This window comes from Cynocephalus volans, chromosome 14 (genome assembly GCF_027409185.1).
Source record: "Cynocephalus volans isolate mCynVol1 chromosome 14, mCynVol1.pri, whole genome shotgun sequence".
NCBI lineage: Eukaryota > Metazoa > Chordata > Mammalia > Dermoptera > Cynocephalidae > Cynocephalus > Cynocephalus volans.
The window spans coordinates 8,988,903-9,117,350 of NC_084473.1; the positions used below are offsets into that span (position 1 = coordinate 8,988,903).

A 128,448-nucleotide genomic window follows, 5' to 3' on the forward strand; every position below is an offset into this window, starting at 1 on the left:
TTGATGGTCTGAGAGTTCTCTGAATAAAAAGGATTCTAAAGGAGTTGTGAAATGTTATTCTTTTCCCTATTCTTAACGTGTTCCACACTGGAAATTTGCCAAACTTCTCACAAGTATGGAAAGAACTGGCTTATTGAAAACGACTTTCTCCTAAAACCTTGCTTCCAGTTAGGTGTTATGATTTTAACAGTCTTCCCTATCAGAATTAAAACTGTGCACAAAATTTAAGAGAGGTCAACAAGAATTAGCTGCTGTTTAATAAAAGCTAAGTCACCATGTTTCATAGGCTATAGACAATCCACATCAACATCTAGGTGGCAAGAACTCCTATGTGCTCCCTGAAACGTTCCCTTCCGCCAAGACACACAGTCACACGGAATTTCCCAGCCTCCTTTGCAGCTCAGCAGGAGCTGTGACTGAGGAAGGCCAATGGGACATGGGTGAAAGTGCCATGGGTGCCAGGTCTGCACAATCCAAACTTCCCATGTGATCCTCCACTCCCTCTTCCCTTGCGTAGAGACAGGGCAGAGGCCTCTGGAGCCTCGGAGGATGGTGGACCTGCAACAATGAAGGAGCCTGGGTCCCTGAGTCTTTATGTGAACTTAGGTAATATTGAACTATTACGTGAACAAGAAACAAACTTCAAATGTACTAAGTCAGTGAGATTTGGGGATTGATGTTATGCTGGTTAACCTACCTCAACATAATAAAGAAATGTTCACACAACACATAATGGCCCACTCGTGTATAAAACACTCAGTATGGAGTCCCAATCTAACATGCTTATTCTAGGTCAAACTTAATCAGAGTGGTCTACCCAAGACAGGGAATGATAGAGATCAGTGATGGGAGGTCACTGAAAATAATAACTAACCTTACTAAAAGAAGGTTGAAAAACTGAGCTATAGATAGGGTAAGTCTCCATCTCAGACTTTCTGTGACGGTCCCAATATTAAGTATTCTCATTATAATGATGTATCCCAATTTGGGGCTCAAAGAAAACATGTGCATCATGGCTAAGTTATACCTGAAAATATTTTCAATATCATAAAGTAAAATGTAGAGGTGAACCACTTTGATTTTAGAATTACATTAATTTGTAAAATGGGCATCTCCACAAAGTACTAAACAAAGGGTTTAAAGTATACAAAGGGATTTTAAAATATACCCATTTGAAACACTTTAAAATGACACTTTCGAGACGGGCTGCGGATATCCATTCCTGGGAGTTTTTAATGAAGATGCTATTACATCTTGAAAGATTCCCGGAATCACAAACAGGAAAGGTTACAGGGGCCAGACAGGTAACAGGGTGGGTGTACAGTGAGAGGGAAGGGTGAGACCTGTAAGGAACTATGGCACAAACACACAGTGTTAAGGCATACAACCTCACTGTTTTTAAAACACTGTGTAGGATTTCTGGGCAGACTCTCCTAGTTTTGTCCCCTCATTTAGATACACTTCATTCACTCACTTTAGTATTTGTTGAGTGCCCATTGGTGATTTAAAACTTAAGATCTGGTCTAAAAGCAATCTTGAGGTTCTCTCCCATTCTACTACACTAAGAAAGGTTTTATGGTAAACAGGATGAGTACATGACAATCTAAAAAAACCTCAAGACACAAAAAGAATGAAAAAAATCCAGGTAAAAAATAGAGGGAGAAAACCACAAAGAACTCAAAAAGAAAATAATTTCTTTCAAAATAAAAATGAGTTTAATTTACATTAAGTATAACCATACACAGTCTACAAAGTCTCAGAAACACAGCTAAAAAGTGTCAGGAACTATGATAATTTTGAAAATAACAATCAATTTTTATTAGACATGCGACCAAGAAGATGCTAAAAGATATGAAATATCAGGTTATATAGAGTTTATTTACATGCTTTTGGCTAAACATTTGGGACTTTACCTAAAATTTCATAAAAGGAACACTATATTAAAACTAATTTAAATTCTACAAGTACTGAGAACAGATAAAACCGGTAGAGGTGAGCAAATCTCTCTTCTGCAGTTGACTGGACAGCAGGATTACTGAATGGCTGGCCATGTCTTCTTTACTCCTCACATTTGGTGAGGAAGCCAACTGCGAAAAGTTAACAGAATTGTCGGGAGAAATGAGAAAGCAACGTTGCTTGGGGATATGGGCAGGGTACTAAAAACTAGAGCCCTGCTTGTCTTGAAAGAAAACGAGGCAGATAAGTATAAAATATGTTAAAATTAGAAAATGATAGTGAATAATCAGGAAGACCTTAGTTATTTCAAACAGCTTCTTAATTTGAATAATATGGTTCTATATTCTTTTTGAAAGTATTTCATTTAGTCAAGTTCTAGTAATTCAGTTAGATATGTTATTCCATGTTTTGTTAAATCCCAGCAAAACTAAGAAAGGGCTCCTAAGACTTATGACTAGTATAAATGACTGTGGAATATACCAATACTTATAAAGCAAATGTACTTCACAGGGCCTGCAAAGCCCTACAGTTTCAGGTTTAGCCTAACTTTCTAAAAAATTATGTATAAAAATGTTAACCTTACAAAAGACAAGAAACTTTCTTCAGGCTAGGGTCTCTAATTTGGATGGAGAGTTGTGGCACAGCAAGGTTGCTGGCTCAAGGACAGACAAATTACTGATTGATATGTAAAGATACTGGGAAATGGTGTGAGGAGAGAGAATGTTTGCTAAGATCAAGCTTTTGTTGCTGGATCGACTTAACCTCTTGCAAATTGCATTATGGAATGTCACTTTGCTTGTTTTACTGATGTTACCAGCCTCTATTGTCAAAACTTGTTAAACTATACTTAGCAAAAACCCCATGTTCTTTTCCTGTAACTTCCTGGTCTGGAAAATAAATGTGGGGCGAGAACCCCAGTTTGTGGTTCATTTCCCAAAAGAAGGAATGCCTCTCTCTTGAGGGTTCCGGGAGATTAACCCCTTTGGGGCTTCTCACTGCTCAGAAGAGATAGGCTTTGAGTAATCTTTTGCGGCTCCATCTCCCAGGGTAAGAGGGGCGACAAATCCAGGGAGGCAAAGCAACAAATGACACTACAAAAAGCATGTTTAACCAAAGAAAATTAGGAAATTGTGTGTTTTTTGTAAACAAATGACTGCTGATGATACCCCACAGGCAGATTCAGAGTATTTTGTGTATTCTGACACAGTACTGCTGCCTTTAGTTTACAACAGTATGTAATTCATGCTTTTGCTAACTTAGGTTGGTCTTCACCCCAGTTAGGTTTTTTATTGACTCTTAAAGAGTCATCCTCCTAATAGTTTGGATGTAATTGACCTTCCTTCCTGACTGACCCTTTTATTCTCAAAAATTCTTTATGTTCCAAAACGCCTCCCCGTGCTGGAAATTCAGGATAGTCTTCATCCTGCAGCCACTTAAGGCCCCATTCAAAGAGGTTTCTGCTCCAAGCTCCAGAAAGCCCTCGTTGTGATACCTTCCACCCACAGTGAGGACCTGTGGCACAACAGACTGATGGTGGTGTTAGCCAAGGCTGTGGTTTACTAATCATTTTACTTAAAAAGCTTTGACCCAGTAGGTGACAGTGGTAATTTCTAGCAATCATCTTAGGTGTTCCTTCTTTAACTCTATAGGTTAAAGTGGTGAGAATATAAATCCTCTAATTAATGAGACTGTTTTTCAACAGCTGGATTAAAACTAATTGACTTTGAAAACTGATTTTTTACATACCTTAGTTTAAGCTGGATCCTCTGAAGAGCTATCTATCTCGAGGACAGCATTTTCTTCCTAGGCATGAAAGGGTTTAAAATTACGTAAGATTTTAAATTCTCTTTCTACTTAGTCAATCTCAACCAGGGATTCTCAACCTTTGTGAAGTGATGAGCCATCAAAAACCATCCAGTGCTGGCTGTTATCTATAAATTTCAATTTCTCAATTCATATGTGTAATGATGGCCTATGCTTAACATTCTGCGGTAGGGAAGGGTAGGGAGCACCACAACCTGGAAGTCCAAAATGCCATCGTTTCAGAGGTCCCCCCAGGGCTGCCCATGCCCCAGCCCTACCCCAAACCAGTCTCCCCGCTTGGCTTCTCTTATGCCAAGTGTCAGCATAAATGCAGAAGAGAAGCTGGGAATAAAGGAGCCCAGATATCCAGTCTCCAATGTTTACCAACGAAGTTAATTTTATTACACCTTCCCCAACTTCAAATGAGAATTTTATCAAATACGTTTCAAAAATTACTTGGCTAGGTAATTAAAATTGTTCTGACCATTATATAACACATATAAGTAAAATATAACATGAAGACAAATTTTCCTTTTAATATTGAAAATGTTGGTTCCGTTACAAATGCTTAAATTTCTCATTGTAGGAAAGCTCATCCTTCAGCATCCAGCACTATGAAAGTTGTCTCAATTCGAAGATATCAACAGCTTCTTTTCATTTCTAATCTTCTGAGAAACAGCTGCAGTCATAGGTGGCACTTCTTAGGCCAAGTTGAATGGATCTTGCTACGTGAACAGAACTATCTGTGGCTTAAAGTGAAGGTAAAATGGTTTGTGAAGTATAAGACTCCAAATGAGGCAGAATCAAAGAGATTAGCAAAATTGCAGCACCGATTTTCTTTTCTATCATTTTCACCCAGCTTAAAGCAGGGTTTTGCGTATGTGAGAATCCGACTGTGCTGTGTATTATAAACAGATATAGAACACACACGCACAGACGCAGATTCAGAGGGATGATGGTGTGACTCAAAAACCCCTCTGGTTTGTCAATTTCCATATCAGTATGAAAAAGCAAACTTTTCTAATACGTTCATGTAACAAATTGATATCCTCCTCTAAGGGGCTGGATAACTCACCTCTTAACGGCTACAGAAGTGCACGGTACAGTGCTGCTGAGCACTAATGCTCCCTGAGAGCACTATTTAGGCACTGGGAACTTAAGAGCCAAGTTTTCTCACAAAGACTACTTGGCAGCAGTTCAGAACACTTCTGCCAACTGTATGACTATACATTAACCTAAAAGTCTTTAACCAACCTTAGACATATGACAAAACAAACATACAAGTTACTTTTTCATTTGTAATCAGACTGTGAATCATCATCACTGTAGTAAATAAAAATTCATGAGTCAGAATAGCATGCAATTCTTTTATTGTTTTCTGAATCTATTTGTACACTTAATACTCTAGTATTAATTTCACAAACAGTATAAAGACTGTGCTGCAATGATACCAAGCTGCAACTACTCACCTGAAAAAGAACAAAATATTGCCTCTGAAATAATTACTAATCATACAATATTGCAAACTAATAAACAGTATAAATATTAAAATGTTAACATTTCAATATATAATGTCAATAACATCCTATCTTTTTTTAATTGCTTAAAACATTTGTTAAAGATCATGCAAAATAAACACTTCATGAAAATGCTAGAAACACTCAAACATCAAGGCAATGAAACACAAAAGAGCAACCACCCAGCACAATGACTGGCCAAATAAATAACTTAATCAGCATATTAATAAAAATCCATTAAGTGATAAACATTGCCAACATAGCACTGAATCTAGTTAATCTCACATCTACAATCTCATCATCTACCATCCTAATCTGTGATTTAGGATAAACTGCCAGAATTAATTCTACATAAATCAGCTATGTTAAAGTGACAAAACAATTTCAATGCATGATAAAAGGGTACATTTCCAGTCCATACAGTATTTAAATGTGATCTAAGAATAAATGGAAAGTATAAAGTTTTATTGTCACACCAGCTTTATCTCTTCTTTACCCTTGCTTTGTTACATGTTTTTAAACTTTAAAAAAAAAAAATTATCTCCTTTCTTACAATTCTCCCCCAGAATTAACATGCTGATTTAGAACAGACGAAGCAGATAAACTTGCTCTGGTATGGAAGGCAATGATTTAGTTTTACCTGATTAAATACTTCCTTGTCTTTTGCAATTGTCACTAACCTTTTTGATGTAATTATTTCCTCATTCACTCATTCCACAAATATTTATTAGTGCCTATTATTATCCTTCTCTCCGATTCTCCAGAGAAAGAATTCATGTTTTCTTTTTCTCATTGCTAAGCTCACTAAGAAAGGTTGGGCGCACAAATTAAAAGAGCTGCAGAACAGACCAGGGTGGCTTCTTCGGCACAGATGTATGGTGCTGGAAGCCAGGTCTGGGACTTGGAGAGAAGAACAGGTAACACGGAGGTTATCAGGCCCACCCCCCACCCCCCACAGCTCATAATGGCCCAAATATGCTCCTTTGGGTACTGCTGACGCACTTTCTTACCCATTTTTAAAGCCCTCTTCATTATATAGTTTCTACTTAATATTTTAAACCTCTTTGATAAGCAATTTGTCTATTATATAGAACAGTGGTTTTCAATTCAGTCTCTGTGCTACTCCATGACCTGTAAAATCTTACCTAGATTAAACCCTGTAAGAGCAAACTTTGCTTCTGCTTCCTCTAACATCATGTCTTCCCTGAAGTGTTTGATGACTGAATGTTCTACAAAAGGGGTCCCTAGCTTTTTGTTTTCTTTGGCAAATTAAGCCCTCTAAATTTAGTAAAATATTTCTGACCTATCCTCGTATTCAGATCTTGTCTCAAAAAATTTATGGTATAAGTCTCAATGAAAGTTATAATAATAGTAGTGAGGTTTTAAGCTTCTAATTACAAAGACAGCAGAGGCTGGTAACCCATCACTCCTTATGCTTTCCTCTATTGCACACATCTCTTTGACCAAAGGCCTTAGGGTCTACTATCTACCTACGAATGAAATGTATAAAGGTGACAAGAACGGATTAATTCAAAATTCAGGATAATTTTGTCATAAGGGTACAGCAATACTATTCTGCTTTTGCTTGTTTTTCTTAAAGAATGCTTTCTCTTTCTTCTCCAAAACCTGTGCTATCAGCAGAGGCTACTGCCTGGAGCTCTGCAGACTCTTTCGAGAGCCTTGTGTAACTTGAACGCTGGCTTCGCTTATGTGCCATGCTTTTCAGATTTTCATTCTGAATAGCCGTTGGGTTGGAACTGCAACCAGGCCTCAAAATGACTTGAGAATTCTCCCTAATTCCTTCCATTTCATCAAAATTTTGATTGGCTCTATTAGCTGGAGCACTGTTGTTGTTCAAAGTCACAGTACTGGGTGTTCGGTTCAGATTGTAGGCTTTTTGGCACGTAGGCCAGTTTTCTTCGGGGCTGCTAGCTATCAAGCTACATTCAGAAGGGCTTTTCTTGTCTTCTGAGCAAATGGACATCCGAGCTATGATTGGATCTTGCAGGCCACTCAAACTATGGGGTATTCCCCGTTTTCCACTGTGGCCTTCATCTTCAAGCTCTATGAGATTTGCCTTTTCAAGCTGGGAACCATCAGCCGCTTCATTGTGAAGAGAGTGATTGGGAGAACTTTCATTGGATCTCACTCCCGAATCCGATGAATCCTTTTTGTCAAGGAGGGCATCCGATAAATACTCTTTTGCCTTAATGAAGGTTCTAATTGGCTCAGCACTGTGTTCCGGAGACTTTGACGCTCTCTCTACTTTCCCTTCAGCTTTTTTATCTTTATCGTCTTTGAGCAGTGGAGTATTATCTGATTCTTCTGTGCCAGATTCATCTTCATCACTTGGAAGTTTCTGATAGCGCAGTCCACTTCCCTTAAGCTTCAAATCTGTCTGGAAGAGACTTGACCTTTCTGAGGATTTCTTGCCTGGGAGAAGTTTACTGCCTGACTGATCAGATTTTTCGTCTTCTTCAGTGATAGGATCCAGGGGTGAGGCATCACTAGTGGAAACCCCTGATGATGAATAATCTATAACATCTCCCCTTTTCATTAAAAATGACTTCCTTCCATCATCTTGCTTTGGTTCACTATCCTTCCCTTTTTCTTGTTCCAGATTAGAATGAATAGAGCCCCCTGATGAACTCGGGCCCATATAATATGCACTATGTGGAGAAGATCTGCCACTAATTGTTGCAGACCCTGTACCCCCTTCTAACTGGGACATCTGAGCAATATATTCTCTGTAAGCATCTCTATACTCAGCCTGCACCTTATCAGTAAGCTTTGAGATTTCAATACTGGAATCCTGGGAATTGAGACTTGAAAGACTTGGGGTTCTGCGAGTTTGTGACTGTGAAGACAGAAAAAAAAATAATTTAAGAACTCAAATAAGCAAAAAAAAAAAAAAGGGCATAATAAACATCAGCTTAGAAAATATATATGTAAGCTAACAATTTTAAGTCATCGAAATATCAAATTCTTTTAGAAGAATTCTACATAACAGAGCTTAACAAAAGCTGTGAACTCCTGAATAACTCTGTTATTAAAACTTTATATAAATTTTAATAAATTAGTTTATTGTTTGTTAATATTAAAAAGTATAATTAAAGTTTGTATTAACAAATAATCTTAGCACTTGTTTTTATAACTTCAAACTTTTATGTAAGGCAAAAGTCACCTTCATTGATAAAATATAAAAATTACTCTTGGAAGAAAGACGATGAGAGTTAATTAAATTAGATCTCAAAAACAAAACGCTCAAGTTCAATGTACGTCATGAAGTTTCTATCAAATTTCAATTCAGAGGAAGAAAATGTACTCAAAACATTAAAATAAATAATTAATTAATAAATAATAAATGAATGAATGAATGGAATAGAGTGTAATAAAAAAGATAAAGAAAGGATTCAAACAAATAGCACTGGAAGCCATGAGGCCAATAGCTGGGCCCTAGTAAATAGATTATCTAACAGAGAATGAAATATTTTTCAAAGTTTGATTTCCAATATCAAGTTTGGGGAGTAGAATTGCTTTAGATCCTAGAAAAGCTAAGAAATGAGGAGTACAAAGTACAGACTAGGAAAAAGAAGGGGGCATGGGAGAAAAAGAATCAAAGTTTAAGAAAGGATGAGAGCAAAGGTTAAAACAAAGAAGTAGAAGCAAGGCAGAGTCTTCCTTCCTGGGGCGACAATGTCCTCGCTCCTTGAGAAGGTCCCCAGTGATCGGATTCCAACCATGAGGACAGTGCCAGCCTCCAACCACTGAAGCGGCTGTTCTCAAATGCAGTGTATGCACCCCTTTTCAGGGGATCCACAAGGTCAGACTGTTTTCATAAGAATACCAAGAGGTTGTATACCGTCCGCACCCTCATTCTTACATGAGTATCTGGGGGAGTTTCCAGGGGCCACCTGATGTGTGATATCATGACAGATTCAATGCAGAAGCAGAGGGGTACCTGTGCATCTTCTCTTAAACTAGGCATTAAAGACATTTGCAAAACAATAGCATTCTCAATAAATTTTGTTTTGTTTTGGAAAATATAGTCAATTTTCATAAAAATGCTATGTTACATACATTGTTGGTTTATTTTTAAATAAATGAATAAATAAATATTTAGAAAAATTTTCAGTTTTTATTTCTAAAATAGTAAATATTTGTAGTAAAACTTACATAAACAAAAATTCTTTGAGGTCTTCAGTAATTTTTAAGAGTGTAAAGGAATCCTGAGATTAAAGAAAAGTTTGAGAACTGCTACATTAATGGGAAAGCTCTGAATTTCCAGGTCATGGTAGGAAATACCAAGTAGGGTAAAGCTAAAGATTAGGATTTCTTAAGAAATTTTAAAAGGAATCCTAGGGAAAAGAAAGGAACTACTGCTGTAGAGATGGAGAGACAAAAGGTTCAAGTGTGGATTTAGCTTACTGTAAAATAAGTAATTTTTATCATAAATAGTCAATAGCCAATAATAAAATGGCTTCCCAACTTAAAGAAATAAGGTAGATAGTATGGAGAAAGGTAACAACAACAAAAAAATATTTTCACCACCAAACAAAACACTCTTAAAATGGCAGACCTACCAGGGTCCCTTTTCCTAAACCCTGCTCCCTTTCAGAACGGAGTTTCTCTCTAGCTACTCACTACCCTCCCTTGCTCCTTATCTGCACCCTGAGCTGATTTTTTCCTGGTTGATTTTTCTTCTCATTCTCCCCCTACTCCTTCTCATGTGTTTCTCACATTTGTTTCTGTTCCTGCTCCTCACCTGTCCTCCCCTTTCTAAGAATATTCAAAGAACTCACGTATGTCTAATATCAGCTAATTAAAAAAAAAATATATATATATATATATATATATATATATATCCATAAAGACCGTGGATATGTCCCGAAAAACCAAATTATGGTGCTGAAAGGGAAAACATGCAGCAAGAGTTTTCTGATAAAGACCTATTTTAGGCCATGATCAATGAATTTCACAGGCAAATAGCTGGTGAAAGGCTGAATTTGCTAATCTCCCTAACTAACCCAGCCCAGCTCCTATTTCTCTCCGTGCCTTTTACCTGTTTTCTTGTTTTCACAGTTCTTATCAATTTCTGAAATAACCTCACTTTCCCCCTCCTGACTGTCCCTCTCCTGATGACAGCGGCTTCTGCAGTGTAGGGAGTCCAATCCTGTCCAAATGCTTGGACACATCAAGCATTTTCCAAATGACTGTATAAATGCAAATTAAATATTGCCCTTATTCTTCAACAATATGAAAAACGCCATTTAATAAATACCTGCCAACTTAGATTACTGTGACGTGCGGCACCTTCATCTAGACCAAGTGTGTTTAGTTCTTCAAAACTGAAGTTCAGGGTGTAGGGAGTTTGATTGGAAAGCTCGGTGTGAGGCAGTTCATTGTGAGAAGAACGACGAGCAGAGTCCCCATGAGGAACAGAGCTGCTGGGGTTTTCATTAAGAAAACGGGGGTCTTCAGGGACCACCTGGTTTTCTGCGTTTCTCATTTCCAGCACCTTAACAGAAGGAAAAAAAATACCATAAATGTCTACATTGACAAGTCATATTTTAGAAGCTTTAGAAATAGTTTTTAAAAACAAAATAGTATAAAGTTATTGTAATGAAAATGAGAAAGCATATTTCCTGTGAGTGAATTTCTAATGAATTCATATTATATCTGCTTATCTTTAATTTTAATTATACTAAAAGAAGTAATGGCAGAAATCACATATATATATATATATATACTACACTCTGATTTGTCCATGATATTATTACTTCAGTTTAAAGCTTAACTGGAGAACATAACAAAACATGACTGGAGTGTGTCAAAGAGAACCACAGCTGGACAGTAGTAAAGCAGAGTTTATTCAGGACTGTTGCAACAGGGGAGAGAGGCCTTACTTAGTACAGGGCTGGGCTCAACTCCCAATGCAGCAAGCACAGTGGGGATTTATAGCCGAGGAGCAGGGAGGGGACTTAGTGGACAGATAATAACTAAGGAAGCATTAAGGGTAAGGGGCATTCTGGCTAACTGACTTGACAGGACTCTTGCAGAAGGCAAGCCAGGTGGATGAGGGATTTCATCAAAGATGGAAGGTGATCATATACGCAGGGTGAGGGTTCTTTCCAAACTGCCTTAACAGGATTTTTGCTAAAACTGGACAATGCAAGCCCAACACGGATGGACACTGAAGGTAGAGGCCTAGAAGGCTTAGAGAAATTTAACTAGAGTTAGGTCAAGTAGGGAGTCTTTGTCAAGAGAAAACATGGAGAACTGGTGTGTGACCTCTTCCCCAAATTTCTGAGTGAAATGGCCAAAAAGGCAAAGGTTGTCAACTGCTTCTGTGTAAATCTCCATAGCACAGGGTTGTACATAAGGATAAAATGCATTTTTTTTTAAAAATTTTTTAAATATGGAAAAATACCAGTTTAGGCCAGTAGTTACTGATATTGGTTTTATACGATGTTGTAAATAATGCTATTATAATAAAATAATGTTATAAATGTTATAATAATGTTATAAATATCTTACTGTGCTTCTGAAAAGGTGCCAGTCTCCAAAATTCATATTCATCTCTTTCTTCAGTTCATCAATGTTACACTGAGCTAACACACGGCCATTTATGTTTGCCTGAGTAAAAATAAAAACAAATATAAAGACAAACAAAACGTGAAATATTCTGAATTACTAGCGATTAAAAAGCACACTTATATTTAGTTTTAACAAAGTCATTGGAGACTGGAAAGGTTGATCTAAGAAAGGTGATTATCCCATGTAGTAATATAATAAGCTGAATTTGAATAAAAGCCACTCCATATTTTTCCAAGTGTCTTAAGCATTTAAGTAAAACAAATCACTCTCCCAAAACTAACCCAAGAGCTAACCCTACTGTTTCCAAAACCACCTTCCCTGTCCTGAGCAACAACAAAACTTAGTTTTTCTTTTCTAATCTTAGAAAATACGAACATGAACATAAGCTGGGGCGGGGGGACAAAGGCGTCTATCCTCATAAGTGTGTTGGCCGCTGACAAAGTTCTGTAAAGTATGCCTGATGAACCTGTTTATCAGTTATACAAGGGTACTTCAAAAAGATCATGAAAAGATTCGTATTATCTTTTACTTCCGTTTTTCATGAACTTTTTGAAGTACGCTTGTACTAGATAATTTCAGCCATAAAGAACATTCACCCACTAATTTCCCAGTCTTAAATTCACAAAAAAATGATCTTATCACTTTGGGGTCTCTGTAATTCTAATTTCCCCCAAATAAGAGTCAATTGGATTTTCTCTATTAATAATAGATAGCTTACTGATTTTATGAAATGAGAACCCCAACCTTATTAACTAGTAAAATTATGGATTACCTATGTTTAAAATCAATAGAATGTTCAGTTTCCAAGTTAATTCTGAAGAAAAAGTGTACAGAGCATCTCTGGTGGAGGACCTGCCCTAATGACACAAGGGAGCTTGCAGCTGCTGTGACGGGCTGCACACAGCCAGGGACTGGGAGTGAAGAGCTGAGTAGTGGGAGGAAAGCCACTATCCTGATGGAAACAACATCATCACAAAGGACTCACGCTAGAGACCTCCCTCTTTCCTGACACAGACGAGCTGCCTACAGGAGAGAGCAGGTATGTGCATGGGAAAGCCGATGTTTAACTGATGTTAACAGGAATGAGCAGGACCCAGCTCTGTACGAAAACTGACTTTATCCAAAACCTTTCAACTAAACATAGACTAAGATTGGTAATATGGTATCTAGACATGCTCATAATTCTTTTGAAAACTTCCTGCAGATGCCATTCTTATCATATGTAAATATTAGAGGCTTGTTACTACTGTTCTACTTTACCATAATACTCTTGATATAAAAAAGTATAACTTAGTGAAAATATCTACTATAACTGGGACTCAGTTAACCTTGTATGGGGGGAAACCTTCTTCTCAATCTCAGGCATCACTGTCCAACTTCATGGTATCTACTAGAATTGCAAGAACAAGATCTCAGAAGAAATAAACTGCGAATGCATCGGCCTTGCAAACCCAAACCTATGTGGTTTCATCAAATGTGACAAAATTATAAATCCTATGACATAAAATCTGTATGGCACAAAAATAAGAATTTGGGAAAAATGAAACAAGTGTGGCTTACATTGATAATTAAATCACACAAATAAATGTTACAATTAAAGAAAACCAAACATAAAAGACAGGCCTTCGAAACTCCTGATCCACACTGGAAAGATTATTGTTTATCTAAATGTAAAATCCCTTGGGGCTTTGTATTTCTCATTAAGGCATTTTTTTACTTACATAGGTCATTTTTAAAAAATAACATTGTAATATACCTACTTTATTTTCTTATTTCCATTTGTAACCTCAAGAGATAATAAGGCAATTTTAGGATACAAGATAGTAAGAATCATATTTTTCATTTAGAGCTTTCTCATTTCAACAGAGAACCCATCCTTAAGAAGCCAACTGTAAAATGTGCACGGTCCACAGTCCTGTCTTCCGCAGCCTCAGCCCATCTCTAGGCAGCCTGTGAATGAGTACAGCACCTTTTTGATTGTTGCACAGTACTGAGGCAGCATGCTCTGGTCCAGCCCTTCTATCTGTTTCAGTCTCTCACATACTGCATCCACATTCATTGAATTCAGTGATATCAGTGGTCCCGAGGCTGGGCCTGATCCCTAGATAAGTTGAGGAAAAATACTTGCATGAATAACATTTAATGAGACAGAGAAAAACTCATTAAGGTATACTATGAAGTAAAGTAAAACCAACAAATATATGTATTATGGTAAAAAAAAAAAAAAAAAAGCTGTTAGGGAATAGATTTAGCTACTGTTATACTTTAATGAGTAGCTTTTATTATCATAGATACAGCCTGATCAAAACCACTTTTCTAGAACATTCCGTGAACAAAGCTTAGGCCAACTTCTCAAATATTTAGAACCTAACTTCAAGACCTCAAGAGAAAAGGGTGCTTCCCTTAATTAGAGGAAAAACAGAGGTTAAAAGAAAAAAAGCAACAAAGGGGAAAAATTAGTGATGCCTTATATAGAAATACAAAAGACAATTCTATAAAATAGTTTTTAAAGTGCCTACATTAAACAATTAAGCAGCTTTAAATGTTTCTACAGATGACTTTAGTAGTCTACAACAGCTAAAATTTTCAGATATTGATATTTTATATACAAGGAATCTAAATCTTCCCCTTTAGAATCTGTACAATAATCATGTAAATATAAAACAACAGTACTACTTCATAACAATGTGATAGTAAAGAGAATCTATTAAAATTTGTTCTCATTTAAAAGTCAAAATAATAAATAAGTCTAGTGTTTACTTAGAAGGAAAACATTTTCTGAATACGGTGACATACAGTAAAAGGATTTACCTACAGTCAATGGGATATATCTCTTGTCAATTACAGATGTGCACAAAGAGGTCTAGATAGTTAGGACTTTAAAGTCATGGAATAAATAGCTAGTTATTGGTAGATTTGGACCAGAACCCTAACTTACCAGTTCTTATAACTTCCTATTTTCCTTGCTTCAACTGTCTATTTTTAAAGAGGTTACGGAAAACATAATCGTAATAAAGAGAAGACAAACCAATTAAAATAGAGGATAAAGATAATGTTCCAAACCATCTGTCCTATTTACCATTCAATCTAATCTTCCAATGATAAATAAAATTTATCATATCCTCAATAGTATGTAAATTTATAACATATCTTCTACTGTCTCTTTTATCATTGTCAGGACAAAAGTAGACCGTAGCATAGCCAAAAATGCCTGTTAGCCATTTGTTAAACATTATTTGTAACATGAAAGCATAACGTAATACTCTTTTACTGACCAATATATACATATGATATAGATACAACATATATTTATATTTTCTATAAATACAAATATAGCTAGGGAATAAGACTATATTGAACAGTTATAATAATAATTTTATGACTGTTTAGGGAGTCTTAGCAAGTCTGTAAGTATGACACAGGCCCATAAGAGTTGGGAAATTAGTGACCTGGAATATACTGCAAACACATTTATTTACAGTTTGTTTTTAATTAAATATAAATTTAAAATATGCCATATATATATGGTCCAGGGTTCAATTGCTTCAAAAATATTACCAGCAAAAGACTAGTCTTTCCTTAACTTAGTTTTCATATCTCTCTATATAGTTCTATTTTCTGCCTGGATAGGTACAGCCAATTGTACACTGTATAGCCAATATTCAGTGTTAATTATCCACTATCTACTAAGGAAATGCTTTCTATTAATATTTAGTACCATACTTGATTTTATCTTTCTTTTTAAAACAGTTTTACTGAGGGCCGGCCCCGTGGCTCACTCGGGAGAGTGCGGCGCTGGGAGCACCAAGGCTGCGGGTTCGGATCCTATATAGGGATGGCCGGTGCACTGGTGCGGACGACACCGTGCCGAGGGTTGAAATGCCCTTACCAGTCAAAAAAAAAAAAAAAAGTTTTACTGAGATATAATTCACATGCCATACAATTTTCCCATTTAAAGTGAACAATTCAATGATTTTTAGTATATTTACATAGTTCTGAAACCACCACCACAATTTTAGGACATTTCATCACCCCAGACAGAACCCCCTGTACCCATTAGCAGTCACTCTTCCCAACACCCACCTCCAATCCTTAGCAATCACTAATCTACTTTCTGTCTCTATAGATCTACCTATTCTAGACATTTCACGTAAATGGAATCATATAATATGTGGCCTCTAATGTCTGACTTCTTTCACTCAGTATAATGTTTTCAAGGTTCATCCAGGTTACAACATGTGTCCATTCCTTTTTAGTGCTGAATAACATTTATCTTTTAAATGATCTTTAATTCTATTTTTCCCTCAACCTGTCTGCTCACTCTGGATACATTTATACTTGTTTACATTTTTTTTTAGCTCAAAAATCACAAAAGAGTAGTTTGATCAACAAAATAATGATCATATTGGATTATAGCTCATAGATAAATATCCAAGAGTCCTTACTGATATAATTAAATAATTGAATAAGTAAGTGACTTAGGAAGAAGAGACAGCTTTTCTCTACAGAATTCCAATTAACAAATGCAGAAGCGGGAAATGGAAAATTACGATTAGGCAAACACGACGATAACTGGCTGTACACCAGACCCACTGATGGATGCTACAATTAATGGGCAAAAGTATAAATAGAAACAGGGTATTTTCAGAGTTTCAAAGTAGCTCCCCCAAGATATTTATGAGTTACAAAAGGAAAAATAAAACCTCACAGCATTGAAACCTGGCAGACGCCTTTTAAACCAGTGATCAAGGTTAACGTCACCAGTGGTAGGATTTATGGACATAACAGACCCTCTAGTATGATACACTGAAAAGGGCCCAGCATCATCCCTGGAGGTTTTCTCACAATGTGTGACTTCCTTCTAATCATGCAGACACATCACACAAACCCCAACTGACAAAATAACTGACCAGTACTCTTTGGAAGTGTTAATTAAGATCATGAAAGACAAGAAAAGACTGAGGAAATGTCCAGATCAGAGTAGACTAAGGAGAAATAACAAAATGCAACTAGATTGGACCCTGGACCAGAAAAATGACATTAGTGGAAAAACTGATGCAATTCAAATAAAGTCTGTAGTTTAGTTAACAGTATTGTACCAACGTTAATTTCTGCTTTTGATAATTATACTATGGTTATGACAGATGTTAACATTAAGGGAATACCATTTTTGTATATTTTCTTCAGATCTAAAATTATTTTAAAGTAAAAAGTTGTTTAAAAAAATACCAAAAGAACTCTATTTCTGACTGTGCTGAAAAGGACAAGTATAATAGACATGAACCACATTAACTCTGTCTGCGTAGGAGGAAAAATGTAAAATATTAAAGAGTATTTTATTTCCATAAAGAATCTGAGGATTCAGCAACAGAAACATGTTAATAAATATACTACCCTTTTCCTCTAAAGCAAAAAATTCCACATTACTTTCATGATCCTTTAAAACATTTATCAGTTACTCTATCAGAAAATATCAGAATATTTTCCCCCTCATTGGGGATTATGTAGAATATATCTGTTACCTCTGAATGACTCTGAAAAGCCCTGAAGAAAAGACAGATGCACTCAAGTACATAAGATCCTTATAATTCCATTAAAACTATAGTCTGACTCTTGGTTATTCATAAGTTGGACTTTATCCTGAAAAGAGGTTATCAACTAATGAAAATTTGTTGCAATATGAATCTTTGAGTAAAGGAGAAATGATAATTACCTGCCTTTTCTAAAATAATCATATATAATGAAATTATTTTGGAATCAAAAGAATCTTATAAACAAAATAATGATTTTTGGGTGGAAATCTCATAAAAAGAAGGAGGAAGTATAAAAATGATAAAGGAACAGTAAAAAGCATTTTCAATAATTCAGCAGGTAAATTCTTAATAGAAACTATATTACTTTGAGAATACACAGAATAATTCAAATGATAATACTTTAACATTTACCATGCATTGTTACTTGAAATGTACCTCTTATAAGTCAAGAACAGACATTTCACCAAATAAACTAGAATTTATTTTTCTTTTTAAATCTATTTTCTAATTTGGAAAATTGAGGGCAGAAAATGTTAGTTGTTTAAACTGTTAAATATAAACCTTAAAATGCACACAAATCAGAATTTCTCCACGTAAAAATAAAGCTATCAAAACATTAAAATTACCTTGAGATATATATCATTCTATATTGTAAGTAGATTAAAATTTACTCTGAAACATATCATCTTTGGTAAATTTATGAAATAACTTTAAAATTGATTAGCCAGAAATGAGTGCCATGCAAAGACTGAAAGCAACTATTAAAATGAACCCAGGCACTGCAATAAGCACAGATTTATAAACAGCCCAGCACAAAGCTGCCAATTATTGCTTCTAACAGCCTAGTAAGAAAAGTGAGTAAGATTTCACTGAGAATTTCTGTACCTGTCTCTGTTTGTTAAACCCAGAGTCACACGGCTTTAAGGAAGGAATAAAACAGAATGAAGGACACAGCGTAAAGTAAAACATCAAATACACATGTGTAATATACACGGCAGTGCTTTCGTCATTCCTCTTACTTCCCCTTCGCTTTGAACAAACCAACACAATGGCAACACAGAGCAAAGACACACTCGAACACACACACACACACACACAGGCACAGTGGTTTAATTTCATTAACATGTGCTTGGTAACTTTAAAATTGTACTCTCAAAATTTATATTTTTTCCACTAAAAGAATAAACCGTGGGCCATACATTCAATAAATCATATCTGCTATGAAAAGTTAAAAATTAATTTTAAGAGATTTAATAATAAGGCTTAATTACTTGGACTACCACATGATCACTTCATAAAATGAAATATGTGGCCACACTAGTTAATGTTCAGAAATACACTTTCATATTTGGGCTTTTTTTCATTAGGTATACGGCTCATAACAAACGCATTATAACACCATTTCAAAAGACAGCTCAAGAAATCATAAATGTAACAGAAAAAGCCCTGCATACTATGATCAACATAACCATTTTAATGATGTAGGTTTTTTAAAGACTCTAATTCAAAGCAAATAACCACTGATGTTAACTATTTTTCTGTACTTATTAGACTCGTGGCAAATATTTTTAAAATGCCTAAAATAATCTAAAGTTGACTGATATTATTGTATTAAAGTTAATTTACAACACAATTTTACTACAATAAAGGACAAGGCTTTGCTAGCCTAATGTTAGATGTCTTTCTTTTAACATACTCAATATCATGGGAAACTTGTTTTCTAGTTTACATTCCCAACCCTATTTTAAATAGGTTTTTTAAAAGATGTAATATATCTGTGGAGACTTGCAAAAATATTTTTAAAAAGGAGTGTTAATAAAATTACAGTTTACTACAAGACATATAAAACACAAGAGAAAGCTATTGTTAACCAAGCTGGAAAATGTAACCTACTCTTTAAACTACTTAAGAAATAATAATTAGGTCAAAGTTGATAGATAAAGCTTAACACTACATTTTAAGGGTAATCTTTTTTAAATTACACAAGTACTAAACAATTATAGTGAACTTGATTTTGTTATTTTTTAACTTTTTATTCTAGGATTTCAATGATAACATTACTAATATCATTTCTGTGAAAATATCCCAATCAATTTACTTGAAATTTATTAACGATCTAGGAAAAAAGTTTTCTTGAATTGAAGTCTGGCACAAAGACTTTCAAGCAGGAAGTGAATACAATTTTTCACTATACTTTAACAAAAGGAAAAATAGGCTAATACTTTTCCAAATTCAAACAGAATAATAAAAATCTACTTCTAAAATACTTTAAAAAGTGTGAATGATTTTCAGGCTTGTTGAAGCTACTGATAGAAGTCACTGAGAAATGACAGGGAGTGCCTGTTCTGAGCCTGCAGCCTAAATGAAGCCTAAAATGTCTCCAATTCCTTACCCACGGCATCTTTAACTTTCGTGTCCAAGTCTTCTCCTGAACAATGAGAAACAGCGTGGTTTGAACACATACTTGTTTGAAAACAGGTTGTGAGTTCTAAATCAGTGGTGGAAATAAAAATTATCTACAGGTGAGCCCCATCTTTTTTTACTTTTGACTAGGTCACTCCACCGAGTGGATCCCATTTAATGAAAAACAAGGCCTTCATTTTTAGTACCTTTTAAAATTCAATAGTTTTCATCAATCTCTAAAGGTAAAGGTAACTAACAATGCTGGAAGTCATGATCCAGTATTAACACTGCCTTTGCAATTCTGAAGTTCTTTACAACTAAACTTTGTGCTAATTCTTGCCATGCCTTTTCAACAAGGTATAAAAGTGACCTAAATAATGCTGTCTAAAAGTATCACATAACCCTGTGGCAGAGAAGGTGGAGAAAGAATGACTTAGCAGTGCTGATACTTCCCTTTGGCAGCCTTCAACCCACAGTGCTGTCAGGGCAGGACCCCATCAGTTGTGCCCATGGCTGTGTCCACCAGAAAGTGCCATGCACACACACTCAAGCGTATGCTGAAGCCAAGCATGACTGCACGGGCATCTGCAGGTCCCAATGCTGTATCACTCAAGGAAGGATGAAAGGGTAAAGAAATGCTATATCACTCTTGCCTTTGAAAAAATGCTTTTCAATGAAACACAGTTACCACCTTAAGTTAAAACAGACAGCAGTACTCTTAAGAGCAATCTGCAATGTAACAATATGCCACTGAGGCGACCTGGCCTGATACAGGTCCTCTGTAATGGGTCCTTCCCTGAAGGAGGGTCACAGAACGATCTGAATGCCACTATTTCCCAGTGGGAACTGGACTGAAAGAAGGAAAAGGCACCAAGTAAAATCTCCCCAGGAAGCTCTCAAAATTTTAAAGTATTTTAAGTATTCAAATAACCTAAAAATCCTTCTAAATTCTAAGAAAGCAAACCGATTGATAACTTTGGGCCTAAGGAGTGTCAACAGATAAAAAGTCTGAGTTAATCTAAACTGATTAGAGTATTTGTACACTATCCCACTACTGTATATTATTATTTAACACAAAATAATTTTAGTCCAGAGTCTTTAAAGCTCCATGGATTTTGGCCTGTGGGTAGTAGTGTAGTAGTAATAATAAATAATGATGATGATGATAACGATGATAATGGTAATTAATAACAAAGTACTTAACATATGCTAAGGCTGAGAAATCCTTGAATCAGACCTATGAAGTAGGTCTGTTTTTCCAGATGAGAAAGTTGAGAATTGGAGAGGTTAAGTAATTTGTCCATGGCACAGAGCTCATCAACAGTGTCTAACTCAAGAGACCAAATACCTGATTAAGTCAGCTCAGTATGAATAGGAGTAAAGCAGTCAGCATGGGATTGAGGAACAATGGACTATGAGACAGGACACATGGATTCTAGTTCTAAATCTGGCACTCCCCTCCTGTGTCTCACATGTTTCATCTGTGCCATGTGAAGCTGGGCTTGAACACCGGACACAAGCATTCCTGGGGGGTCCTGAGGAGGCACGGCAAGTCCAAGGTGGGGGCCAGAGCTCTGCTTTCACTGGCTTTATGAACTGGACTTCTGATTAAGATTTCATTTCTAAAAAAGGCTTCTCTGCTTTAAACGTTTGAAAAACAATGGTCCTTTCTAGCCCTAACATTCTGGGGAGCATATCTTAGGTCTAGTGCTAATATTTTTTTCCAGTTTCACAAGACTTAGCAAATATTTTTTCTCTATTATAAAATTATAAGAAAAAAAGCAAGCACAGGGGCTTATATTTTAAATCCTCACCTGTGTGAAACACTTGGATAGATCTGTAATTTATTTGATAAGTCCTTGGCTGGACTTCACAAGCGATAATCACTACAAGGTGCCCTAATACGAGAAAACCCGATTATTTTCATAAGGATCTGCTTTAAAAGGATTTATCAGAAATTCCTTGTCATAAAAAAAGACGGGACCACCTATATTTTGAAAAGACTATAGCTGGTTAACCCTTTATGGTCTGGCTTTTTTCTTTTTTTTACACATTATCCTGTGACTGTAATGACAAGACAATTTGTCTAAAAATGTTAGTGTCATTGCTGATGTATCAATCAGTAGCTCTTGTCCTCAGGTGCTGTGCACAGGCGACAGCTGAAGAAGCAGACACGGACTCAGTGGGCAGCGCTGCTATCCCAGAAACACAGAGAGTTTTCTCCTAGAGGACTGGAAAGCCTTCTGAGCCATGCAGGGCTACATACTTTTCTGTTAAGTCCTCTCTGTTGGTCCGGCTAAAGTCCCTGACAATGTTCCCGTGCACAGATTCTTCACATTTCCACCACTGCTTTCAATTTTAGCTTTGAACTAAGTGTCTACTTACTTTTACTAGTCTTCGAAAAAACAAAGTTTGCATGCTATTGTCATTGTTAATTTCCTAAAAGCAGAGGAAGCTTGGTAAGCATCTATTATTCACTACCAAAAAACTACCTTTTAATGTTAAAAGAACAGCAAATAATATGGTTATTTTACTAAAAAAGGCACTAGAATGTGCAGAGCACCTTTGCTCTTTGTTAAGGGGCTTCCAATCACCTCAGGAACTGCATTATTTCCCCTCTCCCAAAAACTCATTTCAAAATCTGCTAATGCTCCTTCACTGGTCCCTGAAAGAAAACTACAAACACCTCTTAATAAAAAGTGTTTATCTACATTCTTGAGCATGGAAATAGCTACCATTTTAGTATGTCTGTGTCATTAAGGCCATCGAATTCTTCATAGTATCTGATTTTCATCAAAAATTTGCTGAGGAACTTTAGCTCAGAGAATTGTACTGCATGCATGAATCTATGTATTAAAGGCTCTCTGACTAATCTAAAAGTCATTCTTGCATATAGCGGTGATGATCCGTGGATTAAAGATTCCCTAGGCATCCAAATGGAATTATTGTGGTTTATTGTGCCTATCATTTGTGGATAATTGAAGTCACTCAAACACTTCAGCTGAAATGTTAATGACTTAAAAAGAATCATCAACCCCTCAATGAAAACACTAAAATGGTTCTCTTTTTCTCTCTCACTAACATTAACTCAAAGGAAATTAAAGTTAAAAAACTACTGCCTACTCAAATGCTTGTTTTAAGTTACAAATTATGGTTAAACTTAGGATGCAATATTTCAACACATTAACTCTAATAGCCATGCCACATTTCAGCACAGCTTCAGATTAAATTGATCATATTTACATGGGTATAACATAGTCTGTAAATAAAACGACAGAAGTTAAAATACAAACTGGGTCCCTAAATTTCCACTGATTGACTAAATGAAGATTTTAAGACTCATCACAAACTTATTTCCTAAGTACAAAGTCTTGAACACCATTTATACAAAGTGACTTCCTCTACAAGTTTTTTCTTAAGGGTAATGGCAAAAAAAAAAAAAAAAAAGGTTTAAATAATTCCCTTTACATGCTGAACTAGCTCTGTGCTTATCTAGAAGTTTTACTTTAATAAATGCACAGATAAAGAGCAGTACCACACTAACACTTCACTGTGGACACCTAGATTAAGAATAACTTATTAAAAATGCATTTTTGGTCTTTACCATCTAGCTCATAATGTCTTTTTATAGTCTCAAGGGTGATTTTGAATAATTTCAAAAATATTCTACATGTGTAGTTCCATCTATAGGCTTAACAAAAACAGTCAAAGGTGAAAATAGAGCTCAACAGTTAAGGAGCAAATACCACCGACTGAACACTCCTGATTGCTGTGGAAAAGCCTTTCTGTATTGGAGAATTAAAAAGACCCTATCCTATCCCATGACATTGGAAAAGGGGAAAAGGAGGAGGAAATAAAGGGTAAAGTTAAACATTAGCTTTTAAATTAATTCATGGACTATCATGATTAGTACTCAACTACTCTACACTAGCTGCCCACCACACCACAAATGCAGAGTTAGTGAACTGCCATCATCACGATTAGGACAGTCGTTACTGGGCAGAAGCGATGAGATCTACTGTTCCACACCACAAGACTACTCCGTTACCCTCAAGGAGTCTGTGGGTGAAGAAAGCCCCTCAGCAGCATCCTCCTTGATAACTTCCTAACGACAAAACAGGAGAGCGCGGGTGAAAAGGTGAAGGAAGGAGCCAAACTATGAAGATGAATGAACATGATGTTAAAAATAGTAACAGGAAACACTGAAACACTTTGTGATTAGAGGATCCCTTCACAACATTTTAAAATTTAAGTAGCAGTATAAGTTCTACAGCTTTCTACCTCCTGATTTATAAAAATATATTAACAGGGAGATTTTTTGTTTAATTGTTAAACTAACTTTATCATCAAGAACCCCTCATATTTTAGATACAAATGTATTTTGGTTTGGATTAACTAGATTCAATAGTACATTTGAATTATTTCCCTTATCCTGTTTAATTTCTGACATTTTTCTGAAATGTTGCTCTTTCATACATCCTCTATTTTTTATATCATACTGCTAACATACATACACAGATACCCTATATGTATGTCCTTTAAGAAGACATTAGAGATCAGGAAATGTAAAGATTTAGTTTTTAAAAGTTTAGTAACAAACACTATATTACAAGCCAGAAATCTCTGGTTGTAAACAGCTCAGCATTTAATCACTGAGACTGCTAGTCATTTTCCTTCCATACATATTTATCAGAAATGAAAACAAAATACATTTTATGTTAGTAATAGCTTTTGTTTCTTAAAACTATTTATAAAATAAGTTGTACTCTTTTACCACAGAAAGGAAATAACCAAACTTCTAATGCTATCTATGCTTATTATTAGTTTAATATTTTAGTTATTCTATTATATACTTACTAGGCCATTGTTCTGATCTCTGGGCAAAGTCGTTTTTACTGATGGACGTGAGATGAGATGTTGGGAACCGCCAGGGTAGTACCTTGGCGTGTAAAGGTATGGGGCAAAGAATGGCTATGGAAAAACACGTAACAAAAAAAGGGGGTAAACAATTACAGAAATCAAAGTATAAGAGATTTATCAAATGAAACTAACCAATAAAATACAACTCCAAAATTTTTAATGCAAGTGAGAAAACAAAAGGAAAAAAAGGCTCACTCATATTTCCATAAGATACCAAACCCAAACTTAAGATGTTTTACTCACATTTTTATATTGTTCATGTACTATAGGATTTTTTTTAAAAAGCAACTAAAGTTTTGTGCCTTGTAATTTGACACAAGAGTTTCTCTTTTGAGAAACCAGTTTGCAGGCTTACCATGTGTCAGGTTCTAAGTGATTTACAAATATTAAAAGAAAGCAAACTGGAGTTTACTCTATACCCTACATAAACAAGCGTATTTAAAAATAAAAAGAAAAGTGGGGAATTTACTGTTTACATGAAATTTATAACTACAGCATTTCTTTGTAACCAGCTTCACATAAACAGGAGATTCCAGATTATATGGGCTAACCATAAAGATTTAAATGCATTAAGCTTCATTATAGTGAAGTAACATCTTCCCCCACCTTTTTTTGCTCCTGCCAGTTTAAGAGAATTATTCTGCCTTTAACTTTAAGACTAAAACCTCAAATACTACAGCAAAAAATAAATAGACCTAAAAAAAAAAAAAAAAAAACAGAAAGAAAATTTTAAATGTTTTAACAATAATAACATACTATTAACGCATTATCACATTGTTGTTATTCATGAAATTAGCAGACATAAGATCTCAGCCTAGATGGTAATGTTTTTTTTTTAAAATAAGCTTCTGGTTCCAAAACTTCAACTGTTACCAATTGAGCCATTTTATATAAAATTCCAGATTTTAAGACTTGTAAATGAAAACCTGCAATTCACACTGTCTGCCACACAGCTGAATTCTACAAGGACGGAGCACACTATAAAATGCTGTCCTCCCGCCTTGTGTCCTTATCCGAGGAAAATAAAACAGCATTCCTAGAGCCTCTCTGAATGGTGCACCTAATTACAAATATGGCCAACATTTTTCAAAAACTGAAAATTTAATTTAATTTCTAGAATTCCTTCTTTGCCACATTTATTCTAAACTTCTCTTTCTTCCAGCTCCTATGAAATGCATTTGAGCTGGCAGTTGGCAATTCTGAATACTAGCCCCTATGTTTTCTTGAATTAGTCTAAAGAAGGAGACAACGAAAATAAGAAACTGCAATGGATCTTACAGCTGGGCCTTCCACACTTGACTGGGTCTGACACCACTGCGACTCAACTGTGCCTTCATCTTTTCATCTAGAAAATGGTCATTTTATATTAAGTAAACAATTATACGTGACTTAATATAATTTGAAATAAAACTCTAAAAACGGGCTATAGTGCTATTAGTTGGCAATAACATCAGAGTCCTACAAGCAGTCTTTTCTTGCTCACATTTTTAATATAAAATATATTAAGAATAGGTTTACCGAACTACTGTAGGGATTTAAGTTTATCATTGTTTTAAATGCACATGTAAAGTGTTAAACAAGATATAACAAACAGAGAAGCAGATTCCTCTAATGCATACTATAGTCACTGCTGACCCTGTGGAGTTCACTTTCTTACCAAGAAAATAAATAAAAGCAAAAAGCAGCTCTAATAGTCAGACTCTCTTGAGACCTAGAACATGTTTAAATTCAAAATCTTTTGATTCTAAAAAATCACATATTTTCTATCAAACTTTACAGTTTTGCTATTTTAAAGCCAAAGTAGTTTCAAAACAGTAACAGAATTCATAAGCAGAAAGTTTTGAGATTTCCCTGCAACAAACTCTTAGAAGTAAAGGTGCCTCCACCTCCTTACCCTGTTGTAGAACGGATGCTGGGGGCCCGTCATGCCACTGTAGTAGCTGCTATGAGGCTGCGGTGACACAACCCCACCTGTGAACGGCCCATTGAAGGAGGTGGAGGAAGAACAGACAGACGGGGGCTGACTGTACCCAGACGGTGCCCTGGGAGCCGCTTCATGGAGCGAGAGCGGGGGGTACGCCAGTCCTCCCATGCTGATCTGCTCCCTAGCAGCACGAACATCTGCAAAACCCAATCAGACATTACAAATAGGTCCAATCACCCCATCCTTCTTTGGTTACTAGACAAAAACAGGATTTTTCACTCTTGCCAGGGATTCCAACTGGATTAAAGAGGTAGACAGGAAATTTTGAGTACATCACAGACCTTTTAGTGAGAAAAGCCCAACCACTTTGCATCAAAGCTTTTCTCACCATTTGAAAACTTACCAACATCTGGATTCTTCTCTTCAGTTACCAGAACTATTCATTCTTCTATGGCTTTTTAAGGATTTATTTGTGATACCTAACAATTCTTATGATTCATAAAGTGTTACCAAGTATTAATAACTCATACTTGTCTAGTATTAACACATACAACATTAGCTAAAACTGTGGGTTTGCAAGTTATGAGACTCATCCACCTCAGAACAACAGACTGCACAACCACAAAATATACCAGCCTTATAACAGGTACCTAAAAAAATGCAGGAGTAGTTTAAGGCGATCTCATTACAATTTCGGGAAAACTCAAAGGTGGGCCAATAGAGCCAAATCACACAAAAGATACTGTTTCAATAAAGAGTGTGTATATGTGCATGTGTACATAGTGGTACCTCAAATACTTAGTTTAGTCCAAAACCTTAATGTCACTATCCTCAAGTTCCAGTCCATAAATTTAAGTTAAAATTTAAAAAGTAATATAAAGATTTTCTTATTCCTCTGGATAGAAACCCCTATTAAGAAGAAAGGAAAATTACAATGGATCGACATCTTAAAAGTCATGACTGTATGTTTAAAAAAATCTGATTCTAAAGTTCCAAAGTAAGGATGTGGGGACAGGGGGGTTGGGGTTATAATAACACGAGTTTAAAAAATAGCATTTTCTTAATATGCACAAAAGGATGTCAAGATTACTAATCCTTAATTTTATTAATTCTCCTGTGTAGTGCTTGGTTCAATATTTCTTGGTTTCATAGAGCAGGAGAAACTTACATAGCTAAGTTAGAAACAGAAAAATTTTTGAAAACTTTACAGAAGAAAATTAAATTTACTATTAATACCCACCTGCGATAATTTCCCGTAGTTTGGGATCTAGGTTTACAGTGCATGGCAAAAAGGTTTTTACATCTCGAGCCACAAGAACTGGAGTCCTTGAAGACAAAAATACTTCAAAATTTCTTATATCTCCATCGATTTCCAGCAGTGGTTCAACATCTTTAGTTGTTGGAATATTCTTTGATATTCTTCAAATAAGAAATAAGCAGAAAATGTCACTGATGGCACTGTGACAAAGGCAAAGTCTGCACAAAACTTAAAATTTGCTACTTATACAAACAAATAATGCATTATACACCACATTATAAAAAAGTGGTAATTACAAAGTTACTAAGGTAACAATGAATGACATCAAAATTATAATGCCTTTGGCTACAGGCAAGACTTGGGCTGGGGAAACAGGAAGAAAAGTAACATATATGAGGGGTTCTCAAAAAAAGTTCATGGAATGATTTGTATTATCTTTTAATTCTTAAACTTCCATGAACTTTTTGAAGTACCCTTGTGTATCAGGTACACCACATGCTAATGGTTACCTCTCATGAAACCATTAAATAAGTTACCACTTTACTTATGAGGACAGTGGGCCTGAGATAGATTAAATAGCCCAAAGCCACATACCCAGGAAAGAGAATGTGACTGGTTCTGAAAAACACTTTTTTATAGAATACCATGGTTCTTCCCTTTGCAAAGAAAAGAACTTTTAAATAAATTACACAAGCCAGAAAAAAGTTGACAGAGATTTTTCCTTTTTTGAAAAAGACTTTATTTTCTATTGTATAAATAATATAGGCACATGCTTACTATGTAAGCATACATATAAGACAGAAATAGAAAAAAAGATGGGAAAAAACACATTCTTTTACCAATCAGACATAACAACTGCTAATATACTGTGTCACTTAGTCTTTCATTGTACAGAACTTTTTATAGTTTGAGTTCAAACAATATGTGAACAATTTTGTATCAAGCAGAGATTGACTGTAAAAATAATACTCTTTAAAAAACACTTATAAACACTATTATGTTAAACTCTGAAACTGCCATTTTTGTAAGTCAAAATGATCAAATGTTGATAATTTCATATGGTTCAACCTACTAACATGCCAGGCAATGTGCTGATCTGAGGCAGTAAGCAAGAACGCATCACAGAGAGGTAAAGGGACAGGAAATATGACAAAGAAGGTAAAAGACAAGGAGGCAGATGAGAAAACTGGAAACAAACCAAATGTCCACTAACAGATAGATAAATAAACGGTGGTATATCCACACAATGGAACACTACTCAACAATAAAAAGGAATCAACTATTGATACATGCAACAACAGGAATAAAGCTCACGATAAACCATGTTGAGTAACAGAATCCAGCTTGTGAGATTAGGGGTATGGAGGAGGAGGGAGATAGGGAGAGACTGCAAAGGAACAGGAAGCTTGGAAGTGATAGAAATGTTCACTCTCCCAACTGTGGTGGTGGTTTTGTGGGTATACAAAAATATCAAACTTCTGAAATTCAACAATTTAAACATGGAAATTTATTATATGTCAGTGATACCTCAAAACACTGTTTAAAAATCACTGAAGATATCTTCAAAACACTCATTTCCCAATTAATCCAGAATATTAATTGTCAGATTGTGCTGAGTACAGTTTCAGAGGAGCAGTAAGATTCTCATGCCCTTCAAAAAGTGAAATGGGAATCTGACCCCAATATTAGTAACAGTTACATTACTTTGGGAGGACTAGTACTTTACTGCTAGGACCTCAATTATTTGGCTAGCAGCCAAATATTAAAAGTCATCTAAGGGAAAATCTAGAGAACAAAATCAGCAAACAAGAAAATAGGGTGATGGTAAGAAAATAAGAATAGCAATTTTGTCAATGAATTTCAGGAAGTCCCTTTTACAGAGTCACGCACATATACAAAATATCAAGGCCCTCTGAAATAGGATTACTTTTAATAAACTAAAATGGTGTTCAAACAAATTATTAAATATTTTTAAATGAAATGGAAAACGTGGAGAACAGCTGAACAGAATCATGTGCAGAAGCAGCCAAAATATCAGAGCTTAAACAGTTAAAAAGGTAGTTCATCTATTTCAGGAGTTTAATACAAAATACTAAGAAAAGAGGCTAGAAAGATTTAGATAAAAACACACAGCTGACAAGTCACATGAAACAAATTAACTGAATTTTAATGCCAGCTCTGCTTAAGCTTGAATGCGATCAGTGTTCTCACTATGATGAACAATGCTGCTGTTCACAAGCCAACAGTCTACTGCTGGTTTCCAGATTGAAGTCTCTATTCTAACCTTTTGAGCTCAATACACTAAACTCCTCTGCTGAAAGAGATATTTATGTAAATGATAATCTTTTGGCAGTTAGCCATCAAAATCATATGTGCCTTTATTTTTCAGATATTTTCCAAAGGTTAGCATTTAAAGAATTTAAGTAACTTCACTTTTCAATTAAGAGTGAATTTAAATTTCCAGTATTATGAATCATGTGAATTAAAGTTGCCAGCAGTTAAATGGCCCACAGAAAGCATTATAAAATCTCAGGCATCAACGAGTTCCTAGTAAGTTCAAATGCAATTTCTTTCTATGCTACTAATCTAGCAGTATTTGTTAATGCCAACACCAATGTAAGCTAAAAGCATTTTGATTATAAATGACAGCAGTTTATGGAAAGTCCATATTAATTCCTTGGCAGAAATTACATAAGCCATCCACATCACTTCCATTCAAAATGAAGTTTTAAATAACATAGAAAAAAATCTCTACTTTAAATCAAAATATAAACAGGTTCTTAAAGCATAATTTATGAAGAAGGTATTATTTATCATACTTTATAAGTAGCTGCCTAATAATGTCATTATTTAATAGGAGGTTAAAATTAAGATAAATTTTCTTAAATGATTTAAACAAGGCAAACTGTTAAATGCCTTAGAATTTTATTACCTTGAAATAAATTTAACTTCTAGTAGACTCTCAAATACTTTCTACCAGTGAATGCCCATTTATTAAATACTCTCCATGTACCAAACACACTGGAGATTCTGGGAGACAGATCGAACACACAAACAGAAAGTGGCATTGTGGCCAAAGAGGCAGAAACAAAAGATAAATGAAATCCATTTTTATGCCCACTGTTATCTATAAAGACAACCCAAAACCCTAGACTCCTCAGGAGCTAACTATACTCTCTCCTTCTGTCTTCACCCAGATAATTCCTACCTGTCCTTTGTACTCAGAGCAATTTCTCCTTCCACAGGGAAGCCTCCCAAGACCAGTTCATATTCCTCTACCAAATAAGCCCCCAGAGTACACAGACTTTCTTGCACACCACATATCAAAATTGGAATTTTATATTCATTAGTTTAATTATTTTTTAGTACCTATCCCCACCCCCAGGCTGTAAATTCCACTAAAGCTGGGAACAAGTTTGGTTTTGTATCTCCAATGTGCAGAAATACCATCATAATCCTGTTGTCCCATAACTCTTTGCAGAGTGAATAAACTACACACACACAAAAAAAATGTTCTTCCTAAAGAACTCTATTCTTTTAAAATGCAATGATTTTCACCTTACTATTCTTTTTGATATTGACAAAAACTGTGCTTGAGAAAAAGCAGGGTGATCCATTTTGAGTTCACTTTTGCACAGGTGTGAGGTAGAAATCCAACTTCATTCTTTTGCATGTCGAAATCTAGGTGTCCCAGCAACATTTGTGGAAAAAACTGTTCTTTCTCCATTGAATGGACTTAGCACTCTTGCCAAATTCAACTGGCCACAGAGGTACAGGTTTATTTCTGGATTCTTAACTCTATTCCATTAGCCCATGTGTTTATCCTGATGCCAGTGCCATGCTGTTCTGATTATTGTAGCTTTGCAATAAGTTTTGAAATTGGGAATTGTGAGCCCTCCAACTTTGTTTTTCAAGACTGTTTTTGTTATTTGGGGCACCCTGCAATTTCATATGAATTTGAAAATCAGCTTTCTCTTTCTGAAAAAAAAGGCTATTACAATTTTGATAGAGATTGCATTGAATCTGTAGATCACTTTGAGTAGTACTGACATCCTAATATTTAGTCTTCCTATCCATGATCACAAAATAACTTCCCATTTGTTTAGGTCTTCTTTAATTTCTTTTAGCAATGTTTTGTAGTTTCCGGTGTAGAAGTCCTCCTTGGTTAAATTTATTGAGGTGTTTTTTTTTTTTTTAGATCCTATTGTAAACAGAATTGCTTTCTTAATTTCTTTTCAGATTGTTCACTGCAGGTGTATAGAAATACAACTGATTTTTGTGTGCTGATCTGTACCCTGCCAACTTTGCTGAATTTGTTTATTAGCTCTCATAGCTTTCTTGTAGGTTCTTTGGCATTTCGTATACATAGGATCATGTCATCTGCAATTAGAGGTAGTTGTACCTCTTCCTTCCAAATCTGAATCCTTTTATTTCTTTTTCTTGACTAATGGTGCTGACGAGAACTTCGAGTATAATGTTGAACAGCAGTGGTGAAGGCAGGTGTCTTAGCTCTGGCTGCTATAACAGAATACCACAGACTGGATGGCTTGAACAGCAAACACTTATTTATCAGAGTTTTGGAGAATAGAAGCCAAAGATCAGGGTGTCAGATGGTTAGGTTTTGGTGAGGGCCCTCTTCTTGGTTTGCAGACAGTCTCCTTGCTGTGTCCTCACAAGGCAGAGACAGAGAGAATAGTTCTTTGGCCTCTTCTTGTAAAGGCACTAATCCCATCATGAAGAGTTCACCCTAATGACCTCATCTAAACCTAATTACCCCTCGAAGGCCCCAACTCCAAGCACCATAACACTGTGGTTAGAGCTTCAACATATTAATTTTGGCAGGACACAAACATTCAGTCCCCAGTAGCAGGCATCCTTGTCTTCTTCTTGTGTTAGGGAGGAAGCTTTCAGTCTCTCAACACTGAGTATGATGTTAGCTGTGGGTTTTTCATAAGTGCCCTTCATCATGCTGAGTAAGTAGTCCCCTTCTATTCTTAGCTTTCCGAGTGTTTTTATCATGAAGGAGATTGGATATTGTTAAATGCCTTTTCTGCATCAAGTATTCTCTTGTAATTCTTTTTATTTTTGTAAGGTTGATAGTAATGTCCCTGTGCTTTCTGATTTTAGTTATTTGTGTCTTCTCTTTTCTTCTTTGTCAGTCCATTGAAAGGTTCACCCATTTTTTTCTTAAAATACATGTTTTTAAAATTTTCTTTTATGTGAATTTTTTTTTCCTTTAATCTATTGTGAATTCCAGCAAATATAACCACTTAGGATTGTTTTTACTACCTATGCCACTGATCACCTCTACTAGTAAAAATGAATAGGTTTATAGACACTATTATTTGGATATACTATGATTACTTCAATTAGCATAATTTTATTTAAGAGACAGGTTGTCTGTGTTGCCGATTTTGGCAATTTCAGGAATACCTGGTGTAGTTTATGAGATAAGTTTTTTTTTGCTATTGTTAAAAAAGATGACCAGTAAGGGGATCTTAACCCTTGACTTGGTGTTGTCAGTGCCACACTCTCCGAAGTGAGCTAACTGGCCATCCCTATACAGGGATCCGAACCCGTGGCCTATGAGATAAACTTTGACCGAGTCTCACTTTGAGACTTGAGCCTTGTTCCCACGTCACAAGAAGTGACCTTGGACAAACCAACTAGCCAGAACCTAGGGTCCACCATCCCTAAAATGAAGACACTGCAACATGTCCTATCTACCTCACAGGGTTCCTGTACAGATCGACTAGGTCAATGTATGTAAAAATTTTTACATAACTACTAAGTACTATAAAATCACAATTATAGATAAGCAAGTGAAGTTAACCACCAAAATAATGATCTCAACTTCATGCCTACAGTGAAAATCTACACAAAACAGCTTATTATAAAATGGTCAGTTAAGCAAATGTAGACTATATTACCCACACTATGTTCACAGCCTACTCTACTGAGTCTAATCTTTGGAAATTCACATTAGGGAAAAAATATCAGTTAAGATTTATTTATTAGTGTTTATATAAACAAGCTGTAACCACTAATTCAAAAATAGGAAGGATTTTCTCCCCAACAAGAGTACATTCTTTCTTTCTTTTTTTTGTCTTTTTTGTGACCGGCACTCAGCCAGTGAGTGCACCGGCCATTCCTATATAGGATCCGAACCCGCGGCGGGAGCATCGCTGCGCTCCCAGGGCCGCACTCTCCCGAGTGCACCACAGGCTCGGCCCAAGAGTACATTCTTTAATAGGACTATTTGAATAAGTATTCCATACAAATAGAATATATACCTTACCATAAGGAAGCAAGGAAAGAATATTTTACATTACACAGAACAGACGTTCAGTTGCTTAAACAAAGATGATTTACCCTTCCAACCAAATACTTATTTTTCACATTTATTACAAATGTTGCAGTCAGTTCAGTATATGCCAACAATCATACTTTAACAGTTAGTGGTGTGAAGCACACCTGACTGTTTCAAAAGGGACATGTGACCCAGTCTTCATTTCAGAGGAGCAGAAGTGGCTGAATTGCTCTCTGCTCTTTAATGTTTCAACCAGCCATTCCACTGCCTCATGAAGGCGTCTTAGGTTGCTGAAGTTTTAAATATTTGCCTTTTTCAGTCCTTCAAGGCAGGTAAGCCAAGTGAATGCACCATCTCTGAGGGCGTCACGGCCTGTTCCATACCCTGCTTACTTGCAAATACCATTAAAATGGCTTTTGTCAGTTCTTCTTCCACAAATATGGCAACGAACTTTGATCTGGAAATGCCAGTTTGGTTTTGGTCACAACCATCTACTACCTAAGCAACTGCATCGATGTTTCTATAACATCTCCTGTATGGCCATGTCCTCGTAAACCCCAGACTTGGAACTTAAGGTTTTATATGTTACCGTCTCAACATTAAATCCAACAGTAGAACAGTAGTAATGACTTCTCCAACCTGTATTCCATAAAAAATTGTGGTCTTTTCCCGTTTCATCTAATCCCCGAATTAAAATCCTCATTTCCCAGGTTCCAAACAGACTAGAAAAAATACTTGAGAAAAATCCGCCATGACAAAGTGCCTGTTTGCCCTCGCTAATCCTCAGAGACTGGCCCTGGCCTCAGCAGCAATTCCTATTCACGCCACCTCTGCCTGCCCTGGCCTCCAGCTCCGGCTCTGCTCCAAGCCTGGACTTCCACACTGAACTTGTCAATTCTGTTTATCTTTTCAAAGAAACTTTTGGTTTCATTGCTTCTCTCTATTCTTATTCTATTCTCAATTTTCTTTATTTCCACTCTAACCTTTACTACTCCTTCCTTCTGCTAGCTTTGAGTTTAATTTGTTCTTCTTTGAATATTCCCAATTAATTTTCAAGATCAGATTAACTGAAAACAACCTACCATTGCAAAAAAAAGTTTACCAATTGGTAATACTTGAACCTACCTACAGTTTAGTACTTTCTTGATATTATATTACCAAAACTCACTAGAGAAACAAACAGAGGCTTAAACCAATGTAGGATTGTAACAGTCATCTGCAACTCTTAAATTTTAATATTCTTCAGAACAGCTCATTCTTCTCACTAACTAAATTTGTTAGGAAGTTATACTTTGAATCAATTAATTTATATTAATTCTGCTTTATTTATGGGGATTCTGTTTAAGATTTCATTTGGAAATAGGTTTACACTGGGGGTAAAAGTCTGAAAAACAGTGTATGAGGGGTCTTCAAAAAGTTCATGGGAAGATTAGTATTATCTTTTAATTCTACTTTTCCACAGACTTTTTGAAGTAGCCTCGTATTCCAGCATGATGCCTACCATGACAGTGTAAGTGATCAAATAATAGCAATTGAGATGACAAAACAGTAATTTCAAGCCAGGGTAATGAGAGAACACTTCAGTAAAGAGGTAAAAGAGGCAAAATATTTCACAACTGACTCAATATGAAAATAGTACCTATGATATGATATTTTAAAATGTGCGGATGAAAGTAAATGAGATCAAATTTTCATAGTCTGTTCTGGGCAACACTAATAATATTATGAGTTGCTACCAACAGATAAGAGGTGTCCATGGAATTTTCACCTTTAAGAAATCTAAAAAGGTATCACATTAATCACAAATAGGAAGCAAATGGTTTACAGTAAAACTCTTAAAAACTAGCATAGAGAATCGAGCCTCTGAACTCAAAGTTAGTCTATGAATATGTCTCACATTACAGCAAAACCTTTATTACACATATCATCTTAAAAGATTTAACATTTAATAAGTATAGAACCCAAGTTCTATAATGTTTAGGATTTAATATTTTAAAATACAAATTCATAAGCAGATCAATTTTTTAGAAAACTCTTCTTTCTTCACATCCACTCTTCTCCCAAAAGTTAATTTAAAAGAATTTTAGGAGGAAAAGGTATTACTAAACTTAAAAACTATGCCATATGATTAGATAACCATTCATTTGCCTACGGTCATGATTCTCGGTGCTGACAAATGTACAGGAAAGCCATTTGAGAGGAAAAAAAATAGGAAATTCAACCTTTCAGTAAATTGTTTTTCTCTCGTTTTTCTGCTACAGAAAGGGGGAGCAGAATGCATTACATCGCATTTTATCTCTGAACATGCTAACAATGCTTCTAGTGAAACACTCCCATCTTGTGGCCTTCTTGAATACTGCCAACAGAAGCTACTTTTGCAGTGTGGTTGTACATCAGCAACTGACATATTCTTAGCGTTTTCATTAGCTAGGATTTTTGTTGTACATTACTTTTGTTTATTCTCATATTTTGAAAAGTCTTAGAAATATTTTTATCTGGAATTCTGAAATCACAAACCTTTACTGAAAAAATTAACTTCAGGAAAAAAAATTATGTCTCTAAAGGCACATTTAATTTTTTTGTTAAATTTGATTCCTTCAATAATCAGATTTGTTTAAAAATATGAACACACATAATACTCTTACAAGTATTACAAAATGAACTATAAACCTGCACAGGTAATAATATTTTTTACATATTAAACATGTATTTTTTACACATTAAAACATACATTTTAGAGAAATTGATTTTGCTATTTGTTTCCAAATAGCCTTAGTTAATATACTTGAGTCTTTCATGCTGATGCTAGAAACACACCAATTTGGAACATTTAAGTTTCTTTTTTTATTCTACATTAGTATAATGAGTTTAAATGCTGAAAAAATATTTTTAAAATCAATTTTATCCTATTAAAAGCAGAAGAAAACCTACTGCAAAAGCTACCTAGAAAAAAATTATAACCCCTTAGTACATATGAAAATGGTATAAATACTTAAACAGATGCACCAGCTGTTAAGTGGTAAATATCACAATTAATTCTTTTAAGCTTTCCATACAAAACCTACTACAGTTACTAGACACAATTAGGACTAAATAAAGCATTTATTATTTGGGGTTTCTAATAGGTTGGTAAATAGCTTACAATTTTTTAATAAAAAAAATAAAGTCAATGCTCTAGAAAAATTTCTATCTGTTGGAACATTCTCACTAATACATTATAATTATTCTAAATACTCATGAGTATATCAATGAAAAATTGAAGAAAATATATATGAAAATAAAAATAAAATTAGTTTAGTTCTATATTTCTACTATCTCAGACCCACTGCCTAGCTGTGTTGCTACAGAAGACAGACCCCTGGCTTCCAGAAACAGGCCTGGGGAAGCTCCACAGTTATAGTTGTAAGAACCTAACTCCTGCTCTCTCCCTCCTAGGGTTATGAGTATTAAATGAGAGATAATCTAGGTAAAGTGCTTAATCCCATGTATGGCAAATATTGAGGGCTCGAGTAACACATTAGCTAGTACTTTCATTAGAATGTGTCCAGCACATAATAAACTCTATAAATATTTGTTTAATGAACACAACCAAATATTTAGCATACAAAAATGGAGTCATCAAAGTCACAGCCTTTTAAAACAACACTGACAGCAGCCTGGAGGAAGAAATTGAAGATAGGAAGCTGTCTAGAAGTGGGCCAATATGAAGCAACTCCACTAAATCGTGGCATTCACAAAAGGGTTGTAAATGTAAGAAACCTTAAAAATGCAGCTGAACTCAAAGTAACAGGTAAATGTCTGTGAAAACATTGCTGTGATTTTAGTATCACCCAACTAATGGCAGAAACCACTAAGTGTTTAGTAAAATATGTAATCACCATTCAGTCTATGTGTAATGAGACTTTACTATATGTTTGGCCCAGGTAGACTTGTCCTATAAGAGAAACAGTTTACCCACATTTAGAACAAGAATGAAGTATCTAAACAGTATTCTTTTCATTCTCATTTACCACCTTCCCGCAACCCATGTCTTCCTCAATCCAACGTCATCAGATTTCTTTTTTCTTTCTGAAAAAGCCCCTACTGCCTACTCAATACTAAGCACTTGCAGAGAAAGAAGGAATTCAGCAATGTTTAAGAAAGTTACAGTTTGTGGAGCGTATAGTCTCCGTCAGGAGACAAACATTAAAAAAATAGCAATGCAAATATTTATGAGGATTACTATGGCGAGTGCTAAGAGGGACTAAATACACCAGTGCATAATGGACACATGTAACAAAATCTTGGAGGGTGAGGGTGCCTGGTTACAACAGGTTTCCTGAAGTAGTAATACTAAGAAGAGACAAGAATGAGGTGGGAGAAAGGTGAGGATGGACCAGAGAGAAGAACATGTGGAAAGGTGAAAAGTAGGAGGGAGAAGGCCCGAGAAAAGAGCGGGAGTCACACTGAGGATGCTTGGAACTCCAGGGTAGACCTGGTGCAAAGACCATCATTTCCACTTCATACCACCCAGAATCAAATTCAATACTACTCTAAAAGCAACTCATAGTTGCTCTCCTGCCTATAACATCTTCCCAAGCAGTCCTCAATGCTACAGAAATTACTTTTCATGCACTCTCAACTAGAGGTTTAAATACCAGGGTGGCAGACCATGCAGTTGGCAAGTATAAGGGAAAAAGGCAATTTTAAAAATGATCTAAAATGTAGGCTATAAATCCATCATTTTATTCAAAAATAAAGACTAAACTGATCCTAAGAAAAAACTATTTACAACAGGAGAGACACACAGGGAAATTAGTCCTATAAATTCTTGCACATGTTTTGAATAACTAACTTTTTTTGGTACCCTGCAACACAGCTATGGGTGACGTTATTTACTGCCAAGCTCTCTCACAGTCATGGAGTGCCACTATGTGCCATTTTCTATCACTTATATTATCTTAATTGGGAGATAGTCAACTGCTTTCTGCACTTATCATTTACCCTAATTTTTCTATCCAGGTTTATTTCTATCCCATTCCCAGAAAGAAATTCTCAAAATATGCTCTCTCAGGTCAACAGGGTTCCGTAACTGAGGCCAAGCTGCACTATTACAACCAAATAATAGGCACTAGAGCATCAGGTAATGGATACAATTTTTTCAAGGAAAATGCAATGGATCTTCCATTTCACTCAGAGCACATGCCGAAGTCCTTACAACAGCCCTCCGAAAGCCATCCATGTGCCCATGTCAGCTCCTGGATGTTGCTGTTCCTCCAGCATTGACTTCAGGCACTCTCCGGCCTCAGGACCTTTGTCTCAACTGTTCCCTCTGCTGGAAATACATTCCTAGATATCAGCTCGGCTAATTCTCTCACCTGCTGCCAGCCTTAGCTCAACTCTTCCCTTCCCAACGTCTACTATCCTGCCCCCCAATTTAATGTGGAACCTGGACTACTCCTCCTCCCCTAACTCTCCTCTAATTGCATGGGGCCTATTCACCTGCACACTGTACTATAGGACATGCTCTGTTTATTAGCCATCACTCCCTGCTGGAGTGCATGGCTCCTCAGGGCAGGGACATTTGCGGTTTTGTTCATGGACATACCCAAGCTCCTGGAACAGTGCCTGGTCCATAATAGATGCTCAATTACCATTTCCTGAATAAATGAATGAATTTTAGTCTTTCTCCCATTAATCTGTCTCACACCCTTGGATGTTGCTACAAGTCTGGTAGCAACAAAAAAACAAATAAGTAGCAAAATATATAAATACATAAACTCAAAAACAAACATGTCTAGTTTAACATGCTTTTCTTCTCCAAAAAACAAAAGTAGGCATGATTTGCAGGTGCACTGAAATAAACTAAAAAATCCTTTCCTTCATTTTTATTTATCTTTAGGAATCTGGATTTTCCAATTAATTTCCACAAAGACAACGAATAAAAACAAACGAGGCAAAACCAGGCAAAAGAAATATACATTTAATTGTCAACATTACATCTGATTACAGGTATCTTTGCCTATGGTTTGCAGGCTCACTCTTTACATTAAACTTGGCAAATATACTAATCTTAGTTCTATCCATACAAAATGTGATTTCTATCATAGATTATACAATCTTTATTTCAATACAAAACTACTGAGTTTCTTCTATATGGAGAATTATCTTGTGACTTTGCAAAGAACTGGATCAGGCTATTTCTTTAAAAATATAAAGATATTAATAAAATACTGAATCTCTACATTCTGGGCAAGTGTATTTTGTGAATATAAAAATGGAAACAATAATTATATACAAGATTGTAATTTAATAAATTTTGAATTATGACAACACCTACACCTACAGAGAAGTCATATCATATCAAGAACACAGACTCTCATTAAGATTCTAAGCTATATATGTATAAAAAAACACCAAAAGAGCAGGCATGAAACAATGTTTGGAATAAATATTTTTAGTATCTCAAAACCTAATTAAGAGAAAAATTATCAGTACAAAGGATATTTGTACTACAAAGAAGATGAGACACTTCTAACTAATGTTCAATTTTTCGTGCCATTCAAACTCATAACTCTGCATGCAAAAGAAACAAGCCTGTGCATAATTCAGGCCAAATGATGAGGGGAAAGGGAGAGAGGGAGAGCTGATAATCACCCAGGAAATGAAGGAAAGAGGAAAGAGGTTAGCGAGAAGACCAGGAGCAATCAAACGAAGCTCATGAAAACTGTGGGTGAATATCAAGAAGGAAAATCATAAAACAATGTGTTACTATGAAAAAGGTCTTAAGTAATATACATAAATTCCAGATAATTTAGAGATATCAGATAAGCCTGCAAAGATCATAAATTAGACATCCATAGTGTTTATTTAGCAAATAGCTACTTCGATGAAATAGAAAATAACTACCATTCTGAAGTGCCCTAAGATCAAAATAGAGTATCAAAATAAAGATATGTCATTATCCTCATCATAAAATTATTCTGACCATATCATCCCAAGTAAAAGATTTGCTTGAGCAGTGTCAAAACAGAAATATAAAACATTATCTTCATGAAAACTACTTAAACTGATCTTTTAAAAACCTCTGTCATTACTTAACATGCTTAAAATACCAGGAGTAAAGTTTTATACTAAAATATTTCAATAGTTGCCTAAAACGCTGTAATAAAAAGTAGACAGAAAATCTTTATCTACAGTTTTTATTTTACCCTCTTTCTTCTTACTAAATGTATGTTAACAAAAAAAAACTCTCAAATGATCTAGACAAAAGCTTTTAGCTCAACACATAATTGCAAGAAAATTACAATAATTGTACCAATTAAAATAATCTTGAATGAACAGTATGTCATCTTAATGTTCCAATGGTTTATAGAGGGATCTACTTAATTAGCTTAAATTACTTTCCAGTGCTAGTATCAAATGTCATTTGTTAAAAGTTGAACCAATTTAGAAAATAATTTAACAAAGCAATTTTACCAAACATCAAGAACCAACAGTTTCTTCTTCAGCTGAATAAAGCAAGCAGATGTGTCATCAAATTGCTATAAAAATAAACGAGGATTTTTATGGATTAAAAAAAATGAATTTTACTACTAGCATTAAAAATACTATTTTGTGATTGTTTTTACCAAATCAGATTTCTTTAATAAAATAAATGAATATCAATTATATACTGCTGCTTTTTGTCAGCTGTAAATAAAACTTTTTATTATTCAAATGACAAGCAATAGCATCAAAGAACTCAGCGATGGTTAACTAGAAAGAGAATCATCTAAATTATTCCAACACACTCCAATATCTGGTTTTTCAGTATGATGATCAAACTGTATTCCTAAAGTTTTCATTCCAAATCATCTTATTATATTATATTTAATTATTTTAAGTCTATTCCTTATGAATTCTCAAAGATTCCTTACTATACCACAAAATACTCTTTGTCAGTATTTGTAGGCATATAAGACACACTTATTTTTCAACAAAAAGGGGGGGCATCTCAAATCACCCTAAATCCAACCTACTCGTGGATGGCAAGGCTGCCAAGGGCTGAAGTCTAAGTAATGGGTTGATTTTACAGCAAAACAAAGTTCACATCACCTCATTATACCTACAATATATAATAGTCTGTACTTACCTGAACAAAATAAAATATTCCCCTACAAAAATTCACTCCAATTTATTTTTGTTATATGATCAAAAATACTTACCTCCCTCAAAAATACTTGTTTCAAAAATGTTCTATTTCATAAGCAGGGTGTAAAAATTACTATTATTTTTAAACTATATGTTATATATTCTCTTTTGTCTGTAAGGTATATTTTAATTAACTTAAAAGTGTAAATCTTCAAAAATTTCCTATGAGGCTCAAAATGCTGGAAATTGGGACAAAAGCTGTAAAAGGTCAAGCAATTTTCTATCATCAAGGAAGAGCCATTTTAGCCTGATGGTGATAAAACTTAACCGGCTAATTGTTTGAGCTATCATATTTTTGCTTTTCTCTAGATCTTTCAAATGCATATGTTTTACCTATAATCAGAATTTAAGTTCCTCAACCCCGAAGTATTTAGGTGCTAGTGATATGCTGTATGTTAAGTCACCCTCACATGGTTTAGGAAAATATGTGCGTGTTTGCGTCTATGTGTGTGGACATGCATGTAGATATAGAAAAATACACAAAATATGCTGAGAGAGAATGAGTGCACAGGACACAGTGTGAGCGCAAATAATAAAGCAAACGAAATAAAACATTAACAGCAGATGGACCTGGGTAAAGGGTAAAGGGTGCTCTTTGTGCTATCCTCATTCTCGCAACTGCTTGTAAGTTTGAAAGTATTTTCAAAGAGAAAGAAATTTATTTAAAAACTAGGCATAAGAGGCTTCGGTACTTGTCCCTCTATTCACCCACCTCCCCAGCCAGCCCCTGTGACACAACAGCATAGAGACCAACCATACAGCCTCAACTCCTAGTCAAAACTCAAACTGAATACATTTTAATGAAGAAAATTAACTAGAGTGGATAAACAAAAATCAAGGGAAGTAATTAGGTCTCTGACACCTACTCATCTTAGTTTCTTTGAGAAAAGAAGAGTCAAGGTTTCAGGAAGAGATGTTATATCCAAATGATACTATCCCCAACATCCAATGAGCATGGCCTACAAACAGCAGATGCTTAATAAATTTTTGTTAGAATGAACTGAACATGGCTTTCCTAAAGGGCCTTTAAAACCTTTTGTTTATTTTCACATCTCTCCTACTTCTGTCTCCTGGGGACACACAGGCTGTCTTTCACACCTTCCCACCTCTTCACAGAACATGTAGGGGCCCAGCTCCTGGGGCTCCAGGCACAGTCCTTGAAATGTAAAATATTAATCAAAGTTTCTAGAATCCTGATATATAGCATACACCTACGAATTATAGTCAATTAAAGGAAGGCAAAGAGACTGACTTGAGTCCTATTCTGTACCAAAACCAAGACTGATTTGGACTATTCACTTTGTTTGAAAAAGAAAAGAAAAAGAAGGTATGATAGGTCAAATGTATCCCCCCCAAAGTTCACATGTTGGACATCTGATCCCCACTGTAACAGTGGTAAGAGGGTATTTGATTATGATATTTGAAAGATGGGGCCTTTGAGAGGTGATTGGATCGTGAGGATGGTGTCCTCATGAATGGTTTAATCCATTCATGAAGTAATGAGATACCATGGACTGGTGGCTTTATAAGGAGCACATGAGAGAGCTCTTGTGATTCTCTTGCCATGTGACATCCTGGTCACCACGGGATCCTGTAGAGTTTCCACCCAGAAGAAGGCCCTCACCAGATGTGCCCCCAGGACCATAGACTTTCCAGCCTCCAAAACTGTAAGAAATTTAATTTCTTTATAAATTACCCAGTTTCGGGTATTCCGTTATAAGCAACAGAAATGGACTAATACAGAAGGACAACTGAAAAAGGTGATAATAGTTTATTTTAAATAGGAAAAACTAATGTTTTTATGAAGATAAAGAAAAGTTGCAGAAGAAATAATATATTACAGCAATATTTGCTTCATAGATTAGTTGTTATTGGAGTTATAAGAAATAATTTACATTAAATCTCTTACAGATTAAATACACTAACTTGTAATATTATAGAAAGAAATACAGAACACAAAAATGTCAAAACTTTAGACCCTTACTTTCAAAAAATTTCAGTTTCTGAAATATTTCTGCCACTGCTATAGCTTAAAGAGGTTTCAATACTACGACAATGTTATGAAAGGCGATTCAGCAATTTAAGAGCATGGACACTGGGGCCAGAGTGCCTTGATTCAAATCCCAACTCTGCCACTTACTGGAGGTGCAGCTTTCAGCAAGTGACTTACCTTCTCTGGGATTCAGTTTTCTCATGTATAAAATGCAAACAATACTAGTACCTACCTCAGAATTGTGAGAATAAAAGTTAAAATGTGAAGCACTTACAACAGTGACAGACACATAAGATGTACATGGAGTCTGAGAGACCTGGACTGAAATATCAGCTCTGCCACTTAGGAGCCAAGTGACTTTGGAAAGTTAGTTAAACTTTCTGAACCTCAATCTTCCTGATTAATAATACGGAATCACCCTAAACACCTCTCTGAGCTTTGCAAAGATTCAAGAATACAAAGAGCACCTCGCAGAGTATCTAGTGTCAAAGAAGAAAGGTCAGGAATGCAAGCAACCTGTCCTTAAACAAGGACCCCTGTGAGACAACTAGCTCTCCTGTTCCCAAATTTTCAAATTTCTTGGAACCTAGAAATATATTCCTAGAGTAATATATTACTCTAGGAACAATACCAATTCAGACAGAGTCTAGGAAGTTAAAGCAGCCTCAAATTACTTCCACTACTGTTTCTTAAGCCATCTCTCCACTATCAAAGTTTTTTCTAACTTCAAATCCAGTTCATAGTTCCTAAATGAAGGCTTATCCTTTTCTCTGACATATTTTTATTTACACACAAATAGTAATACTACCGATTTCTCAAGGATAAATGTGTGTCAAAAGACTACCTATTGGGCCGAGCCTGTGGCGCACTCGGTAGAGTGCTGCGCTGGGAGCGCGGCGACGCTCCCGCCGCGGGTTCGGATCCTATATAGGAATGACCGGTGCACTCACTGGCTGAGTGCCGGTCACGAAAAAACGACAAAAAAAAAAAAAAAAAAGACTACCTATTATGTTAAATAGGACTTTATGTATAAATATACTATGTGAAAAATATCCCATTATTTGGTATGAATTATTATTAAGCAGTTAAAACTTTTTACAAGTTTTAACTTTAATAATAAATGGGCTAATCCAGCAAGCATTTATAATTATACAGCACCTGTGTTATTCAGGAAATAAAATTTAATATGTTACTATACAGTCAACAGAAACACCAATCATGGTCTCACAATAAGATGATTTCTAAAATATCAAGGACCATTTGCAATGCAGTACCACTTCTCCACAGGCTTACAGTAAATATGTATCACTGCATATACTGGGATACCTACTTGACACAGCACACATGATTTATACCACCCTTGATTTAAGTTAGCATAAATGAAACAGCAAAACCTAGAAGGGCTCAAATCTGTAGACTAATACTGCAACAATCCTCTACAATTGCAAAACCAGTTATTTACCTTAAAAACATTAAACAAAAAATATATATATAAAATAGGAATTAGAAAGTTAGGAAAACCATATAGTGACAATACTCAAAGGAAAGAAAAATTATTTGAAATCTTAAAAGTAGTAATATATGAACTATATACTAAAAGCTTTGTTAGAGTTAATATTTCATTTGTATTTTATGGTAGTTTCAATTGTAACCAATTTTATAAAACTGTTTGTACAGTTCTCTTCTATTACCTTTTTTCTAAGAGACAGTTTATTTAGAATAGCAGTTGAAACCTCTGAAGTTATTAAAGTTTTTTGGTAAACAAAAAGGATTACAGCCTTATTCGTGAATTTGACAAGATACTGGTAACTTAAAACTTTATATATCTGAAAGAGTAAGAACATGTCCAAATGAAGCTCTAAATTTTACATGATGGGATATATACTAATACAACTCCAATATTATAATGGGATTAATGAGAATGATTAGTTAAATCCATAAGTATACATTTTATACATATTCTTTCATATTCATTTTGTTTCATATGAGTTAATTTTTTTTTTTTTTTGAAAACTCAACCTAAGACAAAGTTAAATATAAAGAAGTCAAACAAAGTACCTTTCATAGATGGTTTTTAATGTCATTTGATCTGGAATACCTTCAGTCTCTTCCAAATATAATATAAGCCATGAAGTCCGGTATGGCCACTGCTCGGTAAGGTTGATCCAGCTAGCAAGCCTGTCCCAGTTGAAAGTAATCTGATTGGCTCTCAGTAATCGCCCTTTAAGGAATACAAAAACATTTTTAAATTAATAGGTATGTTATATTATGTCGAACAAGACATTCTGTATATTCACAAATAATTTAACTTTAAATTTCTAAATTTGTCATTTAGTTTATACTACAAATTCAAATCTAGTATTTACATGGATTCTAAAATCCAAAGAGCTGTACTTATGTAAAGCCTCTAGGGCTTAAACACAGTTCTGTTTCATTCTAAAGTAATTATTTTGGTCTGATTTGCCACTGATACAAAGAAGAGATACACTTCTTTGACCACATACACGCAGGCAAAAATCTCTCAAAACTATGTTATCATACAGTCTCAACACTGCTTGAAATCACATAGTAGAACAGTTTACCCATGAAGGGCCCAATCCTCTAAAGTACCATCTGCTAGGATCCTATCAATGGACCTTAAACATATCCAAACATGCTAGTCCATTCTTGCTTTATTATGGGTCAGTGTGCAATCCCATACACTTTCCTTTTTATGTACTAGGGAAGCCTATGAAGTAACCTACCAACTGAGTTATAATGTTTCTAAAATTTGTTATTTACATACTGTATTGAAAAGAAACAACCTTGTCTATTGCTGGGGTTTTCTGAGGACTATAATTCAGTGTTCTCCCACTGGGCATGCCTATCTGGACAGTTGTAGTACTCGAACTTTCAGAACGAATGATTTGTATCACTGCATCATTAGTCTCAACTTTATTTGGGAGGGACTCTGAAATACTGATATAAGTTGCTTTTTAACTTTTTAATTGTCAGTTTTACTTCATTATCTGTTTAGTTTATATCTAGACTAAGATATCTATTTGTTGTGGTTCGATTATAAATTATTCTTTTCCCTGCTACTAATAGATATAGATAAATAACTCCCCTATCCAATTCTTCCCATATATCCAGACCCTCATTCCCTCAGCTATACAAGCAACCTACATTTTCATCAATGGATTCTTTTTCCTGAAAGGTGAGATCTGTTCTGCTAGATCAGTGACAGGATCTTCACCTTCCATCCAAGTGAAAAATTGTTACAAGCATTTGACAGCTATGAAAACTCATAGGATTATCACAATCAATGATACCCTAATGCTGGAGATAAACTGCTTAACAAATTAGATATGGTCCCAGCCTTCATAAAGCTTATACTCAGTGGAGGAGACAAATAAATGAAATAAAAAAGTATGAAATGAATTAATCACAAATTGTGGCCAGAGGAGGAAATCTATTCTCAGTAGGGTATAAATAGGTTAACATAGAACTAAATGTTTAAAAAACAGGCAATGAAAAGCAAAGCCTTAAAATATGCTTGCAACACTGACAATATACTTCTTCTAGAACTTTTAAACTGAAAAAACTCATGAAAAAACTTTTAGAAGTAAATTGGAAACCTAGGTTACAACAATATATATAAGAAAATACAAATATTCATCCCATAATGATTGGATTTGATCTTCAAAATAATAACTCGGGGGAAGGCAGTGAACACCTCAACTCTAACCTCAGCTGATTTTTGAGTTTTTAAAATTCATTCATTCAGTATGTTAGTTACTAATGACATAGATAGAAGACTTGGTCCCCATCCTAAAAGGACGAGAGAGTGTATTGGGACAGATGGATAAATAAAAAGACAACAAAACTATGAGATAAGGGCCATGCCGGAGATACAAACATACTGCCACGTGAAAACAGAAAATGAGCACCAAATCCAGGAGCAGCAGTTGAGGGAAGGTTTCCTTAAAAATGTAACTACCAGAAATAAGCTCTGATGGATGCAAACACTCTGGTAAGGAAGGGCTGAGCCAAGAGAAGTGAAGGGTGTCAGGACATTCAAAAAAAGGCAACAGCAAGTGAAAGGTCATGAGGAACTGGTAGGTGTAGAGACCTGGAAACATTTTAAAGTATGAGCGAATAAAAGTAAGTTTTCTATCTTAAGAACATATCTAGCCTGTAATTAGTTAAGAAATAAAGCAATAGCAAGAGAAAAATTCTGTACAATGCATGTGCCTGTGATTATTTTTTAATTTTATCCTCCAAAATAATTCAATAAAACAAACTTGAAGCACATTTGATAGAATATAGCAGAATTTTTAAGTAGGAAACCACTCAACCAAATACTTACTAATATTTATCTACTAAAATCCCAAATTCTTTTCTGATATTAGCCCACCTATTGTATGACTTTCCTAATAGCAGCAACTACTTGCACTGTGTTCAACAGGTAACACATATTTTTGCACATAAGGGAATGGTGGCTTCAAGAGGTTAAGTAACATGGTCAGGGCTCAACTCCATGTATGTATTTTGCCTTCAAATTCTATCCTTTCCAATAAAATACATTTCCCTATAAATTTCCAGCTGTTACCCAATCAAAAACTTATCATGAAAACTACCAAAATTTCACTGAAATACAAAAGTTTAAATCAGTAAGTTACTTTTCAACATAACACTTTCACTTTTAAGCAATGAAACTAAGATCATAGCAGGCCTTATAAGAAACTATGAGGACTTACATTTTTATGTTCAGTAAAATGAGGACACATTACAGAGTTTTGAACAGAGAAATAACAGCTTCTATTTTAAAAGGATTGCTGTGGTTGCCATACGGAGAGGAGGAAACCATAGAGAGAAAAGGACAGGAGAAGGGAGACCAGTTAGAGAACTACTGCAATAATTAATATAGGTGAAACATAAAGATGTGCTGGATAAGAGTATTATGCTGGAAACCATGAGAAGTGGTCAGATTCTGGATATAGCCTGAAGATAGAGCTAAAGAATTTACTAACAGATTGAAGGTGGTAAATGAAAGACAAATATCAAGATTCTTTTGCTCAAGGAACTCCAAAAAGAGTTGAATTAATAGATGGGGAAGATTAGGGGTGGATTAAGTATGGGGCAGAGAATCAAAAGTTTATATATTAGATAATATTAGATATCAGATAGATGTGTGGAATACAGGGCTAAAGATTCATATTTGAGAGTCTTTGGCATATAGACACTATTTAAACCTTTGAGAATAAATGGTCTCACCAAGGGAGCTGATCTACACAGAAAAGAAGAGAAAGAAGAGCTCCAAGAACTGGGCCCGAGGGCATTCCAATGCTAAATGGTAAGAGGACAGAAGAATAAGCACCAGTGTGGCAGGAGGAAACGCCAGTGTGTGTGTCATTCTGGAAGCCAAAGGAAGAAAATGTTTCAAGAAGGAGTGATCAACACATTGTAAAATGCTGCTAATGGGCTCAAATGGGATAAGAATTGCCTTGGCAACTGGATTTTGTAACATGGAAGCCACTGGTGACCTTGAAAATGCAATTCTGCCAAAGTACTGAGAGCAAGAGATTACTGGAGTAGGTCAGAGGGAATCAAGGGAGAAGAATGAGACATAGAGACAGCTCTTCCAAGGAGTTTTGCTGAGAAATGGAGCAGTAGCTAGAGGCAGAGTAGAGTCGAGAGGTTTTTCTTGGGAAGGGATAAAAAATCTGTTTGGGTTGCCAGAGTACTTTTTGAGTCAGGAGAGAGTGCTATCTCCTTCTCATGGTCTTGTTCCATGGCACTCATCACTGCATGACATTACATCTTCTGGTCTTCCCAATTAAGGCAGGAACTTTACCTTGCTTCTTGCTTATCTCTGCAATGCCCAAGACCAGTACCCGGCATAAGGGAGAGACACTCAACATACATTTGCTAAATGAGTACATAAATGTAGATAATATACTAAAAACATTTCCATTGTTACACGTAAGTATAGTGAGGCTTGAGACCTCATTTCAAGGGATTTAATTACCAAAAATATTGTAAATATATTAGATACAACCTCACTTGCAATACAATTCATAGCATGAATCCAACATTAATATAAAATAAAATTCCAGTATAACTATCATAACAGAGTTAACAGTACTAGTATATATTACAAAGTGCCAATCAATAACCATGCAAAGAAAGAGATACATATTTCACAAACTTAAATTACAAGTATTTATATGACTGCCCTCAGGCTAATTAGTAAGGAAGAATTAAAAAGTAGAGAGAATTCCATGCAAGGAATTCAGACATAGGACAATAATCCTCAATTTTATTGCCAATATTTTTTATTCAAAATATCATATGAATACTAAAACAGAATAGCAGCATATAAAATCTGAAATTCAACATTTTAAATTATAAGTTAATCATACTCAGTGATACAAATTAGCATAAAATTATCTTCATACAAACAGAAAAATTAAACCTGAGATGAAGTAAAAGATTTTTAAATTTGCAAGTTTTAAAATAACCGTACAGCTGATTGGTTGATTTCCATTGTCAAACCTAATACTGACTTCATTAAATACACTTATTATAAAGCGACTATTCAGCAACGTAAACACATAAACACAATACATCCCTTTGTTTCTGAAATTAAATTGCTTTGTTAATGTTAAAGCTACCACAGACAATAAAAAACAAAACTCACCTGTCACAGAAACAATATTAAGTAATCTTCTCATGGTCTGAGGACTGATGTCACTGAACCAGTCCTCGGTAACAAGGAGTTTTGTCAGATCAAAGGACATCTGCCGAGTGACGGTCCGCTGCATCTGCCTTCTTCGGTAGGTGTCCTGAAACAGCGCACCACCAGTGAGAATGTGTCCAAGAGCGTAAGGCTTTCTGAGAAGTTAATAGATGTTTACAACAACAACAAAAAGTCCAAAACTTCAGTCAAAGAGGAATATTACATAGTAATAAAACCATTACTATATCCCAGAGGCAGAATCCTCACAGAGCAGTTATGAGGGGCTAAATTAGCAGCAAGCGCTCTGGTGTAGCTGCAGCTGCATTTTGATTTATAGTTGTAGTGTTAGAGAAAGCTCTATGCCTTTAAAGATCATTATATTCAAACCCTGTGGGAGCTCAGTATTTATAGGAACCCTGAAATAAAGCAAATAAGCCCTTGTCTGGTTTCAAGGATTCAACATTTTGATTTTTAGTTTAAAGAGTGTGACAGTTATGTCACAGGCACAGCTCTAACTGTCCTCACATTTCCGTAAGAATTGGAGGCACTCTACTGGGTGGGGCACAACCAAGCTGTGTTCTCCTCTCAGGCCCTGACGCCAGGGAGTGAACAGCAGATACAAGCATGGGGTGCCCAAGAAGCCAGACTCCCAGAGGAGAAATTCAAAATGGTCAATCACACCCTCCTCTGAATATAGTGCTATCTATCGTCATTCATCATATTAATTTTGCATCCATACCTGTAAAGCATAGAGGCATAAAATCAAAATGTCAAAATGTCACTGAAGACATTTTTGAAAAACTAAAATGTCCAAATTTAATGGTAGTAATCCAGAAAAAAATAATGCCAATGCTGCCCAACTCAGCTGTTCCTAACTGGCACTACACCACAACCTCCCTGCAAGTGGACATCTTCCTGTCTTCTGTATATGGACATATACACAGAACACGCCCTTGCTACATACAAACAAGATGCGGGAGGACAGGGACAACTGAAGTGTTGGACGAGAGGTGGCTGGGAAGGGCACAAAATCACTACATGGGTACAGAAAAGAGTACACATCCCACAAACATTAGGGAAGGAAGAGCAATAGAACATAAAGCCAGGAGTCTTCTCATGCTGCAAACCTCTTTCTCCCCTATGCTGCGGGGGCAACGGGCATCATCCCAACCTGACCAGGAATGAACATGGTGGTTCCCAACCCCGCATGAAATCATTTGGCGAGCTTTAAAACCTCACTCTCAGAAATTTCGATTCATTTGGTATGGGGTCTGGGGTAGCACGTGGGCTGAAAACAGGCTGGAAGAGGACAGGGACTCCTTCCTACACAATGTACAGCTGTTACGGCTCTGGGTGCAGACATTCCCTGAAACACCTAAAGCTGAAAGGAAATTCAATAAGATTTACTTGAACAGCTTAATGCAATATTTATAAAAGATTATTTAAGTGGCATCACCTGAATTTTATTTGAATAATAACAATACAAACATTTAGCTCAAAATAAATGGCATCCTACCCTTCTATTGAGAGCTGTCTTGCTACCGAGTTTTGTCATCTCCCCAAGGCTGTTTTGCGAAACTCTTCTGTCAGCATCTTCCTGTATCCCTTAAGGAATTAATCAAGAGAACACCATTTGCACTAAAATTCTACTGTACATGATACTTAAAGAGATGTGAAATAACGACAATATTTTTCAAGGTAAAAAGAGAGTCACCATATAAACTACAAAACTACTTCAAACCCAAAGTACTTTGGGAGATTGCTCTTTACCTGCAGTGTCCGAGCATGGCACGTCCCCATTTGTGGTTGAAGTTACAAGATATTTTCTTGCATTGCTTAGTCCACGACTATTAAGAAAAACAGGCAAATGAACTATATTGCGCATGTAGTCATGTCCATTTATATTTGAATCACGAAGCACGCTATTGAGGTTCTGGTTAATTGCCTTTATGATAATATGTGGGTCACTTGCAAAAATGGCAATGAATGGGCCTTTTGAAAACAGAACTCGGACCTGTGGTAGAAGAAATGTACAGCTGTGACATGAATTTTAAATTATCGAAAATAATAAGACATCTCTTCAAAATATGTGCTGTCTTTTGGTGACTGTATTTTTTAAATAATATTTCTTTTTTGTCAAAATTTATTGTATATGAAAACAAATTTGATTGACAGCTCAATCTGGGTTTGTTGCCATCTGACAGTGATAAAGCCTTCAAAGAAAACAATTAATACTGTCCTACTTCAAGACACTTACAGTCTACATAAGGAGTAAGATCAATGCACATGAAAAATATTCATTAATATACATGAGGTACAGGGCACACTGGTCTCTGGCCACAGTTAAACTACTGTTGCATATAACACTCCTTACAGCCAGCCACTGATGTATCCTACTTAACAAAAAACTGCACATTCTGTGTATTCCCTATGTTATTTAAGACTCTAACCATAACTAGTTGCAAAAACCAACTATCTGCACTATGGATTTAGGCAACACTCTATTTATTTTTTTCTCACACTGCCATTAAGCTAAAATTATTTAAGTCTCTTTGTGATGAAACATTTACTCTTGCTATGTTTCTGCATAAAGAATGGTTGTTTTTACAAAAAAGAAAATCACAAAACGAGTACTACTCAAATAAAAAGCAGTTTCCATTCCATTTGAAGTATTTCATAAAGTCATGCATCCTCTCAGCTGCCACAATGTAGCAAAGGTGAGTTTTAAGACTGTTCAAACATACAGTGTCCAGCATCTGAAGGACTTTGTCCTGCTCACAGGCATCTAATCCATCAATGATAACCACAAGTCTTGTCTGATTCTGAGTGAAGCTGTCAATGGTTTTTGCCATCCTGGCCATCAACTCCACTTCACACTTAAGAACCTGCACAAAGGAAAGTATGGAAAGCACTGAGATATGAGAAAGTTAAGCACATTAGAAAGTCAGCTAATAGAAAGAAAAGAAATCCAAAGTCCTTGCTGCTAGTTGTGGTTCCACTTAAAACTGTAACAAGTGTGTCATAATTTACAAAGTGACTACACATAAGTTAGAGCACTTCACCCTCAGAATGACATTATGAGGTAGACACTGTCATATCCATTTCAAAAAGGACAAACTGGGTTGAGTGACTTACTTGCCAAGATCACAGGCTGTTAATGTCAAAAGACTCAAATGTGAGTGCAAATTCAAATGTCAGAAGCACCACACTATTGTTGGCTCCCTGATGGTATCTGACCTTGATCAAAGGAAGGGGCTGCAGAATTCCATAAAGACCCATCTAATTTGAAAAGTATGCTCTATTTTACATGCTTTGGTGGTTCAATTTGCTATTTTTTAAAACAGATCTGCTTACTTTACTGGGCTCTAGAGGAATCTATAATATTAGTTAATAATTACCACCTGTGGAATAATCTGCTAACTTTTGAATATCTTATAAAAGTCTATTTTATAAAATCATGCTACTGTTTACAACTTTTTTCACTCCAAATATGTATTTTCACTGGGATAAAACTAAAAATAAAATGCAAAGATTTCTGGATTCTGGTTCCACATATAAGTACCCTGAAGCCGCCACTACTCAATTATGTATGCTTATGTACATATCATGTACATATTGATTATGTCTGCTTATAGATATGTGAAATTAATGAAAGCAATGACACAGGGAATGGGAGGGAGGAATTAGGATTAGTATGGTATTATCAGATACTGACACTACCTATGAAGTGGTACAGTATTATTTGAAGGTGGGCCTGGATTATTTGTAAATGCATACTGCAAACTTTAGGGCAACCACTATATAAAAATTTTAAAAAGAAATATAACTGATATGCTACCAAAGGTGAGAACATGAAATCATATCAAATGCTTAATTAAAACCAAAAAAGGCAGAAAAAGAGTGGAAGACAAAAATAGGAATGAAGAACAAAGACAACAAATAGAAAACAGTAACAAATACAGTAGATACTAACACATCTAATATCAATAACCACTCTGAATATCAATGGTCTAAAGACACCAATTAAAAGACAAAGATTGTCAAAGTGGATCAAAAACAAAACCAAACACATGTTATCTACAAGAAACCCACTTGAAATATAAAGACACATACATATTAAAAATAAATGAATGGAGAAAGATATGCCATGCTAACACCAATCAAAAGAGAATGGGAGGGGCTATATTAATTTCAGACAGAGTAGACTTCAAAGCAAGGAAAGTTAAAGGATTAAAGAAGGGCATTACATATTAATAAGGGGTCAATTCTCCACGAAGACAACAATTCTTAATGTGTAAGCACCTAAGAACAGAGCATCAGAATACATGAGGCAAAAGTTGATAGAACTGCGAAGAGAAATAGTGAATCCACTATAATGGTTGCAGACTTCAACAACCCTCTATTAGAAACAGATTCAGCAGGAAGAAAATCAGTAAGGACATAGCTGAACTCAACAACACTATAAATCAATTGGATATAACTGGCATCTATAGGTACTTCACCCAACAAAAGCAGAATACACATTCTTCTCAAACTCACATGAAACATTAAGAAGACAGATCACATTCTGAGCCACACACTATAACAAATTCTTAGAAACAGAAATCATACAATGTCTTCTCTTAGTAGAATTAAACTAGCAATCAAAAACAGAAAGATAACTGGAAAATCCCCAAATATGTAGAGATTAAACAATACAGTTCTCAATAATATACATGTGTCAAAGAAGAAAATTCAAGAGAAATTTTAAAATATTTTCAACTAAATAAAAATGAAAAACACAACATCAGAATTTGTAGGATGCAGCAAAAGAAGTGCTTAGAGGGAGATTTGTAACACTAAATGCACAACTAGAAAACAAAGATGTAAAATAAATAATCTAAGTTTCTACCTTAGGAAACTGGAAAAAGAAGAGCAAATTAAACCCAAAGTAAGAAGAAAAGAAATAATAAAAATTAGAGCAGAAATCAATTAAGTTGAAAACAGGAAATCAATGGAAACAATAAGTGAAAACAAAAGCTAGTTCTTTGAAAAGATAAATACAATCGATAAGCCTCTAGCCAGACTAAGAAAAAAGGAGAAAGAACATAAATTTAAAATATCAGGAATGAAAGAGAGATCATCACTCCAACTCCCAAGGACATTAAAAAGATAATAAAGGAATACAATAGACAACTATGGCCACAAATTTGATAACTTAGATGAAATGAACCAATTCCTTGAAAGACACAATTAGCCAAAACTCACCCAAGAAGAAATAGGCAATCTGACTAGGCCTATATCTATTAAAGAAATTGAATAAATAATTAATAAACTTTCAAAACAAAAAGCACCAGGCCCAGAAGGGTTCACTGGTGAATTTTACTCGACATTTAAAGAAGAAATTATACCAATTCTTCACAATTGCTTTCAGAAGGTAAAAGCAAAGGGAATATTTCCTAACTCATTCTATGAGGCCAGCATCACCCAAACACCAAAATCAGACAGACATTACAAAAAACAAAACTACATACCAATATTTCATGAACACAGATGCGAAAATCCTCAACAAAATATTAGCAAAGCCAAACCAACAATGTATAAAAAGAATTATACACCACAACCAAATGGGATTTACACCAAGTATGTAAGCAAAATTCAACATTTGAATATCTATTCATGTAATCCATCACATCAATAAACTAAAGAAAAATCACAGGATCCTATCAACAGGCAGAAAAAGCATTTGACAAAATCTAACACTCACTCATGATAAAAACTCTCAGTAAACTCATAAGAGAGAGGACCTTCCTCAATTTGATAATGAATATCCATTTTAAAAACCTACAGCTAACATCACACTTAATGGTGAGAAACTAGAAGCATTCTCACTAACGTCATGGAGCAAGGCAAGGACATCCCTTATTACCACTCCTTTTCAACATAGTACTGGAAGTCCTAGCTACTGCAGTAAGACAAGAAAAAGAAATAAAAAATATACAGATTGGGAAAGAAAACTATCTTAATTCACAGATGACATGATTGTCTACGCAGAAAATCTGAAAGAATCAACATAAAAACTCAAGGAATTAATAAGCAATTATAGCAAGCTTACAGGCTACAAGGTTAATCTACAAAAGTCAATCACTTTTCTATACGCCAGCAATGAACAAGTGGAATTTCAAAAAACTGAAAATACAATACCATTACATTACCAACCCCCCCACAAAAGAAATACTTAAGTATTAAACATAACAAAACATGTATAAGATTTATATGAGGAAATCTACAAAACTCTTTTGAAAAAACCAAAGAAGAACTAAATATAGGAAGACTCAATATTATCAAGACATGAGTTCTTCCCAACTTGATCAATAGATTCAAGGTAATCCCAATCAAAATCCCACCAAGTTATTTTGTAGACAGCGACAAAGGTTAATATGAGAAGCAAAAGACCCAGAACAGCCAACACAATACTGAAGAACAAAGTTGGAGAACTGACACTAACCTGACATCAAGACTTACCATAAAGCTAAAGTAATCAAGACAGTGTTGTATTGGAAAAAGAATAGACAAATAGATCAATGAAACAGAACAGGGAGCTCAGAAAAAGATCCACATAACTACAATCAATTGATCTATGACAAACAAGCAAAGGCAATGCAGTGGAGAAAATAGTCTTTTCAACAAATGATGCTGGAACAACTGGACATCCAACTGCAACAACAACAAAAAAATTGATACAGACATTACACCCTGCACAAAAATTAATTCAAAACGGACCTAAACATAAAATACAAAAGTATAAAACTTCTTGAAGATAACAGAAGAAACAATCTAGATGACCTGGGGTTTGGTCATCTAGATTGACCTGACTTTTTAGATACAACACCAAAGGCATGATCCATGAAAGAAATAACTGATAAGCTGGACTTCATTAAAATTAAAAATTCCTGTTCTGCAAAAGACACTGTCAAGAGAGAGAAAAGACAACCACAGAACGGGAAAAAATATTTGCAAGAGAAATATCTGGTAAAGGACTGTTATCCAAATATTGATAGAACTCTTAAAACTCAACAATAAGAATACAAACAACCTGATTTAAAAAAGAGCCAAAGACCTTACAGTCAATTCAGCAAAGAAGATATACAGATGAAAAATAAGCATATGAAAAGATACTCTACATCATATGTCATCAGGGAAATGCAAATTCTAACAGGGAGATGCCAGTACACACCTATCAGAATGGCCAAAATCCAGAACACCAATAACACCTCTCTACTGGAGAGGAGGTGGAGCAACAGGAACCTTCATTCATTGCTGGTGGGAACGCAAACTGGTAAAGCCACTTTGGAAGACAGTTTGGTAGTTCGTAACAAAACATACTTTTACCACATGATCCAGCAATCACACTCCTCGGTATTTACCCAAAGGAGTTGAAAAACTTATGTTTACACAAAAACCCACAGATGTTTACAGCAGCTTTACTAATAATTGCCAGAATTTGGAAGCAACAACGATGTTCTTCAGCATGTGAATGAATTAATGATGTGTGGTACATCCAGACAATGGAATATTATCCGGCACTAAAAATAAATGAAATATCAAGCCACGAAAAGACATGGAGGAAACTTAAATGCATGTTACTAAGTGAAAGAGGCCAATCTGAAAAGGCTACATACCATATGATTCCAACTATATGATATTCTGGAAAAGGCAAAACTACAGAGATAAAAAAAAGACCAGTGGTTGCCAGGGGTTAGTGGAGAGGGAGGTATGAATAGACACAGGACATAGGATATTTAGTGAGTGAAAATACTCTGTATACTACTATAATAGTGGATACATGTCATTATACATTTGTCTAATCCCAGAGAATGTGCCACACCGAGAGTGAACCTTAATATAAACTATGGAAGTTGGGTGAGTATGATGCATCAGTGTAGGTTCATCAAATGTAACAAATGTACCACTCTGGTGGGTGATACTGATCACAGGGGAGGCTGTGCATGTGTGGAGACAGGGGCTACATGGGAAATCTCTGTCCTCAAATTTCTGTTCTCAATTTTGCTGTGAACCTAAAACTGTTTTCAAAAAAACAGTTTTGAATGTATGAATGAATGAACAAACTAAACTAAAAGCAGCACTTTTAACATTTAGAGAGTATACTACCTGAAGCCCAAATGAACACGGTCGTAGTAGCATATTCACATTACAATCTTTTCTAATAACCAATGAGTGCTTACTTTCATGAATCCTTCACTTTTCAATTTGTGCAGTTTGGAGGCAGCATTATGGAGGCGTTTTCTTTGAGAATTCAGGAGAGAGTCCAGCACTTGCCACCATGTACGACAGTTCAACACAAAGGCCAACCCCACTACAGACGCGATTGATATGAGGACAGCATTCACTGTCAGATGTTTTGTGTCAACTCTGAATATAGCCAGAAGAGTAATTCCAGCAATAATGCAGCCAATGATAAAAAGGAAGATCACAAAAGATGGGAGACAACATGTTTTTTTCCATTTCTTTTTACCTGTAATACAACAAATGGTTTTAACAATTATTAACATATTATCAAGTATCGAGAAAATCTTAATCACTATACTAATAGCATCTGATGAGTCTGACATTCAGGTCACGTTTCCATGAAAATAAACTAAACATTCATCCCCCAGACAACCCTACACATTACACACACACAAAGAAGGAGGAGGAAGGAAATCCTACCCTGGGTATCTTCTGTCTTAAATACGCGAAAAAGCCTGGTTGCCAAAAAGCCAAACTCTCTCTCACAAGCATCCGAGAGGGTTGCGATCATTTCAGCCAGCGAAGTTTCTCCACCTACACTGGACAGCCTGTTGTAATCTGTAAACAAAAACCTTCACGGGAAAAGACCAAATAAAACATAAGTAGCAAATAACTTCAACATATGTCATCTCCGTATCATTCACCCTATATTTTCTTTATGGCTGTTTCAAAATACTGTTTTTAAAATTCTGAGGAGGGAAAAGAACTTGTAACTAGGCGTCTTCTTCTTCGAACACCTTACAAACCTTAACGAAAGTTACATGTAGCGAAGTTATGTGAAGTAATTCTGATTAGGGTGGGGGATTGATGACAGAGCCTAGACAAGGAACATCCAACACTCCACAGAGCCCATGACACAGTGACTGAAGAGCAGACCCACGTCAGGATCCCACAAAGAGTTTCACAGAGAAAATTTTCTAACACCAAATGAAGGTTCTAGTCAGAACCTTGAGAAAATATTAATTATAATCATTAAGAATTTTAAGCCCAGTAATGCCATTTTAAAGCTCAAGTTTTATTTTACTTACAGCTTCAACATCTACCAGGGATTTAGAAATAGTTGTAAAATATTATTTTCATATTTGGTCTTCACCTAACTGTATTATTTGTATTTCAAGCCTCTGAACAGACATTATTTCTACATTACTTTCTCTTTCCCCTTCCATCTCTAAATTAAAGTCTCATCTCAGTCCAGCAGATAAGCACTGCTTTCAAAGTACAATCTGGGATCACACCGTACTATATTGTATGGTCTTGATTTTATGCTATTTTAATTGTTCGACCTTTTAAAAAAAAATACCATCTCATTAATTTAGAGTGTTTTTTCTTATTTTCTGTAAAAATATTTCCTCCAATTATTTTATTCTATTCTATGTGTTCCTTTCAGCTTTTTGATGTTAGCTTTTCATTTTTAAATCCTTAACACTTAATCCTATATTCTAATTACTTATAAGCTTTTATCTTAATCTTTCTCTCATATTCATAGTTTTGATATTTTATCTGGTTTGGCCTATTTATTTTCATCTTAAATTACACATACTTTATCAATATTATAATTTAGAAATTCTTGATCTTTTAATGCATTTTTAATTTTTTTGCTAACGTCTATTAAATTTTTCTTGCTTTTAATTTTCTATCCTCTGTTTTTTTTGTTGTTTTTTTTTTTTCATTTTACTTTCCTCTGGAGCCCTCTACTGTTCCTTTACTCCTTGACTTAAATATTTTTCATCTTTTCTGTTTTTTCATAAATCTCCTATTTGATATGAATAATTTTAGATAGACACACATATATACTTCCAGAGATAAGGAAAGAGCAGCTCAGAGAAGCAAGCTGAGTGTCCTGAGGTTACACGCTCATCTAAGGAGGTGCCAGGCCGGCAATCCAGAGCTCCTGAAGGACCCAGGCTGGTGCCAGGACTCCATCCTCAATCCAGTGCTCTTTCAATGTGTTCCAAAGGATGGCAACAGGTGACACGTTGGGGAAATAAGGTTTATGTTCAAACAAAATTTGGTAAATCAAAGTTAAACAGGTTTCTGTATGGAAAGGTATCTCTGATCCTTTAATGTACAATATGAAGTGTTTCCCAAACATATTTGACCAGGGCATGTTTGTTGCCTTTTTTTTTTTTTCATATAAAAAATTCAAGGTACCAATATTTTTTGGAACATACATTGAGAAATGATATATTATAAACTTTCTTAAGTAAAAAACATTTTTGGCTTAATCTTATTAAAGGTTACTTCTGTCAAAGGGACCAACTCACCTCACAGGTAAAGCTTTAGTAGTTTGCTCTGGCAACTCAGGTGGATTTACAAACATCAATCTGAGGAGGAGCTGCAAATATCCAATATGTCTTGCCAATCGAGTACTGAGGACCCAGGCCCAATTCCAACTCTCTCCTTCCCTTCGTCCACCAAAGTAAATGACAACTGAAATTCAGTTTTAAAAAATTATCCAGAACAATCATTAGTCAAGCAGCTTTTTTTCTCCAGTCAAATATCATGTAATGACAGCTAAGCCTACATACTTTTTATGGTCCCATACTACTTCCTAACTCCTCCTGGAAGAATTCTTCAATTAACCTCCCCTAACATTCAGAAAGAATGTGGAAAATGGAAAATAAACTGACTAATCTATGATCTAAGAAACACAATCAGAAAGAAAATACCTTAAACAGAAACATATCCACAGTTCAGGTTCAAATCCAAATGACTGGATTTATCACTATTTGCAACTGTTGAAGTTGCCAGTTCCTCTAATAGTAAATCTATTTCCTTCCTTGCAACTGAACACACACACAAAACAGGGATATTTTATTTTACTTTGTTTTTAGATAAAATAAAAATTACATTCATGGTCAAAATGCTCAAGGGCATGACAGTGATGGCTGTGAAGTCTTCTTTTCAGAACAGATTTAAATATAAATCATTAATTAACGTATAAAAGGGCAAGTATAATAAGTTAGAGTCCTGCTTCAATACTAACAAGTAGTACACTAGTTTTTAAAGCTACTCCAGCCAGGTTATGCACAATGTTCCTCCATGCCAATTTATGAAATAGCAAAAAGATCAATTTTCTTACTCAATTATGAAAATGACATATTGGTTTTAAGAGACAGATACAGATAGTGTTTTAAGTAAAACAATGAGTCTTGACGTTTTCTCCATTTTTGAAAAAGAGAAAAATCAAAGACTTACTAAAGAATATATATAAGAGAGCCAAGAAGCTCAGTGACACTGCTATTCCAAGATTTGGGTCGACCGTAAAAGCAAATAATAAGCCAATCCCTCCACAAAGTAGCACAGTAAGAAATACTATAAGCCATGAAAACTGAAAAAGAGGTTCAATCTGTTGTCCTGCGAAAGTCTTCATTTCATCTGTAATAGAAATTAATATAAAAACCTTATTACTGTTTTGTTTAAGAAATACAACTTTTAAATCAATTTGCAATTTTCACATTTTCAATATAAACATTTATTGGGCACTTACTAAGTCTCTAAATAGAATACTGCTACTTAACTATTTTAACCAATGTTCTCTTTTGACAAAATCAACATCTCATTACCCAGAGGCACAGCTACCCCTGTCTCACCCACTTTCCTGCTTCACACTGATGATACATAAAATCCTTTTTCTGTCAAGATTTTGTTGATACTTACTTTTTGTGGCTTGTGTTACATGAACAAGGTATTGTTTCCATATGCAAAAATAAAAATAATACTCTGTCATCAAACCACCTATCGCCACCACTCCTCTCTGATCCCCCTCACTTTCTCCCTCCAATCACATTCGAGAATCACTGTTCTTAAAGATATGTGTTAAGCCCAAATGAATCCCACACAAATCGTTCCTCCTACAAAACTTGGGGAAGTGTTTATAGGTAATACTGAAACCTGTCCTTGAAGAATGAATAAGATTTTGTCAAGCAAAAGATGTGTATGTTAGGTGGGAGGCAGGGGAGCAAGATGTCTAGGAAATTCCTAACAGAGGAAGCAACTCAGGAAAAGTGTCTGGTCTGTTCTCACAAAAGCACACGGTCTCCATGACTGCAGCATGGAGCACACACCAGAAGCAGTGCTGGCAGGTAGGGCTGTGCAAATCCACAAGGATGTGAAGGGTCTGGAAAACCTGCTACCAAGGGTTTTACTTGGTGTTATCACACAACTGTGTCTGTTTTAGAAAGAGAACTCAAACAACCATATGGAGGATCAATTCGAGGGGAGTAAAACCCTAACAAATTCATTTCAGAAAACTATATAACACAAGTACCCATACATGAAACTCTTTTTCTTCATTTCAGAAAAAGTGCCAGAGAAAACCCTGTTATAGATACAGACTTTGTACAAACATGCTCTTTACCTTCTAGTTTCTTGAGTAAGAAAGATTTCCCGCTTCCCCACTGCGCATATAACCCTACACAAATGGGTGGCTGCATGGTAGGCTCACTGAGAATATCTGCCAGGGCACTGCTGTATAAATCATAACCAAGCATGTCACCATCTGTTTCAGTAGGAGACAAGTGTCCTGTAATCAGAAACAAACCATATCCTTACATTAAACAGTGTCATTACTCTTAAAAGGAACATCCATTCTCATTTATTATCAGAGAGAAAAACACTTTTTTTAAATGTTTAGACCTATGTAAAAACAGGTTCAGAGATTCTTTCATAAAATTCAAGATACCTATTGATTTTAAGATGCATCATTTTTATGTACAACTAAGAAAGAAAAAATGCTGCCAAATTGTGACACAATGCTTTCTTATTCATCACTTGTAAGACAATCCAGTTTCAGAGATGTTAAAATGTGGAACAATGTGCCTATTAGAATCAGTAAAATATAATTAAAACACTAACTAGTACATAAGAATAAATTTGTATAATATCTCTATAAAGAAAGTTACAAAATGTTACTTAAGAACATAATAGATAATCAAAGAAAAAGAAACTTCCTATGGTTCCAGGCAGTAAGGTTCAACGAATTGAAGACAGCAATTCTCCCCAATTAAATCTAGTACTTTAAGGCAATCCCAAACAAAACACATGAGAATTTTTTTAAAAATTGAAAAGCAAAAAGAACATGTAAGAATAGCTAAGGAAAAAACTTTTAAGACTATCAAAGAGAGAAAAATAAAAATACTTTGAAACTACAATTATTAGAACATCATAAAACTCGTACAGGATATTAGCATAAGTGGCATTTCAAATCAGTCAGGAAAGGATGAATTAGTAAGTAGTGTTGGTAGAGTTTAGCCACCCATTTTTTCAAAAATAAAATTAAAATGCTACACACCTCATAGCTTTAACAAAATTAAGTTTCTGAAACAATAAAAAATTAAATATAAAAAGTACAACTGGGCCAACCCTGTGGCTCACTCAGGAGAGTGCGGCGCTGGGAGCGCCGAGGCCGCAGGTTCGGATCCAATATAGGGTTGGCTGGTGCACTCAATGGCTGAGCACGGTGCGGACAACACCAAGCCAAGGGTTATGATCCCCTTACCGGTCACAAAAAAAAAAAAAAAAAAAAAAAAGTACGAGAAGAAAACATAGGAAAAACTTTAAAATCTTTGTTGGAAAGACCTTCCTTTCTCAATACAATACTATGGCCAACTTTTGGATGGAGAATTAAAAAACCATGATCATAAAACAGAAAGTAAGCTGGGGGGAGGGGAATGCAATATACAGAATGGACCCAGGATCAATATCTGCAATATATAAAGACACTCAAAATCAATTTTTAAAAAGTATTTGAAACTCAAGAAAAAAGTGGGCAAAGTATATAAAAGGGAAAATGATAAAAATACAAATACCCTATGAATATATCAAAAGATCGCAATCTCACTAATAATTTTAAAACACAAATTAAAACGAGATTTTTTTTTTTCTTAACTGATCTGATTAGCAAAGATCAAGAGGCTGGAAATATGTAGTGTTAGTGAGGTTGTGGGGAACTGTACTATCTTATACCACTAGAGGGAAAAGAAATTCTTTTTTTTTTTTTTTCTTTTTTTGGTAGCTGGCCAGTACAAGGATGGAACCCTGGACCTTGGTGTTATCAGCCCTACACTTTAACCAACTGAGATAATCTAACCAGCCAGCCCAAAGAAGAAATTCTTACAGCCATTTTGGAAAGTCTATCAAAACTGCAGGCATCCACTGACTTTAAAATTCTACTTCCAGGACTTTATCCCAAGAAAATAATCCTAAAAATGACAGTCAACGGATACATGTCCAAAGCTGTTCACGTCAGCTCTAGTTGTTGACAGCAAAAAAAAAAAAATTTTTTTGAGAGAATGAGAGCTGAATGTACTATTAGAACCTACAATGAAAGATTATGCAATAATTAAAAATGATACAGTTCCTTATTAAACACTGTTATAACAGTATATGACCCGATTTTTATGTTTTTAAAGCTATATCCATAGTATAAGAAATCTTTGTGTATGTAAAGAAAAGTTTGGAGAGACATTCAAACAATTATAAGGTGAGAGGAAGGGAACAACAGGGAATTTGCATTTCCTCCTATACTCATGCCTTCATTCTTGAAATTGAACGAGTGTGCATTAAAGAAATATTTTAAAACACAAAAACTCATAATACATTAGAATCATACTTAAAAACAAGATGTGAGTAAGAAGCTAAACTGAAAGGTAGTAAGACTCTACTATCTCCTCTTGGTTTCTGGGACTAACATATTTTTAAAATCCCAGTAGAAAATCATTCTATGTTTCAAAATACCACATATGAGTCATTACATTCTCATGTGCATTCTTTTCAGTCAAAAATTATTTTAGTACATTATTCAAGGCTTTATGCTAAATGTTACAGAGGACACAAAGATAAGAAGAAACAGTTCCTGCCCTGAGGAACTTGGAATCTACAAGTGAGAAAATTATAAAAGAAAGAGAATAAAAGGATATATAGAGGAAGTATAAAAAAGGAAATACAAATGCAAGTGCTTTATGTATTCAAATGAGGCAAAAATTCTATTTGGTTAGGCAGATCATTTTAAGTCACTGAGATGGGGACAGCTGACACGAATGAACCTTGAAGAAGAGATACAATTTTAACAAGAACATTCCTGGGGGTGGAGAGGGCATGGCCTGAGTGGACAATGCACAAAGGCCATGAACTGCAAATGCTCGGGCGACGTGCAGAGAGCAGCATTTTGATAAAAGCACAAAGTAAACCCGGGGGAAAAATGGGGAAAAGACTTTTAGAAATGTAGGCCAGAGTTTCAGAGGTCATAAAAGCTGGTTATGACTGTGTACTTAATTGAGAATGTTACAGTACAATGCAAAAGGTTTTTAGACAGCGAGGACTATTTGTCCACAGTAAAATAATGTTTTCAACTTTTAGATTCTCCACTTAAGTGACCAACGCAAAAGTGCCATTGGCCTCTTTATTTTTCATATTTTTTTTTTAATTTTATTTTCTCGATATACATTGTGGCTGATTATTGTTCCCCATCACCAAAACCTCCCTCCCTCCCCCCCTCCCCCCCAACAATGTCCTTTCTGTTTGCTTGTCATATCAACTTCAAGTAATTGTGGTTGTTATATCTTCTTCCCCCCCCCGGTTTTTTTTGTGTGTGTGTGTATGTGTGTGTGTGTGTGTGTGTGTGAATTATATATTAATTTTTAGCTCCCACCAATAAGTGAGAACATGTGGTATTTCTCTTTCTGTGCCTGACTTGTTTCACTTAACATAATTCTCTCAAGGTCCATCCATGTTGTTGCAAATGGCAGTATTTCATTCGTTTTTATAGCTGAGTAGTATTCCATTGTGTAGATGTACCACATTTTCCGTATCCACTCATCTGATGGTGGACATTTGGGCTGGTTCCAACTCTTGGCTATTGTAAAGAGTGCTACGATGAACATTGGGGAACAGGTATACCTTCAACTTGATGATTTTCATTCCTCTGGGTATATTCCCAACAGTGGGATAGCTGGGTCATATGGTAGATCTATCTGCAATTGTTTGAGGAACCTCCATACCATTTTCCATAGAGGCTGCACCATTTTGCAATCCCACCAACAATGTATGAGAGTTCCTTTTTCTCCACAACCTCACCAGCATTTATCGTTCATAGTCTTTTGGATATTAGCCATCCTAACTGGGGTGAGATGGTATCTCAGTGTGGTTTTGATTTGCATTTCCCGGATGCTGAGTGATGTTGAGCATTTTTTCATATGTCTGTTGGCCATTTGTATATCTTCCTTAGAGAAATGCCTACTTAGCTCTTTTGCCCATTTTTTAATTGGGTTGCTTGTTTTCTTGTTGTAAAGTTGTTTGAGTTCCTTATATATTCTGGATATTAATCTTTTGTCAGATGTATATTTTGCAAATATTTTCTCCCACTCTGTTGGTTGTCTTTTAACTCTTTTAATTGTTTCTTTTCCTGTGCAGAAGCTTTTTAGTTTGATATAATCCCATTTGTTTATTTTTCCTTTGGTTGCCCGTGCTTTTGGGGTCATATTCATGACATCTGTGTCCAGTCCTATTTCCTGAAGTGTTTCTCCTATGTTTTCTTTAAGAAGTTTTATTGTTTCAGGGTGTATATTTAAATCCTTAATCCATTTTGAGTTGATTTTAGTATATGGTGAGGTATGGGTCTAGTTTCATTCTCCTGCATATGGATATCCAGTTATCCCAGCACCATTTGCTGAAGAGGCAGTCCCTTCCCCAGTGAATAGGCTTGGTGCCTTTGTCAAAGATCAGATGGCAGTAAGTGTGTGGGTTGATTTCTGGATTCTCTATTCTATTCCACTGATCAGTGCGTCTGTTTCTATGCCAGTACCATACTGTTTTGGTTATTATAGCTTTGTAGTATAGCTTAAAGTCAGGTAGTGTTATGCCTCCAGCTTTATTTTTTTTTGCTCAGCATTGCTTTGGCTATGCGTGGCCTTTTATTGTTCCATATAAATGTCTGGATAGTTCTTTCCATTTCTGAGAAAAATGTCTTTGGAATTTTGATGGGGATTGCATTGAATTTGTATATCACTCTGGGTAGTATGGACTTTTTCACTATGTTGATTCTTCCAATCCAAGAGCGTGGGATATCTTTCCATCTTCTTGTATCCTCTCTAATTTCTCTCAGCAGTGGTTTGTAGTTCTCATTATAGAGATTTTTCACTTCCTTGGTTAACTCAATTCCTAAGTATTTTATTTTTTTGGTGGCTATTGTAAATGGGCAGGCTTTCTTGATTTCTCCTTCTGCATTGTTCACTATTGGAGAAAAGAAATGCTACTGATTTTTGTGTGTTGATTTTGTATCCTGCTACTGTGCTGAAATCATTTATCAATTCCAACAGTTTTTTTGTAGAGGTTTTAGGCTGTTCGATATATAGGATCATGTCATCTGCAAACAGGGACAGTTTGACTTCATCTTTTCCAATCTGGATGCCCTTTATTTCCTTCTCTTCTCTGATTGCTCTGGCTAGTACTTCCAACACTATGTTGAATAGGAGTGGTGAGAGTGGGCATCCTTGTCTAGTGCTTGTTCTTAAAGGAAAAGCTTTCAGCTTTTCCCCATTCAGGATGATATTGGCAGTGGGTTTGGCATATATGGCTTTAATTATGTTGAGATACTTTCCCTCTATACCTAACTTATAGAGGGTCTTTGTCATGAATGAGTGCTGAACTTTATCAAATGCTTTTTCAACATCTGTAGAGATGATCATCTGGTCCTTGTGTTTGACTTTATTAATATGGTGTATCACATTTATTGATTTGCATATGTTGAACCAACCTTGCATCCCTGGGATGAATCCCACTTGATCGTGGTGAATAATTTTACGTATGTGTTGCTGTATTCTGTTTGCTAGTATTTTAGTGAGGATTTTTGCATCTATATTCATCAAGGATATCGGCCTGTAGTTTTCTTTTTTGGTTATATCTTTACCTGGTTTTGGTATCAGGATGATATTTGCTTCATAGAATGAGTTTGGGAGATTTGCGTCCGTTTCAATCTTTTGGAATAGTTTGTAAAGAATCGGTGTCAATTCCTCTTTGAATGTTTGGTAAAATTCTGCTGTGAATCCATCTGGTCCTGGGCTTTTCTTTGTTGGGAGCCTTCTGATAACAGCTTCAATCTCCTTTATTGTTATTGGTCTGTTCAGATTTTCTACGTCTTCATGGTTCAGTTTTGGGAGCTTGTGTGTGTCCAGAAATTTATCCATTTCCTCCAGATTTTCAAATTTGTTGGCGTATAGTTGTTTATAGTAGTCTCGAATGATTCCTTGTATTTCAGATGAATCAGTTGTAATATCACCTTTTTCATTTCTAATTTTGGTTATTTGAGTCTTCTCTCTTCTTTTTTTTTGTTAGCCATGCTAATGGTTTATCAGTTTTATTTATCTTTTCAAAAAACCAACTTTTTGATTCATTGATCTTTTGAATTGTTTTTTGGGTTTCAATTTCATTCAGTTCTGCTCTGATCTTAATGATTTATTTCCGTCTGCTAACTTTAGGTTTGGATTGTTCTTGTTTTTCTAGTTCTTTAAGGTGAAGTGTTAGTTTGTTCACTTGCCATCTTTCCATTCTTCTGAGGTGAGCATTTAATGCAATAAATTTCCCCCTTAATACTGCTTTTGCAGTATCCCACAGGTTTTGGTATGATGTATCATTATTTTCATTAGTTTCAATAAATTATTTGATCTCCTGTTTGATTTCTTCTTGGACCCATATGTCATTACGTAGAATGGTGTTTAATTTCCATGTGTTTGTATAGTTTCCAGAGTTTCATTTGTTATTAATTTCTAGTTTTAATCCATTGTGGTCTGAGAAGATACATGGGATAATTCCAATTTTTTTGAATTTATTGAGACTTGATTTGTGACCTAATATGTGATCTATCCTGGAGAATGATCCATGTGTTGATGAGAAGAATGAATATTCTGAGGTTGTTGGATGGAATGTTCTGTAGATATCTGCCAATTCCAATTGGTCTAGAGTATTGTTTAGATCTTGTGTTTTTCTACTGATTCTTTGCCTAGATGATCTGTCTAATATTGACAGTCGGGTGTTCAGGTCCCCTGCTATTATGGTATTAGTGTCTATTTCCTTCTTTAGGTCTAATAGCATTTGTTTTATAAACCTGGCTGCTCCAACATTGGGTGCGTACATGTTTATGATTGTTATGTCTTCTTGATGGATCAGTCCTTTTATCATTAAGTAGTGTCCCTCATTGTCTCTTTTTATGGTTTTTAGTTTAAAGTCTACTTTGTCAGATATAAGAATAGCTACTCCAGCTCGTTTTTCTTTTCTGTTTGCATGGTAAATCTCTTTCCATCCTTTCACTCTTAGTCTATGTGAATCTTTATGGGTGAGGTGGGTCTCTTGTAGGCAGCATATAGTTGGGTCCTCCTTTTTGATCCAGTCAGCCAGTCTGTGTCTTTTGATTGGGGAATTTAAGCCTTTTACATTAAGAGTTGTTATTGAAAGGTGTTGATTTATTCCTAGCATTTTATTGGTTGTTTGGTTGTCCTAGGTGTCTTTTGTTCCTTGCTTTCTGATTTACTGTTTGGTTTCTGTGTTTGTTGGTTCCTGAGATTGTAGATAGCATTTTTGTTTGTTTGTTTTCTCTTCATGAATGCCATTTTTATTATACTAGTGGGTTTTGATTTTTCTTGAGTTTTTATGGCCGTGGTAGTTATTTTTCAGGAACCAAACCCAGTACTCCCTTGAGGATTTCTTGTAAGGGTGGTCGTTTGGTAGTGAACTCCCTTAGTTTTTGTTTGTCTGAGAAATATACTATTTGCCTTTCATTTCAGAAGGATAGCCTTGCAGGGTAGAGTATTCTTGGCTGGCAATCTTTGTCTTTTAGTATTTTGAATATATCATCCCATTCCTTTCTAGCTTTTAGGGTTTGTGATGAAAAGTCTGATGTTAGCCTGATTGGGCCTCCCTTATAGGTGATTTGACGCTTCTCTCTTGCAGCTTTTAAGATTCTCTCTTTGTCTCTTAGTTTTGCCAATTTGACTATGACATGTCTTGGAGAAGGCCTTTTTGGATTGAATACATTTGGAGATCATTGAGCTTCCTGGATCTGAAGATCTGTGATTTTTCCTATACCTGGGAAGTTTTCTGTCACTATTTTGTTGAATATGTTTTCAATGGAATCTCTGTTTTCCTCCCCTTCTGGAATACCCATGATTCGGATATTTGAGCGGTTAAGGTTGTCTGATATCTCTCTCAGATTTTCTTCAATGTCTTTGATTCTTTTTTCTTTCTTTTAGTCTGCTTGTGTTATTTCAAACAGCCCATCTTCAAGTTCAGAGGTTCTCTCTTCAACTTCCACAAGCCTGCTGGTTAAACTCTCCGTTGTTTTTTTTATTTCGCTGAATAACTTCTTCAGTTCGGCAAGTTCTGCTACATTTTTTTTCAGGACATTGATTTCCTTGTACATTTCCTCCTTCAGGTCCTGTATACTTTTCCTCATTTCATCATGATTCTAGCTGAGTTTTCTTGTATCTCATTCAGTTTCCTAGAATTATCACTTGAAATTCCTTGTCAGTCATTTCAAGGGCTTCTTGTTCTATAGGATCTAGAGTTTGAGATTTATTAATTTTTGGTGGTGTACTTTCTTGATTTTTTGTATTTCTGGTATCTTTTTTTTTTAATGTTTATTCATTGTGGCAGGGGGTTTCACAGTCCACCAGTTTGAGACTATTGACTAACTAAGATGTTGCTGTGGTTGCCAATTTGGTATGGCTACCTCCGTGACTGCTCAGTTGGCCTCTAGTGCCTTGTGTGTATGGTTGCCTCGGGTCTTGGGCCTCTCTGGGGAGCCACCTCTCTGGTCAGCTTGGACTCTGCTGGGCTGCTGGATCACGAACCACAGGGTGTGTGATCTCTGCTCAGCTTTCGCTTCCTGTGCAGGACTTCTCCCTGTTCCGTGTGCTCTGGCCCTGCGACGCCACAGAGTGTGTGGTTTCTGTCGAGTCTCCGCCTCCCTGGCTGGACATCTCCCTGCTCTGTGCGCACTGGGCTGGGCTGGGACGTGTCTTCTGCAACCCTTGTCTATCAGCTGGGCCTTCAAGACCCTGCTCGGCACCGCCTCGCCCAGGAAGTCTACCAGATTTCTGCTAGGCACAGACGACCGGTCGCTCTGGGTGCCTTTGTAGCACTGTGTAGATCTTTCTCGGGACTTATCACCTTCCTCCTGGTATCGCGGTTATTTGTGTACTTGTCTTATCTCCCTCACCAGAGCGTGAGCTCCTCGGGAGAGGAGCCCGCAGCACACGGTTCACCTTTGTTTCCCCCTGGCACAGACCGAGGCCGGTGCCCGCCTGCAGTCAGCTCTCCGGCAGGTTCAAGCGGACTTGGGAACTCTCCTACCACACTATTCCTAACCAGAAATTGGTTAGGCGTTTTTCCGAACTGGTGGCTGCAGAGATGGTATCTGCCTCCCCGTAACAGGAAGTTTACTGGGGGCCGGAGTCCAGGGTGTGGTGGAGTGACAGTCGGCCCCGCCCGTACTTCCTTGCCCTCCCGACGCTGGCCGGGGATGCCCCACGCCACCAGCCCCACCAGAGAACCATGGAGGGAGTAGGAGGGGAGGCCAGCCTGCAGGCCCCGGGAAGCCCCGCGCTAGGGCAAGCAAGTGGGAAGGCTCCGTGAGGAGCTGAGCTGGGCCGGAGCTGCCAGCACCTGGGAAAATGGAGGCAGCCCCGGGGTGGTGAGTGGCCTAGTGATGCAGGCGGAAGCCAGGTGGGCATCAGCCCCCCAAGCAGGGCTGGGTCGGGGGTCATTCACAGGGCTGTGCCAGGTCGGGCGCTCACTCTCTGCCTCTGGTTTGTTGCCTTCCCCATTCTCGGTTCCCGCCGCCTTGGGCTGCTCGCTCAGTCCCACGGCCGGCTCAGGCACTCCCAAGAATCTTCTTTTATGCTGGCCTGAAACTTTGAATCATGAATAGGGCAGCTGGCCAGCTTCAGCGCGGCCCCGGCCTCCGGGATCCTGTCTGCATCCACAGCAGCCCTGGCACCGTGTTCCCTGTTTAGAGACTCGCTTTTGGAGCTAAGAAACAGTTCTTTTACTGCTCCATACTTCAAAGCTGTTGCCTGTAAACGAGGCAGCCTCTCCTGCCGAGGGCAAAGTAGCGTTCAGCCCCCACGACCGGCCACCGGCAGCAGTCCTCCCTTAAGAGATGGCAAGAGGAAGGTCCACAAGTTTCCCGGCTGCCTGAGGCCCAGTGGCCGCCTTTTCCACCTCAGCTACTCCGCGCCAACCGCCGCAGCCACCACCATCTTGAAACCGCCTTACAAGTCTCCAAGCCAGAGCAAGTATGAGGTAGTCTTGAGGAAAGGCAGAGCACCAGACATGTATTCTAGGTGGATTTGCACAGGCACTCAGTTTCACAACTGCGCCGCCCCCGCAGGCAGCCCGGCAGGGCCAGCTGGGGCGCTGGGAACGCGGCGGTGCCTGGAGCGCTGCGGCCGCCTAACGCCTGTCCCCACGCCGCCCTCCCCGGCCCTCCCTGGGCCACGCGCCCCACACCAGCGGGAGGCTCCAGCTCGCGGGCGCACCCTCTCCGCGCACCTCTCCAGCCAGCGCGAGGTGAGCGCGGACGCCCCTGGCAGGGGTGCCGGGCTACGCAACCACGCAGGCAGTGACGGGGCCGCCGTGAGAGCCACCCCCAGAGCTGCCTCGGACAGGCAGGTGAGGCTCGGCGAGGAGCAGGGCGGCGGGCAGCGGGCGCCGTATGGGCGCTGCGCGGGGCGCGGGCGGCGGAGTCAGCGGCCGCCTCTTTGATATTTCTTTAATAGAACTTTCGTTATTTAAAAGCTTGGTCAGGAACAAAACCCAATACTTACTGGCTCCAAATATCTGAGTTAAAATACTTTTCTGATGGCTACAGTCAATGTTGTAAGGAGTCTCGCCTGCTTTGTTTGGCCTGTAAAGTAACCTCCCATCTTTGGGATTTCTTAAAAGAAGTTCTGCCAGTTTCCGACTCCTTCCACGAATAGCAATATGCAAGGGAGTATCTCCTTTCTGTAAAACAATAGCAGGAAGCTTGAACTTTCATATTTTCATACATAGTATACACAGAGTAACAACTTTCACATACTGATTCCGTGTTTTTTGTTTAACTGACTCATAAATAATAGATAAACTTCAATCTATTATGAATTAGGAAAGCCCAAACAATGTCATACATTCAGGGGGAAAAATCTACAGTATTTCTTATTTCATACATAAATCAATTCATTTATTTTCTGAGGGAAAATCAATTTGAAGTAGAGAAAGAAATAAGCCTGTTTAAAATGAAAAACTAAAACCAGGAATCAATACGTAATACTTCTATATGAAGTGTCAATTTAGAGTTAGATTTATTATGGTAAATATGAAAATTTCTCTAAAAGGACTATGGCAAGGAAACATGACAGAACATTTTATCTCCTGTTGGTGAATATTAATGCCAGTCTCCTTTCAGAGTCCACCTTCTCCGGCCCCTTTGGATTCTTTCTTCTGGCTTATCTGCAATAAGAACTCCCTCGATGATGGCCTCCTTGTGTGGCGGTCAGTGGCAGCCCCCCATAACTGATATGAGCAGTAGAAGGAAAATCTGAAGCACTTTGTTAATAGCATACTGCGCCCACCCACTCCTAAGCATGCTCCTGGAACAGCACTGAAATCCCACACAGACATTCCCAGCAAGTAATCTCTCCCTGCACAAAATAAAATCAGATTCCCAGTAAGTCCACCAGAGATACAGGTCAGTCTACCCACAGCCTTCAAAAAAGTGTTCTCTCTGCACAATGTTTTACCTTATCTACAGCAGACACTTTAGCTCCTTTATCTAACAGCAGCTCTACTACTTCGATATTTCTCATCTTGGTAGCCTTTATAAGCGGTGTTTCGCCATCCTGTGGGCACAGATAAGGAAGTTTACCAGATTAATTACTGCAATCCTAAGTGTTAAAGTCATACAAATGCACAATTAAGAAATAGCAGACTCCGGTAACAGTCTTGGAAAATGTTCTCAAGAACACATGGTTTAAAAACTAACAAAAAAGTGCTTCTCCTCTCATAACCACTCACTTGCATCAAACAACTTTGGATCTCTTAGCCAGATATGGGATGTGCCCCACCTGCTCCTAAGCCGCACCTCACCTCTCTGCTCCTGTCATTCCCCAGGTTCTGCTGGTGACCTCTGAGGCAGCCCCTCCAGGGGCTACTTCCCCATCTCACCATCTCCTCACAGACCAACCCACAGTCCAGCCTGTTAACAGCCAGGCAAGCCAGTGTTTAGAGTTTTTCAGAAATTTATACCAACATTGCTTCAGTTCTCTGTGAACCTAAGGACCTGGGTACAACAGGGAAAACCATCTGATAGAAGCAGTATGCCTTTGGAAAGCCACAGATGAGCTCATGATTGCTCACTAAATCAAACGAAGGAAAACAAGAAGAGACCACAATTCAGCACTAAGTTAGGAATGACAGAAGTCAAAGATCATCTAAGTGGCTGATACAGAGGTCCAAAAAAAAAAAAGAAAAGATGATCAAGGCGTCACCTGCAAACAAGAAAGTAAATTTCCTGCCCTAGGGTACTGGAAGTACCAACACTAACTTAGAAATATGCTGGTCCAGATCTCTAGCAGATGAAATAGGATTGTCCTTGGGTGACACCATAATTTTGCTTTATTCATTAAGAATTCCTGCTGTTTCAATCCAGAATTCCAAATATATTTTCCACATGGAAAACTATTACATATAGAGCTAAATACATCACTAAAGACTTCTATAATTTCATATTTTTCACACAATTTGAATAAAATAGGCTAAAGTGGCTTGTTTGGAGAACAAATAACTACTCACAGTGGTGTTATACAAAAGGAAATGTGCTTTGCATTCCAAACAACAGGAACATAAAAGAATTTGGGGGAAATGATTTGTCCACAATTTATGAATAGCTGATATTGTACTTTCTGAAAAGTATTTAGTTGAAGTAACAAATTATACACTGTATTTTGCTATGAATACATAATTCCTGAAAAGATACAAAGTTACTCCTCAATACAGAATATCACTAGTAAAATCAGTATAACTCTAACATCAAATAAAGATAAAAAAAATAAGTCGTACTAATATTCAGCACTAAGTATTGCTAGCAATAGAAAGGTCATTTGTACCTTCGTGCATATTTCGGTATCAGGATTGCACTGTAAGATATCTCTCACCATTGTCGCATTTCCTTTCTCAACAGCCCAATACAAAGCAGTTTTATTGTCCTACATAATTAAAAACACAAATCAACAATCACTTCATATAAGATGCACTATTAAAACCTGTTATTTGTAAATGTAAAACATCTTTAACATTTCTGCCAGAGAGCAGTCCAACAGGCCGTATGGTGGGAAATAATATTAATGCCTATGCTATCTTGGATTTACTTTTGATAAATTCTTCATGAAAAAGAAGGCTAGGAAAACTTAATATTACTTGACTTAAAAAGTAGCAATCCCGCATAGTTAATAAAGTAAACTACACTTATGTAATGCAATCAGATTTCAAGAACATGCACAGGGTCACAAGTCATCAATACCTACAGCTCTATAACCTTGGACAAGTCACTTAAATATTCTGACCCTCGGATTCATCTGTAATATGGTATAAGTAGACCTGCCCAGTTTTTCAAAAGATAATGCATGAGAATGTACTTCACAAATGTAAGGCATAATTTTTTATCAGTTTTAGCCTTTTTAATCCCCACCCACCCTACACCCCTATACTGTCTTGATCAGTTCCTTTAAAATCCTATCTAGCTTAAAAACCAAAAATCAATACATAAACCTTGAGAGTAGAGCGAGAGAACAAAAATCCTGATTAAAACATAGGACAACAGGATTGACAGACACAAAGTAATTAGGTAAAAGTCTAAATAGGTGATCTAGAAACTATCTCTTAGTGAAAATATGATTTTAACCCAAAAGATAATGAATGACTTCTGCTGCTGCCACACTAAGTTTCCTATACCAAAATTTCCCCAGTGGAGTTCCCTTCCTAAAAAATGTATACTAGCTGCCCAACGTTCTTAGCATGGCACTCAAACCACTCTGGTGCTACCCCCCTGTCCATTTCCATCTCTATCTCCCACCTCACCATCCCCAGCAGCCATTGCCAAACTGACTTATTTGCTAGCTATGGAATACAGACTCTCCCTTTCCCATTTTCTCCAATTCTCTTATCTTATCATCACTGCCCTTGCCTGAAACACCTAGTGTTCCTTTTCCTTGCCTATCTAAACCCATCATCAAATTAGCTCAAACTCTAAGTTCTTTCAAAAGCCCTCTTCCTTAAGGCCCTCTCTTCCCACCTCAAGACTCTTATATTTGAACCTTTTGCTAGGCAATCAATCATATACCACCTTGTAGCTTCACTTTTTATGTTTATATAAAAGCATTAAAAAAAAATAAGCAAACAAACTAAAACCTTCCACATTAAAATACATGTTTTTAACAAGGGTCCCATGTTAATTTTCCCACAGCATTTGTCATAATATTTATTAGTTTCATTCAAAAATGGATTTGGATAAAAGAGATTTTTGGTGAAACACAAGGAAAAACTGAGCAGAAATGTAGGCTGTCCAAAAACAAAACCGGCTACCAGGGCTGGCTGGTTAGCTCCATTGATCAGAGCGTAGTTCTGGTAACACCAAGGTCCAGGGTTTGATCCCAATATCACTGCCAGCTGCCGAAAAAGGGTAGAGGGGCCTACGAAGAACATTTTGAACCCTTTTTAAAGCCTAAAGCTCTTGAAGTATTAGATAAATTCACAGCTCTGGGCAAGGCTTTTATCTAAAATTAATAACTTTAAATAGCTCCTTGAGCTATGACTGCCTTAAGCAAAGTCCACAGGCACTACCAAGTGGTCCTAGGAAAGGAGACGAAGGAGTAAAGGAGACAAAAATAAAACGAGAATGGAAGAACAGCATATGGATGAAGAAGACAAAACACTAAAGGTAAGTAAGTACCATATACACAAAGTGCCACCGACTGTCACAGAATCACAAACTACTCATTTCAGGACTGAAAATATTTATATGTTAATAAGGGAGGTATATTCTAAAAACATGAACTTCTTTTTGGTTTATTTATATCTAAATTTAACTTGACATTAATAGAAAAATTGTATAATAATGGTAGTGAAATAATAATAATATATATCCGTTAAACATATTAGGGTTTACAAGTTTATCTCCATAGGAAAGTTGGAAGAATAACTTATGATTAGTCAACATATTCAACCAATCACACCCAAAGATTAAAAAAACTGCACAGTAGTCACACATACCTGTCCTCTAATGTCTATATCAGCATATTTTTGGAGAAGAGCTCGAACAATTTCAACATGACCACCTCTGACAGCACCAATCAACACAGTATCCCCACTCTAAAAGAAAAAAAACAAAATCAGTGCGTTCAAGAAAAGGAAAGAAAGGTGACATGGCTGCACCCTATTGAAACAGGGGACTGGTGACACACAATGAAGACAGAGTGACCTAAAGAGGCAACATTCATCTAAGCACAAGAGGAAGCATTGAATGGCCTTAAACAAAGTAGTACAAGTGACAATTACTGTTTTAAAGACCACTCTGAGAACAGAGTAGAGGATAAATTAGAGACAACAAGAGAACCCAGTTTCAATACTATCACTGTAACAATGGGAGATGGTGGCTCAGGCTAGGGACATGATAGTGGAGATGAAAAGAAGCAGACAGATAAAGGATATGTTTTGGAGCAGAGTCAACGGAACCTGCTGAAGAGCTAGATGGGTAGGTGAGAAAAAGAGAAATCAAGGCTGATGTACAGAATTTGGTGCTTTAACAACAGAGTGGATGGTGGCACCATTTGCTGAGATGGAGAAGACTGAGGGAAAAGTAGGTTTTGGGTAAGAAAAAAAAAAGACATCTGTTTTGCCATAAGTTTAAGAAGTCAATTAGACATTCAAGTGGAGAGTTCAGGTAGAGTTGGATAAATAACTGTGGAACTCAGAGAAGTCGGCGCAAGCGAAAAACTTTTCAAGATGTTAAGTGTAAAGGCACTACTTAAAGCCCTGGGGCAATGAATAACACCAGCCATGAACAACATCTGCAGTGATGCACGTCGAGTGCACTTACGGCAGAACAGTACATGTGATGTTTTCAATAACAAAATTATTTGACAAAAAACAAAAAAGGAAATGCTGCAAAAAGACTCAATAGTTTTAACTTATTAGTTTCAAGGTAGATGTTTGTGTCATGCATGAAGAATCCTGAAAGGTGGTTAAGAAGAAGCTAAGACAAAAATCACAGCTAGATAGGAAAAATGAGTTGTACTGGTCAACAGTAGGGCTAGGCATCTACAATTAACAATAATTCATTGTATCTTTTCAAATGGCTAGAAGAGAGAAACTCAAATTCTCTCATCACAAAGAAATGATACATTTTTGTGATGATGAATATGCTAATCACCCTGATTTGATCATCACATACTGAATACATGTATTGAAACATAACTCTGTGCCCCATAAATATGTACAATCAATATCTGTGAGTTAAAAAATAAATTTAAGAGAAAAAAAAAAAGAAAAAAATCTTCCACAGACTTCACCACTAGAAGACAAATTTGAAATAGGTGATCTACCCTGTCAGGTATGTTCACATATGTTCCTGCATCGAGCAGATCCTGAACAATCTCCGTATGTCCCTCCTTTGATGCAATCATCAGAGCTGTATTTCCATCCTTATCTGTTAAGTTTACATTGGGATTCCTCTTCAAAATTTCTTTTACTGACTGTGTGTAGCCTCCTTTTACTGCCACAATAAGTGCAGTCATTGAATTCTAAAAAAGAAAAAAAACAAGCCAAAGAAATTAGTATATTCTAGAAAACACATGATTTATGCCATAATCATAAAACTGATGCTTTGAAATAAATGGCCTATTATTAACAGTTATTTCTAACAATAAAATGCTAATATTAATAACTAGATACATACAAAAATGGCCAAAGGCACATTTTCAGTTTTTGAAGATACACTAATTCTCTTGAGTCATTAGGGTTGTTAAGAGGTTCAGTTCTTTAAATGACAATCTGAAATTGGATTCATTTACAACAAACAAACCCTCTCACTGATGTAATGAAATATAAAATAGATGACAAGATGACTCAAAAGTAAACACATTCTAAACTAAATAATCCAAAGTAAGGTGAATCAAACAAAGAATTTTAATAAAACCTATAAGAAAAACTGAAGTAAAACAATTAATAGCTATAGGATATTTCAAGAAAAGTGTTATATATGCTTTGTCTTTCACAGTGATCTAGAAACTACATTTTCAAAAACTGTCTTACTTTAAGTTGTTACTTTAAAAACTATACATCTGTATAACAATTAATCACCTAACAGAAGAATAAGGCTCATTGCCAAAAGAAGTATTAAAATTGCTTCTCGAGATTTTACTCTACTTTGAGATGTCATACAATTTCCTTACAGAAATATTTCAGTTATTGGAACAGCCCCAAATTCTAAGCCGTCATTCTCTCACATATTAAAATAACATAGCCTTTCCAAATTCTGTAGCAATCAGTCATCAGAGAGACAAGCTACTCATCCACTTGATCAACTGTCTAGAAAGGAGGCAGGTGGAAGAATGATCAGTCACGCTGTCTCCACACATCACATAAATAGTACATCCTCCTTCAAAGTCAGCAATGAGTAGCTTCAGCCAGAAAACAGGACGAACTGGTTAGTTTCATGCCAATAAGTCAAGTATGATGTAGAGTTTACTCATGTTTCACTACATCTAGAGATTTTGTAGTATCTCTTTTTCAGAATCTTTTATGTTCCATCTCACATAATACAATAATTCTGTAATTTTAACTGTTTATTGTGCATAAATGTTGTTTCCTTTAATTATATTCTTATAAGCTAAAGGGAAAAGCAATTTGTTTGGCTTCTCCAGTTTCCCCAGCACACTTGGCACAGGCTGAGCACACAGCAGGTGCTCAATAAGGAATTAATAATTGCTAGTGGGTAAGATGTATTTAACCAATTTTTAAGCTTTCTAGGTTTTGACAACTGATTTCTGTTTTTTTATATCTGTTTACTGAACAGGGAAATAAGACACAGCAAAAATATCCCAAAAATGACAATATTATTTTAAATGTTTAGAGGAAAGTTATTTTAATAGAGCTTAACTTTTTTCCACAGTTAATATTAAAAACTATTTGATCTGAAGAGTTCTCAAACAATTTATACAAAGTGTAGGAAAAACAAACTCAGTTTTACCTACTATATCTCACAACACAACATACTTCTGTGATCAGATATGTGGGGTTTTCCCCACACACCAAGCAAGCAATCAGTTCTGCAGTGGACCCCAGCTGGATGTCCTCTAACTCAATTCTGACACTATCTACCTGGAAATAGTATCAGATCCCACAGGTTAAGGGCTCAGTCTCCAAGACTGCCCCCTATTTCTGATGCCAATTGCAAGCCCCAGGTTGTTTTATTTTTTTTTTTTTTACCTGCACTTCTGACCAACTGGCTATAAACTGGGGTTCCCATGACCCCCTTCTTGAGTTTGATTAATATGCTAGAGTGGCTCACAGAACTCAGGGAAACACTGACTTCCATTTACCAGTTCATTATAAAGGATATTTTAAAGGACACAAATGAACAGCCAGATGAGGAGATACATAGGGCAAGGTCTGGAAGGGTTCCAAGCACAAGAGTTTCTGTCCCCATGGAGCTGGAGTGCATAAACCCTCCCGGCACATGGAGGTGTTCTTGCTCACCTCTCAGGAAGCCCCCTGAACTCAGTCCTTCTGGGTTTTCATGGAGGCTTTAGTACATGGCATGACTGATGAAATCATCAGCCATTGGGTTAGCAACACAACCTTCAGCCCCTCTCCCCTCCTCAGAGGTGGGGGGATGAAGCTGTGAGGTCCAACTCTCTGAGGACAAGGGTGGTCCCCCTGGCAACCAACCCCCCCACCCAATGGTTATATAGGGACTTCCCAAAAATCACCTCATTAACACAAGCTCAGGTGTGGCTGAAAGGGGTTTGTTATAAATACCATAAGACTGTCTTTTAACTTTATGGCTCTGGAGTTGTTCTGGCTGTTTCAGGAACTAAAGGCAAAAGGCCAAATATTTTAACAAAAGATACTCTTCTTGCTCTAGTCACTTAGAAAATTACAAGGGTTACAGAAGCAGTCAGCCAGGAACCAAGGAGAAAAACCAAAACATACATATCATAATATCACACTAAAATTTGTAAAAGTTATTCTTTATAGTTTTAGCTTTCCAAAATTTATGTGCATTAGCCCTTAAAAGCATATATTTATAGTACATAATATTTATAATATACCATACTTAGGATAATAAAAAGCAAATTCTTGTTTTCCTAAGTTAATATCATTTAAGAACTGAAGAGAAATTTTTCTAGGCACATACTAAGGAAAAATATTCTCTCTCTTAAAACATAAAACATATCTCTATTACCAAGGGTTAAAACGTAAAAGATACTTACAGCTCCTTCTTGATCAACATCAGCTCCCATGGCCAATAAATGTTTTACACATTCCAAATGACCCTTTCGTGCGGCCCAAACCAAAGGGGTAGTTCCATACTATTAAAACAAACAATAAATTTAAAATTATTATCAGAGAAACTACCTTTAAACATGAATTTTGATAAAAATCATAAAGTATTCTTAAATAACTAATATACTAAGCATAATTTTAATCCTAGATAAATCCTATTTTCCCCATTTTATTTCTCCTGAATACATGATTAACCACTACATAATTTGTCTTTTAATCAACTTTATTTAACTTTTATAATTGGTGACAATTTTTCCATCATGAAGTTATACAGCCCCAAGTTTTCAACAAGCTTTCATTGCTTCCCTTATCTTGTGAAAGAGGATGTCAAGTCCACCAGTCTGACACAGGCAAAAATAGTAACGGCCAAGTGCCAAACACAGTTCTCACTACTGTACGTGGATTAACACATGCACTCCTTCTCACAAGAAGTACAATTCACAATATCACATTTTTCACAGATGAGGAAACTGAGGGCAAGAGGTTAACAGGCTAAAATCCCAAAGCTACGAAGAAGTAGAACAAGACCCATGAACCCAACAAGCCTGCCTTCAGAGTCTCTTAACCACCACCCCAAATGAGCCTCTATACTTGATAACTTCAGCCTAGAAACGGCACTCAAAAGCTCCTTTCCTGGAATGTGATTCAGTACAAATCATGCAGAAAGGCAATGCCTGCCTCTGGGGAGTCTGGCAATCAACAGACACATGAATAGGCACAGCGACCTTTAAGTACATGGGAGCCTGCAGATGGAAATTAACATTTAATGAGCATCTACTATCTCTTACAGCCCTGTCCAACAGAACTGTGTTGATGGAAATTCTCTATAATTCTATGCTGACCAACACAGTAGCCACTAGTCACATGTGACTATTAAGTGCTTGAAATGTGACGAGTGTGACTAAGGAGCTGAAGTTTTTATTTTATTTTATTTTAATTAATTAAAGTCTAAATAGCCATATGTGGCTAGTGGCTACTGCACTGGACAGCACAGCTCCATAAATTATGTCAGACACCCAGCAACCACACTGAGGAAAGTTGTAGCCCTGGGGGCTCTTCCTGATGGATGGGACCTCGTGACAGCCAGAATCACAAGGCAGCCAATACAGCACATGGGAGAAGGAACCTAAAAAAAGGAGGAAGGTGAGGAAAGGAAGGCAGCTGTCATGGCCACTGCCTCAAAGCAGGCTGAGAGAGACAAAAAAGGAATACAGGAGGAATTTCCCAACTTCACTTGGGCGTCCATAGTTATCTTCCAGAAGTAAATTCTTTTCTAGTGTCCTCCTTTGTAACATTTTTCTCTCATTGAAATGCCTTCCCTAACTCTACAAATCAGGATTTTAGACATCTTCAAAGAACACACATAGACAGACACTCACCCTTCATAAAGTCTTCTTTAAATATACTAATTATAATGGATCTCTCATCCTTTGACACTGCCTTAGATTGATTGTCCCCCCAAAACTTGACCCCCACTGTGACAGTGTTAAGAGGGTGGGAGATCCTATTATGGTAATCGAAAGGTGGGGCCTTGAAGAGGTGATTAGACAGTTGGACCATGCCATAGTGAAGAGATTAAAAATAGTGGTCAAAAGTGTGGTTTGGTGAGCTTTAAAAGGTGAGCAAATGAGAAGGTTGCTCTCTCCACTCCACCATTTTCACAATGTGAGAACTCTGTGTCAAGAAGGCCCTCACCATAAGTGTTCCCTGGACTTTGGATTTCTCACCCTCTGAAACTATAAGTAATAAATTTTGTTTTCTTTATAAATCACCCAGATCCAGGTATTTTGTTATAAGCAACAGAAATGGACTAATACAAACATCTACTGCATTTGATTTTTACCCCTGACAGAACTGAACTGCACAAGATTATACGTTATAATTCTTCTCTTTCCCCTATCCCATCACACTGGCCAGCTAGTCCTCACCCCATATTAAGCAGATAATCTCACTTTCATCGTTACAAAGAATTCTTGACATCCAACAACAAGACCTTTCACACTTTGCTTCCTGTCTATTTCAAAACGTCTCTGCAATCAGCATGCAGGATCTCCTCAGTTAAGTCTCTCCTCTTTTTCTCAAATTCTGGCTTCTTTACCTTCCTCTGTCTAATCACTTTGTGTGCTCTTGATCTTATCTTCCTCTGCTTCATCTAGAACCTTACTCAATAATCTCCTCCCACCTTATCGGTCTTTTCTTTGTATTCCCTCTTCCTGTTAGGTCTCAGATTTAGGTCCTTCCGATATCGGTCTCTCCTTCACTAACAAACGTTTCCAACAAACCACCATCTCAAGATACTCTCCATTGTCCTTTCTTTAAAACTTTTCAAAATAATTTATAATGGTTACTTCCAAGTCCTTACCAAAAGCCCCTTAAAAACTAGTTTCTGCTATAAACATTATCAAACCCTACCCCTGAGGTCACTGATAGTCTCTTACACCTGAGACTGCAGTACCTTCACTCAATTCCATTTTTCTTCCTGAAAAATGTAGTTTGAGCTATTGGCTGTCCCTTCCAAATGGAACTTTCAATTCACTCATCACCTCTGACATGTCACCAGCCAGACTCTCACCTCCAGAGACACGCCTGGTAACCTGCCCTTTGCTCTCCACTCCATCACTGCTGGCCCCAGTTCTCAGATCCACGCTCACACGATTCAGGAACCACCTCTATGCAAGCACGTCAGCAGCAGCCCAAATCTCTGCATCCACTCTCTAGGGGAACGCCTTTAATCACAGGCATTCCATCACTTCAACGTCAACACATCTAAAACTGACTTCATTTCTCTTCTCTAAAAATTAGTTCCCATTGAAACCCCCCTATTTCTGTCAGCAAAAAAAAGTATTCTCTTGGTCTTCAATCCATCCCACGGTGCACTATTAAAAGTTCATTTTTCTAAAATACTGCTTTGTGTCAGTCTACTCCATAAATACCCACCGATTTTCAGTGCCTACAGGGCAGGTTTCCAGGCTCCCCAGTCAGGTGCTCAAGGCCCACCTGAAGGCGGCTCCCTCCTCTCAGCTCCACCCCTCCCCACCAGGGCCAGCTTTTCCCACGTTAGTCCTCCCCACAACACCTCAACATGCATGCCATGGAAGTCACTCTCTGCTGCTTTCTGCTCTCATTTCCCCTGTGCCTGGTACAGTCTCCTCTCCTCCTCTTCAGTGATAAAAGTTCTACCTTTCTTCAAGGTCTAGAGCAAGTCTTAGCTCTTCTATTAAATCTTTACTAAATGCTCAGCCATCAGTGAATTCTCCCATTTTCAAACTCCTAAATCACTTGACCCCTTAGCTTTTGCATTTTATATGTCCTAATATCTCCCTGCTTCTCTGAATGGAGACCATTTCTTCCTGTCTTTCTATCTTCTATGTTAAAGTACGAGTATAGGGCACGGCACACAGTAGGACTAAACATTTCACAAAATGCTAAAGAGTGACAGATAAGGTAGTGTTACTGATAGAGTTTGGATGTGTTGTTCCCACCAAAACTTATGTGGAAATCTGATTCCCAATGTGGCAGCACTGGGAGCTGTTTGAGTCATGGGGGTGGATCCCTCATGAATGGATTAATGCTCTCCCTGGGGGCAGGGGCCTGAGTGAGGTCTCGCTCTATTAGTCCCCACGGGCACAGGTTGTCGAAAAGACCCTAGCATCTCCCCTCTTGCTCTCTTGCTTCCCCTCACCATGTGATCTGCTTGTACCCGCTGGCTGCCTGCCACTTTCCGCCATGAGTAGAAGCAGCCTAAGGCCCATGCCAGATGCAGCTGTCCCAGAATCGTAAGCCAAATAAACCTCTCTTCTTTATAAATTACCCAGCCTCAGGTATTCTTTTATAGCAACACAAAAAAACAGACTAATACAGATACCTAGAGGGCCTTGGATGCCAAAATGAAAAAATGAAGGTTTCTTCATGATATTAAATTGTCAAATCAGAACATCAACAGACTGAACTGTACACATTTTAGACACACCTCAAACCTCAGAGAAGTCTATCTGAATTAGCCAACAGTACAAGCAATATTCTTAAATACCATATTATAAATATTTGCAACAGCCTCCTTTACACTCCTCATTAAACTTTTTACATAATGCTTTAAAATTAAGGCATAACATGAATAAAGTGCAAAAAACACACTAATCTTAAGTATGTTATTCGATGATCTTTTACATATGTATACACCTGTGTAACTCACACCCACATCAAGATATAGATGATTTCCAGCACCCCCAATAAGGTTAAGCAATACTGTTTTAAAGAAATGTATGCTCAGAATCTATTCCAATTACAAAAAAACAAAAAAAAAAATCTTTAAGTAGTAGTTGTTTTCCTATATTTAGCTACATTATTAATTTGAAAAGAATATGATTACCCCAACAAGATACCTAATTCTAAGACAGCTAATGAAAATAATGGAGATACAAAATGAAAAATGAAAAAAAAGGAGTATTTCTTATCTTCATGAAACTTGTGCTCTAGTGGTAAGAGAGAGGTAGAAGTCGATCATTACAAGGCATAGGTTATGGGCACTAGTGGAAGGTACACAGAGAGCACCTACAGTACAAAGCAAGGAGACTTAACAAGGAAGGCAACATTTCAAATGAGCCCTGACAAATAAATCGGAGTTCACCAGGCAGAGGAGGCAATAACATTCATAACAGAGGAGACAGAACAAAGAGACAGGTTCACAGACTGTTAGACAATCTGCTGTAAGTAAAAACATAGCGTATGTGGAAAGGCACAGCAAGAAGTGAGCCCGGGAAGGTAGGCTGAAGCCAAATTGAGAAGCCCAGGCTCATTCTGAACACGGCAAGCCATCAAAGCTCTCCAGAAAGGAAGAATAAGATAATCAGATAGGTATTCAGTGTTTGAGGTGAGTGTTAAGGATAAAAAAAAAAAAGACTAGAACATTCTGGAGAGCTTTCTGGAAGTGATGGCAAATGAGCTGAACCTGGAGGATGAATGGTTGTGAGGCAGATGGGAGGAAAGGGCAGGGCACACTGCGAAACAGCATGTGGACTTGGGAGCCCACAGTCATCTGGGAGGCTGCAGGCAAGGCAGTATGGGGTACAGGTAGCAGGAAAAGGGGGAGAAAGGGCCACAAGGCCTATCTTCATCCATCATACTAGGGATGGTTTTTAGGACTGTAAGCGTAAGAGAGAGATAAAAAAACCTGAATTTTAGAAAGATCGTTCTTGCAACAATACTGAGAAAGGAGATAGGACTCAAGATTGAAAGAGGAGTTACAAGAGAAAACTTCAAACGATGAAGACAGAGAATCTATTATCTCTGTCCATTTTCTTGATAACAATGAATGAGACATAAAAAACATCAGAAAGATAACTTACTGCATAATACATATCTGAGAATCCATCTATGAGATATATGTCTATATAAAATACATTAATAAACACAAATACAAGATACATTAGATCAGGCTCATGAGATCATATGAAAATGTTTTACGACTCAGTCATACTGAATGGACATAATATGAACTGGAACCCAGAAAGATTCTGCTGACCTACCTTATCAGAGCAGTTGACTTTAGCACCATTTTGCAATAAAAGATGCACTATATCTGCATGGCCTCTCCCTGCTGCCCAAATGATTGGGTAAACACTGTACTGCTGGGATGAACAGGCAGGCAGGTAGGTAGGTAAGAAGGAAGGAAGGAAGACAAGAAGGAAAGGAGGGAGGGAAGGAAAGAGAAAAAAATCTTTTAGGTAGATATTTATCATACACATTTGCTAAATAAGTATCAAAGGAAGTAACACAAAGTAATATTTTTAAAAAACCAAGTTACAGACCATTCTCCACTTTAAAAACACACATAATACTCATAATACATAATTGGCAAGTAAGATGCATTCAACCTTAAGTAAACATATATTATGCACACAATTATGTTTATAAATAAACACAATTAATGTGATTATCTAGACAACAGGCAAAATAGGAAGAATGTGAAATAATAGGAATGTGAATACATATAACAGAACGTACAGAAAATGACATGGTTATTTGATAAATGTCTCTTTAAGTTCACATTATGAATGCATACCCACAGAAAACAGCCAGGGACTAAGGATTTCAAAATCTTATATAGTAATGTAAATGTTATATAGTAATAGTTAACATTTAAGCTCTAAGCTGCCTTTTTGTTGACAAAAATTGAGAAATAAACTTAGCTTGAGAAAAAAGTCTCATTTCATTACTGTGTTTTAAAATCACATTCTACATTATGTTTAATAAGATCTAGATAATTTCTATTCGTTACAAAGTCAAGTATAATCAGCCTTAAGTACTCCCGAAGAGCTTACCACTTATATTACAAATGAATTTTTTGTGAACACTTACCAGACCAGTGACACTTGGATTGGCACCATGAGAAAGCAGCAACTCTACCACTTCAGTACGGCCTTTGTAACACGCCCACATAAGAGCTGTCCATCCTCCCTAAAGGAAAAAAGGGGGTCAGGGGTAGGAGGGAGATAAAACTTCAGATTCTCTCCAAGCACAAAAATGCCACTAATGAACTTCCTTCTGTGAATATCTCTATAAAGCCACTGTTTTGTGAGGGCAGTACTATGCAGCTTTAAATTCCCAAGATGCCCGGAGAAATACAAAATAGCACAAGAAATAAGTAAAATCTCTTAAATCCACAAATGATTACTCCAAAGTTTACACTATATCGTACAAATTAAAATAGAGAACACTAGTGTTGGACCCTTCCAAATTTCTATGGTTTACTTTGGCTACCTAAAAACTTTTCTTCAGAAAATTTTTCTTCTATGTCCCTAGATATTCTCCTCCTTATATGAGTCTAGATTTTATCCAGAGAGGGATTTCAACAATCATATTCAACTCTTACATTTAAACACATCCTTTACACCTCAGATTATTATAGTGCTTCTTGCTAAAAAAAAGGGAGGATGCTAAGGCAATGCTCTTTACAGCAGGATTTCTAGGCGTGAAGGAGGTCATCAAGAATGAATTAACAGCGTAACATTCTACCGACTAAGCTACAGGGGCCACTTTCTCTTTTGCTATGATGCAATTTAATAAAAGAGATCAATGTAATCAAATGTTAGTAAGGAATGAGTGTTTTGTTTTTTTAAATCTGTATTTGGACCATCCATATTTGGTTCTGAAACTATAAATCACTTAATCCTTCTGATCCTGTTTCAACATCACTAAAAAGGGATAAAAAATACTGGTCCTAACCGGGAAAAGGCAAAGACACCACAAGGGAAAACATACCAGTGGTGGCCAGGGGTTGAGGAGTGAGTGGTGGCCAGGGATTGGGGATTGACAATAAAGAAGCCACATGAGGGGACGACTGAAGTGACGAAACTGTTCTGTACGGAACAGCAGCGGCGGATACGCAACACCGTGCACATGTCAAAACCCCAAACTGTAAAACACAGAGTGAATTCTACTACGTGTAAATTTTTCTAAAACTAAACCAGAATATAGAGAATATGGAGAGGAAGACAGAGGTATCAATATTATATCATTTTTAAAAATATATAGAAAGACACATAGATACAGAAATAGATGTATATGTATGCATAAGTACAGATATACACATGTATTACCCACATCTTTTAATTGAGAAGGACCACAAGCAGTGACGCCCCAACATCTAGATATTAGTTCCTAAATAACATTTTCCAATCAAAGGAGCCCAGCTTCATTGGAAAACTGGTTGATTACAGTGTCAGGGCAGGAAAAATACAAGATGAGCATAAGCCTGAAGAGTCTTGAGGTGCCAGAAAGGATAGACCATCTCGAAAAGACACAGAAGCCAGCCTGAAAGAGCTCCCAATGGCCGAAGTTGGAACAAATTAAGCAACAAAATAAGTATAGTACTGAATTGTAACCCAAAGAATAAATATTCATGAGTCTATATCAAGATGCATGTGTGTGTGTGTGTGTGTGTATATATATATATTTTTACAGGGGGTGGGAGAGAGAGAGGGAGGGGTAGAGGGGAGAGAGGGAAAGAAGACAGAAAGAAACAGAGACAGAGACAGAGAGTTCCAATTAATAAATGTAGAATGAATGTGGAAAATACAAAATCATCATTATAAAACCACAGTAATAACTGCTGCTCATAAGGTTCATTGATGGTTGCTAAAATGAATAAGTGAAAGTTTAATCAGAAACAGGACATGTTTAGTCTCAAAGCATCTTCCCCCAAATACTTAGTGATTACAAAAGGAAAAATAGTACCCTTACAGTGAAGAAACCTGACAGACAACCTCTTAACCAAGAGATCAAGTTTAACATCACCAGTGATACATACTGATACCATGTACCCCCTTGATGTGGTGCACCAAGCAGGCACATCCCACTGTGACATCTGTCCCAATAAAGCACAATCTCAATCTAATCATAAGAAACATCAGACAAATCCAAATTGAGTATATCAGACAAGTACTCTCCAAAAGTGGACGGTCATGAAAGACAAGGAGAGACTGACATGATTTATTTAGGTCAAATTGTAGGGCTAGGCATTTAGTCAAGTCAACTCTTACATACACCAATATTTTAACCTATAAAATACCTGCCCAGAATTTTTTAAATATCATACCTTCATTTTAATTTGAATAATGTGCCCCTATACAAGCATCTGTGAGATAAAACTTTAATCTCAAGAAAACTTTACCTAAATTCACAAAAATGGAAATATTGACACCAATTAACTATTGGAATGGCATTATATTTCATGAAACCCTTTTTTAGTTTGTGGCCCATCAAAGATCCTCCCAAGAAAGAATGCTCACTAGACTTTCTGACATTAAATCCTGGAATTATTCCTGAACCCCACAGAACCTCAATGGTCATTCTCCTCTCCTTACACAAGTCCCAGGGACTCTGCCTTCCCCTAGCTTGGTGGCTCCTACCATCCGCAAAATCCTTCAAGGTTACGTTCCTTCAACGCTAACTACTAAGGAAGACATAGTGCTCAGTTTTCCCAACTCTTGGTATTTCAAAACCAAATACAAATACCCTTTAAATGTTAAAGGTTTTGTGATCATTACTTTAGAGAAATAAGAAGAACCAAAAAATGTTCAAGGAACCATTTTTTATAAATCTCACCAAGTTTTTACACATTCAAAATGTACACTTTATAGTTCCTAACTCCCATGCTAATATATGTAAAAGAATGATACAGAAGAAAGCCTTTGGAGTAAGGCAGACCTAGGTTCAAAAGCCAGCCTGATTGCTTAATAGCTCTGCGACTTTGGGCAAAGATTCACTTCTCCCAGTCTCAATTTCCTCAACTATACATTGAGAACAAAATTAACCCTTAGTCCACAGAAACATTCTGAAAAATCAATTCAGTGATACAGAGGCTATAAGCACCTAAAGGAGCCAGGCATAGAACAGGCACCCAATGTTATTAATTCATCTGATAAACTGTTATGGTACCTTTAAGAAATTATTGAGAACTAGCTAACTCCCTGCATTTCCTTTCTGCTCCTGTATCAACAAGGTAAGAACATCACATTTTACTCTTTGGTGCCATACCCACCCTTTGCCTAGGTTACTGACATTATTATCTCCTCTCCATCATCTTTTATTGCAGTGCACTTCAATTTCTTTTTGGAAATAGGTAGGAAACAAAGGATTCTCTGTATCCTCCTATAAAAATATGTATTTCACACACTTCACTATGTTTTGAGAACAAATATAAGATTACACAAGTAAAACCACTGTGTAAACTATAATATACTATTAAGCGCAAGACGGTGGAAGGCTGCAGTCTCTTAAAAACTCAGATCATCTCTACTTCATAAAGCATTATTAGCGAAGTAAGACATGTTTTATATATCAAAGCGGATCACTTCCTCCCTTTCTTCTACTGTTAAAATTAACTTTTGAAAAGACTGGACATTTGACTGAATAAGCCAGAAATAATCCCTTTCTTCACCATTATGTTTTAACCAGATGCCAAGATCAAATAAGAGATAAGTGATAATTAAAGATCATATCTCAAACTTGTAATGTGTATAGACAGCATGTCTGAACAGAACTACACTCTAAAAATAAATCCACAAATTTTATATTGAAAAGTATAACTTTAAACAACTGATAAATATTTGCAAAAGTATACTATGTCCCTTTTGAAGTACTATATTAGGAAATAATCATCTAAGAAGTTCTAAAACATTGAAATATTACAAGATAATGATTTTTTTAACAATATTTCAGAATTTTAATCTCTGGAATAAACTGAAAATGATTACTAAGAATATTCTAAAAGAGGTACATTATAACTCCTGGGTTTTAAAACATGCTCGAGGGTCATTTCAATGCCCAATCCCAAATCCTAGAAACATTATCATATGACCCCCTCACATAAAAATAGAAGATTTCACATATATCTATTACTGTTAATAAGATTTCAGCTAATTAAGAATATATTATAAAAAACACACATACCATATCACGTTGTTCCAAATTAACCCCACATTTAAGTAGCTCTTCCACGATGTGTATGTGCCCTTCTTTTGATGCAGATATAAGTGCTGTCCAGTTATCCTTGAACACATATACAAAAATGTTACCATTTTAAAAACAAAAATAACATTCCAAAGGAGGGGAATAAATGTATTTACATACCAAATGATCATACCAAATTGACATGATTTGATCTGTTCTAATCTACTCTAAAATAATACTGAAGCTCTCTTAAGAACTTATCTGTCTACTTGTATTACTACTAATGATGCAGAAATGGTTTCCCAACTGCTTGTTCAGTAATCTCACTGGACTTCTAATCACATACTGTGTTTTTTAAAAAGGAGAAAAGATGACCATCAAAACCTCCAAGCTGATCCTTGTGGCTAGAAACTGAAAATTGAAATTAAAGAGCCTGTAATCAGATGTAAGAGCACATTCACAGGCTATTAAACTAAGTAATCCATATGATGAGTGTAGAAACTATATGATAAAGAAAAGAGCTATTTTTTAAAAAGAGGATAAGGAGACAGGTATCCTGTTCTATTTTTATTCATTAGTGTAATTTAATTCAATCATTCAATTTAAAAAAAAAAAAAAAAGATGTAGCCGTGTGACCATCAAAAGCAATTCCAAGAAAACAAGGAAACTTAGGTTACATTAATCACATGTAACCTCTTAGAATGGTTGATTTATCCCTCAGAAGTGATATCAGAAGGGATCACATCTTTCTGGCCATTATCATATGTAATAAGTTACCATTATGGGGAGTCAATTAACAACACAACTTAAACATGAATTTTGTAGGCAGGCATTTAAAACAGCAAAGTGAAGGAAAAGAAAAAGAGATAAATGAGTGAATTATTTTAATATATACCAAATCTTCCAGATTGCAGTTAGCTCCATTCTTAATTAATTCTTTCACAATTTCCAGATTGCCTTGTTCAGCAGCTATCATCAATGGAGTCTGGCCACACTAGAGAGTATAAAAGATACAGACACTGTATTTTTACTGAAACATCACAGTTAAATAAACCACACCTACATTTCCATGAAGGTATGCTAAGCACTAGTTGTGTTTACTGTATTTCTTTAATTTAGAAACAGCTTTGAACCTTAAGTTTCAGTTTTTAATAATTTAAAAACCAAAGAGAAATGAAACAATTTTTTTTCTCATTGCAAATTCATTCAAAATAAGTAAACATGAATAATACTAGGATCTGAAAGTACTGCAATGTATATAAAAATCCCAGGATACCTATTCTTTAATAATATTGGTAGAATATGATATAGAATGTGTTTTTAATCATATATATGTTTTATCTAAAACAAGACTAGAGGGAGAAAAGTAAAATAATAAACAAAAACAATACAGGTGCTATATAAAATATACCTATGTGCAGTTTTTTTAAGCCTTATAACCTTAATTCATTAAACTAAAGCCCCTGCTAGTTAAATCAGAGTCTCCCAGCCTTCGTGCTAAAAGTAAGTTATAGAAGTACAAACATAGGCCCTCCCAGGCAGGCAGGGCCCAGGCAGGCAGATCCCAAGATAGGTCACCTCCAGCAGCAAGCCTCATCTACTGCAAGGCGGTATAAATATTATCATTTTCTGTTTAAGTGTCATGACATGAAACAGATTAGGAAGCACCAGGTTAAACAATGGTAAAGGTACTGAAACACACTAAAGTAGAAGAGAAAAATTTACACCAAAAATTAAGTTCAATTACATAAATAATTACTTAAGCATCTAATTACTGGGGAGTTAATTAATATCCACGTTTTTTAAATGCCAATTTGACATCATTCCTCTGCTTAAAATCCTTCAGTGTTTCCCCACTGCTCTTTTAGATAAGAATCCAAATCCTTTCCATGGCCTACAAAAGCCCTGAGTGATGGAGAGAGCCTGGCAGGCCTACCTCTCATGCCATTCCTGCCCCCAACGTGCCCTCATGCTCTTCCCCACCTCCCTACCAATCCCCTATAACTGCCCTTTACTGTACTAATCCTTGTTAGTAATAACACCTTTATTTGTATGATTAAAAATTAATTATTGTCTGTCTCCCCTAAAGGCTCTACACTCCACGAAGGTGGGAAACATGTCTATTTTATTTATATGTTTGATACTGTATACTGTAATAATTGGCAAAATGCAACATATGCTATTATAAGAATAATACAAGTAAAGAGCTAAACACAAATACTGGTTCAAATAAAGTACAAAAGTAAATCACATTAAATACAGACATTCTTATATAACAATGGGTACCAAATTATATGTGGTAGCTACGTCATTCAACCAGGGTCATTAAGGAATGAGGTACTACACATAAATAGATTTTCCAGATGAAAAAGTGTATCCTTTAAAGATTAAATTTGATTATAACTTTTATGATAATCATCATTCTAAAAAGCAATGCACACATTGCTACTTGTTAAACAATTACCATAAACATTATTTATGATTCTGAGTCATAACTACAGACATCAATTATTGCAGTATGCATGCGTCTGTCAGCTCTAAGTTCTTGTACATACTTTCTACAGCCTCCTTCTCCCTTCTAACCTACTGGAATAAAAAAGTGAGATATCAAAGTCATTGGTAAATTAAAGCCAACAAACTGAGTCCATGGCCCTGAGGATACATAAATTTTACATCATAGTTTTCAAAATAGTAATCCCAAAAACTCAGAGGGGTTTTCTGTTTATTTTCTGGGGTCACAGTTACATTTCAAATAGTTCACACAGAGGTGTTTCTAGAGAATGAGAGATAAAATAATGTAAATGTTTATCAATACCTATAACACAAATAAGATAGGTGGTATAAACTTGATAAACTAACTAGAAACACACCAAATGAAAGGTTTATATAGTCATAATTTTGTCTTGCAGAAACTACTAGTTGTCTATCCGGTATCCAGAGGAACAGGACTTTGTTGAGGGTAGCAATGTACTCTGCTAAAAAAAACCCACACTGTTCAGCCTCACTTGTAGCTGGAGATAATCCCATGACACTGCTCTGGCTAGGTCTCCCAGGCAGCTCTGTAAGGGGACTAATCCGACTGGTCTGTGCCCTTTTCCCTCTTCTTGCCCCCTATGCAGACACCAAGCTGGAGGGCATCAACCTGGCCAATGTGAAGTAAGGGCACACAGTGAAGAGTGGCCAGAAAGGAGGAGGAGCTGGGCCCTCCAGGATATCCTGAAGTCACCACATTAGCCTTTGAATGGCTCCATGAGCTTGTCACTATGTGAAGAAAATAAAACATTCATTTGTCTAAACCACTGTTTTGGGAATGTTACATGCAGTCCACAGCATTTCTCAACTGGCACACCTTTTGTGACAACACTATCCAAAAAGAGAAATGATTTTCAGGAAAGGCTGCCATGAAGTTTTGTTACATCCCCAGAGGTAGGAGGATAACTACCTCATAAGGTGGGCCTTCAAACAAAGTCTATCTTTGGATTCTTCTAGTTCTTGCTTAACTATCTAGTGACTACAGTTGTAGAGATACAGAGTAACTTGTCATATCATGACAACTTTATTCTTCCACTAGAAAATGATTCACTACAGGTCCCTTCCACACCTAAACTCACATATCCCAGAAAATTCCAATCTATCTCTTTTCAAAAAACGTAAGATGACATAACCCACACATCCCCTGCTCTACTACTTACAATGACCTCAAACCAAAACACACGAGAAATGAAAAAGAACACTACACAACAACTGAAGTCCCCTGCAACTGGTACCATATTTATCTCAGCTTCCCAGAGGCTGCAACGCAAACTTCTACTCTTCCAGCACTTTTTGCTTTTCCCAATACCTAGGTTCCCATTTCTATCTGTTTACCTGCATTAGACCTAAATAACCAGTTTTAAAACAGGCACCTTTGAAGGGTATATATACTTCTTCTAATAATTATAGTGAAACTAAAACATTTTGAAATTCTTCTTTGAAATTCACTTCAGAGTCTATTTATAAACACATACCAAAATCCACCTCTTAAAGTTTCACTTCATTTTCTTAAGCAGGAGAATAATGTCCAGCCTTACACCACCCCCTTGTACCATGGAGAGCTGAGAGTGACTTTTTGTTCTTTTCAAAAATAAATTAGAATAAAAGTAAAATCCTTCACTACTCAACAAAGGGCAAAGATTTGCCATCACTGAGAATATTCACAGGCCAAGAGATTTATCTAGTTTATAAATAAAGTAGAAAAAAAAGAAGGAAAGAAACTAGTATTTACTGATTGTGGCCAATTACATGCTAAGCAAAGTATCAGGCAACTTTACCCACATTATTTTATTTAATTAATCTAATATTTAAGAATCCTTTGTAAAACTGATAACTAAAGCACATTAACACGAAGTTACTTAAGTACTCTACTTTTAAAAACAGGAAAGAAGACAGAAATTTCCAAACAATTTTTTAAACTTTTTATAAATTAAATTTTATCTGAAATTGTAGAAGCAAAATGCTAAAAAAAAAAAAAAAAAAAAAAGGCCTTGAGAAAGCAACTTTATCCCCAACCTTCACACTGAACCATAACTGAACAATCCCAGGTGGTTTCAAATTATTATTTTAAAACTCCAATTTAACTTGCTGCAATATTAAACTGGATATAATAATAATTCATATCCATTAAATGCTATCTCATGCATGATGCTAAGTTAAGCTCTATGCCAAACATGCTTCACTCCTTATGGCAATAAGATTAATATGATTTTATGCTATTGATATGCTATTTTTCTCCTTCTAAGTGAAGCTATTTTCTCAGTATTCCCTAAAAATAAGTCTATGTAGCGAAACAATCTTTTTAAACTGTCACATTTTATTATTCCAAATGTTAATATATGCTAATAAAACACTTATGTAAGTAATTATTTTATAACAATGAACAATTTCCAGTTATAAATATTATATCTATTTACAATTCTTAACTATTCATAATCATGGATGACTGTAATGATGTTAGCTAACCAAAATATATTTTGTTCAATATACAAACATTGAAAATAAAGGCATTATCATTAGATGAACTTTATTCTGACGACTCAAAGAAAAAAAGTAGATCATAAACAGATTATAGTTTAAAGTCAATTACAGCAGGGTTCAAATTTGAGTTCTATCAGATAATATCTTGGATAAGAAAATGAGGGATTAAGTAATTTACTTATAAATCAAGATAAATAACAATATTATTCTTTGTACAGTTACTATGCAAATTAAATGAGCTAAGATATATAAGATATATCCCATAATACTTGCATAAATACTCAATAAAAACATTAGCTATCATAACATTATTTACAATAACAAAATTTTTATGTCAAGATTTCCTTAATGACAGAGTTAACATTTAATGGTACCTCATGTCAAAAAAAAGTAATAAGGTACTAACTGTTAATTCAGTAGCTTTTAAAAGATTTATATTTGTACACCATGTACATAAATATTGTTGACTACCTACTACATACAACTAATTTTAATTTTAGAAACTTAGCCTTACCTCATTTCTCTCATCTACATCTTTGCATTTTTCAAGAAGAGCTTTCAGAGCAGGAATGTTTTCTTCTTCTACATAGTTTATAACACTCTGTGATATCAGAACTGACATTTTCACAGAAAGCTGCAGTTATCTTTATTTCAATATCTGTTAAAAGCAAATTAGACAAAATACACATAATTTGTGGTTAGAAAAAAAACTAAGTTACCATTAAATATAATATCTTTCTTAACGTTAAGCTTGTGCAAACACACCTTCAGCAGCAGGAGTCAAAACAAGGCCTCATAGCTCAAAATGCTGACAAGATGTCTCTTCCCAAGACTTACACTCCTCTCAGTCTTAACTCCTTCAAACCCTGAACTCCAGAACCATCCACAAACCGTCCTCATCACCACCCCAAACATGAGCAAGTGCTCCACTGCTCCTCCTGCTGTCTCCATCTCAGTACCTGGCAGCTCCAGCTCCATTCTTCCAAGGCCAAAAACCTTGGAATTATCCATGACATCACTTCTTCCTACACCCTACATTCAAACTACTAGCAAGTCCCTTTGGCTCCACCTATAAAATATACAGCACATCTGACTACTCCTCTCCACCTCCATCACTACCACCCTGGTACCTAAATCACTGTCAGCTTCCTAACTGGTCTCCCTGCTTCTACCTTGACCTCTAACCTGGACCACTGTGAGAACTTCCTAACTGGTCTCCCTGCTTCCACATTGCTTTCCCTTCAGTCTTTCCTCCACAGTGCCACCACAGTGATCTTGGAAAACAGAAGCTGGGCCAGAGAAACCAGAAGCTGAGGGAAAAGAGGAGATGTCGGTCAAAGGGTATAAAGTTTCAGTTAGACAGGAGGAATAACTTCTGGTGATCTATTGCACAGCTTAGTTAACAATTACAGTTAATAATAATGAACTGTATTATTTCAGAATTGCTAGAAGAGTGGATTTTAAGTGTTCTCACAACAAAACAATGGTAAGTACGTGAGGTGACGGGTATGTTATTAAGCCTGATTTGATCTCTTTCCACAATATATAAATGTATCAAAACATCATATTTTACCTCATAAATATATACAATTATAATTTGTCAATCAAAAATGAAATAAAATTTTTAAAAAACCAAACTTCAACATATATCAGAACCACCTGGGAGCTTGTAGACCACAAATTCCTGGGCGCTACCCTCACAGATTCTAATTCAGTAGGTCTGGGCTGGGCCCCTGAATCTGTATTCTTAACCAGCTCCCAGGAGAGGGGATAAGGTGACTGAAGAACCGTGCTGAATAGTACTGAATCAGACTGCATCTTTTTTTGCACAAAGCCCTCCAGTGGCTTCTCAAAGCACTCAAAGCAAAATCAAATGTTTTTTCACAGTTTCAGTTACCTGTGATCAACCGTGTTCCAAAAACATTAACTGGCAAATTCAAGAAACAAATACTTCATATATTTTTAACTGCACGTCATTCTGATGAATGAAATGAAATGCAATGAAATCTCATAGCAGCCCGCTCTGTCCCACCCACCACAGGAATCCCCCCTTGGTCCATCGCATTTGCGCTGTAGACACTCCCTGCCCGTTAATAACTTAGTACTCGTCTGGATTCTCAGATGACTGTCATGGTATCGCAGTGCTTGTGTTCAAGTAACCTCTATTTTACTTCATAATGGCCCCAAGATGCAAGAGTAGGGATGCTAGCAATTTGGATATGGCCAAAGAGAAGCCATAAAGTACTGCCTTTAAGTGAAAAGGTGAAAGTTCCCAACCTGAAAGAAAACAATCAAATGCTGAGGTTGCTAAGATCTAGGTAAGAATGAATCATCTCTCTGTGAAATTGTGAAGGAAAAGAAATTTGTGCACAGTATATAAAGGGTACTATCGTGGTTTCACGCATCTGCTGGGGGTCTTGGAATGTATCCCCCGAAGACAAAGAGGAACTACTGTACCTTGGCCTAAATGACTCTAAGTGACATGGCCTTTCACCTCTATTCCATGCTCTACCTCTGACCTCATCTCGCACCACTCCCCGCACCCAACTGACTGCTTGACCATGCCAGGCACTGTCCCACCCCAGCCTTCTCCAATGCCTTCATGTCTGCCTAAACTTCTCTTCCACCAGACATGTACATGGCTCGCCCCTCACTGCCTTCAGCTCACCTTATCAGAAAAGTCTAACCTGACATGTGATGTAAGAGAGTAACAACCTCAGACATGCTCACAGCGGCCCCTGCACTCCCACCCCCTTGTCCCGCTTTATTGTTTTCTATAGCACTTACCACCATCAGGAAAACAACATATTGTTTGTTTATTGTCCATCCACCACAACTAGAACGCAAGCTCCAAGAGTACTGAACATCCAAATGCAAATTAATATACAAACCTCAGTCCATACCTTGTACCATACACAAATGCTAACTCAAAACTGACTTAAATGTAATATCTGAAAATATAATAAAACTTCTAGTAGAAAATAAAGACTATCGTAATGACCTTGGATGAAGAAAGATTTATTTGATATAACACTAAAAGCATGGTCCACTAAAAAAAACTGATAACTCAAGAGTTCATCGAAAACTTTTGTTCTGTTGAGAGAATAAAATTTCTTGAGACTGGTGACCACTCTCTTCCCTCAGTTTCCCCCACTCTTGAAAAGGAATGTCTATAACTGGTATGTCATGCCTCTCCCCAGACTATATTTTGGAGCACATAACTTGTGTCCTGAATCGTGCCTCCGGGTGGACTATGCCCAGAGTCTCACTCATACCTGATTTAGACGATGAGATTTAGAACTTTTGAGCTGATGAGATTTAAATGAGGTTTTGGACTTTGAGTTGATGGTGCAGCAAGTTGAGACTTTTGGGGGCCTTAGGATGAGGTGAATATGTTTTGCATGTGGGAAGGAAGTCTATCTTTAGGGGCCAGAGGGCGGAAATTATTGCACTATATGATATTATATATATGACACTCTGGAAAGAGAAAACTATAGGGGCAGAAAACAGATCAGGGGTTGCCAGGGTTTAAGGTAGGGGAACGAGATGACTACAAAGGGGTACAGGAGAATTTGGGGAGTTAATGAATGTTTTATATCTTGACTGTGGGGGCAGTTACACAATCACACACTTTTGTGAAAATTCAAAACTGTACGGTTTTTTATTATATATAAATTAAACTTCAATATACCTTACTTTTAAAAAAATTCTCAAAAAAAAGGGTTATGTTATTTAATCCAATAATTTCACTTCTAGAATCAATTCCAAAAATGAGAAACATGGACAAAGATTTTAAGTATAACACAATTTTATTCATAGCAACAAAAAACTTAGAGATGGGTATTATAAGAATTATAATACAATCATAAAGTAGAATAATACAGTCATCAAAATGTTTCCTAAGAAAATGCTTAGGATTTATGATATGGGGGACAAGATTAAGAACTATATATACAGCATCTCAACTACTTAAAATATATACATTTTTAAATACTGAAATGAAACAGAACATGATGGGCATTAGTGTAATTTTTATTTTCTTTATAACCTTTATTTCCTAAATTTTCTGGAATGTGATACTTTTATCATTGGAAACCATAAGAGATTTTTATTAACAGTTATCACCAACATCCAGCATCTTACAGGATAAAGCCTAATACCTCAATAAGGCATCCAGGATTTGGCTCTTCCCTCTTTATACCAGCCACACCTCACCCTGCAGCCCAGCCAAGCTGAAGCACTCACAACTGCCCCACTGCCACGCTGCTCCACACGCCTGCCTTCGCTCAACTGGCTCCCTCCATTTAGAACAACCGCATATCCACTGTAGAAAAGCATCTACCTCTCTCTCCAGAGTCAGTTACACTTCCCGTGCCGTTTATCTCCTCTCTTCTGAGATCAGCCAACCCCACTCTCAGTGCCTTAGTTTAGGCCTTTACCGTCTGTACTAATTAAGACTTCTAAGGCAGCAAGAGACATAAACTAGCCTAAGCAAAACAGAAAAGTTTATTGTAAGGATACTGGTTTATTTCCCATAACCACACGACAGGAAAGGTAGGTGCCACTGGACCTCAAACGTAAGTAGGATTCTCTTTCTCTATTGGCTTAATCTACTGTCTTCTAGACCAACTTCTACACAAATGGGAATTTGGCTTCCCACAACTATGTTGCCTCAACTCAGATAGTTTCTAATATAACAGAAAGCAGTCTATTCTTTGTTCCCAGATCCAAAAGTCACAGAAAAGGGCTCTGAGTGCCCAGAGTGAATCAGCTGCCAACCTAGAACCATAAACTATAGTCCCAAAGTTGAGAGGGGGTTACAAAGTCACAGAGTATTGGTGCTGTTTCCAGAAAAGAAGGAACTATTGTGATACAGGCATCTATCCTAAAAATGACTATGACACCACCTCTTACCAGGGCCAATGTGACAGGCTATCAGCCTGTGCATCCTCTTTCCAGCCCTTCCCCCTCCAATCCACTTGCCACACTGATTCAAGAGTGATCCACAATACACTCCTCTTGAAATCCTGGTTGGGAGAAGAGAAGATGATGGCTTTACTACCCACACAATATTCAAGGAACTTATGCTCTCTGAGCCTTTTAAAGCCATTGTGAAGATTCAGTTATATAATTCCTTTGGAAAGCTCTGCTCTGTACCAAGCACAGTGAAGACTGAATAAAGTCAATTCTTGATAATGATGACGAGGGCACACAGATCTTTCACAATCTGTCCCATCTTACCATGCCAGCCTCATCTCTTTCTCCCCTCCTCCCATGCTCTACCCAGACCTTTGCACTTGCTGCCCCTTCTGCTTAGAAAGCCTATCCTCCACATATTCAAGGGTACTTCGAAAAGTTCATATTATCTTTCAATTCTATTTTTCCATGAACTTTTTTTTTTTTTTTTTTTTTTTTGTCGTTTTTTCATGACCGGCACTCAGCCAGTGAGTGCACCGGTCAGTCCTATATAGGATCCGAACCCGCGGCGGGAGCGTCGCCGCGCTCCCAGCGCAGCACTCTACCAAGTGCGCCACGGGCTTGGCCCTCCATGAACTTTTTGAAGTACCTTCGTATAAGCCTGGACAGGTTCTCCTCCTTGAGGATATGGCTCTAACATTATCTTATCCTGGAAGCCTTCACTGACTGGCTGCTCACCCCAAGTTGGGCCAGTGTCCCTCCTCTGGGGCTCCTCCACTCCTGCGTATACATATAAATGCAGACTGCTCATTCCTCTCAACTTTCCATTTTACTTACTCTCTCCACATCCCCCTAGACTACAAGTTCTTGTGGCAAGACCCATGTTCCATCTAAGCACAATGCCTACAAAACAGGGGCTGACAAAAAGCAGCCCCTGACTGTCACGCACTGGCCTGGCATGCACAGCAAGGCATTGGTCCTCTCATGTGAACATTAACAATTTCACAGAGCACCAACATCAAACAAGGTCACTCTGTGTCCTTGATGCCAAGACAAAAACAAAACCACTCTGGAATCATATCTGAGAAAAACATGAACATTGTTTAAACCAAAAAAATGCCAAAATATCTCCTTATCCTGGCTAATATGAATGAGTGCTGCTTCTTTACCAACTATAGCTTTAGCCTTGCTCCATTCCTCTTGCCTTCTAGGTAACATTTAAAATATCCAGTTGCAGAATTACCATCAGCCCCACTCCCATCCCCCATCCCCTGCTTTCTGAAGCACCCAATATAGGGCAAAGCCTTGCTTTCTTGAACTTCCCCAAATCACCTAACACAAGTTCAAGTCCTATAAGTTCTTCCTAACGACCTCTTACAGAGATACCCCACGGTTCCCTATGGTATTCACTCTCCTTCATTGCAAGGAGTTAATAAGACCAAACTTGTTCAACTGTAGGTGTGCTCCTGGTGGTCTCTGACTAGACAGCATTGACAGTGTTCAATAAATTTCACTGAATGATCTATTTCATAATGTCATGTTTGTGGGCACATATATAATAAGTACCTAGAAATTACAAAATAAAATTATAACATTAAATCCACTCCTGTTGATATATAGTAAAACCAATGACACCTTGTCATGTTAAACAATATGTATATAGTATGATCCTACTTGATAAATAAACCAGATCCCTATATATGAATATATTCAGTGCGTACACAGAACAAGGAGAAAAGTGTAAAAGGATACACACATGGCTGCTAAAATCAGTCATCTTAACAGGTAGGACTGACAGAAGATGATTCGCTTTGCCATTATGCATCTTTGTGCTGCACTGTTTTACCTGATATGATAAGCCTTATTCATTTTTATTAGGAAAAAAAGAGAAAAAATGTATTCCATCACAAGAAGAAAACTATGCAGCTTCTCATATTTCACATTTCAATTTCAATGTTATTTCATCAAAAAGGCCTTGTTCTTAATGGGCAGCTTCATGTAGTGGTCAAATGCATGGGCCTGACAGCCAGATCACCAAAGTGTGACTCCAGACTTTACTATTATATCACCTTGGGCTAGTTTCTTGACCTTAGTGTCTAAGTTTCCCAATCTTCAAATAACTGCACAGGTACATGCAAAGGGATTAAAACAGTGCCTAACACATATGAGCTAAATACATATTAGTTATTTTACGTTATAATAGAATATTATCATTCCTTAACCATTCTTTCTTAGCAGATTCCCTTAACCTGGATTATCCTCCATTATAGGATCCTTTTTATTCCTTCACAGCACTTTTCTAAACTTGTAATTTTCATATTTACCTGTTTAATAGCTGTCTCTCCCACTAGCATGTAAGCTTTATGAGAAAGGACTATTTCCTTTTGTTCTATACCAACTACCTAGAATGCCCAACCCAGCTTTAACATTCTTTTCGTTCGTATATTTTTGCTTTTATTATCGTTTTTAATTGACAGATAATAATTGTACATACTTATGGCAAACTGTGATATTTCCATAGTATACACAATGCTTAACAATCAAATCAGGGTAGTTAGCATATCCATCACTTCAAACATTTATCATTTTGTGTTGTGAACATTCAAAATCCTCTTTTTTAGCTATTAAAAGATATATAGGGCCGGCCCGTGGCTCACTCGGGAGAGTGCGGTGCTGATAACACCAAGGCCCCGGGTTCGGATCCCATATACGGATGGCCGGTTCGCTCACTGGCTGAGCGTGGTGCTGACAACACCAAGTCAAGGGTTAAGATCCCCTTACCGGTCATCTTTTAAAAAAAAAAAAAAAAAAAAAGATATATAGTAAATTGTTAGTAATTATAGTCACTCTACAGTGCTGTAGAACACTAGAACTTATTCCTCCTATCTCCAGCTTTAACATTCTTAACAAACCAAAACATATCCTTAAAAACCCAGCTCAGGGGTCACTTTTGAAATAATCTATTAAGTACTTCTCTCCTTTGTTCTTATACCTCTAGAACCTATTACAGGTCTAGAACAAGTAGAAATTTAACCAATAACTGTCAAATTGAATAACTGCACAGGTATACTAAAGATGCCTCTTCTAAAGGACTTTGCCCTGCCCACAGCCCCTGCTACCCTCAACAGCCATGTACTCTACCATCAGCCATGACCAGGGATGGGCATATGACCTGTGACATGTGACTGCTAGAAAAGATAAGCTGAGTCAATCAGATTCCTCTCTCCAGAATTGAGAATTAGAAAATAGAGGCTGAGCCAATCATTACCCGCCATGAGGAAAATGGCAGTTTTGAGATAGCCATCAGCAGAGAGAGAAGTCAGCAGACATAAACAGAGAAAAAGACTCCTCCTAAGTAAGAGAACCAAAGTGGCTCCTGAGAGATGTAAAATGTGGAGCTGCCCGGGATCCTGACTTCTGGCTGATTCACATTCTGTCCTATAAGTCTCCTTTGCCCTGAAGTAAAAGATTACGTTTCTGTTTCTTGACTTCTTACAGCAGCACATAAAGCAGAGAAACTGACAGTTCCTGAGCAAAAGCAGAAGGGGATGGCACACTCACACATGACCCTAGAAAAATTAATCTCCCAGCAGTGTATGCAACCTAGACTGCAAAAACACAGTAAGATGCTGGATACCAGGCAGGGAATCACCAAAACATACAGCCCACAAGACAGGGACCAGGCCACGGGAACAGAGAAGAAATGAGAGATATTAACTTGAACAATATAAAATCCCCAGTATTTGACCTTTCTGACCCACCAAAATATCTAGAAAAGACATTCTGAATTTAAAAATAAAAGAAAACATGTGAATGATTGAAGAAGAAAAGAACAGGTCAAAGATGACTAGACACCAAGTGTAAGTGACTCAAGGATGGTATTGGCATTAATAAAAAAAAGAGGATTCAGGAGAAATAGTGGACTTTTCCCTGCATGGTTATTCCCCCTCCCTCCCCATCATCCCAGCTGGGTGAATGGGGCTGTAGGGTGCTTGGACAGTCTGAATTTGAAGTGTTCCAAAAAAGTTGGGTTTTAGAGATCCATCCTGTATTTGGAAAAACAGATGTGTAATCATTTACACACACAGTGTAGAACAAGAATTCTCAGACTTGTGTGTATCAAAATTATTTAGGAAGCTTCTCAAATTCACCTATCCCTTGGGCTCCTCCCCCAGAAAATCGTATTCAGTAGATCTGGGATGGGGCCCAGAAATTGACATTTAACAAGCACCCACAAGGACTGTGATGAAAGTATCCACACTAAAGCTAGAGGAGAACAAAGAACACACCTTGCCACAGCATTTCCCAACCATGGCTCTGTACAGGATACCCTACCATACTTTACAAAAACGTAGATGTCTGGTCCTCAGTGTTAGGGGTGATTATTGAGCCACACCCCAGGCCAAATGAATGGGAATCTCCGAAAGTAAGGGTAAGAAAGCTACATTTTAAACAAGCACCCCTAGGGAGATGGCTCCATAGTTATTAATAAAAAATATTTTTCATTGGTTTAAACCTTTCTATATGTCAAAACAATTTGAAATAATAAAAATACCAATACTGCAGGCTAACAAATCGTATCCCTATAAGTAAATCATGGAAGCACGGTAATCAATGGCTTGCTGATATTCTGCCAAGCGTTTAAGCCTGCACAAGACAATGGAGCAATGGAGCCCCTCGTGAAAGCAAAGGAGAACAATACCACCTCGCCCGTGGAAGCCCAGGAAAAGAAACCCCGAACGTCTGCCACGGCGGTAACAACTTACAGGGATCAGGGGGTGGGTGTACCAGCGGCTGCTGGGCCAAAGAAAACAACTGTTTCACTAACATTCTCCACCCCACCCCACCGGCGCCTCTCCGCCCCGTGGAAGACTGACCAAGTCCGGAGGCCTTCCCGGCGCCCCAGCACACGCAGACTCGCCCCGGAAACAGGACCCCGAGCGCGCGGGCCTCTGAGCCCCCCTCCCGCCCGGCCTCGCCCCCTCCCCGCCCGGCCTGGCCGCTGTCCCCACACGGCCCGGACCCCCTCCCCGCCTGACCTCGCCCCCGCCCCGCCCGGCCTGCGCCCCTTCCCCGCCCGACCTCGCCCCCTCCCCGCCCGGCCCGGGCTGCTGTCCCCACACGGCCCGGACCCCCTCCCCGCCCGGCCTCGCCCCCGCCCCGCCCGGCCTCGCGCCCTCCCCGCCCGGCCTGCGCCCCTTCCCCGCCCGACCTCGCCCCCTCTCCCCGCCCGGCCTGCGCCCTCTCCCTGCCCGGCCTGGCCGCTGTCCCCACACGGCCCGGACCCCTTCTCCGCCCGGCCTGAGTTCCCTCCTTCCCCAGCCTCGCACCCGCCTCCTCCCCCGTCACCCGGTAAAGCCCCGCTGGCCGACCTCCTCACTGACCGTGTCACAGCCGGGCCCCGAGGACGGCGCCCTCAGCTCGGGCGGAACGGGCCCGCTCGGCCGCAGGCGGTGTCAGAGGCCGGGAAGGGGGGAGACGGCTGCTTTCAGCGCGTCGCCCGCGCCACACCCGGCGGCCATCTTCCTCCTTCTCTGCAAACTGACAGATCACGTGGCCGCAACCGGGGCGGGGCGTCGAGTAGCCACGCCCCCTGGGGCGGGAAGGAGGGGGGGCTGGAGGCGCGCCGGGCGGGGGGCGGGGGGCGGTGGCAACCGTCGGGCCCTGAGGCCTTGCGCGCCCTCCCTCTGACCTTCAAATACAGCACAGGCATTTTTGACGAGCGCCCCAGGCAACACCTTTTTCACTGTCATTGTCATTTATTACGGTTAATTTCTAACCCCTATCTACCATTATAATCAAGCGTATTCAGAGAAATAAACCACGGTTATAACCTCAGAGGACGTTGCCCCTCGCTCGGCAGCCCCGCACCGGCCCCCTCCCCACCTCTGCAGAAGGCGCCAGCCCCGCTGGACCTCGTTAAAGACTCCCGCCTGGAAGGTTTCCTCCCATTCTTCTGGAAGGCTCCTCCTCCTTAGACTCCGCTTACCTTAAATTTGAGGACGGTGCCAGAGTTCTGCCCAGAGCTGGGCTCACTCATCCCGCAACGAGCTCCTCCTCCTGCGTCGCTGCCCTCACAGGCTGACTCCCCCCTATAGCCACCAGGACAGAAGGTTGGAGGTCATCCCACACACCCCCTCCCCACCTCCGTGTCGCCTCATCAGCGGGCTGCAGCCACTTCCGTCCCTGCTCCGCCCCCTCTATTTAAAGGCGTCAGAAGCTCCAAACAGGATTGTCCCAACAGCCCCCAACTACTGTGCCTTCCCGTGGAGAGCCCCGCCGGCCACTTCTGCAGGAGCTGGCTAGGTGACAGCACAGCTTTCATTAAACTACTACATTCAGCATCCTTCCGTTTCCATAGAGTAAATTCCCAAATGGTACTTAACACGCAGGGCTCCTCGGAGCGGCCCCTGTCAGACCTCACCCCTGCTCTGTCTACCACCCCTGCCCCAAGGCTGGCAAATGCGTGCCCTTCCTGGAACACTGCGCCAACTCCTTCCCATCTCTATTCTTTCCAAAGTGTCCTTCCCCAACGGGACATTCTTCCCTGCCTCTGTCCACCTGATTCCAACAGATGAATTCGATTTATCTTGTGAAGATACAGCTTAAGGGGACCCCTCTTTTATGAACCTTCCTGGTTGACTCTGCAGAGTTAGTCTTTCCATCTTCTGTGCTCACCTTCTTACTCCACAGTGCCGAGAACATTGCAGTACTCAGAAGTACGTGTTAAATAAAGCATATTTAACCTGTTTGCTTGACTTTCCCCCCACGAGAGGGTTTACTCCATCCGTATATCCTGCCGCACCACCAACCCCTCAACTTTCTTAGCATAGTCTCTGGCCTTAGCAAGCAATTACCAAAGAAACCATACCATATACGACTTCCTTACATGCTTTTGGGGTATTCGCTCATTGTCTCATGAGGGTCATACCAACTTCTGATAAAACCATATTCCTGTTAGCTTTTGTCATGAGTTGCCAGGTTGATACATCGCTTTCCAGTAGTTACCAATCTGTGCACATCACAACTACCTGTGGACCTTTTTAAAAATCAAGACTTGACACTTTGTGGGGGCAAAGTCTAGCAACGTGGATTTTAAAATATCTCCCCAGCTGGGCCGACCCGTGGCGCTCTCGGGAGAGTGCGGCGCTGGGAGCGCAGCGACGCTCCCGCCGCGGGTTCGGATCCTATATAGGAATGGCCGGTGCGCTCACTGGCTGAGTGCCGGTCACGAAAAAGACAAAAATATATATATATATCTCCCCAGCTGATTTTAATAAAACATCACTCTCAGACTTGGTTTGGGTCCCACTGTATTTAAATAAGTGATTTCAAATATGAACATCCCCTTGTAAGGTCAATTTTTTGAGGACCTACAAAGGACAGTAGGTGTCCTTTTAGTAACCACGGATTGTGAAAGCAACAGGGGAACTGGAATTTGTGGTCTCAGGGATCTGCAAGCCCCAGAATGGGAACCTGTGCTCTAACCATAACAGACTATCTGAACAGTCAGCAAGGCATATGACAGGTTTGCTTGCTGGGTTTCTGGACACAAAGGGAAAATATGGGTCATATATCAGAGGTTGGGTCACAAGTCACAAGATCTCACTGAAGTATGTTGATTAATGAAACGGTGACTCAGAGAGATGCGTTCTTGAATACTTAAGTGCCTCCCCCTATCAAATTCCACTTTGAGAAGTACTGCCCCCATAATAATCCCTACCCCTCCACCTTTCCAACCCACCTCACCCCTCAAGCCCCAGGCTCTCCACTCCCACCCTCCTCCCCATGATTTCTGTAACCCAGCAGCATCATGAGCTAGTGGAACCATCAGTCCCTCCACAACCAGCCTGGGAGACTGACTGGCTTTAGGCAGGTCCAGGCTCATCCCAAGTGTGAACCACTGGGGGGCGGGGGGGATCTCCCACAATTGAATGAAAGGCCTCTCTTTGGGGAACTTGGAATACTTTAGTAAGCAAGGGTGGAGGGGGCAGAGAAGTGTGGGTTCTCTCGTTTAAGCGATCCAAGGACTGCTGGACTACATCGGGGGAGTTCTCAGGGAAGAACTTTGCAAATCCCCATCTCAAGACGTGGAACATTCAGTCCCAGACACCGATGAGACACCCTCCCCTGCTACCTGAACCTCCCCTGTCACCCCCACCAAGTGAAAATCCCTGAGGGTACTCACTGCGCAAGGTGTTTTCCTGAGGAACAGTTTTTGAAAGCAGTCCAGACCACAGCCTGGAAAGCAGCTCCTAGAAACAGGCTTTACATTAGCCCGCATTTTAATGGGAGAGGAGAGAGGGGCAGATGTCAGGGGCGGCAGAGAGCAGGTTCACCAACCAGCCCCCACCCCCACTGCAGGTCTACACTGGGGGGGGGGGGCAGAAACTTCAAGTTCACAGCTTTTATTATTATACCGGGCCAGGCATTTAATTACTAAAATGAGAATTTTTAATGACTAAAAGTGACTGTGTAACACTTTATGATCTAAAAATGGCCAGGAAAATTATGAGACCTACTCAAAACGTCATCCCAGGGTGGGAAACGAAGTGGACACAGGGCGCTCGTAGGAGCAGTTAGGGTTAGGGTAAAATTGCTTTGTGATCCCACTGGATGGCGATCTTCCGTCCCAAATAATGGTTGCATTTAATAAATTAGATCTACTTCGATAATAAATATTTTGTGACTCATGCCAAATGCTGTTTATTCCTTTCAGACCTATGGGCTCTAACACTCCTCCTCTCCTGCAACAATGTAATATTGCAAAATATAACTAAAATGCTTTCTCCTTAGTTTTGCTTCCAGTATATCCCTCGTTCTACATTCTTCGGTCTTTTCGTGGTTTATGTAGCTTGCCTGGCAAGCTTTCTGGCAAATGCATCCTCAGGGTTTTGCTCCAGCAAAATCACTCATATTAAAAGTCTGGCTTCCTGACTTGTCATGTGGTTTAAATGCAGAAGGAAAAATATGAGTTATCTTTCCATTCCTCACCACTTGCCCCCTCAAAACTGTCATTTAATCACCCTTCCATCTTTTTCAACAGTATCAGCATTTTGGAATGATGATTTCAGCAGTACAAGTCTTTTTACATGATTTCAGTTTTATTGTGGATTGTATTTGGCATACAAATCCGAAGATGTTTTACACACCATGTTGTTTTTAAAATTGTTCTCTGATTATAAAAGGAATATGTGTTCATTAGAAAGAATTTGGAAAATACATGAATATTTGAGGGAAAAATAACTCCCCTAATCTCACCTTTCTGACTTTTTAAACAGAGATTTGAAACATAAATTTTATTGATCAAACTCATTGTTTTAAACCTCTGTTATTGAAAGGAGGGTAACAGGTATGCTCCTGAGATGTTATTTTTCGCCTTGATGAGTGACGATTGTCGATGTCACTTCTCTTCATATCTTTACCAGTCTCCTCTCTTGCCACAGCTGTTTTATACTCCAAAGCTTTTTTCATCATCAAATTCTTACTCATTGATAGAGACTAGAGATTCTGGGTCTCTCTTCTTGAGAGTAGAATCCAATTAGAGAGAAAGGTGATATACCAATGGAGAATATGGTCAGTACGAAATAGCACAGGCAAGAACCAAGAAAGCGGTAACTCAGAAGAGTGAGGGGCCTCTGGCACTGGCAGCAGGTGAGCAATGCCCTCAAAGAAAGCGGGAGATCAAACAGGGGTCAGGGGCATGATATAGACCAAGTGGTGGGAATGGGCATTGCATGGTCAGGAAATTCTACTCAAAATTAACATCCAACTCCACTGGTTTACAGTGTGACATCAAAAGTACTTTTTAGGGTAACACTGAGTTAGCAAGAGGTTCAGTTCACCCCTCCCCTTCTTCAAAATTGGGATCTCTGCCTATTTCCAAGGCCTTGGCATCTCACCCAAGCTAAGTTGGCACCTTGAATCTCTATTAGCCTCCAAAGCCAAAGTTTCCTCACAAGCACAGTTCACCCATAAAAGCTGTTGGAACAGAAAGAGATAGTTAATATCTCATTAGTTCCATTGGTTAGTATTTTTAAACCCCTTGAATTCTATGAGACTATGGGTTAATGGTTAATTTTGTTGTGCCATAAAAAACATATACTCAGATCTGCTAGTTGGTATATGTTTTGAAATTTCATCTGTCCCCTATCTTTATCATAAAATTTAGTTTCATTTTTATCATATCTTAAATGATCAAACAATTTCCCCTTGCTAAAGACACATTAAAAATTTGGGTCAACATATCATTTAACAGCATTAGATTCAACTTATTTTATTATTAATGATTCTACTTTATAATTTTTTCCTGTATCTTTCTCTAAAACCAACATTTAACCAAAAGAAAGCTGCTTTTCCATTTGTCTCTTATGAAGTCTTAAATCTTTTCTCCTCTACTTCCAAGTTGCCTACAAAGTGTTTTTTGTTATAAATTGACTTCAATTTGAGTTATCCTTTTGGTATTCTTGACCAATACAACATTGTTTAAATTACCATAGCTTTATAATTAGTTATAATATTTTCCAGATTAAGTTTTCCTAAATTATCCCTCGCAGCCCTTTGAATTTCCACTGTTTATCCTTCTTGGAGTTCATAGTACTTGTTGCCTTTCATCAGTATCAAAAAAGTCTCTGACATTCTCTCTCCTCCCCTTCTGGAACTCATATGTTAGATATTTTACCAACATCCTGTATGTCTCTTACCCTCTTCTCTGAATTTCCTATCCTTTTATCCCCTCTCATTTCTACACTCTGGATATATTGATATATGCTTTGAAGAGGAAGAGATTAAGACTTCTCTGTCAAGATAAGATTTGAGCTCGTTCCCCCTTACAGGATTGGCTAGAACTTCCAGCAGGCAGAATCCTTTTGCTTAAGTAGGAGCATGAGTGAGAAATAGTCCAAGAAATGGCTAGTACAGCTGTATAATCAGAGTATGGGTGGGCAGTAGTAGAAAAGTAGATAAACCAATCAAATATCAATACAAGATATCTGAAAACTAAGCCTGAAGCAATGTACAGTTAGTATAAAGCTTTGGTAACCCAAGCAAACAGAATCCCCTGGAAATTTACCAGGAGATTGCTCATAAGAAAAGAATAAAAAAGCTATGGGAAATCTATTTAGTGATCTACCAGGAGCATCAGTAGAGGTTTTCATTTGTGGAATCAGCCTCCATTCACTCATTCCTTCTACTCATCCACAGTAATGAGCTCTACTATATGTCAAACACCTCTTGAATGAGTGAATGAGCCACTGTGTGATTCGCCCATTCAACAAATATTTATTGAATGCTTACCATATGCTCAGCACACTTGGGCACTGGGGATGCAGTGGTGGGGATGGAGTCCCTGCCATCTTTCTCCATGGAACTTAGACGTATCATCTGGCAGATGGTGATAAGCGCTGTGGAGCAAAGGTCCAAAGGAGGTGAGGGAAGAGGCTGTGCGTTGTTTCGAGGAAGGTGGTTCAAGCAGATGGGACAGTAGGTACAAAGTCCTGGAGGTGGGGATCTTTTTGGTATGTTCAAAGAACAGCATGAGGTCCAGGTGGCTGGCACAGCCTGAGCAAGGGCAAGAGAAGTAGGCAATGGGCTCAGACGGAGCCCTCGCTAGTCGGCCATTGAAGGCCACAGTGAAGACAGCCAGTTTCACTGCAGGTGAGAGCAGAAGCCACAGAAGGGTTTTGACGGAGAAGGGATATGACTCACATGTTTTTAAAAACTCATTCTGCCTACTGTTTGAAAAACAGACTGCTGGGGGTAACAAGGGCGGAAGTAGGAAAAGTATTTAGGAGGCTTCTGTAGTCATACAAGGAAATGGTGATGGCTCCTGGGACAAAAGCAATAGCAGTAGAGATGGAAAGAGGGAATCAGATTCCTAGCATATTGGAAAGTAGATGCCTCGTACTGAAAGTGTCTTGGAAATGGAATATAAACAAGTTTGTAACAGATGGAACCAGAAGTTAGTATATGAAATAGTTTTTCAATCATTAGACTTGTAAAATTGTTAAGTGGAAAATTTGTTTTTTATCTACACCTAGTCAAAAAGTTAGTTCTGTCCTGTCAAAATATATTCGAGAGAAAAACATCAGGTAAATATCAATTGAGAGACTATCTACAAAAGCCCTGACCAGTGCTCCTAAAAGCTGTCAAGATCATTAAAAGCAAGGAAAGTCTGAAAAATTGTCGCAGTCAAGAGGAGCCTAAGGAGACGTGATGATTCAATTTATAATACATCCCGTGTGGGATCCTGGGACAGAACAAGGACAATAGATAAAAATAAGGAAATATGAATAAAGTGTGAACATTGTTAATAATAATGTGTCAGCACTGGTTTGTTAGTTGTGACAAATGTACCATACCAACATAAGATGTTAACAACTGGAGAACGTTATGTGGGGTGTATGGGAACTCTGTACTATCTTTACAACCTTTTCTGTAAGTCTAAACTTATTCTAAAATAAAAAGTTTATTAAATATATATATGTATATATTTCAGATTCAGTACATACAATTAAAAATTCACCATACTTTTTCTTTGTGGACCATATAATACAGAATTCATCAGAATTCTTGTGCTTTTAGGACAGAAACCTGTAGTAGTACGACACTGAGTACACATCTGTGGAAAGCTGCATGTTTTATATATCTCAATGATCAATAAAAAACAAATTTTAATCAAGCATGCTAGTGGAAAGTCTACATTATCTTTCTATTCTCTTTATAGAAATTATTACAAAATCAACAGCATTTGAAGAGGCAATGAGTATGCAACCCAAAAAAAAATTAAAGGGAGAAAGTATATCAAGTAGTTATTTAATAATATCAGATACTGGACAATTAATAAAAATAGTATATTCTTTTTCTAGTTTTTTTTTTTACAGTAGTAGTCAGATTTTTTAAATTTGTAATATGTTGTGATTTCTTTTTCTATCTTAAATAAATATTCATTTTTTTAAACCTAATATTATCATCTTTTTCTTCTAGAATTTTACCAATTTTAAGCCCCACAAAACCTGGATCCGATCCTGCAGACAATTTATTCACAAGTAATGCAGGAGGAGGCAAAGTTAGGGGTAGAGACGTCTGCAGGTTGGAAGATGTGGAGGAAGTAGAGATGTGTGGAGGTTCTCATAACTGCTCAGTAAAATAGAAAAAGTTACCCAGCTGCAACTGAGGAGCGGGCAGAATGTGCAGGAGGTGAGATGAGTGCAGAGAAGGTATTAAATAGTCTTCTAGGAAAAGGGAAGCGGAGCGAGTGATGTGGAGTAGAATTGCCTGACGCTGCCGGGCACCGCTGGCGTGAGACTAGTCGCAGGACTCCGTCATCTGCCCAGGTGCTGGTGCAGTGAAGGAAGCCAGTTGGATCTAAGCAGGGTTTATTTTTATACCAGGTGAATCTGATGAAAGGAAACAAGAACAAAGGAGTTGAGGGTACATGAAATGGACTACACAGAATTACATACCGGGGTCGCAGCAGGGTAAGGACATGGACTAGAAGTACGGTGGTGTCCAAGAGTTGGTGGAGTCTTCGTACTAGAGGGAGCAAGATGGAGCATGAGGAGGTAGTTGGGAGTGGAATGCTTGAAGGGGAGGCTAATCGTTAGTAACAAGGTCTAAAGCAGGCCTATTGGTGGCCTAGGTAGAAAGGGGGACAAGATCATTGGAGGATGGCAGGTCAGGGAACTAAGAGGCCAGAGTGCTGGAAGGCTCTTCTACAAGGATATCGGAATCATCAAGAATCATGTGTTGTGTTGGAGAGAGTGAAAATAACCAGATTCTAATATTTTCTAGAAGGGAGTAACCCAGGAAAGTCTGCAGATGGTGGCAGCAAAGAGAGATGGGAAGTTTGATGTCAGATGGCCTGAGCTTCTAAACACAGGTATTTTAGGAAGAAAGAAGGGACAAATGTCTGCATATAACAATGAGGAGGAAGGAGGGACGTACCTCCCCTCCAGGCCCAGTGACAGGAGAGGCATGAGGGAGAAACCAGCCATCATTAGGAGGGCTGCAAGGAATGCTACGTCCTCAAGGAGAGACCTGGGTTTTCATTAGAGCAAAAGGTAAAGAAGTTTGAGGAAATAGGGTTTTTGATGTTTTTTCCTTACTAATGATGTGCCACGAAATCCTAGGGACGGTGGTAGGGTTTTGGGAGTTGAGGTGGGGTGCAAGATGGACTATACAGGGCTGCATGAAGATAGCAAAGTTTCAGTTTGAATGTTGATAAACATAGAGATGATTTGGCAAACATAAATACATTGAATGCTATGACTCTGGACATAAAAAGAAACTTCCACGCAATCACTACAACAGCTTTGGGTTCCAGCTGTTTAGCCATTCACACAAGAAGTTCCACCAAAGAGCACCACCACGATATAATAAAAGCAGCTACTCACCTTGTGGTTTATGGGCCCAAATTCCTAACAGAATAAAATGTCAGGAGCATATGATTGTTGGTATAACATTCCCTAGTTCCTCATTATTAGTCAGTTTCTTTGTGAGCAAACTGATTCAGAAAGTCACATGATAAGTCACCCGGGCTGTTTCCTTGTATCAGATGTATCTTAAATTATTGCATTGTCTACTTTTCTATTATTCTGGATAAAATTTAATAAAAGTTTTAATTAATTTTATGTTTACAGTCTTACTGTCCTCCCCTTCCCTTCCCAAAAGAAAATTACTTTCAGGAAAATACAGCTCACCAGTGTAAAGGAAGAGAGAAATACATGTTACATACACTCACTCCTACTGCTTTAAAGACTATATATACAACTTGACAACTTATTTTCTGTTTTTATGAGTTGCAGTGGGGTTCAGTGAACATGTTATTTAGTCTGCATATTAACTGCATCCATAATTTCCCTTTTCTTTTTGCTGTTGTCCCTTTAAGTAAACTTAGGTGAAATAGGTAAAGAGGGGCACGAAATATGCTAAGTTTGAAAGAAGTTACAAAATTATTGGTAAAATACATCTTTCTTTATCTATCAATAGAAAAAAGACTAGAAGGAAATGCACCAAAATATTAAAATTGGTTATCCATGACAGGATGATGGATTTTTGCTTTGTTTTGTTTTATTCACTTGAATGCTTTTACTATCTATGTCATGCCTAGTATAAAGAGGAGGGGAGGGGACAACAAAATAGTGTGGGTATGGAGCACTGAATAAATAATTCCCAGTCTCAAGGTCTGGTTAGAAAATACTTAATCTTGTTTACAGTAAACCTTCAGGGTTAGTATTAAACTTTTTGTTTTGTTTTTTGCCATACTGCAGATTTTCTAAAATTCATAAAATTTCTGAAAACTTTGCTCCTTTGTGTGAATATGGAATCTATTTGTATCAAGAAGTGTGGGTTATTTCAGCTTAGCAAACATATAATGATTGATTTTCTAAATGATTCTGCTTATACCCAATTCAGAAATAGATGTTCGGCGGGTCCTCATGCCTTAAACATGGCCTCCAGGACTAAAACATCTTGACTCTGTTTGGCTCTCTACCATAAAATGTAGATTTGGGGAATTATGTCTCTACATCAAAAATAACTAGTGGCCAGTAATTAAGGCCCTTGGAAATGGAGGTCCCATAGCTAAACAAATGTTTGTTAGTCTGAAGTAAATATCAGATAATTCATGAATTTGTAGATTTCACTACATTCATTACTCTACCTCCTTCTTTGGTTGTAACATATTCATCAATTTGCAACGAATATATATTACATATTAACAATTACAACACCACGTGGTTGATATAAGGCACATATAAGAATAATGAGTAGAGAATCTGTGCCTAGAAGTCTCAGGAGAAGCTGCCTAGAGAAAATGTTAACCTAAATTAACAGAGAGGATCTCTAATAGAAAAATGAGTGTAACTGGGCATGTAACATTGCAAGGCGAATACACATGCCATAGTAAACTATGTGCATATTCAGGGAGGTAGGGAAGACAAAGTATTTTAAAGGAAAAAATGAGGCACATTACATAATTGTTTAGGATAATTACCCTTGGCTACAAGGATCAATAACAAGGGTGACCCCAGTCCGAGGTTGAACGGGCAGTTGCTAGGCAGATGTCCTCATAGAAGTATTTTTTGTATGTGTGTAAGGTTGTGGTTTTGTAGAGTGCTTTGTGATTTTTTTTGTTATCGGGCATTCATGCATGAGAAACTCCCTTCATAGCCCTCCTTGGCTCTATTTGTCAGGGTTTTGTTTTGTTTTTTAACACAAGCGACTCCATTCCAATTTTTACAACTTTCACAAAAAGTATCTTACTTTCAAATGCCTAGCATTCATCACAGTCCATAGCACATAGTACAGTTTCACTGAACATCTCCCAGTTAGTGATAATGAAGCTGTTTCCTGATGTTGATGCAGAAGTTAGCTGGGAAGAAGAGGTGAAAAGAATGTGGTATGGAGGGGAATTTTGCAAAAGGAGCAGCAGGTAGGAAGGCTCCGAGGCCAGAGAGAGACAGACAGACTGGAGGATTATTCACTGTGGCTGGAGGATAAGGGCAGCATGTGCACTGGGAGAGGAGTAAGTCAGGAGAGAGAAGCATGACGAAGGGTGAGCAGGTGCTGGATCGTAAAAATTCTTTTATGCTACACTTAAGAGTTTGAATTTATCATAAAAGTTTTGGGGGAGTTTCATTTTAGAAGCAAGAGAATAAAACCCAATTTGTGGCTTTAGAAAGATGACTCCAGGCTGCATTTTAGAGACTGGACTGGAGGAAGACATGACTGGAGAATGGAAGTCCAGTTAAGAGGCTGTTGCTATAAACGAGTTGAGAAATTGGGAGGCAGGGTCAGTGGAGATGGAGTCAGCTGTACATAGGTGTTGACAAAGTCAGGGATGGTGCACAGGCCTCTGACTTGGGTAACCAGGGAAATATTCACAATCTTTAATGAGATAGGGACTACAAGAGAAATCAGAAGCTTTGGGGGTGATGGAATGAGGTGACGGGTTTAGTTGTGGATGTTCTGAATTTGAGGTGCTTGTGAGTTTCAGGTGGAAATATTTAGCAGAGAGTTGCATATATATTGGTCGCATACAGAGAGGGAGAGGAAGGTAGGTAGGTAGAGATATGTGCTGGAGGTGCTACCAGGGGACAGGCCCCAATTTCCCCTACCTATTCTCCTGACCTCAGTCAGAGGAGCCCTTGGCTGGGGGAAAGAGGAATAGCAAAAGAAAATCTGCTTAACTAAGCATGACAGGCTGGATTCCTAGGACTAACAAATTTAGTTAATATTACGACTAGAGTTGATTAAACATATACTTCCTCAGGCTAAAACTTGATTTGAAGGTCAGGATGTTTGTTCCTTAATTGAATGCCTATGGCTTAGGATAACATCTGTAAGGCCAATTTTGAGTTATCTTTGCCAAACACCTACTGCTACAAACCTGCTTTTAAGTCTGTATACCTCCAGACTCAAAGGGGCCAAGAAGGACCTTAGCCAGGATGCTAGAAATAATTATGCAGACCCCACCACTAACCTATCAGACACCCACATGCTTCCTGAGACCCCCTACCCCAATTCCTGCCCTTTAAGTATCTAATTTTAAGTGCTCATGGAGTCCTGGGTATTAAAGCTCCTTTAGCTACCATGGGCTCCTTTGTGGGGAGTTGTTTGGTTGTTTTTTTACTTTATCTTTTTCAAAGAAAACGTTATTTTATTAATTTTTTTTTTACATTTAAGGATGTTGCAGAGCAGTTGGGAGGGAGGGGGAGTGGGAAAGGGGAAGGAAATGTGATGGGAGGAGGAGGAAGGAGGAAGGGCAGGATTGAGGCCTGTGGCAACCCCTCATTCCTGCAACGGAGACCAGGGGGCCTCCAGCAATGGCTTGGTCATTGCCCGGCTGGGTGCAGATGTCAGGGGGGTGTGGCAAAAGCCCTCACCTCCCCCCACACCCCAGCTCAGGAAAGCCCAGGGTGCTTCCTGCAGTGGCTCAGTGGTTGTTGCTGGGCTGGCTGCACGTTTTGGGGGGGCATGGCCAAAGCCCAGAGCCCCCCACCACCCTGGCTCAGAAGAGCCTAGGCAGCTTCCTGTAGCGACTACACGGTCATTGCTGGGGTGACTGTGTGTGTTGTGGGGGTAGCTGAGTCCCTTGTCCTCCACTCTTGGGACTGGTTGTGGGTGTTGGGGGACACTGCTGAGGCCCCCAGCCTTCCACCCTTTATGGCTTGGTAGCCCAGGGGACTTCTGGTCCTTCTAGGTGTTATAGGTGTTCTTTGGTGAAATGAGACCTTTACCAGTTAATATCAAACTTTGTCTCTGGTTGTGGGTACTTTGTTTTTTCTTTCAGTTCTGTGTCAGATTATTTGCTGTTCCCACCACTTAAACTCTGTGCTGGAACTAACTTGTTGTCCTTTGCTTACTTCTAAAATGGGAAAACTTCCTGTGGGGACCAGTACTTGAGCTCTGTGGTTGAGCTAAATTGTTGCTTTGCTGCTGATTCCCTGGGGAAGGCTTTTTGTGTAGCTCAGGTCTTAATGGTTGACTTTATAGGTACTTCCAGGTCTAGTGAAATCTGGTGCATCTGGGTTGTGCAGAAATTCTGGTCTGGGCCTTGGTCTTTTCAGCAAACTGCCCCTGCAGTTCTATATTCATGACCAGTCTCCACTGAGTGGTCCTGCGCTGACTGCGAGGCAGATCAGCTGTCCTTGCTGTGCCCCAGTGTTCCCCCAGTGGGCCCATCTCCCCAACCGCCTGTGCTCCAAACACTTCCCATGGGATGGGCTGTGCACTGGTCCCTTGCAATGACTCACCAGCCTCTGAGTGGCTCCTTTTTTTCAGTTGTTGTGGCTCCTTGCTCTATGTGGGTCCACGAAAACTCTATTAGTGGTCTTGCTGGCCTGGGGACTACCAAGGCCCTCTTCTCCCCAAAGCAGCCTCCAAGCAACTCCATCTGAAGGGCACAGCTGTTGCTTTTTCCAGCTCCTGCTCTGTGCACACAGCAGCTCCAGCCTGGAAGCAGCCGGGGCTCAAAAGGGTCAGAGTGGTTTTTTCTCTCATTGTGGCTTCTCCAGCCTTCATGCACTCCGTAGGTCTCTCCTCCTCTTCCCCTGAGCTCTAGCAGCCCCAGCTTGGCTGTCCTTGATTTTTTATAGTTGTAAATTGGTTGATTTGTGGGAGAGAGTGATGCTGGGGACCATCTATTCCACCATTTTGACCGGAAGTCCCACAGGCTCTTTTGAACGGTCATCCAAATAAATGCTTATCTTTAACACTGCAAACTTTAGTATGAGGGACTTAGTCATTTTGGCAGTGGATGAGGAAAACCTCTTGGTTAGGTAACAGGTAGAATCAACACAGCAGGAACTGTGAGAGTAGTCAAATGTGTCAACTGGGAAGAGGAAGAGCAGTTTCAGGAGACTGAGGAAGATTATTCAGAGAGGAAAAAAGAAGAGTAGCAAGGAAGGATAGTTACACAGAGCCAAGAAAAGAGCTCCAGGAAGAGAGTAGTCAGCATAGTCAAATGCTACAGAGATTAAGTGATATAAAGATTGAAAACCATCAGATCCAGCAACAAAGAAGCCAAAAATGACCCCTGTAAAAGTGGTTCAGTCGAGCGTTGGAGGTGATTAAGGAAGCACAGGTACTGTGTTGACTACTCTTTTAAGAAGCTTTATTGTAAAAGCTGAGGATTGTAGGACAGGTTTCCATTATTTGCTAATTGGTCTTCCCCCCACCCCCACCCCCATGAAAAAGTTTGATCCTAAGGCAATGTGAATATAATATTCTTTAGGCTTATGACTCATGCATTGAAGAAGTCTGGAGTGACAAATAGCAACTCAACTTTCCACAGTCTCTGAGTGCAGGGTGGCTGTAAATGGCTGGCATCTCAGCTCAAATCCTAGGCCTGCTTTTTAAAGACTACTTTCAGGGTCACCCTACAAAAATGGACAGCTACCAGTGAATAGCATCCCTCTCCTGGGGCACAGTGCGTCCAGCTCCACCCTGGCTGACCCATCAGGACCTGCCCCTCTGCTGGTAGTGAGTCTCAGCTTGTACCAGGAAGTGCCATTGATATTGCTCAGGAATATTTGACAAAAACGGCTCAAGCACAAAACAAAGCATACTTGAACAGCAGAAGATACACAGTAAGAAAACAAAAAATTTTACCAGTAAAAAGAAATGCAATAATCAATGACTTTAAAAATCCAAGCTAACATGTGGCTCCAACAAGAAACAGATTGAACCAACACAACCATCTAGAAAACACTTAGACAAACTATAGGATATATAACAAAATTATTTTTTAAATTGCATAGCTAAGCTCATAAGAAAGGCAATCAAGTGAAAACCTCACCCAAAGAGGCTCATACAGACATCTGCGTTGCTTATGAGGGAGAAAAGTCTGGGGTAGGTAAGTATGCTGGCCTTAGGTACAACATTATTTCGTGAAAAAACACGGAATCTGAACCTAATGTGACAAAGCGATAGCATCCGTTCAGTCTGAGTGGTGGGCACATGAGCACCTGTTACATTGTTCTGTACTGAACTGTATGTTTGAAATATTTTGTAAGTCCTTGTTTTTTTAAAAAACTGGCTAAACGAAATATTTTTTCTACTATTCCTTCTTTTAACTGGGGAAAAGTTATTAAATGGATGAAACATATTGTTGGAACGTAATAGATCTACACTTGCATAACTCGTTTCTATTCTATTTGTGTATAACACTTCATGAAATTCTTGTCATAGCTTTTCTTTCTTTAACTTCTCTCACACCTCTTTCTCAGCCCAGTAATGTGGAATATACTAAAAAGCATATGTACTTCACATAGGGCCTAGTTTTCCAAAGCCTTGCAGTTTCAAATATTGACCTTGCAAGGACAGGAAATTTTCCTCAGGCTATAAGTCTCTGTTGCAAGATAAGAATTGCGGCACAGCAAAGTTGCTGGCTCAAGGACAGACTAGTTACTGATTGTTATGTAAAGATACTGAGAGATGGTTGTAGGAAGGAATGTTTGCTAAGATCAAACTGTTGGTGACAGGACCACTTGTCTACTGGAATGTCATCTGGCTTGTTTCACTGAAAGTTACCAGCCTATATTATTAAACTATAACCCAACCTTTGTTCTCTTCCTGTAACTTCCTGGTCTGGAAAATAAATGCAGGAAGACACCCCAATTTGGCATTAATTTCCCAAGAAAGGGATCCTTCTCGCTTGAGGGTTCTGGAGGGAGATTAACCACTTTGGGGCCTCTCACTGCTCGGAAGAGATGGGTTTTGAGTAATCCTTTGAGTCTCCATCACCCAGGGGAAGTGGGGTGACAAATCTGTGGGGGGCAAAGCAACACAAAGCAACACTGTAAAAGACTGCCTCAAGAGTCCAAGAGCCAAACTCTGCTGTGGAACTATCCGAGACTCTTCCCGGGTTCCCTACTGCTCCCTCCTTATTGCAAAGGCACTTCATGCATATCTCTAATAAAATACTAACTGTATTTCATGGCAATTATCTATTGGCTCCTCAAGGGCAAGGCAGTGATTTATTCTTGTGACCCAGCGCATGGTTGAAATTCTGTGTCCTTACTGCTTCTAGTCATGGATGAATTTCAGCATGGCCCTGAATCTCAAAATGGGGACAAATCTGACATGATATCCCAAGGTCTTGCAGAGAGAAAGCACTGTGACTGGACTTGTGAGTATGTTCAGCCTAGTTCATCTTTGTACAATAGTGAAAGTTAATATGAGACGTTTTCCCCACAACTGTTCATAGCACTGTCAAGAAGAGCCCTCAGGCACACTCCAAAATTCTCTTAGGTCTGTAATCATGACACAGAAACCTAGTGTCTGGTATCTAGCAGGAGTCCCAGCACTCTGCTTCTCAAAGGCAGAAGCCAGATGCGGACATGAGTACTGGGAACCCGGACGGCCGACTCTTCCTTTTCACTGAGGAAAATCAGCATCATCTTCGCTTGAGAAAGTTTGTTTCAGGACAGAAGGCAGAGGTTACATACCAATTTAAGGTTGTTTAAATTACCTTCCACAGTGCTTATAATGTGACAATAGTTTCTTTTAAAAATTTTTTAGCCAGTTATGGAGTCAAAGACTCTTTAGAATATTATCACCACAGTGAAGAATGCTTCAATATGAAAGACGATCAACTCTCATGATAGGCCCAGTTTTCAGGCAGATAGGTGGAATGAAAAGCTTCTGAAATTAGCAAACACACACATACTTTTAAACTATTTAATCAGTTTTAAAGACACACAAATTAGAAAAAAACATATTTATATGTAAGTTAAAAACACCTTTAAAACACCTTTAAAACCCAGCCAAAAGCCACCAGTGCAGCTCTGAGGACAGAGACCAGAGATGAGTGGTTATAAAATTATCACATCACAGTTTAACTGACACAGTGGTAGTTTTAATTTACCATACAACAAGAACTAATTTATAGATCTGTTGAAAAATAACACGTACTTAAAAAATATTCTGGATAATAAAAACAAAAAGCACAGAACACCGCATTCTACTCTCAACCCAGGAAGGCATATGTAAATACTGTGAATTCTGGCTGTTGGAGCTGGGCCTCTCCTCCTGCTTGGGTAACTGAAGGTCCAACTACGACTGGGGAGGGATCAAGATACAGCTTTTAAAGGGAGGCAGAATGAAATCATACATTTTCACTCTGTACATGGAAAAATTTCCATTTTCACCTGAATTATTTTTACTCTTATTCCTACTGCCTTATATATATCATGCCCCTTCTGGTTTAGAGGAGCATCACATACAGGTGACAAGACGGACAAGACTGGTTCAGAACACATTCGTGTTCACTGTTTGATTCCTTTTTCCTTGTGACAAAGTCAGAAGCGAATGCAGTGCATTGACAAATCCGTGTATACAGAACCAAAAAATATTTAAATTGGGAAAGAAGCATATTTTAAAAGTCTGACAAACTCTCTACGTATATGCTTGTCCTTTAATGGGAGAGGACAGAAAGGAATGTTAAATCAATTTCCAAAAAAAGTTAACCCAAAATAGAGACTGGACAGAAAATAGTCATTTAAGACTCCAGTAAAAGGCAGCCAGTCACTTTTGCCATTTCAAACATGTTACTAAGAAATTGGTCGGTCATTTTACTTATGTTGCTCTATAACTTTTGGTTTTTCATTTTATTTCCATTTCTTTTTACAGTAGCAAAATTTGATAAAACACAGCTGGAGAGATGGCTAAGTGTCACTGAGTATGCTTCAGACAGTGGTTTTGCATGGATCTTTATACTATTATTTATAGAACATGTAGTCTTAGGGTTTTGGAGGGTTTTTTTTTTTTGCTTTATAAAAGTTGTACTAAAAGAAGAGTTATAGTGTGTTTTAAAGGCAAGACAAATTAGTTGGCATAGAAATGTGTCTTTAGGCTCTGTTTCACAAAGTTGTCCTAATTAATGACCTACGGAGCTTGTCAGTTCTTTACTGGGGTTTGTATAATGTTAAAACCCTATCAAAATAAATATTACTTTAAAACATATAAAAACATTATTAAGCAGCCTACCAATTAAAACATAATTGGCTGCATCCTCTGTACAACAAGAGCCTCAAAAAGTAGCTTAATCATTGATTATAAGAGTATTCCTACAAAATACCAACATGGAAAATTTCATTTTAAGATTTCATCTGTAATGAGTTACTATAAATAGATTTGATTACTTGGTGTTGCAGAAAAACACTGTAAAGACCCTCTAGATTCCAACCTTTCAAACTCAAATTTCAGAGTAGATTTCTTTTTTTAACCCAAATCTATTCCGTCAGCATTAGGAGCACTCATTGATAAAAACGCACTTTTACAAGGGCTGTAGAAAGCAAAAATTTCAGCATCTAAGATAAGTGTATATAAGGTCAGCCATTCATGAAATGCACACTGGGCGAAGTGTAACAGTTTTTATAAGGTACTTGAGGGTATTAAGATTACATTTCACAGTGTTATTCAGCATTCTGCACCTGCGTTAAATCTGATGTATTAAATTTCAGCCAGGATAGACTATTAATGACTGAATTAAGCCCCATAAAGTATTGGCTTATATCTAAAACTCTGGACAGATCCTTAGCAGACACAGAAATAACAGGTACCATTCTGAAACAATTATTCTCTCAAGTAATTTTTTCTTTCAATTATAATGTATAACTCTTAAAACCAATTAATAATAACTATGATTAACTGATAATAAGGAAACAAGAGTAAGTATAAATGTCCAGATTTGTTCATGAACATATAAATTAAATATTTACAAGGTATGAATTTTTAATAGGAAAGATTTTTGTCCTAAAGTGTAATCTAGTCCTTGAATAAAAGTTTAAATTTTGTAATTATTTTAATGGCAAAATTTTAAAGTAATTGTTTTCTGTAGTTTAAAATAAGGTGTAACTAAATTAACCATGCTTTAAATATTTTTGAATGAAATAATTTTTGAGAAGTTACATCGTGGTAAACCCTGTCCAGTAAAGTCAGTAATCTGAATAAAATATTCAATAGCATATACCTTATCCAATTTTACACAGCACAAACAGAAACCAAAAAGCAGATAAAGCAAAAGGAAAATATGTTTTCTTCAGTGAAAATTATTTTATTATAAAATATTTATTTTAAGGGCTATATTCAGTAAGAATGATATACTTCTTATTTAATGGATTGAAAGATTCTCCTTTGCTGTAATAACCTCTTGAAAAGTCAGGGCTTTGAGCCCAAGTAATAAAACACAATGACCATGACAATAGTTTTGATTGTGAATCTAGCCACATCCATGAATCCTACAGACCATCTTAATGGCTTCCGTTCACAACTCAAACACAACTGGTCCCAAACTCTTAGGACTAACCCTGTTGCTTACTACTAAGGAATCTGAGGTCTAGAGGACAGGTGACTCTCCTGAGTTCTAAGGATCATTAATGACAGAACCAGAATGAAGATCCCGGTATCCTCCCAGGTCAATCATTGCTTAAATGTGAGTTACCATTACTTTTTAGAAACCTCCTTCTTTCTGCAAAATTTTCTCCAAAGTGGTACGTATGGAAATCCTGTGTGTCACACACAGTGGGGACCAATAATAAAAATAAATACTTTTTAGCCAAGTGGACAGTG

At 37.6% G+C, this 128,448-nt stretch overlaps 1 protein-coding gene and 1 pseudogene across 7 annotated transcripts; both read right to left on the minus strand.

Moving 5' to 3' along the window:
* Positions 1–4,273: 4,273 nt before the first annotated feature.
* Positions 4,274–109,442, minus strand: KIDINS220 (kinase D interacting substrate 220). Of its 7 annotated transcripts, none has more exons than XM_063077672.1 (32): positions 109,364–109,442; positions 98,972–99,115; positions 94,340–94,438; positions 93,445–93,543; positions 89,350–89,448; positions 88,518–88,619; positions 82,920–83,018; positions 80,028–80,225; positions 78,697–78,795; positions 76,536–76,634; positions 75,171–75,269; positions 74,217–74,394; positions 63,758–63,922; positions 62,596–62,775; positions 61,662–61,827; positions 59,818–59,969; positions 59,334–59,623; positions 53,853–53,993; positions 52,879–53,122; positions 52,625–52,713; positions 51,070–51,214; positions 46,446–46,608; positions 27,895–28,073; positions 26,625–26,851; positions 24,668–24,781; positions 23,859–23,915; positions 19,800–19,835; positions 18,293–18,325; positions 13,843–13,974; positions 11,814–11,912; positions 10,558–10,794; positions 4,274–8,133 (listed from the first exon to the last, which is right to left on the minus strand). In XM_063077672.1, exons 2-32 carry the CDS (start codon positions 99,077–99,079, stop codon positions 6,871–6,873), a joined length of 5,391 nt encoding a protein of 1,796 aa, XP_062933742.1. In that variant the 5' UTR covers positions 99,080–99,115; positions 109,364–109,442; the 3' UTR covers positions 4,274–6,870. The 7 variants fall into 7 exon arrangements, with proteins under 7 accessions (XP_062933742.1, XP_062933741.1, XP_062933743.1 ...); XM_063077671.1 differs by lacking the exon at positions 109,364–109,442 and adding an exon at positions 108,747–108,901; XM_063077673.1 differs by lacking the exon at positions 109,364–109,442 and adding an exon at positions 108,759–108,901 and having other exon boundaries at positions 4,275–8,133; positions 88,518–88,616.
* LOC134362788 (ADP-ribosylation factor-like protein 1) lies at positions 34,368–36,380 on the minus strand (annotated as a pseudogene).
* Positions 109,443–128,448: the final 19,006 nt, after the last annotated feature.

What these genes read in the sequence shown, in the direction of transcription:
- KIDINS220 (XM_063077672.1), bottom strand. Translation starts at nt 99,079, where the DNA reads ATGTCAGTTCTGATATCACAGAGTGTTATAAACTATGTAGAAGAAGAA. An exon ending in ACTGCAATCTGGAAGATTTG is followed by an intron (nt 93,544 to 94,339) that starts GTATATATTAAA and finishes TATGTGTTCAAG; the next exon opens with GATAACTGGACAGCACTTAT. An exon ending in ATCCAAGTGTCACTGGTCTG is followed by an intron (nt 88,620 to 89,349) that starts GTAAGTGTTCAC and finishes TGTTCATCCCAG; the next exon opens with CAGTACAGTGTTTACCCAAT.